The sequence below is a fragment of the Nymphaea colorata genome, chromosome 6, assembly GCF_008831285.2.
Source record: "Nymphaea colorata isolate Beijing-Zhang1983 chromosome 6, ASM883128v2, whole genome shotgun sequence".
Lineage (NCBI taxonomy): Eukaryota > Viridiplantae > Streptophyta > Magnoliopsida > Nymphaeales > Nymphaeaceae > Nymphaea > Nymphaea colorata.
Window position 1 is genome coordinate 6204743 of NC_045143.1, and position 141256 is coordinate 6345998.

General features: G+C 38.0%; 13 protein-coding genes and 1 non-coding gene across 23 annotated transcripts; 8 read left to right on the plus strand and 6 right to left on the minus strand.

Moving 5' to 3' along the window:
* Positions 1-894: 894 nt before the first annotated feature.
* LOC116255725 (zinc protease PQQL-like) lies at positions 895-20240 on the minus strand. Of its 3 annotated transcripts, none has more exons than XM_031631659.2 (21): positions 19975-20240; positions 17465-17711; positions 17241-17366; positions 16735-16872; positions 16293-16430; positions 15083-15340; positions 14869-15006; positions 14590-14659; positions 13876-14089; positions 8243-8348; positions 5814-6047; positions 5059-5223; positions 4827-4976; positions 4649-4740; positions 4425-4506; positions 4214-4297; positions 4001-4117; positions 3702-3812; positions 3533-3613; positions 2097-2291; positions 895-1268 (listed from the first exon to the last, which is right to left on the minus strand). In XM_031631659.2, exons 1-21 carry the CDS (start codon positions 20181-20183, stop codon positions 1188-1190), a joined length of 3036 nt encoding a protein of 1011 aa, XP_031487519.1. In that variant the 5' UTR covers positions 20184-20240; the 3' UTR covers positions 895-1187. The 3 variants fall into 3 exon arrangements, with proteins under 3 accessions (XP_031487519.1, XP_049934159.1, XP_031487521.1); XM_050078202.1 differs by having other exon boundaries at positions 17465-17706; positions 19975-20108; XM_031631661.2 differs by lacking the exon at positions 19975-20240 and adding an exon at positions 18661-18793 and having other exon boundaries at positions 17465-17706.
* A 2827-nt stretch (positions 20241-23067) lies between these two features.
* Positions 23068-27229, plus strand: LOC116255603 (uncharacterized). Its single transcript, XM_031631475.2, has 7 exons — positions 23068-23495; positions 23606-23691; positions 23862-23940; positions 24038-24097; positions 25227-25348; positions 25471-25542; positions 26592-27229. The coding sequence occupies exons 1-7, from the start codon at positions 23148-23150 to the stop codon at positions 26692-26694; spliced, it is 870 nt and encodes a 289-aa protein (XP_031487335.1). The 5' UTR covers positions 23068-23147; the 3' UTR covers positions 26695-27229.
* Positions 27230-30046: 2817 nt separating this feature from the next.
* On the minus strand, positions 30047-31207 carry LOC116255517 (ESCRT-related protein CHMP1B). Its single transcript, XM_031631367.1, has one exon. The coding sequence runs from the start codon at positions 30850-30852 to the stop codon at positions 30244-30246; it is 609 nt and encodes a 202-aa protein (XP_031487227.1). The 5' UTR covers positions 30853-31207; the 3' UTR covers positions 30047-30243.
* Positions 31208-33705: 2498 nt separating this feature from the next.
* LOC116256530 (anoctamin-like protein Os01g0706700) lies at positions 33706-41588 on the plus strand. Of its 2 annotated transcripts, none has more exons than XM_031632919.2 (17): positions 33706-34057; positions 34240-34427; positions 34729-34798; positions 34898-35013; positions 36060-36186; positions 36260-36360; positions 37763-37854; positions 37950-38054; positions 38130-38405; positions 38861-38993; positions 39079-39192; positions 39278-39348; positions 39477-39601; positions 40067-40149; positions 40239-40346; positions 40913-41071; positions 41188-41588. In XM_031632919.2, exons 1-17 carry the CDS (start codon positions 34015-34017, stop codon positions 41293-41295), a joined length of 2019 nt encoding a protein of 672 aa, XP_031488779.1. In that variant the 5' UTR covers positions 33706-34014; the 3' UTR covers positions 41296-41588. The 2 variants fall into 2 exon arrangements, with proteins under 2 accessions (XP_031488779.1, XP_031488780.1); XM_031632920.2 differs by having other exon boundaries at positions 34243-34427.
* Positions 41589-49044: 7456 nt separating this feature from the next.
* LOC116255598 (60S ribosomal protein L28-2-like) lies at positions 49045-51982 on the plus strand. The gene is made up of 4 exons (XM_031631470.1): positions 49045-49174; positions 49437-49590; positions 50342-50505; positions 51641-51982. The coding sequence occupies exons 2-4, from the start codon at positions 49443-49445 to the stop codon at positions 51779-51781; spliced, it is 453 nt and encodes a 150-aa protein (XP_031487330.1). The 5' UTR covers positions 49045-49174; positions 49437-49442; the 3' UTR covers positions 51782-51982.
* On the plus strand, positions 51208-51300 carry LOC116256939 (small nucleolar RNA R24). The gene has a single exon (XR_004173259.1). It is a non-coding gene; the product is annotated as a small nucleolar RNA R24 (small nucleolar RNA).
* A 1304-nt stretch (positions 51983-53286) lies between the features above and the next one.
* On the plus strand, positions 53287-56086 carry LOC116255684 (pentatricopeptide repeat-containing protein At1g15510, chloroplastic-like). The gene has a single exon (XM_031631590.2). It carries the CDS (start codon positions 53399-53401, stop codon positions 55529-55531), a length of 2133 nt encoding a protein of 710 aa, XP_031487450.1. The 5' UTR covers positions 53287-53398; the 3' UTR covers positions 55532-56086.
* Positions 56087-56696: 610 nt separating this feature from the next.
* On the minus strand, positions 56697-59646 carry LOC116255458 (40S ribosomal protein SA-like). The gene is made up of 5 exons (XM_031631287.2): positions 59389-59646; positions 58047-58309; positions 57776-57973; positions 57128-57347; positions 56697-57009 (listed from the first exon to the last, which is right to left on the minus strand). The coding sequence occupies exons 1-5, from the start codon at positions 59519-59521 to the stop codon at positions 56921-56923; spliced, it is 903 nt and encodes a 300-aa protein (XP_031487147.1). The 5' UTR covers positions 59522-59646; the 3' UTR covers positions 56697-56920.
* A 1061-nt stretch (positions 59647-60707) lies between these two features.
* LOC116255634 (uncharacterized) lies at positions 60708-67931 on the plus strand. Its single transcript, XM_031631508.2, has 11 exons — positions 60708-60895; positions 62061-62126; positions 62273-62340; positions 62764-62797; positions 63580-63649; positions 63947-64004; positions 65162-65290; positions 66390-66481; positions 67104-67188; positions 67330-67405; positions 67507-67931. The coding sequence occupies exons 1-11, from the start codon at positions 60889-60891 to the stop codon at positions 67581-67583; spliced, it is 762 nt and encodes a 253-aa protein (XP_031487368.1). The 5' UTR covers positions 60708-60888; the 3' UTR covers positions 67584-67931.
* A 1987-nt stretch (positions 67932-69918) lies between these two features.
* Positions 69919-74302, plus strand: LOC116255556 (40S ribosomal protein S15a-5). 2 transcript variants are annotated; one of them, XM_031631421.2, is made up of 4 exons: positions 69919-70195; positions 72843-73003; positions 73437-73577; positions 73749-74302. In XM_031631421.2, exons 1-3 carry the CDS (start codon positions 70066-70068, stop codon positions 73533-73535), a joined length of 390 nt encoding a protein of 129 aa, XP_031487281.1. In that variant the 5' UTR covers positions 69919-70065; the 3' UTR covers positions 73536-73577; positions 73749-74302. The 2 variants fall into 2 exon arrangements, with proteins under 2 accessions (XP_031487281.1, XP_031487282.1); XM_031631422.2 differs by having other exon boundaries at positions 74063-74302.
* A 5282-nt stretch (positions 74303-79584) lies between these two features.
* LOC116256522 (DEAD-box ATP-dependent RNA helicase 15-like) lies at positions 79585-86266 on the plus strand. 2 transcript variants are annotated; one of them, XM_031632902.2, is made up of 12 exons: positions 79585-79699; positions 79820-79941; positions 80420-80520; positions 82675-82847; positions 82964-83195; positions 83321-83439; positions 83919-83975; positions 84131-84315; positions 85322-85466; positions 85563-85646; positions 85736-85799; positions 85962-86266. In XM_031632902.2, exons 2-12 carry the CDS (start codon positions 79826-79828, stop codon positions 85970-85972), a joined length of 1287 nt encoding a protein of 428 aa, XP_031488762.1. In that variant the 5' UTR covers positions 79585-79699; positions 79820-79825; the 3' UTR covers positions 85973-86266. The 2 variants fall into 2 exon arrangements, with proteins under 2 accessions (XP_031488762.1, XP_031488763.1); XM_031632903.2 differs by having other exon boundaries at positions 79825-79941.
* Positions 86267-87081: 815 nt separating this feature from the next.
* On the minus strand, positions 87082-106146 carry LOC116256420 (ubiquitin carboxyl-terminal hydrolase 6). 4 transcript variants are annotated; one of them, XM_031632786.2, is made up of 18 exons: positions 105914-106146; positions 104116-104261; positions 103979-104014; positions 103741-103848; positions 103408-103508; positions 103195-103321; positions 102740-102799; positions 102590-102657; positions 99885-99932; positions 98184-98292; positions 90377-90465; positions 90225-90294; positions 90017-90097; positions 89620-89700; positions 88529-88577; positions 87740-87859; positions 87576-87650; positions 87082-87404 (listed from the first exon to the last, which is right to left on the minus strand). In XM_031632786.2, the coding sequence occupies exons 1-18, from the start codon at positions 105921-105923 to the stop codon at positions 87349-87351; spliced, it is 1434 nt and encodes a 477-aa protein (XP_031488646.1). In that variant the 5' UTR covers positions 105924-106146; the 3' UTR covers positions 87082-87348. The 4 variants fall into 4 exon arrangements, with proteins under 4 accessions (XP_031488646.1, XP_031488645.1, XP_031488644.1 ...); XM_031632785.2 differs by having other exon boundaries at positions 88523-88577; XM_031632784.2 differs by having other exon boundaries at positions 89611-89700; positions 105914-106145.
* Positions 106147-116221: 10075 nt separating this feature from the next.
* On the minus strand, positions 116222-118184 carry LOC116255587 (dof zinc finger protein DOF3.1-like). The gene has a single exon (XM_031631459.2). The coding sequence runs from the start codon at positions 117196-117198 to the stop codon at positions 116476-116478; it is 723 nt and encodes a 240-aa protein (XP_031487319.1). The 5' UTR covers positions 117199-118184; the 3' UTR covers positions 116222-116475.
* An 11737-nt stretch (positions 118185-129921) lies between these two features.
* Positions 129922-138436, minus strand: LOC116255780 (uncharacterized). Of its 2 annotated transcripts, XM_031631782.2 has the most exons (8): positions 138164-138436; positions 137716-137848; positions 135606-135709; positions 134601-134772; positions 134310-134450; positions 133969-134218; positions 133399-133623; positions 129922-133296 (listed from the first exon to the last, which is right to left on the minus strand). In XM_031631782.2, the coding sequence occupies exons 1-8, from the start codon at positions 138208-138210 to the stop codon at positions 130292-130294; spliced, it is 4077 nt and encodes a 1358-aa protein (XP_031487642.1). In that variant the 5' UTR covers positions 138211-138436; the 3' UTR covers positions 129922-130291. The 2 variants fall into 2 exon arrangements, with proteins under 2 accessions (XP_031487642.1, XP_049934251.1); XM_050078294.1 differs by having other exon boundaries at positions 129922-133623.
* Positions 138437-141256: the final 2820 nt, after the last annotated feature.

Genomic DNA, 141256 nt, shown 5'->3' on the forward strand with positions numbered 1-141256 from the left:
AAGCAGTGTCAGGGACGATGGTGGCGATAAGCGTTGGAGAGATGCTTGCACTGAAATCGAGTTTTGCTCCTAAGCTGATCCCACGTATGGATGCCATCAATAACATGCTGCTGAGGTTTCAGCAAGGCTTTCACCATGAAGAACAACCTGAAGCATGGTGTCAAGCCTCAACATAGAGAACACCTACCACTGCCTAGTGCGACCATCACCTCCACTACCACCGTGGGCAAAACAGAACTATCGGGATATCCGTGGATGGAGACCTTCGCTGTGAGTCTGACTGGAGGAACATCAGCATGAAGTGACGTATGTCTCTCTTTTCCAGCACGAACAAGGTCGATTGAACAAGACAGAGAGAGAGAGAGCGCCATCTTGCAGATGAAGACAATGGGACCCCTTGGGGTCAACTTTGTTACCTTTCATGGATAGTTAGCTGTATCCTCAGTATGCTTTATCGTGTTTAATTGCAGTTAGAGGTATAAAATGGAGATGGTTGTCCTGAAGAAAAGGAAAAGCAAACATGTCCTCCAATTTTAGGACGGTTGAGATTGAGCGAATGAAGACGCACAGTCGTGTTTGAAACCCAACCTATACATTGGGTTTGAAATGTCTCAAAAGTACACTTCAGACACTCCGTCCACCCATTCTAGTGCAGCCAATCGATGGATGTACCATTGCACGCCGGACAGTTACCTCCATACTATATAAGGACACGACAGGCCTGAGACTGCTACTACAAGCTGTAAAATTTCCTAGAAGAGAATTTCTTCTGAACTACGACCACAGGACCTCTTTTATGATCTTAAGGTCATTTAATGAAATGGCGAAGTTTGGAACGACGGCGTCACATGTGAACCAAATATGCGTGTATATGACGTAAGGCACAATTCCATGTAATCTTGTGAACCAGCGCAGAAGGGGACTGAATCAAACTCTTTACCATTCTGTAACAATTCGTCTGTTGTTTTGATCTCAATATATCGTACACAGGGAATGGATTTGCATCTTGCTCAAGTCAGAGAGAAAAAAATTATGCTCTGAACTTTGTCAACTTTTCGTTCATCAGAAAACTATACTCGATGCATCTGATTTGGATCCCGCGAGGACTGAGCTTCAGTTGAAGGGGAATGCATCCGCTGCTGCTCATATATGGTCCCTGCCAGACTTCAATTGGATGAATCAACTGACTACTCAGACCTCAATGCACTGCGCGAGTGCCTCCATAGAGCAACTGCGACAACCATCAGTCCAGCAGCTGCCACTAGAAACTGCAAACACATTCATCACATTATCGAATCATTTCTGACGGTTTGATGTTCACTAGTTGGCAGAAGGGAGAAACAGCTTTCAGAAAAGCAGATAAAGATCTTTTATATAGGAATGACTGCAAATAAACCTTTGCTAGGTTTTAATCTTTGCAAATGTACTTGGTTTGCAAATATAATCAAGATCACTCATAAGATGCTGATTAGGATCCCTTCCGAATTTGGTTCCTATGAGAAGTAATCAATCCTAGGAGACCCTTAACAGATACAAGGGAACAAAGAGAACCATCTGATCTGCGGTAAGCATTTTTAATGCTGCGCCTATTAGAAAAATAAGTATTTTCATTGCTGCGATGGATGTCAGAAAGGAATCTAAAAATCAGTTCATGACACATGCAAAGATAAATAGATTTGTAATATTAAAAGCTAAGCCAGAACATGACCTTTTCTCCTTCTCTAATAACACAAAAAACATGAGTTCTTTGGATCATATACCTATCACGTTAACCATCCTATTCTGAAACCAAATGTATACTTTGCACCCTTTCCCTTGCCACCGGGGAAGGCTGACTCGTACGGCAGTGACAATCGTTATCTACTCTACTCACCTTCATCAAGCAATCCAGTGGAGCCGTCCATGGAGCTCTACCACCATGCAGATGGCATGTGGGAGAATCTTTGCTAGCTCTCGTGTTCATCGTTAATGAATCTTATATGGTCAAATTTGACAATGTTTTCAAAAGTAGCAGACAAACTGAAGGATTAAAAAGAACCAGAACTTACGGAACAAGTACACAAAAACACAAACAAAGAATAAAGGGCTTCACTAACCTTTGCTTCTCTGCTTAATCTGGCTGATGTTGATTGACATAATTGTTTAATAACCTCCAGGCGAGATGTTTGGGGCATGAGCACGACTACACTATACTGTTTCTTGCACGGAAAAGGCAATATCCTTTGCAATGAGGACTGTGCAGTTGACGGCATCAAACATTCACGAACTTTACTGCGTCCTTCATCCTGAGCCTATATGTAAAACTTTCGGATAAGATGAAACATTCACGAACTTTAAGGCATAATGAAGCACTACTTATGCTTGTATTTGAATAATTAATTAAAGGATCTTTGCATGCACGAATACATCTCGCCACCCTCACAACTTGTAAGAAGTATGGAACACAAACCTTATAAAACAGAAAAGAGATCCAGAAGCAAGCCGCAAGTTATTTAACAACCCCTAACATCTCGTACTCAGTCCATCATACAAAAGCCAAAACTGCCTCCATTCTAGAAAAGGCTTTAGCATTTAAATTGTTAAAGTTGTAATTACTTGGAAATTATTGATACAAGGTAGAAGTCAAAGATAAAATACAGCAAAGCCAAGCTCATATTGTTGTAATTTGGCCAGTCAACAAGGCAGGCCTGTTTGATCTTGTCTAACTCCTATGCTGAAGCCTCAGTACCACGTCAGAAACCCAAATCGGTCAAGCCTTACTTGGCAACTAAATTCTGACTAATCAGGTAAAGTCAGAGCTCATACATGCTCAGTTTTACGCATTTATAGTTCTAAATATATGAGGCAACAACTGACAAGGTTTTACATACATGCTCAGTTCTACGCATTTATAGTTCTAAATATATGAGGCAACTGACAAGGTTTTCTGTGTCCATGTTCTGCTTGGAAAAAGCAAAGTCAGATAAAGAATCGAGAAAAGCTAGCAGCCCGTCATGTGATAAGAAGTCTTCGGCATATGCCAGCATGCTGCTGCACGTGGCTATGTTGCAGCAGCGGCACATGGTAACCCACATCGATCAAGCCTTACTTGGCAACTAAATTCTGACTAATCAGGTAAAGTCAGAGCTCATACATGCTCAGTTCTACGCATTTATAGTTCTAAATATATGAGGCAACAATTGACAAGGTTTTCTGTGTCCAGGTTCCAAGCAAAGTCAGAAAGAATCGAGAAAAGCTAGCAGCCTGTCATGTGATAAGAAGTCTTTGATATATGCCCGCATGCTGCTGCACGTGGCTATGTTGCAGCAACGGCACTTGGTAACATATATCTGCATATCAGACTTCACAACGTTGAAGATATTAACAACATATTTAAAATATTGACTTAAACATACATCTTTGATCTACACAAGTTTGAATACTGTAGATATGTTCTTTATTTTACTGCATTTACGAGGTATTTTGGATTAAGAACCTAAAAGAATGTACATCAGCAGATAACTGTAGAGAAGCCATGCTAAAAATGATTTACCTTAAAAGAAGCACTAAGATCACCACTATAGACACGCGACTGATAACCACGCAAAATCCTATCCAGCCAGTAACAATTTTCCTACAACAAAATTAATTTTCAGTACGCTCTCCAAGCTTCAATGCAAAATTACACTTCAAAATCACATAAAACTAGATCTAACAGCTACCTGCAATCCATTTTCATGAGCACGTTGTTCAATTTCCAGTATGGTCGTAACGTCCTCCACTGAAGGCCCATTTTCCTGAAGGTATAGTATTTCTGCCAAGGCAAGCTCAACCTGCAATAAACAAAATGACCCTTGAAATCCCAGAAGCATAAAATTCAGCAAAATGGCTAGGTACAGTAGGAAAAAGAGAGTAATTATTTGCAAGTAGAAAAAAAAGGAGAATGTGTACACGTTACTTGAAATCAACATAAATCTGAAAAAATTTATGGTAAATAGCACCTAGTTATAGAGTCACTAACCAGTTTCCATGAGCTATCTGGGTCACAGGAAAAATTCACAGCAATGTCGCCTCGGACATCCCCACTTCTTGAGGGTTTATTGCCACCAAGAAATACAGAGACGGTGACTGAATAGATCTGCAATACACGCATGAGGTATAAATCAAGGAGGAGGCTGTCATGACACAGAAGCACAATAAATTAATAAAAACAACAGATGATTTAAGAAAGTACCTGACCATGCTTGAACCGGAGAACCTGCATAATTTTGGTTTCTAGAAGTTTGCTCACAAACCCAACAAAGTGAATTTCTTCCATCTTGCATTTGTTGAGATAAAGAGAACATGACATTAAATTGATGGGTGAAGTATTGCACGAATGACAAGGACATTACTTGCAGCAATGATTGAGCATTTACAAGAGGAAGGACAATTGAAGAATCTACCATGTTTTCATTTTTCAGTTCCACCGGAAAGGTTATCTGGACTGAACATTGTGCTTCAACCATCGCGCTACGTACTACTTCCCTATATACATAACATATGCACAAGCAATAGTAAATTGGAAGACGAACAAGGTTTTGTATGTATATGGAAAAAAATTACAAAATTCATCGGATAGTAAGATCTAAGGCACCGTCAATTCTCAAGGGGAGTATGAACAAACTACCTAACAATGTTTCCAGGGAAAGTGAATGGCAGGCCCTTTAAATCATCACGATTCAAATGGAGAATTGGATCCGATGGCCTTGGTATACCTCCCTACATAGAAAACAATTTTTTAGACCAAATGCACCAATGGACATGATCAAAACTTCATGAATGTCACAAGGACTGAGAAGCCTTACCAGGTACTGCAGAATTAAAGGTCGAGCCACCAACGGATCTATATTTCCAACAATTACAACTGTGAAAGTGGAAGGGTCTTTGAAGCATTTGTTGAAATAGTCACATGACTTAAACGGGTCTACCCTCTTCAGATCACTCACCCTGATTGGCTGCAACATAAAATAATAGAGATGAGCAAGACAAACCTGGCATCACCAGGTAAGAACCATCATCCTTTGAAAAGCATTATACCTTAAAGAAGTATGAGTTTCCATAATTTAATTCCCGTATACGATTTGTAAATGCAGTGAAGGGATCCCTCTCTTGTGCAAGAATAGCTTCCTCCATCATTTGCATCACAATTTTGACTTCTTCTTCACCCGGTACAACATTTGTAGTGAACAACTGATAAACAAGCTGCAAATAGCTACATGATAGATCAGTTAATGAGGACATAATTAAGGAAAATTGATCAAGAGAAAATAGCACACTTGTTCAAAACAGCACAAGCACAGCTCAGATGTCAAGGAATATGCGTTATGTTCAATAAAATTCATTCTTACATTTGGTCATTATTGCTTTTGCTGCTTGTATACAAAAGATATATAATGACAAGTGGAATGCATGTAAAGGTAATTTGGGTATGGAAAATCTTATTTGTCATGTCAAGCTTAGCTTGCGAGCCTACTGCCCTTACTAAGCATGGAAAGTTCACTGCTTGACTACGAAGATAGGTCTAGAAATGGGTAGAACAGCTTTCCGCAATCAGCTGTAAATTTGCATCAATTCTCCAGTTGTACAGTCATGAGACTCATGACCATTCATTAAACAGATGGATAAATTAGACAAGATCCAATAAGGTCAGATCCAACAATGCTTTGACCAGTCTCAAAATTCAAAAATTTAACCTACTCACGTCCCCTACAGAAAACAGAGTACCATATTCAGTAAAGGACCACATAGTACTTTTGACTTCCACAAGAGCATTTCCTACATGAAATACAAACCTGCAAGGCAGTCTCCAAGTCAGAAGGTGAACAATCGCCAGAAAATGTCCTTATATATGCTCCAACTTTTGTGCCAACCTCTGCTCTCTTTCCAGCAAGCATATCCATCAAAATAGATGGTTTATAGCCAAATACACCAATCTCTCCTGCAATGGTTGAACCCATTGAACAGGAGAGATAGTCTTCTTCTGAAAGCTCAGACAGACCACCATATGCAAATCCAGTGAAAAGTACCTGTCGATTAAATATATAAATTATGTATTGAAAAAGCCAACAAATCAAGCTGAATGATCGAAAATTTGACTGGAAGCCTTCTCCTTGTCAAGCAGTTACCATGTTTCTTTTGCCCACTTAAGTGGAAGCCTTCTCTTTGACATTTCTTAGTTTTCCCCAAAAAAATGTTCTTAAAAGTTAAAACGATGAGAAAAATGATTATACAAAACAAAAACAGCATCTTTGCTGACAGACATTATGTACAGAAGTTCCACCTTGGCAAGTACAAAGAGAAAAAAAAAAGAAAGGAAGTCACGAATCATTTTCACATGTATGTCTCCATGTACACATACATGTGCACATACATACATTGGCAAACTTTGACATGTGAAAATACTATGCAGCTCTTTTATTTTTCCCTTATAATTGCCAAGATGGAAACTTGTACATGCATGTAGAAAGGTGGCAATAGCAATGAAGTTGGGTGGAACTATTTCTACACGAAAACAAATTTAAATCTATTTTCCATGTGAAAAGCATAACAACACATTTTCCCGTGCAACAAATTGCTTTCTGGTTATGTAAGTGTCAGATAGTGTTTGGCAAGCGCCAAGTACATTAAGCATTCTATGGTTTGTACAACACTGAGAAACATATTCAATTTTAGTGTCTCAACCTTTAAAAAAGGCCATTAAATGCAAATCCTATCATCAATGCACTGAAGCATCATCATGGATTCTACAATTGCAAAACATCTTGAAGAATGAAATTTTTTAAATCACAATCTTTCTACAATCATCATATTTTGTAGACATTGACAATGCCATTTATCTAAGTAGTCCAAATGTTGAAAAATTATAAATATTGATCATGTTCTCCTAAAAGTTTGTCACCCAAAAGTTTTTGTTAGTTAATCAATTGCTTATACTTCTGCCTCTGACTTGATGAGTTCAGTTTTTTTTGACATCTACACTTATTTCCTAAGAACCCCATAGAAGACACGGGAACTTAGATTTTTTTAAAGCATCATGATTGATTTATTCTGAAGAATAGAACCACAATGACGAGGACAGATAATTTAGATCTTAGAGAGGCAATTTTCACAATCAACCACAATTCTTCTATGTGTGATGCTATGTTGTCAAGGCACCCAGGCAGCGCAGAGACCCTAGGCAAAAAAGGCAACCAATTTTTTTTTTAGTTATGCTATTATGTCAAGTTATTTTGATTAACAATTACTAATATTTGAAATGTGGAGTAACAACCATAATCAACTTAAAAAATCAAAAATTAATTGTTGACTTATTTGAATATGCAAAATCAATAGAAGAAGTTTAATATTACTCATTCAATGTAATCTAATACAAGAAAAAAAAATCTCATCTCTAGAAGAAGGAATGTAAATCCACAAGGCTTTAATCCATCTGTACTTAAAGAAAGACATAATAATATAATATAATATAATATAATAAAAAAGACTAACAGTACATAATAGTATACATATAAGTATACAACAGTAACATTACGCATAAATACATAACCATACTAATGTATACATGTAACAAGTATCACAATACTACATATTATATACACATAATAAGTTGATGCAATACTATATAGCAGGTATAACAGACTACACATAAGAGTATATACATATAACACATACTACAATACATATAACAGGAATAACAAATTGTATTACGATGCAATTTAACATAATAGTATATACATATAAGTTCATAACAGTTATAATAACAATACATATAACTATATGATATAAATACGTAAAATAACCATACTAATGTATACATATAACGGGTATGAGGTATCCCAATGTTATACAAACAATAGATATATAACAACATAATCAACATAACAATACACAAAAATATGCAATCAATACAAAATAAAGTACATAACAATATATACTCAATTAAGAAACTTTAATCGAAAGAGAAGGTGACTTTTCACTTTCACATGGACTAGGCGTATTGGTGTCTAGGCGAGCCTAGGCGCTAGTCTAGGTGCCAAACACATATTCCATCCCCCAAGTGGTGGACTTAGGCGACAGGTGTAGACTCACGCTTAGTCCACACCTAGGCAAGGCCTTAACAACATAGGTGTGGTGAACATTTGTGCAAATAATGCCCACAAAAAATGAATGCCACTAAAACGACCATGATCATATAACATGCCAGAGAAAGAAAGACTCTCACCTGATCATCAAGGAAGTTTGTGCATTTGTAACACACTCGCATGCCATTTGACAAAACAAGCTCTGTGGCCTTGATATCTGGATATTCACATTGTAAGACCACTTCCCTGCAATAACATTTAACCAAAAGAAAATATGAATGTTACTGTAGAAAAGATAAGTTATTAGTTTAAAATTTTAGTAAGACTCATCATAAGAAAGCAAGTGCAGCACAAAGTAAGCCAAGATGGACAAACAAGCACAACACTGACAAACATTCAGCTCTTAAAACACAGGGAGACATTTACACAATGTGACAGACCAATAAGCAGATAGTTCCTAAAGCAAGATACGAAGACAAAATCCCACTTGGTATATAAGGCAGGTAACATAAAAATTGTAGCAGGAGAAGAATATAAAAAACAGGATTCTCATTATAAATTGACAAAACGAAAGCAGTAACAAAAGAATGTAATATTGGCTTTTCAATAGTTTGATGCTCGTCTTATCAGTGGGCATGTTCTGTTTCAGAACAGATAACAAGAGACTTAGAACATAATCAAATGAGATCAAGTCATGCACCACAAATATTCAAAAGCAACTAGATGGTGAACAATAAAAATCAATGTTATCTGTATCGTACGATATGGACGCGTATCGTATGATATGTATCGTATAGGTCAAAAAAACCTATATGATACGTGTTCGAAACACGATACATGCGCGTATCGCACCCGTATCGCATGTATCGCGATACGGCCCCCGTATCGCACGAAACATGCGATACGGGTGCGATACACGCACGTATCGTGTTTCGAACACGTATCATATAGGTTTTTTTGACATATACGATACATATCGTACGATCCCAATGGCCCCTTTTTTGCGTTTTATTTTGAAACCTACGCTCCTCTCTCTCTCTTTTCTTGTTTCTAAACACTGCAAGAGACGTGGGAGGGAGAGATTTTCTCCATTTGCATCAAGATTTGCCGGTGAAGAAGCTTTATTTTTCATTGTGGGGAGTCTCGGGACGGTGGGAAGCTTGGAGAAAGAGGGTTTTTTGGTTTCTAACACCAAGAAGGTAAGAAATAACTCATTTTTGCTGTTGAATCGTTCATTTCTCTTATTTCCTACATTTATTTGTATGTTTTTACTTGTTTTGTAAAGATATAATGTCGGATCCTGCATGGCAGTGGTGTACAAGGGTGAATCCCAAAGATAGGTTAAGAGTTAAGTGCAATTATTGTAAGCAAATCATATCAGGATAGAGTTTTGCTTGTTTTTTCGGATTTTTTTAGAATTATTCTGATTTTTTTCTATTTTTTATAATTTTTTAATATTTTTTACAAATTAAAAAATTAATTTTACGATACGACATATAGGTCGGCCCGACCGATACGCGATACGATACGACAGTGATAACATTGATAAAAATGTCTCAATGAAAGGTGGTGATTTTTAGTAGGTTTCTTTCTTCTATTTCACGATGACGAAGGAAACCAGCAAGCAGTTTGTAACTTTGTACCATGTGAACTTGCCAGAGCAGGAGATGTACATATGGTGTGACTGGTTACTCCTTGATGTAAAAGCCCAAAGTTACTTAACTTTGCCCATCAGAAAAGTCCCCAACATTTTGGCCTTGTATCAAGGAAACACACCACAGATGTCGAACTTTTGACTTCCTTTAATGAAAGGCTTTAAGCCAACCTAGAAGATACAACAATCAAATCTTTATGGGTAACTTCTAGAGGTTGATATCCAAAATTAAGAACATAGCCAATAAGTATTTCACTGCCATTTGAAACCCAGGACTTGGTCAAGAGGAAATATTATCACTAGCTATCTCAAGTAACTTCTTGAAAACCCAGGTGCCCTGGACCCAAAATGATACAATATACCAGCTTGACAATCCTTTTCTTCAATAGCAGAATCATTTTGTATCAGCTGCATGTTCTTGACTAATCTTGATATCTTGCATTTCTGCAGCTAGAATGGTATAGAAGTGTTATCTATATCGTACAATGTGGGCCTGTGGCCCTGTAATTGTATCATACAATACATTTGTATAGGTCAAAACCTATATGACACGTTACTGATACACTTTTATTAAGTGCACCAATGATGTATTGTATTTACACCCATAGCTTACGAGACGAGGCTAGGGCTTTTTTTTTTTTTTTTTACATTTTTTGTTTACAACTTGCTTCTCCCCATCATTCCAAACACTTCTAGAGCTTTGGGAGGGGAACTTTGCAGATTTTTGAGAGAAATCATTGATATGACTGATAAATCATTGATTTGAAAGAGAATACAACTGATTTGAAGGGCATGTAAGAGATCGATACGTATTGATCGATGATAATCATGAACCATGATATTAATCACAAACTATATTGTCAAGGAGTCGCCTAGGCATGGACTAGGTGTAAGTCCACACCAATCGCCTAAGTCCATCACTTAGGCGATGGGTGTGGTGCTTGCGCTCAGGCGCCAACACACCTAGTCCATGGTTTCCTTCCCTTCAAACTAAAGTTTCTTAGTTGGTTGAAAGTTGAAACAACTGAATTATAGAAACTGTTAAAGATTTACTTCTGTTTGTGGAAACTGAAAAGGTAAGTTCCACAAACAAATTGGTATATATATGATATGAAGGGGCTGCATAATGAGCAGCCCCTTCATTGTGAAGAGTCTATCTGCCATCAGAAAAAGGTATGTACCTGTATACCTGTTATATTATATCTATGTCACATGGATGCGGGGTGCGGGTGCAGCGAGAGCATATATATATATATATATATATATATATATATATATATGTGTGTGTATATGTGTGTGTGTGTGTGTGTGTGTGTGTGTGTTATTTGTTATATAAGTAATTTTATTTGTCTATATTTTTAAACTTTTTTTATCAAGGTTCCCTTGAATCGATATATCAATGGAAACTCAGCCAAAACATTTTTTAAAATGGCCAAAACTCATTTGACGTCATGTCGGGCCGCACCAGCATCTGCACCAATGCGGGTGCGGGTGCGGGTGCGCTACCATAGTTGGCACACCCGCGTGACTTATTATATATTACTAAGTTAGTATTATACAACTTACTGTTTTTTAAGTACATTTTGCTACACCAGTGATTTTATTATACACTGTTACGTTATACGTGTTACATATATACCGTTATGTACAATCTGATATATACTGTTAAGTACATCCTATATATACTGTTATGTACAATCTGTTATATCTGTATATTATACGTATAACTTATATGTGTTATACTATATAACTTATTATACATGCATAGTCATAGTCAGTGCTGGCCTCGAGGAGTAAAGGACTATTATGTAGCATTGGGGGAGAATTGCTGAGAGAAGTATACATCTAAAGCAATTTTTAAAGTGGTTCCATCTGCAGCTGAAAATAAGATGTACTGACAATGATCCAATGGCACCTCCATTGAGGACAGACACTTCTAGGTTCATGACAAAACAATATACCAACTTGGGTTATCATTTGTTTCAATGTTGAAATGAAATAGTCTATAAGGTCCTAGCGCTCTAATTGTAGCAAGAGCTCTGTCTTCCACTATTTTTGTACTTAGAATTTATAATATTACCAATATTTAATGAGTAATGTTAAACTTATTCTATTGATTTTGCATATAAAATGAAGTCAACAACTATGTTGTTAAGGCCTCACCTAGGTGTGGACTAAGCGTCACCCACACTCGTCGCTTGAGTCCACCACTTAGGTGATGGGATACGTGTTGACGCCTAGGCTGGCCTAGACACCAAGGCGCCTAGTCCATGGGAAAGTAAAAGGTCACCTTCCCCCTCAATTAAAGTTTCTTAATTGAGAACATATTGTTATGTACTTTTATGTATTGTTATGTTGATTATGCTGTTATATGTATATATTGTTAGTCACTTTGTCTGTCATATAGTATTGTGATACCTCATAACTGTTATATGTATACCTTAGTATGGTTATGTTACGTACTTATATCATATAGTTATATGTATTAATTTGTTATACCTGTTATAATTTTATATGTATATACTATTATGTTAATTTGTATTGTAATACAATTTGTTATTCATGTTACTTGTATTGTAATAGGTGTTATATGAAAATATTGTTATTTACAGTCTATTATACCTGTTATATAGTATTGCATCAACCTATGATATGTATATTCTGTTAGCCTGTTATATAACATGTAGTATTGTGATACCTGTTATATGTATACATTAGTATGGTTATGCACTTATTTGTATTGTTACTATTGTGTACTTATATGTATACTATTATGTACTGTTAATCCTTTTTTATTATATTATGTCTTTCTTTAAGTACAAATCGATTAAAGCCTTCTTGCGGATTTGCATTCCTTCTTCTAGAGATTAGATTTAGTTTTTTTTTTCCTTTTCTTGCATTAGATTACATTTAATGAGTAATGTTGAACTTCTTCTATTGATTTTGCATATTCAATGAAGTCAACAATTAACGTTTGATTGTTTAAGTTTATTATGTTTGTTATATTACTACTCTCCGTGTTTCAAATATTAAGTAATAGTTAATCAAAATAACTTGACATATTAACATAATAAAAAAAAATGGAAAAATTGGTCTCCTGTTTTGCCTAGGCCCACCTAGGCGCCACATAGGTCAACAATTAATTTTGATTGTTTAAGTCGATCATGCTTGTTATACTACTACTCCCCACATTTCAAATATTAGTAATAGTTAACATAACTTTAAAAAAAAAAAAATTGACCGCCTTTTTTGCCTAGGTGTGGCGCCCGGGTAGTGCCTTGGTGTCTTGACAACATAGATCACAAATATATTTTCAATTTTCAATTGGCAGAGAAAATTTATATGTTGTGATGTGATCTAAACCACTTTATACTTATTAAGTTATTTTTGATGTATTGTTAAAATATCATGGCTTATGAGTAATAAATCATGGATGTTCATTATGTGTGATGAGTTTTTCATATAGAATTTTTTTTTTATGAATCTTATTTTTCTGATTATTTATATGAATTAAAAAATAATTTTACGATACGTTTAGCGGTACGTTACAATAGTCAGTCTGACCGGTACACAATACGATACACCTTTTGCAAGCACAAACATGACTTAAAGTGCGGCTGAAACAGTTTTCAGCAAGCTAACTAACAAGACTCTTCAAAAAAAGTTAACCCCCCAGAGTCAACACAACTCAGGTGTAGGTACAAGTGAGAGGCAACAAAAATTTGCCTTATTTTTTGTTGAATCATTGATAGAACCATAGATTGTTAATTGTACTTTGTTGCTTGTGAACTATATACATGCATACATACATATATACACAATTGTACACCCACACATGCATATTACATCTAAACCCGCATCCTACACCTGTATATGGTCAATGAGATGGCAAAAACAAAAATAGAAAAGTTTTACATTGCCAGCTTATATTTCGTTGGTTTCATTGAACTTGATGAAAGCAACTACTAAAACATTAGCAATTGAAGCAAAATAAAATAAATAGCTTGCTATAACTTGTTATGAGGACTAATTTTCCCCTTAGCGAAAATCATATCCACCAAGCCGCTAAGTACTATAGAATGTGAAACAAGAAAACAAACAAAAAGACAAAATTATTACCCAGGATCAGGTTTTTCATTCACAATTTCCTCTGGAATATATTCATCATCCCACTGCGGGATGCTCCTAGTCTCCTCAAGATAACTGATTTTTGACACGGCTCTTTTTAGATCTTCTATGGTCGCACAAGATTTAGGCTCAACTGTCTTGATGACACAGCTACAAGTCGCACGAAAATGTTCAGCATATCTGGATACTTCTGCTGCTGAAATATCTGAAATAACAAATTGCTTAAAATTAGATCTGCAGCAACAGATTCTCCAATTTTCATGTTGATTGGTTAATAATCAGAACATTAATAATTTTTGGAGTCAGCAGTAGACTTTACCATGCTAAACCATTTTACGTGTGATGACTAGTCGTTGCCTCAAGTAGAGTAATAGACCCAATAAAAGAAGTAAGAACCAACTCTTTAGCATGATAAATTCAAGTCTAGTGTGATAAGTTGGCATTTGGCAATATCTTAAAAGTGGAAATTATTGTTTTATTTAGGCTGGTTGCCTTTACATTCTACTAACTGAAGCTTACAGCTTGTTTGTTTTGACCAAGTCCACTGAATGAAACTACATCATAAGGCATATGTGAAAGATGATTATGTTAGATGCAATATTAAACTTGTGCAAACCAAAAAGAAATGCAATTTAGAGTTGCATCTGAAATGTAAGAAAGAATCAGAATTGCACATGAAAAATGTAGGGCAGCAGTCTAACTCACGAGGTAGGAAGGTCTTTTGCAGCTGTGCTTCATACTCTATGCCAACAACAGGCTCCTTACGAAAAAAATGCTGTGAATAACAAAAAAGAATTGCTTCTAAATTAAACTTAGTATATGACCTGAAAACTGATGCTGGAAATGCTGCAAGTGAAGTATCTACCCATGCTCCAATTAAAGACATGGAGAACGTGAGAATATAACGAAGAAATTAATGCAGTTAACAATTGATATGCAGCCAAGAAACAGTAATTGAACCAAAAAGGCTTAACAGAGAAGTACTTGCAAGTATTCATCACGTAGACTTGTTGACTGCATTTGGTCACGTTCCAGGTAAGCAGATTCAATATCTGACATCAGCAAAGCACGGACTATTGATATTTCATGATCTGAAAATCCATATAGTCGAACCCTTCCAACCTGAAATTTTCGTCTGGCAATGAGTGTAAAGTGTAAACACTGGAGTCGCTGAAGAGTTCACTTAAGTTGCAAATACCTCCATAAGCATTGATTCTAGAGCTTCAACTGTTCCTCTCTCTTTGCAAGTCGAAGTCATTATATAAGCTTTAACAGGATTAACAAGAACATCTCCAGCTGAGCTGCACGAGAAGAATGGAGGATCTTTCCTTCGAGATATTTTGAAAAGTCTCTGATTCAGAGCACAATGAAACATAGCTTCTGCAAGAGAATCTCTGTAGTCCTTAACTGTCTTCATTTCAACTATTGGAATTTTACAACTGAGAACAACTGCAGACTGAAACATTGAAATCAAAAGAGTTAAAGCATCGCAAAATTACATTGTAGATGCAAAAAAAAAAAAGAATTAAGGATATGAACATACATATATGGAGGTAAAATGTATCATATAGCTCACTGATTATTTGAAGTGGAAATTGAATGCTTTCAGCCTTCAGGACATCACAATGGTGTAATCACCAGACATTTTTGGCAGCAGTATGCACCAATAAAGTAGATTCTAACACATAAAAAGTCTCTAAATGAATATTATCATGTATTTTTGCATAATGCAAGCCATAAACCTACTGACATGCTCATGACTGCATATTGCCTAGGCTCACAATTAAACAAACTAACAAAAAATATCCTGATCAACTCATGAAAATTTGGTAATTTACGGGCTATTGAATTTTAATTTCTTTAAAAGTATATTTAAACATGAAAAGTGCCTAACTTAATTGTACCCTCTACTAGATAAGCCATACAAAATATATCTACAAGTTTAGAACATGACCACAAAAGTAGGGCATGGCATATGAATGCTTTTGTAATAATCTCATGAGTTTATCAGCAACTAAAAATGTTAAGAAAAGGGAAAAGAGAGGAATACTATTCATTAAGCAAATAAATGAAACTTCTATGTTAATGTTGTGATATTATTTGAATTTCTTACCTTTTCAATATCCCATGTTATTTTACAGTTTATCTCATTTTCTCGATAATTGTCACAAAAGAAATTATGATATTTTGAAAATCACACTGAGATTTCTGCTATGGTTTAGGGGAAAAAAAAAACAAAAAAGCAAAGATAATGTTAAAACTTAAAATCTTCCAAGAGAAAGAGAAGGCACATGCAGGTAATTAGCAATGGATGTTGATAATAGACAGACACCCATAACGGTAGCAGGCACTTTAGGGTGCACTCAACAGAAGAAAATGGAAGACGAACACAAGATTCTTAGACATACCCAACCAGCTTCTGATTCAACGAAACATGAAAACCGAGGCTCTTCATGGGATGGAACAGGAAACACTGGTATGATAGGTGGTGGTATGGCGGGTGATTCTTTCTGACCAAAATGAACTTTGATCAATTCGACTACACTCTGCAAATAAAAAAACAAAAGCACCATTAGGACCATGACAAAGTACATAGGTCAAAAAGATAATAAAAATGCCATTTCCCATTCTTGTGCAAAAGGTGAGAAGGATGATAAACTAGCAACACGCATTTTCTGGCTTCTTTTCACATGAGGCACCACCTGCTTCAAGAATTATTCCATTCATTTGTTTGAACTTTGAACATGCTAGTCATAAGACATTTGAAATTTGGGGGAAAAAAAAAGGATGAAAGAGTAATAAAATGCTAGACGGTTTATTACCAGAAGCCAAACTTAGATAAATTCGAACCTGTGTATCTGGAAAGTCCCCAACAGCCATGACTGCCATATTGTGCAGGTGATACCATTTCCTGTAGAAGCCTTTAACAGTTTCAGCGGAAACTGTTCGGATAACCTTCTCCAATCCAATTGGTTGCCTGTCAGCATACTACAAATAAGATAAAGAAGAACTTGTTACAAGAACAGCAGTTTGACAATGCCAACAGAAGAAATGAATCAACCTCCATATCATTGATTCCAAAAAGATATTTCATAAACGCCACATCTTTCTAACAGTGTGATAGGTAATAAACACAATACTCTAAAATATCCCTTTTTTGGTAACTGTCAACATAGAAATTTAGAATAGCGAACCCTCAAACAAACTAGATGGGCATAGATTTTTGAAATTGTGAAACCTCAACAAACTAGCTGGCAAAAAAGAAAAAAGAAAATATCTAAATATAGTTTGATAATCAAATAATCAGAACAAACTACATACTACATTTCAGTATATACAGCTTTAGTAAACCTTACCTTGGAACCCTTCATCATCAAACACCAATGAGCTTCTTGCATACGCCCTGCTGCATTCCTCCCTCCCCTATACTCTTCTAATACAGCACCTCTTTCTTTTTCCAGGTCATCCAGTGAAGCTCGAATCTTTATCAGACAATAAAGGTCACAAGACAATCAACTGCTTGAACCACTTGTTAAACAAAGGACAAGAAGGAACACAATGGTTGAGCAGAGGACAAGACCTCAGAACTGAATTCTGCCAACACCGATATGGCCTTGGAAAGCAACTCAGGCTTGTCAACTGGTACAAGCAATTCATATATGGTTTCATCTGTTGATGTTGATGCATTCTGACAAGCACCAAACTCTGCACCGATGCTTTCTAAGAACTTAACAATATCATGATTTGTGTACTTCTTAGTAGCACTGAATGCAAGATGCTCAACAATATGAGCTACACCACGTTCATCCTCCTCTTCTAAAACTGAGCTGTCAGCAAGATAAATCAGTCAGTTCTTAGTGTTTACATTGAAAACAGAATCTGCTCAGGCAATCTAAGTGGCTCTACGGGAGTAAACAGGTAGATGCTTTCCATTTTCCAAAAACAAGGAAGGTTGCACAACTTAAGCATTAAAAAACTGCAGCTTCAAATGGAATCAGAAACATGAATATAGCACCTTTTTATCAGAGAATATCATGATAAAGATTGTACTAATATAATTTAAAATGCAAATTCAGAAGACAAGGCACCAAATATTCCTCACTAGTCACTGCAAACATTGAACCATTGACCACTACCTACCTCTTCCTTGCCATTTTCAATTATATAAAGCCCAAAAGACAAAGAACCAAATTAAACATGTTTACCAACTCATCATAGATATCCCACGATCTGCATCTTCACCTCAAAAATTTTGTTCAAGGATTACATGTATAATCAATAATTCTGGGTAGTCTGCAAGTAGGACTACCTAAGGCCTAATTGGCAACACGAAGAGATACTATTCTGCTGGGGAATTATTAGACCCATCAAATATGCCCTAACTGAACCTTTATCCAGCCATATCTCAATGCAGGGTTCCATTAAGGAGGTATTTGATGACTCGGATAATTTCTCTTCTGCAGAAAAGTTGTTCTTTGAACTTTGAAGTACACCAACCATCAAACATGGGTACGGTTCACCACGTCACCCCTCACCTCACCCCTCCATACATCATTTTAACATTAAAATGGAGGAAGAAGTCAGGCGCAAGAATCTGACTTTTCTCTACACTCTGTATACCCTAAATTAATCCACCAAGATGTACCTTGGTAGATTTATCCAAGCCATCAAACACCCCCTTAAGAATGAGATGTCCAAGGCAGGTATCCTTGAACCATCTGCCATCTGCCAAAGAAAGCCCCAAACTCTAAAAGTGAGAAAATATCTATCTCTTACCTTTCTGCCTGATTCCACTGGTTTTGGCTTTGATTTCCTCAGTTTTATTTTGCAACCAGTATGCAGGGTAAGAACCCCTATCAAACAAAGACAACATCCTCAAAATGTCTGTCCCCATCTAATATCCATCTTTATTCAGCAGCAGGAGAATGAAGTCGTCTGACATCTTCATGGACAACAAAAGCATGTTTTACTATAGTAAAGTAGACTGATACACAGAAACAGCAAAAACAGTGACCATTAGTTACGATTGTCCTCCAATTATAAACTTTGCCAGCTCGCATGCACAACGCTGTTCAGAGCAACAAGTCCAATTCACGGTAAAAACAGCAGCAATGTTGTTACCCCTATTGTTGTATTACTATCATCATAATATCTTAACTTATGAATGCAAATATGTGAAATAATTACAGCATAAATCTCCATGTTTTCCAAGGAAATATGAATTATCTTATCTCTGAACGAAAATAAATAAGTAAAGAAAACACACGCACACACATAAGAAAGTCAACGTGCGTGCAAGAAACTAGTATCTCGAAAGCTCGAAGCTAGACTGTCAACAAGACTACCAATAAAACAACTGTTTGTCTAGTCATTGCTTGATTTGGAACTCTCAACCACGATTCAACCAAGAAATAAACTAAGCCTGATCCTCCCATATGTTTTTCCATTTCAACAAAACTGGAACGTGGATATCTCCTTCTAACAACTTAAGCCGTCAGCCAGTAATAAAAAGGCATTAGCTGATCAAGTTTAAAAATATGGCCCTCAGCTCAGCGTCCTTTGAAACAAATATCCCACTGGACAACATGGAGTATAATCAACTAAAACTAAAGCCAAGGACTCCCTGCTTGTTTTCATCGTCCAGCGAACATTTCATATTCGTTGTCTCGACTAAAATCACACCCACGATTCAGTGAGTGGACAAGTGACAACTCAAACTACCGCAATCACCTATCGTGAGATTAAGTCCACAATGATAAATGATCACTCTCTAATACTTCTCAACGTCAACACAGCATCCGCTAACGCAGAAATCTCAAAGCCGCAATAACCTACATAGCTACGCATCACATCACGGGATACGAACCGCGAAAACCAACGGCCACCCATCTGCCCATTTACCGATTAACACAGACTTCACAATTGCAGTCGCATTCGGCGCCATACCCCTGATCAAATCCACCTGTCGATCGCTCAGCATTCGATCAGGCGCCGTCACAACAGCATTCCCGGCAGCAACCACCACCCAAAAACCCAAAAGAACAAAACATTCAGAAAACAGAATCCCCAGGTAACGAACAAATTGCTCACCCAACTTTGACGCCAAGGGCGAGGGCGGCCCTCATTCGAGGCTTGGAATTGACGCGGACATAGTAATGGAGGCCATTGTCCAGGCGACCGTAGTCGACGCCGACGGGGTCCTGCGCCAGAAGGTCGTCCATGGAGACGTTGAGGAGCTTGAGAGACCGGAACCCATGCCTGCGCGTGATGGAAGGTCCCTCGGATGGCAGCAAATCCATTTCCCGGCTTCGATCGAGAAAACGAGGTCCCCACCTCTCCCGCCCTCCTCCTCTGCATCTACGTCTGCCCTTCCCTCTTGTTAATGTTATATGAAATAATCAAGGGCAAATAAGCTCTTGAACTCGTGTTGCTTTCGAAAAATAAGTAAACTATCTGTTCTTTTTACCCTGAATCACATGGGTACGGGTTGAGGTAAGGTAGGTACAAGTTTGAGCACCCTCACGGTACCGCAAAGTGTTTAGGTCATAAAATTCTAAAAATTCATAAAAATTTATATTAAAATATGAAACATATCTTTATGTGAATGGGAAATTAAAAAACGGATAAAAAAAAATCAAAAGTAACGTTAAAATTAAGTTTGAATATATATTTTAAAGTCTTAAAATGCCGTTATATGCGCGTACTCCGCCTTCCAAGTAAATAGATCCGATTCTAATGATCTGGCTCTTCACTAGCTATGTCAAATTAAGTTAGATGGAAAGTCGTTGTGGTGGATACGAAAATAATTTCAACACAGAAAAAAAAATCAGGTGGTGTTTGAATGTGGTTAGGGTTCTTAGTACTAGTAGGCCATGAATCAAAAGTGATGTGTTTGAGAATAATAAAATATGTTAAGGCATGTTTGAATGACAGATTATAAGATAAGCTCTAACAACTATTTTTATCTCCTGATGACTTGATCTTGCCCCCACAATGGACATGAGTCGATAATGAACTACTTGAATATATAAAAGAACAAACTAAACTAAAAATCGCAATTAACATGATCCAACTCGCTAACAAGGTGGATGGAACACTTATTAGCATTCAACGGTAGATATTCATATGCTTAACTGCCAAATGCACATACACTTAAAGCGGGCCTAGCTCATTATTGCAAAGTTGACCTGACCGGATCAGGTCGTCGCGAGCTTGGTCAAACGTCTGGACCAATGTTTTCAATTTGATGGACTCGTGATGGTATGGTCTCAAGATCAACATTTCTTAATTAATTTGTTCACTTAGACTGTGGATTGTAAATCGAAATGAGTACACTTATGAGAATCGAATTGATGATTGAGTTTTCCCTTGTCCATCAACCCAACCAATGTGATTTTCAAACTTCTTAATTGAATAATTGTGCTTTTCAAAAAGAATACTGGGTCCCAACCAACCGATCCTCACATTGATGTAACTACTTATTTTTATAGTTGTTAGATATGCGAACAGTCATGCATTTTATAAGATATTAACATTTCGGATTTTAAAAATCTTGATTCGTCGGCAACCATAAAAAGAAAAATAAGAGGATCACATCCTGGAATGTCAAAAGCGCGACGAGACTAAGGAACATTGATTCCAAAGCACTTAGTTTATTGCATAAATTGCAATTGACTAGAAAAATACAATCAGTCTTAATCTGAATCAATTCCTCCGCCGAAAGGGAAAAGGTTGTTCATCTATATCATTAAGATAAGATCAGATAATTCTTGAGGAGGTTGACTCAGGGGCTGAACCAAACGAGGGCTCGCATGGGCCTTAGCCCCAGTTCTTTTTTTTTTATTTACATATAATTTTTTTAACAATTTACTTGTTTTATATAAAAAACTTGAAAAAATGATAGTTGGACTCGTATCAAAATTTAAAAACTTTAATTGCACCAACCCCCTCTCTCAATGAAAATTTTATAGTTTTGCCTCTGCAATGAACATAGTGCAGATTGGTCAACGGCCAGGTTCCATTTGAAACTCCGGTATTTCAACTTTCCGTGTCATAAAATAATGACATAGATATGCAAGTTGAATAATAGCATAGACATCACCTTGAGGCAATTATGGAGCGAAAGAGACGTTAGGAGCCTTCAGCCTTTACTCGAAAAGTGGGATTTATTCCCGCGCCCAAGAGAAGTTCAAGAACAACACTCTAAAATTTTCTTCATATGAATTAGGAGTTTATATGTGAAGGGAAAGACGCTCTCTTGCCAAGGCAGTTTTGTTAAATAAGAATTCATTATACAACAGCTATCCATGAAGCAGTTTATGGGGCATTCGATAATAGGAAAACTAGGAATGCTGCTTTATCTTGAATGATGTATTATGTTACAAAAAAACCGAGTATTCCTATTAACAATCGCCCTTTTACAATCGCTAAGAAAATGTTTCACAATGCTTTTGGAATCTAGTAAAAAAATATGTGTCATGAATTGATTACTGTCAACATTATTGGTGTAGAAACGCCAAGATTTAGGCAGAGTTAATCTAATTGGAGTTGTAATACGAGCAAATTAAGTATACTCACTTTCGCTTTATATATATATATATATATATAATATGTCACTGACATTAAATCTTGAACAAAAGTTTTTTGACAGTGAATTTAGTTTAAATATTTTCTACATTGTCAAAGCATCGCGCTGGAATCGATTTTTTCTTTTTGCTGATGACTCTTTCTTAACGCTCACGATCTTTTTTCACAAAGAAAGATATTTGTAAAGTTTAAGCCAAAGCCAGTAAATAAATGTCAGAGTCGCTTATGTTTTCCCTTCCAACAGAGATCTTGGCCTCCCCGAACTCAATAAATACGAGCATTCAACGCATTAAAACAATTATAACAGAAAATTGAAATAAATAAACATCAATGGTACTTTGTCCATAAAAAATTTCGATAGTTATTTTTAGCCTCAACTTGTTAGCAGGGTTAGTGTTTCCTTTCATGTGGTTAATATCGAATTCTTGATAAGTCTTGATTGTTTATATAAGAAATCATACTTAAAAAGAAATCGCACGTGAAATATTAAAAAGAAATAATTTTTCGCGTTGCTACGAAATTTGTACATTTTTTTTCTTTCCCGAAGAACATCACTTATTAAAAAAAAAAAAAAACCTTTCGCAGGTAAAATACTTGCGGTATTTGGTACATGTCGGAGCTTACAGAAGCAGAACCCTTCCAAAACCTCTGCCGCCAAATCCGCGGCCAGTGAGAAGATGGAGGCCGTCCCTATCTTCTCAATCTCTCTTCTTCCCTGGCGGAAATTCCCCACCACCGAAGTCTCTTTCCTCCCTTGCCGAACCCAAAGTTCCATTGCTGTCAAATCCCATCTTAGAGTCACCACTGCAGCGTTAGCTGATTCATCTCGGCGGACCAGCGTTCGTGATTACAGCGAGGACGAAGATGATGACAGTGAGGAGGAGGCCGGCGACGATGGCAAGCTTTCCGGCCGTTTCAGAGCCAGGGGGCGACAAAAGGAAGAAGAGAAGGATTATGATCGCGACCCGGAGATTGCGGACATAATGGGCAGCTTCATGGAGGATCCCCAGAAGGCCCAAAGTCGTGTATGCTCACTTCTTTCAATTGGGAGTTGGGGTTCTTGTTATCGCTATGAAATCGTATTTTCTAAACTGGGTCTTCCTCAACCTCATGGTTCCACACGTTGTTTGACTAGGTTGAGGAGAGGATAAGGAAGAAGAGGAACAAAATTCTGCAGACTAAAACTGGGAACGCCACTCCAATGAAGGTTACGTTCAAAAAGTAGGGTGCAGGAACTTTTTTTTTTTCACGAGAATTTTGAATATCTTGCGATGAATTTATCTAAATGCATGTCAGTTTGTAGGAAGAATTAATTTGCTTCGTATAAATTCACCTTTTCTTGTGGCAATTTTGATTGTTTTTTTATGTATTCTATTGGTGGTTTATGGCAGATTCGATTTCTCGAATTCATATATATGGTTGGAGTTCTACCATCCCCCGTTAACTAAGGATATCGAGTTACTTTGCGATGTAAGTGACGATTTTGCTGCATTCACTATGCGCGTGTACGTGTGTTTTCTTCTTGAGCCTCAGTTTTAAAGTTGACTCCATGGGGTCCGCCATACAGGCCATTCGATCATGGCACATTATTGGGCGTCTTGGCGGATGCAATTCGATGAATATGCAGGTAAAATTCTGGATTAATGGGTTTTGAAGTGCTCTTAATCATAACTTAAAATAGAATATCAGTCTTTCATAAGAATGCTATATAACTGGACGTTGCAGAAGAGCTATTTGGAGTATTAGTGTGACGTAAATACAAAAATTAAAGTTTTTGGTATAGATATTTGCTAATCGGATATTTATACCTTTTTCAAGTTTAGTTGTTTCAGTGCTATCTTCACATTCAAAAGCCAAAACTTCAACAAAAAGGTAGACGTGAGATTTTACATGAGTAAATGACTGCCTGAACTTTTTGGGTTATAAAACATTATTTATATGTCTAAATTCCAACCATGAAAATCTCATCTATACTGTTAATTTTGTAGAAAATTGCTCAGATATAAGATAGGTTTTTGGAGCAGCCCAAGATTGGGATGGTCCTACTCATTCATTTCATATGTATAGCCATGCCTTGCACCTTTGCCAGCAGCCGTAGCTAGACCTATGTCACACAGTCATGCCTGGAAGGATGCTGCACTCATGTTGACACGGCTGGAGATGGCTGTGGGTACGTGACACAGCAGACTAATGTTTTGCATTTTGGGGTATATTTTGGTATTTTTGTCTAGAATAATGAATATATATGTATGTGTTTTCGTAAATTATTATTATTGTTATATGTATGTATATATACACACACACACACGGCCGTGGCCGTGCATCCAAGCTTTTTGAAAAGCGTTTGCACCGGTGTCCTGATCCATGTGACGTAGAACTGAACCCTTCCATTTATTGCTTTTTCTAGTGGAAGCAAGGATGATAGATTTGAATCTGGTTTTTTATTTTGTTACAGCTACATTTCCCCCCCTATTGTTCTTTTCTTTATTGAATATCTTGTGCTGTTTTTTGCTACAAGTGACACGTTGCTAGGAGACCATTTTTGTTGTTTGTGCTAACGTAATATAATAATTGTGGATTTAATAGACTTCCAATGTCTTGTGTTTTATTTTCTTAGATGATTTTCTATATTCTGCTTATGTTATTTCTCTAGTAGAATTATTTTCTCCGAAGAGTACTCTTCTGTGGGATTGTTGTCTTTTACTGTCACACACCCCTCATCCCCCTTCAGTCTTATGTTGAAGACATTATTGCAGCTGTCACAACTGCCACTGGATAAAAGGCCTACATATGATGCTATTCAAGGAGCAAATGTAACACCAACCACATTCTACAATATTGGAGACCTAGAGATTCAAGAAAATTTGGCAAGAATTTGGTACATTTTCTTGCCTTGATGGCATTTTCATTCAGTGGCTTCACTTCGTCCTGGGATCTGCTTCAGTTATACATTTGATTTGCTAGGTATAACTTGTGCTGGTTTTGTTAACAACTCCACAGGGTAGATATTGGCACTGGTGAGCCACTACTACTGGATGTGTTGGTAAATGCATTGACAAACATTAGCTCAGAGTAAGCCTCAGATGCTTTTGTGCACATAAAATGTCATATTTTCCTACAGTTCTGTTAACTTGCGTAGTTTTTCTGATTTTGTCATTGTATCATGTTTGGTTCTTCTGGCACTCAACCTTGCTTTGCTTAGATTGTCTTCTTTGCATTTATATTCTCAGGCAATTTGGATTGTATTCACATCTGTTCTTGTGTTTCTCATACGAAAAAGCCTTTTTAGTTTTTATCTTTTCTATATCTTACCATCATCAGTATTAATTCTTCGTGCACAGGGAATGACCTTTGTGAGATGGTGGATTTTTATGTACACCTAGACCTGCTATTTCAAAGCAGGATACTTCGCTTAAGCAAGTGTATCTGCTGTTGATGCAATGGAGTCCACACCATTAACTTTAATTTGTTCCTTTGTGTTTGATTGCTTATTTGAACGTTTCTTCCTTTTTAGGGATGTATCATTCATGTCCATCTTATTTCTTTGAGAGAATCATATATTTTGATTTCATATAGTCTGATTAATTGATTATTCTGTTTAGAATCTTCTATAAATGTTCAAAAGTTTGTATTTCATTAAGAGTTTTATGTGCTTACGTCTATGGGCTTATCTTTGAACATCTGGTCCTGGTTCAAGAAAAACAGTCTATCCCAATGATTCCTTACACATCCATAAGTGCTATATTTGATTTGGTTCAGATTTCTGAGCTACACGATTCACTTCTTCTATGTTAACTTTACAATAGGTATATACAATTATTGTTAGTCTTGGATCATCCATCCGTCCGTGCTGGAGATGGATGTTCAAGAATTTGTCTTTATCATCGTCTGCCAGATCTAAATTCTAACATGACAGAAATGTGTTTTGTGATAATTATATACCAACAAAATACCAATATTTCATTTTTTTGGCAATGAATTATTTTATTCATTCACTGGACATATGCATGAATCAGCTGATCATATGAGAGTAGAAAAGTCATATGTTATAGAATCTATTATCTAACGATTTTGCAAACTATTCTTCTTCGTCTAATGGAAATGATGATTCCTTTTGACAGTTACTTTGGCATTAAACAAGCGGTATTTGGTGGCCAAGAATTTGAGGATTGGAAAGAAGGGCTCTCATCCGATGATTCTGGCTACAGCATTCACAAGATATAGTCTTCTGAATTAATCAATTTTTTGGGCTGAATTTCATGTTGTGGGCATGGAAGGACGCTATGGAGGTTGAATTGAGCTGTTGAAAGTTGCATGAACAAGCACTGAATTGAGCAACTGAAGGATGGATGAACAAGCAAACATGAAGCATGGTCCCTGCTTCAAAATGTTTCAAGTTAAACGACCAACTTGCTTATTTTCTGTTGTGGCAGCGGTAGTACTTTGTAATGCTACAGAGTTTGCAACCTAAGTACCTTTGGACCACCATCAATGTATAATGAGTCATGTAGGTTGCCGGAAAGGAATTCATCTACATGCGGGAAAGGAATTCAAGAAAATGGAAACTCATAACTTGCTTGAGGAACACCTGAAGTTGTGGCTTGTAGAACCAAACTAGTTGTGCCTGATTCTATTGTACAAATGGGTGAAGGCAAATCTGTGTGTATGTTTCAGATATAATGCAAGCTGAACAAGATTAGGACTGGGTAGTGGGTAAACATTGAAGGAGTTTATGGTAAGAAAATATTCTCTTCTTTAAGTACCCTGCAGATGAGGTCAGAGAAGCAGCTTTGAAAGCTACGTACGTGTCCCACTTCTCCTTAACTTGTAGTTTCTGTGGGGGTTGCTATTCATAGTTTCAAATTGCATTATGTTGCACAATCGGCAACATTATTGCGGGTGATCCCTCTAAGAGTTAACATCTTAAGGATTTAAAAAAGGAAAGCTTTGCCTACACTCTGCTCACCCCCAGAACTGTCGCTGTTGTAGTAGCCTTTTTATATTTTCTCAGTTCTCGAGCATTGTATTTTTTTTTTCCCCCATTAAGCAAAATTCGAAACTTGATTTTGATTTATGCTATTCAACTGCCATATTCAACTGCCGTACGATTCAAAACCATGTTTACAGTCTGATTTGACATTTGAATGATTTTCAATCGCGTGGGACGCGGTCAAAAGCATTCTCGATTTTAGTAGTCTTAAGAGTTTTTGTTTTTTTCCTAACACTTTCATCAGCATAAGTTAGCTGATGTCCCGACACAATTGATCGAACAAGTTGCAAATGTCTTGCAACTAGCTAGTATTGTTCTGTTTGCTCTATCTGGACTACATGACGGTGATACCCATTTGTCCAAAATATATATGCACATCCGTCCCCGCACACGCACACAGAGATACAGGTAATTTAAGAAATTTATAATTCCGATAGTTACCGTTTCTAGGCAGATATCTATGAGTGATCCGTTTACAATAGCAGCCTAGGCAGGCAGCGGATTGAATGGATAGCATTTTATTCGGGTCGGTCAAATTAAAATTCCAAGATCCCAAAAGATGACAAGATAATAAAATAGCATAATTCAGCAATCCAGGCATCGATTCCCCATATCAAGTTGAACAGTAGCTTTTTAAAAAATGTCTGCATGTCTTGGATGTATGCAGACAATTCCGATAAAGCTGTACAATTAAATGACAATTATTTTGCGTATCTCCAGAACCAATGCTTTATCCAAATACAAACAGCCCACTACTCCTCTGTTTGCAAGATAGTATGCAAGTTTCCGAACCTAATAGCAAAAACCAGGCGCCCAAAATCACAGCAAACACTCTTCCTCGACAAGTAACGACAAAGGAGGCAACAGAAGATTGATCGGGTAGATTTAGAACTCAAAAGTCGATATTGCACAAATTACTCCATCACAGAAAGCAAATCTAAAGGCTTTTGCTAACAAAGAGGCTTCAATGCAGTCATTTCTCCGGCGGAATAAAATTAACAGATTGAACCTTGGAACTGGCAATAACCAGCTGAACTCAGAAGTCATTCTCTAGTCTAGTATTCAGATAAAATTAAGCTCGACCGGAAGGCTGTGAACAGAAATGGACCCGGCCTCCGAAAGAAACGCTGATTTTGTTCTCCTGTGTTTGACGATTACATATGGAAATTTTAAAAAACAAAGCTTGGCCTTAAAAAGAATTAAAAGCGAAACAGAAAAAGAAAAATGTGTAAAGTTCAATGCAAGTTCTAGCAGAAGATATCTTTAGACTGTATAAATCATAAATTGAAACAAACAGTAACAAATATTAATGTAAAGGACGGCTCTCCTCCCCCATTACCAACTCTCATACCCTGAACCTGTGGAGATGGTAAGTCACATCCACACCACTTAGGCGGAGGGCAGATGGTGTAGGGGATCATCTAATATCAATATGCATGGAATTCACGTCTCTGCATTGATTGGCATGGTGAAAATTAGAAGCCAAGGTCAAAGAATCACGAGAAACAGCCTTCAGCAAGTTCTTTGACTAAAAGAATAGAATGATTAACTGACAAATGCAAGAACAGCGTTCAATAAGTTATTTTGGTAAAACGTTGAACGCATTGAGTAACAATTACAATATAAGACAAAATAGATGGATGGCCATGCTCCTTCACGATAGATGAAGAAGCTAGAAAATTCGAGTAAAACTACGAATTAAATTGCCAGGTGATACACTAACTTTTTTTTTGCCATAATATTGCAAGACTATCATTTTTCCACTTATAAATTCTATCCAAAGACACTTTTCCTATGCATGTGCATACACAAAACTATTGAACACTCTGCAAACTCCACTGATTTTAGATTCTGCATGATCACACTCAAGCAAAAGTAAGGAAAAAGTATCCCAATTTGCTTTTTCAGAAACCGAAGCTACAGCGTTAGTAGTTCAGTTCGGCAGAGTCATGAACGCATCTTCAGATGCATGCTATATTTTCCTAACAGGGGTGAGACTTCTGCATGCTGTGCTACATGGGAATGGCTGAAGTTATAGGGACTTCAACCATCATGACATGCCCAATGTATTTTCTTTGAAAGGAGATACGGAAGCAGGGTCGAGTGCAACATGACATACATCAACCGCACAAAACTCCACTGTGTAGGCAACGGTAACAGTAACAGCCAGGTGCAGGAGAACCCAAAAATCAACCACCGTCCTAGCAGAGAAAGACAACAATATTGAACAAACCAAATCCAAATGACAGAAACCATATTCGCATAGTGCAACTGAACACAATCGTCTAATGTCTATTGAACCACAGTAATCAGGCGCCTCTCCAACAAGTGAACAAATGAAGGAACATTACTCAGGCACATAAACATCAGAAAATATGAACAGCCGCACATAGCGTGACATCCTGCACCAGCTACGGACATTTTAAAACCCAGAAAACCAATCAAAGAAATTTGAATGAAATTTCGACCATCTAGCAAGAAATAAATCCGAAACGACACATCAGATGATAGTAAGAGCGGTTCTACCATCATAATTATCATCATGCCATGGCTCATTCCCATATAAAAGGTAAAGAACACAACTGCTATAAGAAAGAAGCCATGAACATTACCAAGCCACTGTGTAACTACAAATATTTGGGTCTGAGATAACTGCGAGGTCCATCGGATAGCACATCAACAACATGTATTAAGCAACCATATTAGCTACAATCTTCATAAAACCGGTTCATAATAAACAAGTTGTCCTTCTCATCAACGCATAGAGAAGAGGGTAAATTCAATTACCCTCTGGCCTTGAGCTCAGCCAGACGCCTCGAGAGATCGTCCTCGTCCACCTTCTCCGCCTTGGCAGGGATGGCGTGCGCCGCCGGCTGGGGCAAGCCAACTGAGACCTCCAACCCGTAATCATCCGCCACTTGCTGCATCAAGCTATTGACATCGTCTTCAGGCGTGGAGAGCGACGTGCTCCCGGCCATGGAATTCTCCATGAACTCGGCCTGGACCTCCATATTCACAAACTGCTTCTCGAACTGGTCCATCGTCTCCGACATTTTCTGGAGATTGCCCGTCGTGAGCGAGGACTCGAGCGCCTTGACGATCGACCCCATGGACTTATTGATCGTCATCATCTTAGCCTGTGAATCGAGGCGCGCGACGACGGCGTCGAGGCGGGAGGCGAGGCGCAGGTAGTTCATCTGCTCGTTACGCTTGCGAATGGAGTTCTCCGCGTAGATGCGCGCCCCGTCCATATTGCCCTTCTCGATCGCCTTCTTCACCTTCAGCTTCTCCGTCTTCTCTTCCTTCTCGCACTTCCTCGCCTGCCTCTGCAGACTCTTGCTCGTGAACTTGAGCTCCATGATCTGGTTCATCAGCTTCTCCGTGTTACCCATGGCGTCGATCCCCTCGAAGACTTCCCTTCACCCTCCCGATCAAGCGACCGATCGCCCGAAGACTGCCTCTTCCCCGCCTTCCGTCAAGGTCTCCACCTCCTTTAGGGCTACGATTTGGGGCAAGGGTATGGTCGTGGATAACGCGTGTAAGGCTACCTGAACGGAAAATTCTCTCAGGAGATTTAGGATTTCCGCGTGAGGAAGTCGCGTCCCTGAGAAGGTTGCAGGAGGACGAAGGAAGCTTCGTCCTTCGGATTAGGGTTTCGACGGAAAGTCGCTTCCTGCGAATCGATCCTTGGGAGAAAAGGGCGAGACCTCTCTTTGTCGACGAGAGGAAAGAGGACGGGTTCTTTTTCCCCTTCGTTTTCGGGTATCTTTTGGGAAAGGAATTTGTCTTAATTTCAATGAAGTGCTTCCCATTTCTAATATTTCTTATACGTATACCATACGTTTTCCAGTTTGCGTGCATTCTCCCAATACATCCATAAACACTTGTAAATTCAACTTCCTAAACACAGTGGCTTTTTGGTACTAAATTCGTGGGAGCCTTTGGATGACGCTTTACTTAACCCAGTTTTTTCAAAACTCTATTTTATAAAGATTGTGTTCTTTCCGTTAATTAATTATAAAAACTTCAGTTTTTATAAATAAGTTGAATGAGAAAGTTTTTCCACTCATTTTACAAAATCAGGTTCTATCAAAACAGGATTTTCCTTGTTCTCGTTTGTTAACAATACCCAACAATATGGTTTTAGAGCTCCAAAACCTAGTTTTTTGTGTCATCTAAGTGCACCCTTCAACTTTTTCAATACCCAACTTCATTTTTTTCAATAACTTAATTATGCATGTGCAATTCATGTTCTTCCTAGCATGATCATCAGGAGGAATACATGGCCTTTCTAAGTGTGAGTGACATTTATATATTTAGTGAAATAAGGATTCAAAATTTATCTAAAGCAATCCTAATACTCTGTGAGGTTAAAGGCAAGGGCGGAGACATCCACACAATAGGATAAAATGCTCGTCCCGTGCACTAACATATACGAAAACTTTGCCAAGGAAAAGGATGACTGATGAGGTAGTTGGATGTAATAAATGGAAATTTGCTACCTTTATAGGGGTAAGCTTTACGGGTCTACTGGCCGTTTGTTACTGTTGACGCAGACCGGGATTTGAACAAACCGACGGGTCCCCAGGGTCGGGTCAACGGGTAGTTTCCTACCCACGCTCGCGACTTTATGACATGTACCAGCCTCATTAAAATAAAATGAATAAAATATTTTTTAATATAATAATAATTTTAATAATAAACTATGTATTATTAATCAAATAAAAACTATTAAAAACTTATAAGCCCGAATTGAGCTTCATTGATCGGGAATTGGTTTTTTCAAGTTCAATAGAACTGGGTATCGAGGCCTGATGCCAACCTCTAATACTAATCGGATACTCGGCCTGATGCCAATCTCTAATACTAATCAGATACTCGACCAATTGAGTACTCGGCCTGATGCCAACCTCTAATATTAGTATTAATCGGATACTCGACCTGATGCCAACCTCTAATATTAGTATTAATCGGATACTCGACCTGATGCCAACCTCTAATATTAGTATTAATCGGATACTCGACCGGATGCCAACCTCTAATATTAGTATTAATCGGATACTCGACCTGATGCCAACCTCTAATACCAGTAATGAAGCTAACACCGAGTTTCCAATGGATCAATTCCTGTACGTGGGCCTGGCATTATTGGATCTGATTTCTTAACCACATGAGTGGGCCGCGTTTTTGGATATAAATTCTTAACCAATCACTGACATGCTCAATAATTCATATAAGCTTGTGGGTATACACGAATCCTATGTTGGTGTGTGTCTAATGTTGCGAGATTGTTAAAAATTAAAAATGTATCGCTAAGGCACCATGTTAAAATAAATATACAACATTCAATACATTACATGGTAGCATAGAACTCACCATAACAAATTTGAACATCATTTGGTCTTTGTCTAAATTGGATTTGTGAAAAACTGAATTTTAACAAAAGTGGCGCGAATAACTATTTTATAAAATATTTTTATTTATTTATTTTCGTTATAAATCGAAAATCGAGTTTGAATCCTAAGTTTGACTGGTTTTAATTGCAAAATCAAGTCCAACACATTGATTGTAAAAAAGATTTAGCAATCGGTCAACCATACGGCACCAAGTTCAAGACGAGGAAGTATTGTATTTCGAACCTGTGAGTTGGCTTTGAGAGTTGGGAACCATAAAGATGAACCTATGTTTTTAATGTTATAAACTACCGTTTTTAATCTGGAGGGAGAAGAAAATCCGAGTTGTCTAAATCATGGGTTGGAGACCAAAAAGCTTCTTTCTCAGTCATTGGTTGAACCAATCCGGAGAAAAAGTTTTCCTCTTTTTTTTTTTTTTTTTCACTTGTGTTTCATATTATGAATTTCACTAGTTGAAGTTTAAATATGCGTTTTATTATAAAGGACAAAGTTTCAACCACTAAAAACAAATTTATGGACTATTTGTTTAATTTAGTTAATAATATTAATATGTGATTACTTATATTTATATTAATTATTTACTTAAGTGGTTACTATTAAAATAGGCATGATTTTTAGTTTGGAGCTTACCGTATTCTCCTTTTTCAGACGAGGGCCGTGTTCTGAAATAATTCTTATATATATATATATATCATTATTTTTTTAATTTTTATTTCAATATTACTTAAATAACAAGAAAAGGGCAGTTTTTTTTTTTTAAAAAAAAAGACGGAGAGCTCCGTATACCCCGGGTAGAGGGAGTTCCTAAATTCAAAAAGTTGTTTGGGGGAAAGTTAAAAAAAAAAAGTAGTCGCCTCGGAAATCTCCTCCTCCGCCTGTGCATTTTCTTCTCCACCTCTTCAACTCCTCAGAGAGTGAGGGAGATCGATCAGGGTTTCAAGAGGGCAATTCTTGGTCTCATCTCTTTATTATTCTTCTCTGTGTTGTACATGGAGGGAAACAGGGAGATGGTTGGCGGGCGACGTTACGGCTTCAATCGGCGGAATCCCAGCGCAATCTGAGCATTCATTTCTGTGATCGTCAGGTATATCGCTGGGTTACGGGGAGCTGATTTCCGCTCAATTTCACCCGGAAAGAGACATGGCGTGGATCAAGCGCATATGTGCAAAATTTGCGGAGAAACGTGAGTTCGACGTTCCTGGGAGAGTCTTCCCTTCTACGTTCTTGATCAATTTCAAGTAAAGAAAAAAAAAAAAAAGTTTTACTCATTTTCGGCTGGCACCCCCATTTTCTTGCTCCTCGTCTTGCTTAGTGTTAACCTTCGTTGTCTTCTTGTCGTTCATTTTATCTTTTGCCGCATTGTAGCAGCTTATGAGATGCGGACTGGCGGGGAAGAGACGGACTTTGAATTCGCTATCGCCGTTCCAAGAAGGCCGGAGACGATAGTCTTGGACGTCAATGCGGATTGCGCCGTCGAAGTCTTGGTTGCCCAGTTGAGGAAATCGGGGTTTTATGTCGAGAGGGTTCGAGGGGTTTTCCACGAGTTCATCAAGGTTTCTCTTCTAGTAGACTAGTTATTGCGTTCCTTCCTCTTTTCTTTGTTAATTTCTCCTTTTCTTTTCGTGTCATAATCTCTATCTCCTCCCTCTCTCTGCGATGCATGCTGCATTCTTTAGGTTATTGCGGATTGCTTTCTTTCACTTTCGACTCTCTCTTTCTCCCGGCAATCTACGATGAATTCTCTAGGTTATTGCGAATTATTTCTTTCACTACATCCTCTTTCATCTTGTGGGAAGGTTTTTATCTTTTCTTTGATTTCGTCTATTTTTGGCTGGATGCTTAATCTTTTCGCAGTTGGGAGCGCCATTGGAAGCTCTCGGCAGGGCAGCAGCTGAATTAAAGCTGAGAAAACCAACCTCTATTGGTTAGTTTTTCAATTTGCATTCACGTTCTCTATTGTTTGATGGCTTTTCTTATTTTGTGATTCCTTCTGATATATTGTAAATTTTTAAAAATCCTGAAGGCATGGATTTGCAGTTTGAATGGGATCAAGTTTCGGCATTTATACGACAGCGTGATGGCTCGTTGTTTAGTTGGCGTGAACGGTTCCGTTGTTATAAATACATGATGAAACAAGTAGTAAGTGGTGTTACTAGAATTAGTTGCAGTTTTCTTATGTTATCTTTTTTCTCCCCTCGTTTCGCTTTTCCCTTATAATTGTTGTTTGTTTAAGATAGCTTTTGTATATCTTTTTGACTTTTACGTTTTAGTCGATCCAATTCTTTGTCATATGTGTATCAAGATTCCTTTTCTTGATCGTTTCTGTTGCATGTGCTTATCACTTCTTGACAGAGCCTAATTTTCATTTCACCATCTCGTTAAAATCATCAAAACTACTTCTCGTTTGTTTTATGCACTGTTAAACATTCAGGTTCCCATCTACACAATGGCTGTTTGAGCTCCAAATGCAGCTCAAGAATTGTTTCGTCAAGGGCATTCAAGGCTGTGACATAACGTTGGGAAACCAAAATGTGAAGCACCAGTGTTCAGCTCTCAGCTTCTTAGGCTTGTTACTGCACTATGTAAATGTGTTTGTTTGTGTTCCCATATATTAGTTAGTTGGCTCTTCAAGTGTTGGGCTTGCAAAAAATTGGTTTAGCTCATTGTCTGGCTTGTCAAGAGCATTCAAAGCTTTGAGATATGAGGTCGGGAAACCAAAACATGAAGCAGCAGTGTGCAGCTCTCAACTTTTTGGGCTTATTGCTAGACTATATATAATGTGTATATTTTTGTTTCCAAATAGTTAGTTATGTAGCCCTTGAAAGTGTTTGGCTTGCCAAAAATTGGTCAAACACAAAATTAGATTTATTCATGAGGCACTCAATCTTGCATTGGTAGGTTCAACATTCAAATGGTTTACTGAGTGTAGCTTGTATTCCCTCTGAAAACAAGCTGGAGCTCGTAATCTATAAATTGGGCCTGCTAAAGTTTGAGTGTAGATAGTATTGCTCCTGAAAACAAGCTGAATTTAAGTACTAACCACAAGTTCATGCGTATAATTTTTACTTAGAACCTCTATTCCATCTAAACTTGGTGTTTCCTTTGGATTGTCTTAGCACATTATATATGACTAGATAAGCTCCATCTCTGTCTGCTGTTTGAGGATGATAAACTAGTTGATGCAGGTCAACTCAACTGACTTGGCAGTAACTCTGAGATTTGGAGAAAATTTATATGCATGGCATAGCGGTGAATCCCTGCTGAAACTGATGGAGTCTGTAGGAATGATAAAAAAAGTATATCCATTACATGGTATGATGATTTTTTTTTTCATGTTTTTTATCTGCTTAGTGGAATCTAAATTTGTTCTCTATTTCATTTTTAGTGGAGAGAAAGAGGAAGCAGCTTATGCAAAGTTGGGCATTGAACTGCTTTGCTTTCACATCACAGCCCATTGATGATATTCATTCCTATTTTGGTACAAAGGTTGAAGAAAAAACTATAATTTAAAGGTGTATCTTAGAGTTTGATCTGCATATTAGATCTATTGTTTAGCTATATCATTGGTCAATATGGATGAGTATTTTAATTGTTTGGCATCTTCTGCTCACTGGCTATTGTATATATGTGCACAGTGCACACACACATGCACACACACAAAGAGACATATATATCAGTGTTATCCGTATCATACAATGCGACTTGTCCGAGTGAAGAAAACATAGACGATACGTGCTCGATATGCGATACGCCTGCGTATCGTTCCCATATTGGATGTATCATACAACATGGGGAGGTGTATCGTACGATACACACGATACATCCCATATTTTACGACATAGGGTTAAAATTTGACAAAGGGCCCCAAGGCCCCTTTTGGCGTCATTCTTTTAAACCGAGACCCTCTCTAAACTTCTCTATAGGCTTTGAGAGGGAGAGATTTGCTGGTTTTCCAAAAAATCGCTGATTTGAGGAAGAAACCATCAGTTTGATGAACTCGTGATATAGTTTACTAAACTCTGGAACACTCTAAGTCTAAAGTCTCAACTCGTATATGATAGATTCTCTTTAAATTTGTGATGGACCATGGATGTTTTAATATGTTATTTTGAATCTCTTAGTCTTACTTTACATTTTTTGAATTTGTTGCTGATATATAAGCCTATGGTTTATGAATGATGAATGATGAACGATGAACGATGAACGATGAACGATGAATCATTAATGTTCTTTATGTGTGATGAGTTTTTTTATATGAAATACATGGTTCTTGATTTTTCTAATTTTTGGCTATTTTTTCTAATTGTTTAATTAAAAAATTAATTTTACGATACGTTACGTTACAATATGGTGTATAGGTCGGCTCGACCGATGCGCGATACGATACACCAGTAACAACATTGATAGATATATGCTTACACTGATAAACAGATTAATATATTCATATACCAAAATTAACATAGGTTAATTTGATTCAAACCTAAAACACGTAGGAGGCTCAATCAACCATTTCTGGATGACTCTAGCCATGATGCCTGCATCATACATGACAAGGCAATAATTTTGATCAGTAAACACCAATGAAATGAAGGATTGATTTATATTGGATCATGCTGAACTACATACATGTCCACACATATTGGACCAGTTCAATTTCAAAGCAACTTTTGTTCTAAAATCCCATCTACATTGTGCCTGCATATATATATTATATATATGTGTGTGTGTTTACATACGTACATATGTATATATATTCATTTGTACTTCTGTGTATGCGTTTTTGTTAAATGTTGAAGTCAATGGTTAAGGTTTTTTTCTGTTTCTTGGCTTTAGGCTCTTGTTTCAGAGGTCTTGAAAAAGTTTAAAAGGTGACTTTTGCTTTTCGCAGATAGCTGTTTACTTTGCATTTCTTGGAATGTATACAAACTGGCTTTTCTTCCCAGCTGCATTTGGGATTTTTATACAGCTGTTTGATTTTGGGTAGGACAGGCCTTGCCGAATTTTCTATCTTTTCATTGAGAAGCAGCTTGAAGAAAGTCAAATTATTCTAATTGTTTTGTGGCTGTTTTTGTCAGATCATGGCAGTTATGGGCACTCCCAGTTTTTTTTGTGTTTATTATATCATGGGCTGTCCTTTTTTTCCAGTTCTGGAAACGCAAGAATTGTGCTCTTTTAACAAGGTTTGTTCTCTCATTTCTTTTTTTTCACATTTTACCCTTTCTTTTCATTGATAAATGTGTTGTGTTGTTTTATAGGTGGCAGATATGCTATCCTGAAGGGCTCATCCAAGAACAGACAGTTACCATATCTGGGCAGAGTTCACCGGACCAGTTAGAGCCAGAAATCTCAGATGGACTTACTACTAATAAACCTAAGGAGAGATACAGAGCATTGCAAAGAGATGAGTGGCGTGGAATTTTTAAGAGATTTAGAAATGATGTCCTTGTTATCATGGGCATTATTTGCCTGCAGTTGCCATTTGAGTTGGCTTATGCTTATCTGTACGAGGCTATTGGAATTGACATTCTAAGGTAACCTTTTGGTTTTGTTGGGATGTAGATTGCACATGTACCATTAATGTACAAGAATTGCCGTGCTGATGTACTCCACATGAATCTATTGAGAATCTGTATGGTAATTGAATGTAACGAAAACGAGTATGTGCCAAAATTAGGTCTTAACCTTGCCCCTGTGCTGATAACTGAAAGCAAGTTAGGAAGTGTGTGGATGGACTAGGTCGGACTAAATTGAGCCTCTGTACCAGACCTGCGTTTAAAATTGTTTCTTGATGGTGCTAACTGGGTGCTAGTTAAAGAGTTAATGGATGAACTTTCAGATAACCTTTAATGAATTTTATATCAGTTTCATCTTTCATGGATGATTTTGAGAAGTCATTCTATTTAATTTCTGTGGACGTATACATGCTGTGTATTAGCAATTTAGCATATTCAAAGCACATAGTTACCATGTTTTGGAATCTTTGCAGGTATGCACTGACAGCCTTGTACCTTTTGATCATTCAGTATTATACTAGGCTTGGGGGCAAGGTATCAATTGAGCTCATAAAAAATGAGAACAATCAAAGTAGAGAGTCAAAGTCTGATAGCTTGGTGTACAAGGTCTGATTTGTTAAGCTGTGCTATGCAGTTGATCCCTGTATTCTAGAGAATTTGGCTGATTTGGTGTAACTTGTACTTGGTGCAGGTATTTGGTGTCTACTTCATGCAGACATATATAGGCGTATTCTATCATGTACTTCTTCACCGTGATTTTGTCAGTCTTCACCAAGTTTTGGTCCAGCGTTTGATTGTTTCCTTGGTAGGGACCCATTTTTGTAATTAGTTATGGTTTATCTGTTGATGGAATTACTGATCTTCCTATTATTGTGCATAACTCTTTGCAGTTATTGGACAATTTACTTGATAATTCTATTCCTTTCCTCAAATACAGTTACAAGAAGTATAGGACCTTTTGGTAAGCCTTTTACCTGATTTTGTGCATGCAAGTTACTTAGCCTGGCTCTGCAAAATAAAAAATAATACTTGTGGAACTCATATCAGTATGATGTCTAATGTGCATTGTCCATTTTCCATTTTCTGAAGGAAGAGAAAATGTCAGATTGAAGCTCGTGTGGGAAATCAGCCGGCATCTAGAGTGGAAAAAGAATACATGAAACCATCATATTCTGCTAGCATTGGAGCAGAAGTTGAAGATGGATTATTTGATGGTAGGAGCCTACCCTTTGATTTTGTGTAATGCTTCCAACGACTGGGGGTCTCCAAGTGATTCATGGAATGGTGTGTGAGTTTTATCTCATACTAATAGGATGGAGCAAGTGATCACTGATTCCCTATAAAATGATTTGTGTGTGCATACATTTCTGACTTTTTGTGAAAATGCTGGACTCTATTTTCTCATCTGATTTTAAAGTCAGGTTATCTGAACCCAACTGGATATATCATAGGCTAATCTGGCCGGATGTTAAGGAAACTAATTTTGGTTCCATATATTATAAGAAAACTAATTTTGGTTCCAGACTTTTCAATATTTTACTCCAACCAATTTATTAAATGACAACTGTTTTGTAGACCTTATCTGCTAAAATTGTTGGATCACAACTGAGTTGGATTGATAAACTGCATGTTACAATCTCACTCAGGGCTAACGTGCATTTGTTTTAAATTGTTTGCAGATTCTCTGAAGCTGGTTTTGCAGTTTGGATTGGTGATGCTGTTTGCTTGTGCATTCCCGCTTGCATTTTGTTTTGCTGTTCTGGTAAGTCTGGCAGTGTCAATGGTCCTATACTAGTTCTTCTCACCTTGATATGATGTTCTAAAAGAAGCAGAATTTTTCTGGAATTATAGTATAATATGGCAAAGATCAGAATAGATGCACTGAAGCTGCTGACGTTGTTACAAAGGCCCATTCCTCGTGCAGCACCAACAATGGGAGCATGGCTGAATATTTTTCAGGTTCTTTTCTGGAGAATAAAATTCTGATTTTCTATCTATTGAACATATTATTTTATCATTCAAAGCATGAAGTGCTATTTGTGATCGAATTTTTCAAAGGCCATATTTATCACTTTATCCATAAACTAGTGAAATGCTGGTCCTTTTAACGAAAGAGCAGTCAGGCTGCTGTACCTTCTGGCTACCATTGGACACTTATATCTCACCGACCTTTTTGCCTCAGAAGATGTTCGACATTAGAGGAAAGCAGTTCTCTTCTACTTCTTCTTGTTCTCCTTCTCGTTTTGAATCGTAAGATGAAAAAATAAAAATATAAAAAGAAGGTAAAGCTAACAGATCATAGATGTTGCCTGCGGTATGGTTTTCGTTTAGGTTAGCATGACCTTTCTAATATTACCTAGTTCTTTGTTCTTATATCATAACTTACAATTTGAAGTTATTGTTTACTAGTTCACAACAGATCTTATTCTGCATTGTGACTGTTAAATAGATAAATTGGATAAATTATCTTTAGGTTTCTTTCTTCTTTCTGTGTATATTAAATTCAACATTTTATTCCTTCGCAGTTTTTGATTGTGGTGTCAATTTGCACAAACTGTGGACTTCTGGTCTTTATATATGATGAAGAGAGAAAATGGAGAATTGAACCTGGACTTGCTGCTATTCTTGCAATGGAACATGTACTGCTTTTGCTGAAATTTGGATTCAGCAATTTCGTACCCGAGGTAAATTTTCTTCCCTTTTGTTTGTAAAGAATGTGTTCGAAGGAAGATACAAGCTTAAGACAACAGGGAGGGTGGGTGCTCACGTTCTTTCCTTTATTTCTGTGGATGATTGACAGGAGCCTGCATGGGTGAAAGCAAACCGCTTCAAGCATGTCCAAGCACAAGATATGTGCTCCAAGGATTTACTGAAAAACATTTGCAATCGAGGGAAAAAGGAAGATTAAGTAATTTTTGCAATCTTAGCATCCGAAAGATCAGTCCAGGCATGAGGAATTGGTGGAGAGTTTTGGGGGGCAATTTTTTAAGAGGACCCAGCGGAACTGCAAGCAAAGATCTAAACTAAACTGTAAAGGAGATAGTCTTGTGGAGCTCATGCACAAATGAGTAGAACCTGAGTTGTCGAAGATTTGGCGGCAGCTTTACTTGTAAAGTAGAGAGAACATAGTATTGAGTCCGAATATCTTGTATCATAGATTCTTTTCTGTTTTCTTTGAATTTTAGCCCATTTCAAATTTTCCATCATGGTGTTTGCATTCCTTGCGTAAACAGTTTCCATGAACTTGAATCGGTCTCAAGTTCTGTCAGGCTTGAGTTCATAATGCGGAGAGCTTGAGGAGCCTCGGTGCTGCCAAATGATTGTTGTGGAAAACTTCCCTCTTTGAGGAATACCTTCTTTGACATCATGGCAAGAGATGAAAGGTGAGGTTTGAACCTAAACTCTTAAGTCTATAAATTGGCTCACCTAACATAGTGCAGGTTAGGTTGGATACCCCTTCTTAGCAAGTTGAAATGCTAAGAAGACTTTATTTGCAGAAATCTGGTCACCGGTGCTTTTACTTAGCAATGTGAATTTGTACCACGTCTGTTCATTGCCTTGTTAATAATACGATACTTCCACCAAGACGTCTCAAGGATGGTAGAGACGTGACTAATCTACCTGATCCTGGTTCAACAAAAAGGTAAACTCACTTTATCGTTACCACAATTTGACAAAGAACCACGTTAGTTTACTAGTGAGAGAGACTTGTTAAAGGCCCACCTAAAGATTAATAAATTATTGTTACCACAATCTGACAAAGAACTAAGTTTGTTTAGTAGTGAGGGAGATTCTTGAAGGCCCACCTAAAGATTTGGTGGTAATACAAGAACATGCATAACTTGTTGATATTAGGATGCCCTGACATGAAAAATACAGGCCAGGTATATGTTATGGGGTGAGGTTTAAGCCTGGGCATCGGGCCGCCCCGGCCTGGCCCAGTCCGATAACGAGTCGGGCACGGGCCAGCCCAACATCCAAAATCTGGGCCCGGGCTTGGCCTGACTTGAAAAACTTGAGTTTGAGCCCACTCGATTAAATTTAAAAATATAATTTTAATATAAAATAATATATAAATATAATTATTTATAATAAAATACTATATATATATTAATAAAAAATTAAAAATAAATTATTGGGCCCACCTGAACCGGCATGGGTTCGAGTGAGCCGGTGGACCTATGGACACTCATTACTATAAAGTTGAACGGATTAACCACTTATGGACACTCACTACTATAAAGTTGAAAGGATTAACGGTAGGTTCACTTAAATTCTAAACCAGTTGTCGACCTCGAGAAAGGAAGGAGGTGCTTGAACCTCTTGAAGATATCTCCTTCCATCTTGGCATCTTCCCCCATAATGTGGACGTCCTTCTCTGAAAAAATATACTAGCTTTTATGAGCATGTCTACTGTCTAGGCTTATTGTGGGTAACATTACAACATTAACAAATGAAAGTTATCTCGTTACTGGATTTAGTTAATCATGTGTGATATTCTTGGGCATAATTTGGGAAGCCAATGCAAGCTAGTGAACTTGAGGCTTATTTTTGCTGAGGATATTTTAGTCTTCTTAATACCAACCTCAACTTAATTTAGTCAATTGATAAAAACTTATTTTTTCATAATACAAAATTGATGTGTGTCTTTGATAATGCCCAAAAGATAGGCACACTTTTATTTTTTGGGTTACGGTCAAATTTTTTACTTGATTTGCGTTAAATATTTTTTATGTTTTAATTTTTTTTTTATTTGCTATGCACTCTGTATATTTCTAATGTAAAATACTCTTTTTGAATTCCATGCCGTTTGCAAATTATTCTGATTCCCGTTCAATTCAACAATTGTCTAAAACTTTTCTGCACGGAACCAATTTCAACGACGTTAATTTCTGTAAAAGTAATCGAAGTAGAAGGTGGCGTTCATTTGCGACGGACTCTACCAGGGTTGCCACGTACAGGCGCCAAGGCTTTGCTTCCTTTGCAAAGAAGGTCGCCTTGCGTGGCGTTTGGTGCAGATAAATTTCCACCAGTGAAAACTTTCCAGGGAAAATGGTCTCGCCCAGGTTATTTAGACAAAAGTTTAGTGTTTGCACGCCGTCGTGTGGCCTTGAAGAAAAGAAATCACTTTTGTCTTCCTCCACATTCAAACGCATTGAGATGAGGTGTGACACGCTATCTTTTGTTATTATGAACCCCCGACACAAATTTGTCCTACATCTAACTTCTTGTGATAAAATATGGTAGTCTGGTGGATTGGCAAAAACAGAGATTTATAGCTGAGGGGCGTGAATATAAGAAAGTTTAGATTTAAATGACACCAATGTGTCTTAAATTAAATTATGTTGGAAAACCAATTTGTAAACGTAATAGATTATGTGGGTTTGTGTGGGCAACTGCCCACACAGACCCACACACATTTCCAGTATAAGCCTCCTATCTAAGCCATATTTCATACACTGTTTAACTTTTTACATAGTTTTTTTCTTTTTAAATTATTTCCATGTATTTGAAGTTTTATTTTAAATATATATAATATTTGTTTGCCGATTCAGCTGAAAATTAATGTTTGGATGTTTTGGTCAAAATTCTTCAATCGGCAACCGATTGATTCGATTCAATTTCCAAGTTTTACAGCAATTCTGGTCTTCTCCCAGGTGCCTTGTTATTGGAGAAAAAGTGGGCCTGCCCATGTTCAACGGTAACGTGGAGGGAGATTATCTTTGACCAAATATCTAGTAAAGTGTCAAATCATTCATCTCACGTGGATGTTTAATTGGTTAATCATTGGTTTATGACCTTTAATTTACTGGAAAAAAGAATTGAAGTCAGATGACCAATAGAATGAGGGAAGGGAAGCCTGTTCTTCTCTGGCTTTCTCCTGCAACAAGGACAGATACCCTGCAACAGAAATTGTTGGATTATGCTTCAGAAACCTAGTTTTCGAAGCTTGATTTCATAAGTGTAATCATATATAGTCATGTAAGTATGATTATCTTTGTATAAGTATAATCATATACCATAGATGTGTATATATAATGTCTGAAACTGTAAGGATGAAAAACTGAATGAGATAAAATGTCTGAAAACTCGTATATGAATTAAATCTTGTTTGTGAATCGATGAAACCAATTCAAGAGCAAAAGGTTTGAAGCATAGGAAATTAAACAAACAAAGAGAACTTTAAAATTTGACTTCTGCAGGTACAGTTACACAAGTCTTTTCTGAATCTGATTGCATCTGATCTTCGCTTTCCTACATAATAAGTTGAACTTTTCACAAGGTCGAATAGGTTCATCTGTTTCACTTATTTGGGGAGGCAGAAATCCAAATGTAGGAACAAGGGAGAGGGGGCAGAGAGAGATAGAAATAAATGAATAAATAATTGAGATATGCACACTAAGAACGAAGAATTTGTAAGGTAAGCGAAGGAGGCGGGGAAGGAGAAGAAGAAGGGTTTGGGGAAGAAGAAGGTTTTGGAGCAGAAATATGTCAATCTCTTCTGCGGTTTTTATTCCTTTGGGGCGAGCAAACTCCAATTGCTCTTTTTATTCGAAGGTCTTCCCAGAACACCTGATCGTGAAACTTCTCTCAATCGAAGCACTCAAATACCAAACATCGTCTTCAATTTCTTTGTCTGAATCCATTGTTTATTTTTCTGGAGCAATCAACTGCTTATATACAAACACATGACTCCAGGAGGAAGAAGGCATCGATCGACGATGATGGTACCCGAAAATTCCCATCTCCGGCAACTTCCGGCGCTGAAAAAGCCTGTCAGTGGCGAGGGGATGTGAGATAGCCGCTCACCTGGCGAGCGTAGGCGACGACGGCTCGAGCCCACTTCTTGATCCCATTTTTGAGCTTGTCAGAATCTACATCCCTCAGGCTTCCAGCTTCAATGGTTAGATCCAACCCAGAGAAGCACCGATCGAACTTCTTCACGTTGTTGGTGAGCGCGCTCTCGGCTCCTCCTGCTTCTTTCTTCTCTTCATCGACCGGTGGCGGAACGTCAATCGACATGGCCGCCTGGTTCTCGAGCTGTGTTTGATCTTTTCGATTTCAACGCGTTCCGATCAATTTATAGTGCAAGAGAAGGATTGTCGTCTACCTTCCTTGCTCGAGCATATCAAGTTAAACCCTGTAAATATAGTTTTTCCACACGTTTGTTCTTCCTTGCGGGCTATTGAATAATTAATCAACGCTTGGCCATCAAGGTACTATTTTCTTGAAAGGTTCAACGTCCGGATTCATCTTCGAAAAAATATAAACGGAAAATTATTTTTTAATCTTTTTTAACAGCTAGAAACTACCAACGTAAATGGATTATATTGAAATAAGATATCAACTGAACTGGTTGAAATAATTCCAAATAGGGGAAAAATTAATATCTAATTAAGAAAATAAGGTGAAATCAGATTTAACAAATGACATCTGATCGGATCTGATTCAGAATATTCTCAATTCTAAAAAGATGTGTGATCGGATAATAAGCATACATGTAGCCAGTTAAAGCTTCTTACATCTAATATCAATAGACCTTGAAAGTACGTTCTTAACATGTTATAATGCAGTTTCGATTCAATTGTTAATTTACAAGAGTAAAGACCCCGATTTTGAAGTTTGCATTTTTGCAGACAGATATTGAGGCATATTCGTGGAACACAAACAAGTATTTCATGAATCTACCTAAATTTTTAAAGTATATTCATTGGACAATTATTAAATGTTCTTGCTACCAAACACCTCAAATTGACTCTTTTTTTTTATGCTTAGCTTTGAATCCAAATTCAAAACAGAACATATGAACACTAATACATTTAATTTATATATAATCCATTGACATCCTTACTAAACTTGCATTATAAGAACTAAACTCTGAGCTGATGCCCTTTAGGAGAACAATAAAATGAAAAGATAAGGATGAATAATGACAACAAGACGAGAATATTCTCCATTGGATCCATTAACCTAACGTTCTTCACAACTATTTTGAAATAGAAAGTCCAACAAGCCCGAGGTATCGCAACCTCAATTGAATTAAGGAGGGCGCGTCTCCTTGCTGCTGGTAGCCGCCAAAATTGTTGGTCAAAATTTGGCATTGGGAAGATAATCTAGTTCAAGATTCAAAACGCTCCTTCGGAAATTCTCACTTTGATTAAAAATTTTCAACAGTGATTTTGTTGTTATTCAAACAGACATCGTTGTCAACCTGAACCCGCATATTATGATATGATATGTTTTTGCTTATGTTACCAAAAGATTTATGGTAAAATATATGGTTTGTGGAACTAAAGGTCATAGGTCACACCTAATCATACTGATGATTCTTATTGTAGGTCATAGGTCGCACCTAATCATACTTATGATTCTTATTGTACTTCTTTTGCATTGAGAAAATATCAGATTTAGATAGGGGTAAACACGAGCAGAGTCGAGCCCGAGTTCAATAAGCTCGAGCTCAGCTTGACTAGTGAAACCTCGAGCTCGACAAACTCGTTTGAATATAATTGATATTCGTAACTCGATTAAGACTCGACAAACTCGTAAACTCGATTGAACATGTCAACTTGATTAAGGCTCAACAAACTCAAACTCAACTCGATTATTTGAACGAGTCGACTCGCAAACTCGAGCTCGACTCGTTAAGCAAATGACCCGGCTCGAGTTCGTTCACGAGCCGAGCTTTAACGAGTCGAGCTCGAGTAGTTTCACTCGTTGTTCACCCCTACATTTAGATCCGAGAAGAGAGAGTCCGATATTAAATTCATAGTTCTCACGTCCAAACCGTAAGATATCGGCAAATCATAAAGAGAGATCTCATGTTAATTTCATCAATGGACAAGCTTATGAAAATTGTATGTCAACTGTCTTGTAATGACCTTCTGTTTTCATAGAATTTCATTGCCATTGCCGGCTGGGTATTAGATAAAGGTCAAAGTACACGGCAAGAAATTCATAGCATTAGTTGGCGAGTTCAGGTCAATGCTAAGCAATTGACCATGATGAATTAAATCTTCATGAAGCAAACAAAAAGGAGGTCAAAATGGCTCGACAAGCTTGAATCAGAGGTTCGTTGGGTCACAGTTCGTTGCGCGCGACCAAGATTTTTTCCGGCCAAGCATGGCTGCTAAATGGGCCGGTGCTAGCCGGATTTTAGTTAAGCAACCTCTCGATACTTTGACCGGAATCCGGCCGAGTTGCCGGATTCTTTAAATCTTGGTCGATACTCTACCTGGCTAGGGCGTACGAAATTAACAAATATATTGCCCGCCATAATTTTTCTTTACTACTTAAAATGAGTTCTCCCAACTAAATTAGTTAATCAAACTTATTTTCCTTTCAATAAGATGATTAAAATCGCATTTGTTTCCATTACTTTTGCTCTTCAGGTGCACTTTAAATTAGTTAATCAAACTTATTTTGCTTCTAATAAGAATATTCAAAGTGTATATGTTTCTATTATTTTCTCACCTGCATGCACTTTGCTCCCCTTGGATGCGTGTAGCCCACTTTGGTCAGAGACCAGCTGTACCACTTCACTTGCACTTCATTGCAACATAGCTTGTGTAAAATACAAGTCATTTCATTTCAATTTATGTGCATAAATTTATACGCATCAGCTAGCTCCCTTAAAATATTTTATAAAAAATGTAGCTGTTCAAATACAAGATATTACGAAAGGAAACTAGAATTGTTATGTACCATTTCTAAGATCTAAGTTTTGTTAAAACTTGGTTTTTAAATCATTTTTTTGAAATCTAATTTCTCTGTTTGCATGACATCCAAACATGCCCTCAATCATAAATTCACTCTAATATATAACTTCATTTATACATTGAATTTTCATGATTCCTCGAGCATCTAAATATTTCGCATTCATTTGTGTAATTAAAAATCAGCTGAAAATGGGTGAATTGCCCCAAAGTTATGCTATATGTACATATATCATTAATTATACAATGGTAAAATAAACGAAAGACTATGTGTGGTAATTATAAGTCTTACAGCTTGTGGTAAAATTATTTTCCAAGATGAAGGCAGCTAATATTTTTGTAAGCAATTTTACATTTTATGCGATGCTAATAATTACTTAGAAAATTCATAATAGCATGCATATTTTTATACATACTTTATAGTTGTTTACTTGGTTCGTATGTATAAGCGTATACGTGAGGGGCATGTATTTTCTTGAGAGGGTAATCGAGATTCTATAAATTTTACCAGCCTGATGCCATATTTTCGGTAGTTTGTAAAACCCATCTTATATGTTAGAAATATATTATTTTTATGCTGATTTTTTATAATTTTTACGCAACCTTTTTTTCCTAAAGAAAAAAAAAATACAAAAGTATGTGGTTGGACCAATCAGTCAACTTTGTTTGTTCATTTTTGTGATCCATTGAGTTGAGGCAACTTATAAACTAATTTTGATGCACTCCAAAATGCAATTTGAAGGCACACAGCTATCTTGCATCCAAAAATCTATTTTGGAGTACCTTAAGCTTCAATTCAAAATCTGATTTGAATCCAAGATGGGGCGAGATCGGGTCCGAGTCTTTTAATCTGATAAAACGGTTCGAGATTAGGTTTGGTATCCGATCTGGGTCCGAACCGCGGGCAGGACTGGGTGCATTTCCGTCATTTCGCGCGTGCCTGGAGAGTCCCCTGCCTAGGGTTTTTGGGAAGGCGGGAGGCCGTCGTATATATTGGAGCCGTTGTCGGAGTGACCTTCTTCTGATTCGGAGGAAGAACTTGCAGCCAGGAATCCTCTTACTCCTCACATCGTAAGAATCTTCTTCCTTGTCTTTCTCTTTCTCTATTAGTTTGCTCTTAGGAAATTGCGTTCATTTCTGGTATAATCTGGGTAGGTTGTTGTTTTTGCGACCTGTTGATCCTGCGCTGAATATATGGTGTTACTGTGTTCCATTTTTCTTATGGTTTAGTTTGATTGCATTGCATGCGCTTGTGATTGTTTTTTTTTTCTCAATGCTTTTGGGAATGGATCTGTTTTTTTTTTATGTCGCTTAACTTTGGGGCGTTATGAAGGCGAAGATGACGACCATCCCCGATCCTCTTGTTTGGGAGATCGTCAAGAAGAACAACTCCTTCCTCGTCAAGCAGTTTGGGAATGGCACCGCGAAGGTTCAATTTAGCAGGGAAAAGAACAACCTTTACAATGTTCACTCCTATAAGTACTCAGGTACAGCTCGTTGTTTCCTATGTTATGTTGTTTATAATTGTTGGGAATTTGGGATTTATCGGCCTTTTGCCTGAGACATGTGATCAGTTCGGAGCTTCTATCTCTTCATTTTTATTTGCGTAATAAGGTTATGGTTCTTTCGCGTAGTTTATAGTTTTCGGAGCTTTATTTGTTCCTTGCGAGGGACCCTTTCTTTTGCTGTCTCACGGGTCATAGTTTAGATTCTGGAAAACAAGTTTGCGTTCCTCCGTTTGAGATCTTTATGTCACTATGTTCTACTAAACGTGGTTCAACGCCTTCAAACTGGTAACCTATATAAGGATCTCTATAAACATTTCGCACTCACTCACCATGTATAACATCACGTCATCTTGATTTATTGAGTCACGGTCAACTTTCTGTTTGTACTTGTTCCCATGTCCTTCTCCTTCCTTGTTCTATGACTGAAGATTTCATTTCTGTGGATGGTCTTTCAAATACAAAAGTAAATGCTGCTACCTTTCAAAGCAATATGATATACGCCTTTTCTATTTATTTTCTTTTCAACCTGTCCGTCATCTGGACTAACATTTTTGCAAATACTTTGTCTAACTGGCTGTAGATTTTTTCTTTTTAGTTGTGAAATCAGTGGTTTCATTTGATTGAATCACTTGATTTGGTCATCGTTCCTGGGTTAGAAAACCTTTTTAATTTACATGCAAAGTGAATCTATTTGGTTGTATCATTCATTATTGTGTTACTTCTTTATTAGGATTGGCAAATAGGAAAACTGTGTCCATTCATCCTGGAGGGACAGACCTTTCAGTTGCTTTGACAACGACTAAGACCAGAAAGCAGAACAAGCCTGCTTCGGTTCAGCACAAGTCTGTCATGAAGAAAGAATTCCAGAAAATGGCAAAGGCTGTTATTAACCAGGTTTGCGCCTAATGACGTTTCAAATTGCTCCTTCTCTTATATGGTTATGCCCTTATTTCCATGGTTTACATGTGCAAACCATGTCATTCTTCTATGCCTGGTAATTTGTTGGTGATATAGTTGCATAGTACTCTGACTGCAGGTGATTGTCATGGTTATAATAGCTTGGATCCTGTCGTAAACGACTTTATGTTTGCAACGATGATATGATGTCACCTGCATTTAGGGCATTAAGATATTAATTGCATCATGTTGGCTCGGTAGTTAAAACTTAGAAGGATTAGGCATTCCTAGCCAGTGGACCTTCAAAAAGAACTTAGTGGATGCTTAGGCACACAGTAAATGAAATAAATCAGGGTACAAAAGACGAAGAGTAAATGAAAGAAAACAGTATAAGGTGGCTGTGTAGTTCTGTTGGATCACCTTAATGGAGAGGGACTGAGAGAGATGATTCCATTACAAACAGTTTAGTGTCAATGTCCCTCGAATTTCAGCTAGGAATGAATAATAGTTTTGATGCTCCAGAACAGCACAATTAGTGATTAATCATTTAATGTGATTTGGAAAGTGGTTTTGCTGTTTATAAGATTACCAGGCATTTGAAATCATGATGAGTATTGTTTGCGTCAGGTTGGTCCCTTGTGTGGTCGTTGCAATGTCCAGGACTGCTATTTGGAATAAGATTAATGGATTACAATTTTCTTTGCAATGATGAAGAGCTAACATGTAAGAAGAACCCTTGATTAGAGGGTTTCTTCAATGAAATATACTTGTTACGCTTGGCTTCTGAGCGATTTTTTGTTGGTTTCTTTTTCTTTGCAAAGCTGAACCTTAAAGATGTTAGTTGGTGTTCTGATTGTCTTTTTACGGTTTACGTGGCGAGAGTTAGGGGTATATGCCTGATTGTTCTTCCTGCTGAAGTCGGTAGTTTGAGTTCCCCCGTCTAATGCCATTGACTTCAATAGCAATGATTCTGGTGTCCTTTCGTTGTCCTTCACCTGGTTTTAATTCAATTCGATTGGTGCTTTTCCTCTGTAATTGAGTTACTGAGTTTGCTGCTTTGCTTTTGGTTTGGCTTGAAAATCGTAACTTGTAGCTGGAGTTGACTCTGTGTACTTGATTATGTGTTCAACAGGTGTCTGACAACCACTACAGGCCAGACCTTAAAAACGCTGCACTGGCAAGGCTTAGCGCTGTTCATCGGAGTCTTAAGGTTGCAAAATCTGGCCCAAAGAAGAAGAACAGGCAACGCACCAAGATTAGCTTCGGGAAATGAGTGATCCTACTAAAGTTTTGTCTGTTTTTAGTATAGGACATGAAATTGACAGCAAAACGGATTTGAGTGATGACGGCATTTTAGTATTTTGTTCTTCATCCTGGAGTTTTTCTTATTTTGAGATTCACCGAGAAAGATTGGTTTCTGTCTTTGGTTGCACATCCTTTTTTATTGTTACCGAATCAACTGTCCTTTTTTCGATGAATGCTGTTAGTTTCTTGTTGAAATTCCTGGAGAACCGTGTTTCACGATCTGCTACCGAGGATAACTCTCTCCTTACAAATGCGTCGCTCTCAACTGTTCCTAACTCATTTCCCATGTGTGCTCGTAACTGGGCTTACTGAAAAAAAAAAAACTCCTGAGTTTTTGTGATTGATTCATGGTCTCTTCTTTGAGACTGTTGGTTTTGCAATGGTAGGCGTAAATCACAAGTTTTTTCAGGGGAATAGTTATTATCTCTTTCTTTGGTTAAATTGCAGAGCCTTTCAAGTAAATCCCTTGGTAAGTAACGCATCTTGTTTATAGGGTTTGACCATTTGAATGCAAGTCTGGGTTCAGATCTGAAAATCCAGACACTTGAATCTCTTCCCTCTCGTTGCAAGTAGGCTAGTAGGTAGGAGGACTCGTGCATGTAGCTAATAAACATTGAGTTTACGTCAAGGGTAGGTGAGTAGGGGATATATGGCAAGTTCCCACTCTCATGTCACTTGTACAAAAGCTGAGGCTGAGCCCCCTCTGCGAGATCGAGCGCAGCATAAGGAGTTCTACTGCTCCAGGTCTGCATCCTGTTTGTTCTTTCCATTTTGGGGGCGGGTGCAGGGAGGGGGGAGAATCCTCTTTCCTCTAACTTCCCCTTTCTTCGGTCTCTTCAGCAACTATGGTGTAAAAAAAATATTATAAAATTTAAAACAAAGGGCCACAAATCCAATCAAAAGATCGATGGTTCTGGTTTGATGTTCATGTAAAACCTAGAGTTAAAGTTCATACATGTATATATAGTGAATAAATGATAATTGACAATGTAGAATCACATTGACATTTAATCAGGGTTGTTCATTTGAAGAGGATTAATGGTTAAAAGAAAAACAAAGAGAATCTGCACTCAGCCATATAATCAACATGTGTTCATGTAAAGTAGATGGATGGTTGAAGTTATTGAAAGTTGTGAATGCCTAATACATCTGCACTCAGCTGCTAGTTAAAGTTACAGTATTATATGTGAATGCCTAATATATCGATCTAAAACAACAACTTATCAAAACGATGGTTGAGAAAGTACACTTGCAGTAAAAAATCATAGATTTCGAATGATAGTCACTTCATAGGGAAAGACCATTTCATTTCCAACTTCAGGAAGGCCCGTCGAAGTGAAATGTGATAAAGCATGCCGGTGTATGCAAAATTCAAAAGTTTGGCCACTCCTACTGAAATTCGGGTAGGGCAAGCCGCATTTTGTAAATGACCATATCTTCCTCTGTCAGCGTCATCTGAAAGCTCCTCCGTCTCTCCCTCTCCGTCTCTCTCTTCCGGAGAATAGCAGCATTGACGAAGATGAGCTGATGAATTCCCTTCCTCCGCATCACATCGCCACTATTTCAGTTTATTCGTAGCGATCAAATGGCGTCCAACATTCTGCTGCAGGTTCCAAGAAAAATTTGGAATTCGGATTCCAAAGTGACCAATGCCCAACAGAGATCTAATCCCTCAAGCTCACAAAGTTTCACGACCAAGCTTTCTTGTTTCCACTCTCTACTGCCGTCTTGCGCCACCCTCAAACAGCCCCGTTGTGAAGCCAAGCAAATCCACGCCCAGATAATCGTCACTGGCCTGTATCCTCGTCATCAAGTTCTCCAAGCCATCTTTGGTAGCTATGTAAAATCCGGGGATCTGTCCTCTGCCCGCAGCCTATTTGATGAAATGCCTGTGAAAAACACATATGTCTGGAACTTAATGATTCAAGCTTATTCTGATAATGGGGACTCGTTAAGTGTCGTTCTTTTATATCGAAACATGCTTGTTGATGGTGCTTGTGCTGATCAATTTACTCTTCCTTGCGTTTTGATGTCATGCGTGTCCCTCGACGGTGGGGTTTCATTGGGAAAACAGATTCATGGGCATGTTTTCAAACTTGGGCTGCATTCAGATGTGTATGTAGGCAACTCTTTGATGAACATGTATGGGGATTTCAAGATGTTTGGTGATGCAAGGAATGTTTTTGGATGTCTGCCTCTCAGGAACGTTGCTTGTTGGACCACACTTGGTCGGTTGCATGTGGCAGAGGGCAGACCAAGATTAGCGATTGAAGTGTTTCATCAAATGGAACTTGAAGGATGGGAGTTTGATCCCGTGGCTGCCATTACCATGCTTGGTGCATGCAGACAACTAGGATCAGCTTACAATGGGAGAAAAGTTCATGAGCATATAAGGAGAACTGGTCTGGAATCGGATCTGAGAGTTGGCAATTCTCTCGTGACGATGTACATTGACTGTGACAGTCTTGATGATGCACGCGCAGCTTTTGATCAGATTAAGTTTAAAAATGTTGTGTCATGGACGACAATGCTTGGTGGATACATTAAAAATGGCAGCTTCAACGAAGGGCTAAAACTCTTCATGGAGATGCAACTTGAGGGAATCAGACCAGATGCGCTATCTATTTCCAGTGTACTGCCTGCATGTGGAAGGATCACAGCATGCACTAATGGGCAAGAAATCCACTGTTATGCAATTAAAAATGGGTTTGACGCGCAGCTTGCATTGAAGAATGCCGTCATTGACATGTATGTGAAGTCTGGGAGAATTGACTATGCATCTAAAGTATTTTCAACTATGGCTACTAAGGATGTGGTATCCTGGACTGTGATGATTGCAGGTTATAGCTTACATGGTCAAGGAGAGCTAGGTATTGAACTCTTCCAAGAGATGAAGAATACAAATGTCCAGCCCGATCAGATTACTTATACAGCTGTTCTTTGTGCTTGCTGTGTTGCACGCAGAGTGGAGGAAGGTCTTCATTATTTCAAATGTATTGCGACACCAAAAGTTGAACATTGGGCTTGTGTGGTTTACCTTCTTTCTTGTGCTGGCAAATTTGGAGAGGCTCAAGCTTTCATTCAAGATGCCCGAATTGGAAAATATGCTTCTGTTCAAAGGGCTCTTCTCAATGGGTGTAGGATACATGGAAAGAAGCAGTTGGGTAGGTGCATAGCTGAGTTGCTAACTGAACTGGAAACAGATCATGCTGATAACTATGTTCTGTTGTCCAATATGTATGCTGCTATGGGGAAAACACAGTATGAATATAAGTACAGGAAAATGATTACAGATTTAGGTTTGAAGACGAGGAAGGCATGTAGTTGGATTAAAATACGGAATAAGGTGCACGCCTTTGGGGTTGGGGATGTTTCTCACCCTAGATCAGAGAGGATCTACTGGGAATTGCAGAGTTTAATGAAAAAGATGGAAGGGACTGGTTATAAGCGTAAGAGCGACTTTTCCTTCCATGATGCGGACGAAGAGAGGGAAACCATTCTTGTTGGCCACAGTGAGATGCTGGCCATAGGATTTGGGCTAATCAGTACATCAGAAGGGGTAACTATTCGCATCACCAAGAACCATAGAGTTTGTGCAGATTGCCATGCAGCTGCAAAGATGATGTCAAAGATTTTGAATCGAGAGATCGTGCTCAAGGATCCTCAATGTTTTCACCATTTTGTTGACGGTTCTTGTTCATGCAGTGATTTTTGGTGACCTGAGTTAACATCAAAAGCTTCCATGACGGTTCTTCATCGCGAAGCAGTTTTTTGATGAGTTGGGTTACATAAAAAGGTTTACATGGTTAATAATTCAATCAGCAATTGCATATATTCCGGAAGGAATTTTTTGTGCTGGCATCGAAGCTGGTGTGGATCATGGAGATGTCTGAATAGATAGGAAAAAGCTCATGGATGGTCAGGGGAAAACAAGTGAACCATGGTCTTCAAACTTCACAAGCCCTTGCAGAATTTGACGCAGATAGCAATGTAGCTGGCTTCAAGGGACGTTGTTGGTCGAGCAAACGAGCGTGTAAAAGGCAGTCGCCTGTTCGGTAGCCATGGATGCCACTGAAGCAGAAGGGTGTACGGTAGCCTACTCAGGCCCCACCTCAAAGGAGGTGGAATGCATTTTAGGCGGTGCGGTGACCTCCCGCTCACCGGGAGATATGAACGTACCTGGCTGCTTGGTCGGCTCAACTTCTGATTTCATGGATTTCAGTCTTCGGTTCTGTTTTTTCCCATTCAATTTATACCAAAGCGTCACATTAGTAAGCAACCCTTTTCGCTGTTAATGTGCAATAATAAACAGTAATGAAGTGATAGCGTTGCGAGACCTTCATATCCGTCATGTTTTGTGAAGGGCAAAATCCGTCTGAAAAAGCCCAATATCACACAGGCGGCCCAAACATTCACCAAACCCATACATATATACACAACAGATAGTCTCCCAAAGGTTTGCTGCAAGAACGCCAGCTGACACATATAGATATTTTAACCAAACCTGGTATAGAAAAGTTGAAAATAGGCGACTATGTGATCAAAATTTAAAATAATCAAAGATTCGTAACTGCGACCTGATAGAACCGAAACAAGAGTTTGCTTCAGCATCGAGGCTTTCCAACTTTCTCGAATGATGAGCTGGGCTTAGGCAGGACCGTAGCCGTTCATTGTCAAAACAGGACATGCGCATCAAGAATCAATTCATTTAATCAAAGGCTACAATCTATGACCTCAAGCCAATTCCAAAGCTAATTTTAAGGAAACGCCGGACGCCGAATGATATATCGGTTTAAGAACCATTCACGTACATCCTTCATCCAAGCTGGATGACGATGGCCATGAATCAGGGAAGAAATCTAGCGTTCGATCAACTTCAGACCTGAAAAAATGTGGTTTATAGCTTCAAAATGCTTCTCCTTACACGTACTTGTGAATGATGACAACATAGACGAAAAAATAATAACAAACTCAAGGAACAGCAGCTTCATTTCCGTCTTCCACCTACAAAAATGGCCGTCTAGACACCAAAAAGCAAAACAAGGCGAAAACCGTCCCTCTCAAAAGAAAAAAACTACCCTAACATTGAATTATCGAACTGCTTGTTTCACGCCCATCCAGATGGTGGTGGAACGGCATCAACACCAGGTGTCACAGTTGGGGGAGCCACAGCCACATCCCATCCATCACCAGCCACTGCAACATCATGTCATGTGCCAAGAGAATGGTCAGCCAACTTCAGAGAGAATTCGAAGATCACACTCCCTTGTTCAAAAACTACCTTGGTTTTGTGTAGAATGAGCAATACTCATACCTGGAGCAGAAGCCCACTCCACGGGTGTTGCAGCAGGAACGGGAGCAGGGACAGCATCACCACCCCACTGAGCGTCGCTAATCTGGGCAGGCCATTGATCAGTTGGAAGGCCAAGGGCTGCTGCGGAAAAGTCGGCTGCACCATAATCTGGAGCGGCAACAACTTCCTCCTCTTCGTGTTCTTTGGCCTCTTCAGGGTCTCTGTAGAAAAATAGATCGACCTGCAAGAACCAACCACTTTCAGTTTCTCAAGAATCCCATATGCGATACAGGAAATCAACGATCAAATCATCAAGTATTGGGAAAAAGGAGGCATAAATATCAATTCCAAAGCTGAACCACTTTCATAATGTAGGTTGGCCAAACGGCTAGTCAACTTTCTACACGTGCTTTCAAAGTGGAAAAGTTGATTCATGGTCTCAGTTCCCCTGTCAGGAAGCAATTAACAGTTCGAAGAATTCGAGCAGTAGGCACGAAAAATATATATGAGGGAAGATCTTACACATTGATCAAGATAGATCACAAAAGATGGCTTGATGCAACAAGAAAAGATGCCAAACCTCGTACAAGAAATTCACAGATGTTTGTTGGTCTGTACAGGTAAGATAGAGAGAGGGAGAGAGTGAGAGAGGGAAGTCACGCCACATACCATAACATCCCATTTGTGATGTGGTGGAATTGTACCCCTCATCTGCAAGACCATTCTGGCCAACAACCAGAACAGACAACCAATGCTGTGTTTTCCTTTGTTGTTAGCGGGAATACCAATATCCACATAGCGCATAGGCGAGTCAGTGTCACAAAAAGCAATGGTGGGAATGTTGCCGAGAGAAGACTCTTTAATTGGCTGTAGAGAAACTCAGGCATGAGAATGACAGCAATCAAGTGAAAGTATCAGTACTGAAGCGGGCAATGCTTACCTGATGATCTGTCCTGGGATCAGTGAGAATAAGAAGACGTGGTTCATTGAATGATGTCTGCAGCTGATTGGTGAAGGTTCCAGGTGTGTGTCGTCCTGCAATTGGATGAGCTCCAGTGTACTGTGCGAACTTCAAAATAGCACGCTGACCATATGGCCTTGCAGATTGGACAATAATGTCCTGAGGGTTCTCAATAGCAACAATAACTCTGGCAGCCAGTTGAAGTTTCTCCCATGTCTTCCCAAGGTTGATAATAAAAATCCCTGAAGAAGCGGAAATTAAGATTTAAAAGCGATTCCTAGTACAGAATCATCATTCAATGTTTAATACCTCTGCAGGTCCCGATTGCCCCAAAAATATAAGAAAAGATCCTCAAGCAAAGTTAACGATGGTTTGGCTAAATAAAAAATGATCAAGTCGTATGCTATTAGACGTGACATATACGAATGTAATAAATTAAAAAAAACAAACATCGATAAGACCGCGAACCATACTTTAAATCACTGAAAAATTATATCTACTATATAATCAAGCCACACCTAAAGAAACTAAAGCAGATATTATCGTGCAAAAAAATAATTAATAATACAATAAAACAAATCCCAATCCATAGGTAGAAAGAAGTGAGAACTTAATAATTAAATCAATCTGAGAAATAAGTCCAGCAACAAAAACAAAATCAACAACAATTGACCGCCATAAACAGATGAACTCAAATACATTGTCATTATACTAACTAAGCAAAGAACGATTGTAATAATTAAAGGCTTTTTAGCCTTTTCTTTAACGGCAAACACACCAACTATTCCTTTATCCACTAATATGTCATCCACGTAGTGTGTAATGTTGAAAAGTGAAAATCCAAACGACCAATAAATTTTAGAGCCGTCAAGAATCCATAACAACCCAAAAAAAATCCAAAATTGTTACCGCTTTCGGGATCCAATGTAACGGATGAAGTACAGGGATGCGTAGAAAAATGACCAGACTACACCAGCCTCATATATTTTTATAATGATGCATTTCGATTCTTTGCTCATTTATATATAGTACCACACCTCAAGATATGAGTGTTCTCCAATTAGTGCCCCTCCCCCTAAATTTCCTCGCTTCGCCATTGCATCGGACTAAACCTAAAAGTCCGCAGCTACAGCTACATAGTATCGTATACATGAATTCCAACGAAACAAGAAAAATATGGAAAATACCATACAGAACCCACCCTGTTCAATCGATTTTAAAGTCCCAAAAAAATGAAAAATGAAATATATAGGAGGATGAATATCGCTTCCAACAAACAAACAAAGAGAAAGCAGCTGAGGTCGGCATGTGAAGACCATACCGTCGCTTCTCCTTTTGAAAACGTATCGCTCCATCTGAAAATCGCAATTTTTGGTGCCGAGATGGACGTCGGCGGCGAGCATCATCTGGATGTCCGCCTCCTTCTGCGAGAGCGTCTTCTTCGCGGCCGCCATTCTTGCTGAAGGCGAGAGGCAGAAAAGGAGAGAGAGATAGAGAGGATGAGGAGAACCTGATCCCCGAAAATCTGAGAAGGAGTCTGGCGCTCTTCTCGTTCTTCTTCAGTTCTTCCTCCGATTCGCGGCACTCGCCCTCTCCTTTTAACCCTAAAAGGTGCTTAGGGCAGGTCTTCCTCCAATTGCCCTCAATAGTTTCTGAAAATATCCGAGTCGCCATCGCCCCCGAAGATCTATGAGGATGTCCAGAAAAGGACCCGGATCCGACCCGTATGCGAATCGAATCAGGGTTCTCTCTTTTTGCCAATTAGATCAGATCTCCAGTGATTTTAATGGGATAGTTGCATTATTTGGATCGAATCCAATCCGACGATGACTAAATAAAAAGAAAGGCCATATCTAAATCCAATTCTTGAAACTGAAATCTAATCTCATCACACATCACCTTTTTCGTGTTTTTTTCAAAAAAATATGTTTTTTGTGACTATGGACTACTTCAAATTATAAAAAAAACGGCTTTGATTTCATTCAGATAGATTTTGAAAACACCTGAAATCGGAAAATTGAAAAGAAAGAACCTGAAATTTTGATGTTACAATTTGAGAAAGTTGACACGTCTAATTTAAAAATGTTACAAAGTACAACTTTTGCATCTAACTTGCATGAATACTTCATCTAACCATTTTTAACATTTTGCATCTGTCTATTCCTTACAATTACAAAGAATACTATGGCGATCCGTGACAGTTGATTCCCGGATTATTTAACTAAATGGAATGGCAATTTATAAGTCGACCAATATAATATTTTATTTCAATGTCCTTCGACATAAAATCTTGAATATCTTTTGGCTTGTTTTGGAATTTGTAGAGCACACCATTCAATTAGAATGTCACGACTACCACTATTTACTACCTAGCAAAATAATATAACATAGTCTTAACAACAGCCATGAAATTTAAATTTGAAACCCTTTTTTGCTGTTTAGTTGTGCTACATTGCATCGATTCAAATCTTATGTTAATCTTTGGAAATGAAAGCATAAATTATCATTTATTAGAAAAAGAAAGTAATTTTTAAGATTTTTTTTTGAATATTTTGATTAACGATTTTTTTTTTTAAATGCATTAAAAAATTTGCGAGCATCAAACACAAAAGCGAGGACGAGCGTGGGAATGTTGAGGAGGGCGGAGTATTCTAAATGCATAAGAGGTAGACCCTCTTTTTGTAAATTTCTCGTCGCGAAAGAGCATTCGGCTGTTTCCCGCATAGTGCATCTGTCGTAGGACTGGTCCAGTGTGGAGAAGAGAATTAGAGTTGAGCGTTTATCCCAGGAGTCATCTCCCGCCAGATCTTGCCAGCCGACCATGGCAGGTAGGACACATATCCTTTCTGGTTATTAGATTGTTTTCTGCTGTTCCGTCTCTTCTGTTCCTCTTGAAATCGCACTTTAATTCCATTGCTACTGCAGTTTTTCATTGATTGTTGTTGAAGGTTTGAGCATAGCCATGTTTCACCATTCCCATTTTCCTTTTCTTCTTATTCTTTTGATGCGTGCTGTTTTCTTTCATCACTTCGTTCTCCATCGCATCCTTGTAATCGCAGCGGTTCTCTTTGGTTGGGTTTCTAGTTTCCCATGTTACCGATGATTTAGGTACTGACGATTCCTTTGTTTGAGGGATATGATGGTACCTAGTAACGGGTTGCAGGCTCCCTTTGATATTATCGCGCTTTATTGATAGATTTTCTTGTTGAAATGTTTTATTATATATGAGGAACGTAAAAGCCTATTCCAAGTGGTCTTGTCACTTGGTTTTTTCTCATAGGATTCTTTGTGTTTTTGAGAGGATTTTTAAAGTGAGCGTTATTATGTCTCTTTACTGTTATTCATACTACTGGTTTTTTTTGTTGTGACTGATGATGCTGCCCATAACTTGGTTTTGGCACTCGATATTCTGAGCTCTTCCTTCAAGTAAAATGGTTCTCTTGAAACGTTGCTCCTCCGGCTTCGTTAGCGTCAGAGCTGGTAGGCTTGACGGTAGAATGTCACAATTGGGTCATATTATTCCACGCCGAGTTCTCTTTCTGAGAACATCAATGTGCCTATTTGTTGTTGATAGTTAGTTGTACACCACTTGGTGTAAAATGCTTACTCGCTGAAGAAGCTAGTTTGTTGTGCACCTGGGTCACAAGCAGACTAGGTTCCAGGACATATATGGGCACCGATTTTGTAAATCACTTTTGGACTTTGGCTGCAAATTGGGCAAAAACATTTCTGTGCCAAACGTGACGTTATGTCATCAGGGTACTAAGGAAGGAACAAGATTCGGTTGGGTCATCTATCCTCAATTTTATAAGTGAAAATGGAAAATGTTAGGAAATCAGCTTATGCAACAAAGTTGTCTGCTTAGCTGATTCTCATCAAATATATGCTTTTGATGTTCATTTTGTGGATTAAATGTCATACTGCACATGCAGAGCCTTATAAAATATGCTTTACACAGTTTAAGTGGTAATGTTCTTGCATTATCCTCCTCAGACTATGAACAAGAGCAGGAAATGGAGATTGAAGCACTGCAAGCCATACTTATGGATGACATAGAAGGTATAACTCGAATTACTCATGTTTCTAGAATACAGCTGTTAGTGATCAAAGAAAAAATATTCCTATTATGCTTTACTGGTCTAGTTCTATAGTTATATAATACATCATCTCATCTTGTGTCTTTTTTTGTATGAATTGGGTGACAGAAATTGATCCTAATGTCAGTGGACTTAACACCGACAACCGATGCTTCCAAATTACATTGGTCCCACATGTATGTCTATTTCTTTCATTCCTTCTATGGTGGTGTCCATCTCTTCATTATCTTGGAATTTTGAATGCCTTCGTCACATAACTTACTACTTATTGAGCTGTAGTATCCTACTGCATTAACTCATTTATTCATGAATGCTACTTTTGGTTGTCATGCCAACCTGAGTCCATTAAATGCTACAAAATATATATTTCTGATTTTTTCTGTTATATATTGAAGCAGGGATTTTATTTAACAGTATGAAATACTAATTACTGCTTTCCGATTGACAAGGCAATAAAATATTTTCTTATCTTGATAGTCAAGTAACTGTGTACACCAAATTAACATGATCAATATATTACGCCTCCTTAGTTTTTTGTCTAACACTATTTATGTTGTTCGTTGACTTTCATACATTAAATTACATTTTCTGCTATGTAGGATGATGACGCAGATGAAGCTACATCTGTTCCAGGTAAAGAATCTAAGTGAAATTCCAGTTCTGGCTTCCAGTGCATTACTAAATGCTGATGTTGGGATTTTCTTTATCATGTTCTCAAACAGTCTGTCTCAAAACTCTATTCTGCCACATTGTTGGCATTTATGCTTCTGGCAGCTAAGATACTCACAAGTAGAGCTAGTGGAATAAGAGAAGCAAGAAACATGACAACCACCATGAGCCATCTGATTGGATTGTATCAAATGGCTTGCACATTGCAACAATGAAACAACATTTTCCAACATGGGAGTTAAAAATGCTCTTTTAGTGGGACAACATGCAAGTCATTTTAATATGATCTGATAGAATGATTTGGAATGGTACTTATGGGTTCTCACACTCTAGTTTTCCCTGACAATTGAACTAAAATTACACGCATTGTATAAGGGCTTATGATTCAATAGGTTAGCAACTTAGCAGAAAGCTGCTCACTCTCTGTGCAAATGAATTTATATCCTGTTTTTGTATATATGTATATATTTTTTCAGTTCTTTTGGTTATATGCCAAGAACATCAACAACTGAAGCTGCATGATTTCTCTTGTTCTCCTTATAATAGTTTGATATTTTTTTTTCTCTGTTGCAAATTGCTATTTTGCATGTAGTGTCTTAATGTGGACAGCCTTGTCTTTGTCAAAAATATGAACAGCCTTGTCTATCTTTGGCTAATTAGATAGACTATGGATATGTGTTTCCGTCCTTTACATTTTCATGTAGTTTCTGCTGTTGAGCTAATGAGGGTGGATACTTCTGCTGCAGTTCGACTTGCTTTGGTTTTTTCCCATACTTCCAAGTATCCAGATGAACCACCTCTTTTGAAGGTGAAAAGGTGTGCAGCTTCTTGTCGTATTATGTTTTCAATCTAGAAGTGTAGTTTTCACAACTGTCAGTTGGAAGCATTTTGACTGGTCCTCAGAATCTCAAAAGATTGTGCTTCGCCTACACAAGGATAAAAAATTCCAGCTCGAAGTATGAAAAAGAAAACACCTTTAGATGCTGAATGGCCAGAAGTTGAGATGTTAGACTTGTTACTTGTGATAATAAACCAATTTCTAGTGATTATAGCTCTCATTGTTTGAATGTCTTAGTTTTATTGGACACTGGTGTTGATTGGCTGAATTTGCAGTTTACAGGGTGTAAAGCCAGATGATCTGAAGATTTTACAGGAGAAGCTTGAACAAGAGGTAGGATTTAGATGTGCTCATTGTTTTGTTTGATGGTATAGTTATTCGACACGTATGACTTTTGTTTGTAACTCTTAAAGCATAAATATCGTCAAAAATTATTTTCCCATAATTCCCCAGTTAAGAATATGATGCAACTCATCTACAATTCTACCAATGATTCCTTTGTGATACTTTTAATTGTTTGTAGATATAACTGTGCAACTAACATAAAAAATTTGCATAAATGGCCATGGATCATCATCAAAATGACCAACCTGTATTTATTTTTCCTGCATTTCATTGAGTGCAACGTTATGTCATTTGCAAAAAACTGACACGATTCTTGCAAACGATATTTACAGACAACTATATAAATAATAAGATCCATATTCTATACATGCAAGTTCATTGTAATACTCTTTTAATACAATGAACCTAACAAATTGGTGCAGATAGAAAAATTTCCAAATAAACTGCTGAAGTAGTAAGTAAAAGACAAAAACAAACTTATCCAGGATAGATTCTTTGGTAATTATGATATTGATTGTTTGTTGGCAAGCAGTAGACGCCGTGCCATATTTTAAATCAAATTGTCAGCTATGACTTTTTCAAACTTCACCATGTAATATGTCTCTCTTGGATCATGTTTGGTGTTCTTTGTTCTTATCTAATTTTAGCAAAGCCTCTCATATTTGGTTTATAGGATAATGCTCTTGCTTGTAAAGTGATATCCTACCTTTTCCAGGATGTGACTTATGCAGGTTAACTATTCTGAATTTCTGACTCTTGCCAATATCAATATTTTGTATCTGCATGATGTTTTTGTTGCTTCTACATATTGTCTATGGCTACATTCATGGATCCAAATTTAAATGTTAGATATGTGTGTTGCATGAATGTGAGATACTCTAATAAGGCTTTGAGGTAATTCATTGCTTTCCATGTCATGTGTTCCTTTATTTTGGAAACATTACAAACTTCTTAGTCCTCTTCTTATTATATTCACTATCTTTGTTAGGTCGGGCAATAGATTGCATATCTCATTCATCAAATCACATGTTAAGATCTTGTAGGTTCATTTTTCTAGTTAGGAGCACCTAAGATACAGACTTTCTGATGTTGTACATTGACATGGATCATGGAAGAATTTTTGTGCTTTGTGCTTTATATTTCAGGCATCTGAGAACCTTGGTATGGCAATGGTGTATACACTTGCAACGTCAGCTAAAGAGTGGTTGAGTGAATTCTATGGTCAAAGTACAGCGGTTGAGGAAACGGAGGAGAACGACTCTGCGAAAGAGGATGTATGAATGATTGACTTGCCTTCATGTTTTGTTATATGTGGTTCCTGTGCTTCTTAAAACATGTCTTTTGTTGCTGTTATTTTTCATATTGTAAATTGAAGGCTTTCATATATTCTTTTGTGCAAGAAGGAGATCTTGCCATCTCAAACTTCATGTCCTTAGATGGCCATGAAGATCCTTTAAAACAGAATCTTGTTGATTTGGGATGGTTTCTAATGACCAAGTCACTGGCCAAATATGCCCAATTTTATGCCTTGCATGCATATGTTAAAGACTTAAAATGCTTCCTGTTGATTGTCAATTTGCCTGTGCAAGAATTTCCGCTAAAATACGCTGTTTTGTGCAGTCCCTGGGCCATAACCAAAGTAGATGTGTGCTTCAGACCCTTCTCATGTCTATGTCCATGTTAGGGACTTAAAAATCAGCTCGTAACAGATCACATTATGCAATAAAACAATCTAAATTCTTCCTGATGTACACCTTTCAGATGTCTAATCTTTAACACCGGATTGTAGAAAGTTCAGTACTGTATTTAAGTTTTCTGAAAATTTTCAGGGGCTTATAAGGGGGTTGCTCAAGTGTTTGCTGTCATGATTCCTAGCCTTTTTGGGGCTGAAACCAAAGCTGCTAGAGGGAGGGGACTGAACTAGGAGCCTGAGCCCATTGTAGGAGTAGGTTGGATTGTTATAGTTGGTATCAGAGCATAACTTGACACTCAGATCTGGGGTCCAAACATGTGCTGTAAGGGTGGGTTGATTGTAATACTCCACTGTGGAAAGCTTAATTCCTTATTGAAGATTATTGGAAATATATTAGGACTTATAAGGGGGTTTGGTTAAAGCAATTAGGTGTTCTAGTTCCTTTTTTTTGGATTGGAGTTGAAGCTGTTAAGGAGCTGGTTGGAATCCGCCAAATTAGGAACATGAGTTCGGTTTGCGAGTGGCCCAGGTTGTTACTGTTGATAAATTGTTATGTACTCAAAATTCCAAGCATAGAGTGGCTAGTTAGAGTTGTTCTAAATCCATTTTCTTCCGTGAGATAGGTAAACATTCTGTCACTTCTTCTAATGTACTGATTAACTTTGCTTTTCTTTTCCAAGATAATCATACCACATGGAGAGCATGTCACGGTTGAAACTTTTATGGCATGGAGAGATAGATTTGAAGCAGAATTGGCTCTTGAGCGTGCCAAGTAAGTTGAAATTTGTTTTGTCTGTGATAAAAAATTACGACAAACTTCTTTCCTCTTTTTAGAGATAACACCGAGGTTTTGTCGCTCTTACCTGACTGACCTTTCTTAATGGTGGTTTAAAACTTTAGTTCTATAAACTGAACGCTTAAATATTCAATCTCTTCTCAATCTGTTCTACATTTTTGAATGCCTTGATTCTTGTTTTTGTTTCTGTCATTCACATTGTTATATATCTGTGTTGGACTGCATGCACACCTGCGTACATATATGCTGATGTGTGTGCTGAAACACATTTGCAAAATATAAAAGGCAACTAAAGCTAAAGATAGATAAAAAAGCTGGATTGATTGCACTGGGATTCATGGGGGCTTTTATGCTTTGACATTTCAGTCCTACATGTAATACTAGATGATGTTCTGATAAGTTGACATGGAAAAGATGATTCAGTTGACTTTTAGTTTTAGGTCTCTCACCCGGTTCCTCTTCCTTCTCAGCTTTTAATGCTGGAGGAATTTTATTTGCCGCATCTTGTAAAACATGATGGGTCTCACTCCATGAAACCAATATGCCTGGGAACTGACTTCAATATTCATGTTTACTAAAAGCTTACCTCTTATTACAGATTGATTCCAGATTCAGAGCTCACAGCTCCAAAGGAGAAGAAACTTACAGGCAGGCAATGGTTTGAAAGTGGAAAACACACCATGGTATGTCTTCCTCAATCATGGGAGTGATTCTTTTCTTTTGAATTTTGATGCTGTTTTTCTTTTCTTCTTTTTGTTGCTGTTATTTTCAAGTAGTTAGCTGTAATTAGATAATATATGATCCACATTTATGATTGAATACAGAAAGCAGCTGCATCTGCTGAAGTCTCAGAGGAAGAAGAAGATGAAGATATTGAATTTGATGATGATGATTTTGAAGGTGGACTTCTTGTTTCTCCTCGAACTCGATTTCCTATTGTTAGACTGTCTTATCTACTTTCTAGCTATATGTGCATTTTAACAGCATTCTTATATCTGCAGATGATGATGAAGAAGACATGCTTGAGCATTATCTCTCAGAGAAGGCAGAGATAGCACCACAGGGCTCTAGAAAATAAATCAGGTCGGACAGTTAATGTTGGAGAAAAAAGCAAAGAGGATCTATTCATGCTCAGGCTTGCTGAAGAGGGCCAAAGTATTTTTTCATGTGTAGTTATAAAAGTTCCTACCATATTTTACCATTTTTGAAAATGATAGAACTTTCCTCTAGGCTCTTTATCTAAGACATGCACATCCGAGGACTGTTGGAGCATATTGGCGGCATGTCAGTTGTTGGATAGGACTATATGACAGGAATTGCACGTGCAGTGCACTTTAGTGGCATGTCAATTGTCGGATAAAGTAGTATCATAGGGGTTGCACTTGTATTAACTTTCCCTGATTGGAAGAGATGCAGTTTTGTTAAACCTATTTGAGTTCCACACCATACAAAGAGAAGGATGAAAAGCAGCTTGCTCCACTTCAAGGGCCAAAGTACAAACAAGGTTCTTTATTTAAACTTCCTGGCCACGACATGAAAGTAAAGAAACTTGGAGAGGCAAGTGTAGCACAATTCTTGGTGAAAAATAATCACTGTTTCAACTTAAAACATCAAATCCATCCTTTTTCTTTTTTGCCCCTGAATTGTATTGGGTACTCTTTTTTTTTTCTTGAGAAAAGGGAAATGATGTTAAACACTTTTAGAAAGAGCAGAGATTAGATGAGTCATGACCCAGTATTATACTTTATAGATGTAAAACTATAGGAAGATTACATATTTCTTGGTTGGTGTACATCGCGAAGCCTGCCAGAGGCATATGTATGATATCTATATCTATGATAATCCTGTATTATATCCCTACACGATAATGGTCACCGATAATGGGAAGTTCCTGAAATGAGTTTCCATCTCCACCCCCACCCCACCCCCCTCCAAGTTTAGACATGTTCAAGAAGTACTGAGATCAATGAAAGTTTGTGGTTGGCCTTTAAAGGTCCTATGCTGTCAACACATGCAAAACAACATGAAGAGAGAAACCACGCGATCTTAAAGATCTAATCAAATTAGGAAGATGATGTTTAATTTTTGAACAACATTTTATTGCACAATAAATGCCGTGATAAGATGACGAGGGAGAGATGGTCCTAAGACGACAAGCAAGTTTTTTCTACAATCTCATGTCATCACAGATTAATCAAGTACGCCCATGTCCTTGTGAGGAACGAGAAGCTGTTGACTGCATGTTCCGGAGCAGGAATGGAAGGGCAGTGTTCTGTGCCACTAAAACCGATGCAATCGTTGCCTCTCCCCTTAGTCTCCCACCAACTAAGATGCTGCTGTTCGCAACAAAGTTCTTGGGCCATTTTCCTCTCCTTTTATCTTGAGCTCTGTACACTTGTTAATGTGGTTGCAGTATTTTTTTTTTTCCCAGCAATTTTTGATGTTCTGTGAGCAGGATTTGTTAATCAATGGCTGGGTGTTGAGAGAAAGTTGCAATGCATGTCAATATGAAGACGTTTAATCAGCAGTAGAAAGTTAAACAGATTCCAATGTTTATGGAAAAAAATTCAATGATGGATTGAATAGAAAAATCAAAGAGAAACAAAGCATACAATGGTTGTTCATTGACAGTTTCTTCCCTTCCCCTTATGCTCACTGGTCAAACATAAAAAGAAAAATTCCACTCACTCTTCTTCTGATTTATCAAACCCTTGTATTTACTCTTTAAGCACTGGGACTCCATTTCTCTATTTTGTAAGCTTTATACAAAGGTTCATTTGTTCCTTCTTAATAAATGGTAGGGAGCCCTATTGGCCGGCGTGTTTTGTATCACAAACTTGCATTGTATTTGGAATTAAGTGAAATTTCCTGTCTTCCATTCTTTACTAGGGGAACTTTCACTATAAAAGTTTACCATCTAAAACAAGAAGTGCAATCAAATGCTGACACTGTTCTCTGCATCTCCCTCTCCCAGTTATGGATCCGATGTGGATTTGATATGACATGTTTTTTGATAATGTGATAAAAGATTCATATTAAATCAAAAACATACAACAAACTAAGGACATTAGATCAGACATAAGATCTATGCTTAAAATCCTTATTTTATTTTCTTTATTGAAAAAAAGTCTGATTTTAAATCAGATGAAGGAAAAGTCTGACTTTAAATCCACAATTCTTATTGCCCGAGAACTTTAAACTCTGTGGCAATCAAACACGCCCTATCAGTTGCAACCCATTTCTGGATCTTGAGTTTTTAGAGGTCGAAATAAGATTCCTAAATGGAATGTTTTCAGGTGCAGCATGTGAATCGATACGTGGACATGCAGGCCAACACCGGCTCCTCTTGGAAAGGTATCGATACGGATATTTGTAAATTGTAACACAGGATCATATATGGATCTAGGCCTGATTTTCATTTTCGTTTCCTATCCGACCCGTTCGAGGCGGTGATCTCTCTCTCTCGCCCCCTCTCCCCCTCTGTGGAAACCCTCTGCCAGGGGGTTTTAGGGTTCAAATTTTCTGCCATCAGCACTCTCTGCTGGTAGAAGGGGAAGGAAATGGGAAGGAGAATACTGAATGAGGCGCTGAGCAAGCTGGTGAATGCAGAGAGGAGAGGAAAAGCCACTGTCCAACTTCAACCTGTCTCTATTCTCATGGCCTCCTTCCTCGACGTCATGAAGCAACGAGGTACACTGTCTTTCTCTCTACATATATATACATGTCTTGTTAGATGGTCTTTCCGGAACTCCGATTCTCATTCTGTTATCACGGATGGGCAAGTAGGTTAGTTTCTAAATGTAGGAACAATGCGCTCATCGCATAGCGGGAGAAGCTGCTTCTTGTTGTTTGATGTTGCATTCGTACTCAATAGAGCACTTGAGAATAGGTATGGAGTTTATGAGATTCATTGCATTTTGGCCTAATTGTTCATCGTTAATCGAAGCTCGATAATTGATTGAAATCAATTGGAGTTGCACTGTTTGCAGCAATTTCCGGTTTGGAAGTCAATGGTTTTAAGTGGATAGGAATAAGATGGCCATATTGCATTAAATCGGTCGAATGGCAGTGTTGGTGGTCGAAGATCATTTGATATGACACTATATGAACATTTTAGGCTCATTATTAGGGTGGTGTCGCATCATTTCGGTCACTTTTCTGTTTATAACATCTGAAATGATAGTATGGGATCTGCCGGGCCTAGAGTAGCTTCGTGTACATCCGACCCTGGTATTTGGGCAAGGTATTTAATGTGATTCAGATAGGCAAGTACTAAGACAAGGTTATAGTTGTTGCCTTGAGCATGTCTATCTCCTGATATGGTTGTACTTATTGCTTTCGAGATGATTTAGCTTGCAAATGGTATGCGGGATGCATCTTCTACTTAAGAGTGCTTTTAAGAAATTATGGTCTATATTTTTAGAAGATTAACATGTCAACCCACATGCTTGGACAATTGCCTTTGCATGTTTGAACTTTGAGGACATGATGATACACTGGAATTTTAGACTTATCAAGTATGCTTGTTGGACCATTAATCTCTGTCATTATGTGGTACAACTGAAGTAGTGTAGGTTTCTTAAGCATTTGGTTTCATATTTCATGTTTGCCATTCGTCCAGCTACACCAATCCTGATTTTCCCTCCTTTTCTTTTGGTTGTTAAGTGTTGTCCAGTCTCTAAAAGTATTTTTCATCAAACAACAGTATTAAGCATGCTATATCTATGTGACACTGTGTAAAGAGGATAATGAGCATTTGGATATATTCAACTTTATACCATCATTATTATGGGTAAGATACACAAATGAGATCATTCTCTCTTAATAATGTTGGTAAGGTTAACCACCTCAATAACATGGTCTGTAATGCATATTGGAATTCCATCATACGATCATTCTTCTTGCTTCGTGAGGTACCCATTTTCTGTCCCAAGTATGTCTCATCTGTTTCCCGGTACTATGGTTTCTAACTTCATTTAGGACCTGAACAAAAAGGTCTTCATTCGGTGAATAAGTGGTAGTATGTATGGCATATGATGACTTCCAAGTAAAGTGATCAAATATTGAGGCCATGCTGGAAAGGAAGGAATGGTTAAATAGTCCTTTGCTGGCATGTTAATACTTACTAATAATTATTGGAAGTTCTACAGATGTAGAAGAAAAAATTCAGTTTGATGTTGTTTCCAGCATACATAAAAACATTTATATATATATATATATATATATATATATAGTTAGTTAGTTAGTTAGTTATATTATATACTTCTGCAGATTCTTTCCAGTTGTGAATCGTGTACGTGTTTCCAGTTGGACCTTATGTGCCTTCATCACCATGTTGAAGGGTGTGAGTGTGAGATTTGATCCGATCTTGGCCTCCATTCTTGAAAGATTGAAAAGGTTGCTAAGGCTTTTTGTCCTTTCCATGTCATGCAGTTACAGTATTAAATGTCAGGGGCACTTAGTAACGGCTGATTAAGAGTAGTCATCATTCGGTTGTGATTGCATTTTGACTGAAAGATTGAGGACATTAAGAAGGTTAAAGATCATGATAAACTATGACAAAAAGGTTGGTGACATTTCGGTGATATGAGAGGCATTAGAAGGTTAGATAGTATAATCTGGAAAAAAACATATTCTACAGCAATTTTATAACTAAATGGATGCCATTATGAGTAAAAAGGCGGCAAGGCAACTAACATCCCGTGGTACTTCTGTATAGTTTCCCTCGAGTTAGGTGGCTTGTTGCTGCATGAGGTGCATTCATTTAGAGGGTTTTGCATCTCCACAACTCCTAGTTGGAGTGGAAGCACAGAACAGTCGGTAGAAGACAACGTTTATTGGTACAATAAATGGCAGAAGACAAAAAATTGCTTGTGTTTTATACATTATAAACAGTCTATGTAGGTTTACCACATGGATACTCCATCTTGCTCGAGTATGAACCTTATATGCTATAAAAAAATAAATGAAATATGTTCACATCTATAGAAATGTCTGACTTGACTTTGTGTGGCAATATAAGGTGAAAATTTTGATACTTTCATGAGCACTTATCTTGGTGTTCAATCTTAAATCTTAAGTTTCTCTCTAGATTCTCTATTATCTAGCATATTATGGCCAATCATCTCTTCTGTGTTTTCTGTTTCCAAATCCAGTCGCAAATGGAGCATTTTTTGCTTGTTAGGTTGTAACTGGCTGCAATTAGAAGCACCCCCACCCAAAAAAAAAAAGAAAAAAAAGGGGGGACATGTCCACTTCTCTACTTTAAGCTGCATGTCACACCAACTTTTGTCATCTACTTTTTCCTTCCTGCCGATGAACTGCTGCCTTTTTCCAGGTTACATAAGGAACTATGAAGTTTCTGATATTCATCGTGTTGGAAAGATCGATGTGGAACTGCACGGACGAATAACTGACTGTCGGGCTCTTACATATAGGCAAGACTTAAAGGCTAAGTTTATTGAGAAGTATACAGAACGTGCACTTCCAACACGCCAGGTGAGTGCATATTGCTCATTTCCTTTGGGGTACTTTGTAGTTTTGTTTTTTTTCTAGGTTTAGTAAACATCATTGACTGTAACCGTTGCATTCTTCCTTTTTGTCATTTTTCTTGCTACTACTTCAGCCTGATTATGTCACCTGACACATCCGCTTTGTGAACTATTGCATTTGATAGCAGAGTATTCCTGCCTCCAAAGTGTTTAGATGGAGTAGCTAGCAATAGTCGTTTTCTGAAGTTCTGTTGTCATTTGCTCTATGGCCCTTTCTTGTCTTAAGGATAACGTAAATGTGATAACGTAAATGTACCTTTTTGGCATAACTGATATCCACGGATTATCAAAGTATTGCAATATCTTGTGGTTAGACTCTCATTCTTGAGCATTATTGCTTTTAAAATTATTATTTCTATCTTCATTTTGTATATCTGCAGTGGGGATATGTTGTGATTACAACTCCTAATGGTGTCTTGGATCACGAGGAAGCAGTCAAACAAAATGTAGGTGGCCAGGTTCTCGGATACTTCTATTGAGATCAAGCAGAGGAGTCTATCGTTTTGATGTCTTTGTGACAGGCATGTACCTTCAGTTTGTCAAGTGTAGATTATTTTCAAGTTGTGGCAGATAAGAAATCTTCTTCTACCATGGCCTTTGCTTGTTTCTTTCGGTTCTTGCTGATGGCTGTACTTAATGTTTTTTCCAAGCATTTCCCTTTCTTATTGTTTGCTTTGGTGATTACTGATTAGGTAAAATGGCCCCAGCTACATGAGAACCTATTGCAAGTTTATGTGTTCACTGTTCAGGAACATTCCTTGGAATGCTTTTCAGCATTTCTGATGCTTTGTCTACTATAGCGATCTCTCCTTTCTTTTCCTTGACTAGTTTCTGCTTTTTGCGGTGCTCGGTGAAGAGCCTAGCCCCAACAGTATGAAATGCTCGGCGAGGGAATTAATTGGCAGGACATGCATTATATACCTCGGAGTCTTTCAATAATTTCCTTGATAGGGTGGTGCTTCCCTAGTTACTGAAGAACCCGTCAACGTTCTTGTTATAATCGTAGGTCTTGGTAGTGGTGTTGCTGCTCTTTTTGAAAGACGACGGGTGTTTGACACTGAAGTGACCATTCAAACTGGATCGACAAAAAGGAGATGCAACAGCTGCCTGATTCTGGTTCTCGTTATGTAACTATTTCTTGTCCATTTGGGATCTTAGTTTTTATGCAACCATTGTTAACTATTCTTCTGCGATTACTGAAGCTTGTAAAACATTAGTAACTTAATTGGTGTAGCTGTTTTGTCCATCTTTTGAATTTTCCTGAGATTTTTGTTTCTTTCTGTTAGACTTTTATAAAACGCGATTTTAACTGGTTCCCTTTTTTTACCTTTTAAATCAACAATTAGATTCGAAAACTGAATTTAAGTAGCACTGAGGCTAGGATCCGATGCAGACATTGAGACTAGGATAACAGATACAAAACTGACTGGGAGATGTGGTGCTTACTTTTCTTGCCACCTGTAAAACAAGCCGCTCAGGCTTCACGCAGATGTTCACTTCAGGTGGCAATGTTAGTTGCAGATGCCAACCAGGACTGTTAGTTACCTTGGTATTTGAAGTCACTTGGTGGCAAAGGCAACAACTAGTCGAATTGCTCGCACTTGGCTCGATAAAGCTCATTTCGAAGCTCTTTTAACAAATGAGTTGAGCTTGAGTTTTTAGAATGACTCGTTCATTTGATCGAGTCGAACTGCAACTCAACTCAACTCGTATGACTGGGATCAACTCGTAAAGCTCGGGTCGTCCGCTTCTCACCTTAACCTTGCTAACTGTTATCATCTAACTCTTTTTCATACTTCCTAGTCACCTGGCAGTGACAGGTGTGCAGTGTCACACCTTTTCAGCTGCATCTACCTTTTTTCTCTTTCTTGGCATGTATATTAACTGCGGTAACCTCTTCCACCCAAGCTTTTAGATTTTTCCCCTTCATCATTGTTAAAAGAAAAAAATTAGTCTTTGTAGGAAAAGGCTTTTCCTCCTCCCACCTGTACTCAACCTCTATAAAAAAGAAAAAAGGAAAAAACTTTTTAGGAGAAGATTATTCTCTTCTCACCTTACCAGTTCAGTCCCATCATATTCTGTAGTTAAGGTTTTACACGAGGTTGGTCAGTTCAACTCAACTTGATTCATTATTGCTCAGCTCAACCTCGGCTTAAGCTGGAGTTGAGCTGTACAAGGTTGGCTTAAGCTCGGATTATTTTACTTGATCTATTTTCTTGGTTTTAAGTTTAAAAATTACCAAAAAAAAAAAGATAATCTAGATTAAACAGGCTTGCTCGAGTTTCATTGACTGGAGTTCATGTAACTCCAGACTTGTTTATAAGCTTTGACTTTTCAGTTAAGCTGGAGCTTGACTTGTTTGTGAACAAGTCCAGCTCGAGTCGAGCTTAATTGGCTTGGCCCTTTGTATAGCCTACTTGTAACGGGTGATTCTCTTTGCTGTTATTCATGTGCAAGGTTCTCGTAAATGGAATTTGGGAAGCTAGAGAGGACTTGAAATTTTATTTTATTTTATTTTATTTTATTTTTTGTGGTGTCAGCTAGTCAGACAAACCTTGCTAAGTTGAGTCGAGCTGAGCTGCTTGATATTTTGTTGAGCTCTAGCCTAATTTCTTGAGTTTGACTTAAGCTCGACTCGGTTCATGTTCAAGCCTACAAAGAGAGTGAACTTTTCGCTGCTATATACAATTGGTGAACGTTTGATTCACCATTCGTGGGAATCGATAGTGCAGGTGTATTCCATAGCTAGGAAACCCATGACTCGGCCTCGGATTGGCAGATGACCATGTCATGGGTCAACGAGTTGACTTGTTGAATCAGTCAAGTATTCAAATAACCATAATGTAAATCATTGCAGCTGAATTGATTGAGTCAGGCCGAGTCAAGAGCTAGCCAGGTCGAGTCGGGTCAAACCTTGTCTTGTGGCTGGATTTGTTGGTGATCCAAGCTGGCTTAGGCGATTCCCAAGTAAGCCTGGCTAGTTTGCCAACTATGGTGCATTTCATGGTGTTCTCTTTCTGCTGATGACTCAAACATGACCCTGAGGCGCTGCCTTACACTATGAATAGGATGATAAGAAATCAAATGTGCTATATGGAGTCACTTGATGGTAGGACATAAACCCTGCTACAAAACTAGCCTGCCCCACAAACAAGGGCCACTAAAAACGTTCTTTGAAAACAAATATCACTAAGCTGTTTCTTGATCATCCATTTGTAGTTTTTTTCAGTGTGTTTGAATGGTGGAGAAGAGCGTTTGGGACAGATGATTCTATCTAGTTTGTACTCTTCGGCTTGGGGCTGCACAATCAAACCAACTCAGGTTTAACTTGAACTCGCTTGAAAAAGTTTGAACTCGTGTTTAAATGTATACTTGCAATGTTAAATGAGTCAAGTTCGAGTTGTAAGAATTTGACTTGTTTAAGCTCAGATCGGCCTGACTACGTGAAATTAGTTTATGATAATTGAATTAGTTAAACAAGTTAACAAGTTAAAGGAGTTGGCGAGAAACGAGACAGATTAACAAAAACGTGTTAAACAAGATAAGCAAGTAGAGCTCGAGTTCAACGCTATATAGTCGAGTCAAACTCAAGCTTGTTCTATGTCGAGTCGAGTTTAAAGCCAAGTTTTTTAAGTTGAGTCGAGTTCGAGCTTGCTCAAGTCGAGGTCGTGACCTCGATCATGTGCAGCCCTAAACGTACAAACTTCCCTCCGTTTTTTGTGTGGGGTTGCTATCACCATCATGTGACAAGCATGTCAGCCAAAATGTCTTTCGATCAGGCATCCAAACTCGCCCTTAAGTATGTCATCTTTTTCACCATGGAATCTCAGCATTGGAATAAGATGCTCTGTTCTATCCAACCATCAAAATGTCCATTAGAAAGGGTTTTTTTCTTTTATTTTTTCTCCCAAAGCATCAGAATGTAATTTACATGATAGAAGAGATTAGCCTGTAATTTTTATTTAGTTAATAGAAAACTTCTAAATGAAAGACAGGGAGCAAATGTCTTAAAACTTTTGTTTTGATGACAAATTACATCAAACTTGCCTTGCCCTCTGTACTTTCAACTCTATCCATGTAATGAACAACACAGAAAAGTGCTTTGCCATACTGATTTGCCTAAAAGTCTATTATCTTGAAAGAAAGGGGAAAAAAATCTAAAAAATGGGTCTCATGGATCATTTTTCTTTAAACAGGAAAACATATTTTCAGTGAAAATGGCAACAAATTATATTGCTCAAGCCTTTTCATGGTGTTGTCCCTTGCATGGCCTGGTTGTGTAGGCTCACCTTTGTCTTTAGAAAGAAAAAACCAGAAATATGTTACCGTCCTATTGGGCCTTGTTTGTGAGAATTTAAAACAGAAGTCTATACTCTAAGGTACTGTTTGCTGGGCAAGAAATTTTCTGTAGCACATGAAAGATTTTCCAAATTTTTAATATTTTTCTCGTTTGTCAAACAGGGAATTCTTTTTTTTTTTTTACCGTGAATGGTGGAAACGGAAATATATTTTCGAAAAAAAATTTCCAGCAAGAAAGGTAGAAAAAAATTTTCATAATTTTTTTTTTACCGTTGGAAGGAAGGAGGGACGCGGAGGAAGAACGGAAGGAGGGAGGGGGAAGAAGGGAGGGAGGGATGAGGGAGGGAGGAAGAAGGGAATGAGGGAGGAGGAAGAAGGGAAGGACAGAGGAGGAAGAAGGGAAGGAGGGAGGGAGGAGGAAGAAGGGAAGAAGGGAAGGAGGGAGGAGGGAAGAAGGGAAGGAGGGAGGGAGGAGGAAGGAGGGAGGGAGGAGGAAGAAGGGAAGGAGGGAGGAGGGAAGAAGGGAAGGAGGGAGGGAGGAGGAAGGAGGGAGGGAGGAGGAAGAAGGGAAGGAGGGAGGGAGGAGGAAGAAGAAGGGAAGGAGGGAGGGAGGAGGAAGAAGGGAAGGAGGGAGGGAGGAGGAAGAAGAAGGGAAGGAGGGAGGGAGGAGGAAGAAGGGAAGGAGGGAGGGAGGAGGAAGAAGAAGGGAAGGAGGGAGGAGGAAGAAGGAAAAATACTTGGAAATATATTCTTCCTTCCTCATTCCCTTCTTCCTCCGCCTCCCTTCTTTTCCTTCATTCCTTCTTCCCTTCAACCTGGAAATATATTTCTTTTTCATCAAACTAAGAAATAAATTTCTAGAAATTTATTTTTCAGTCATCACACACACATCAAAATTAGAAATAACAAAGATTTTTCTCATTTCATTTTTTCAAGAAATATATTTCCAATTTCAGATTTCCAGCTGTCAAACACTACCTAAGGGAATTTCACACACATGTGTGTAGCTAAGTAAGATTTTTTTGGGGAAAGGGGTTGGACTATATTTTTCAGTATTTTTATAGGGCGCATGACATTTTTCAAAATATTTAAAGGGACTAAGTTATAATATTTGGAAAATGTGAACAAGGGTTTTTTGCAAGGTCTGAGTAGGTTGCTCCACACCTATAGGTTATTGGGATTCGTAGTATTTTGTGTCATAAAAAAAAAATGTATTCTTAATCAAAGTTGACAACTGAACATTTGAGAGTTTCACTTGATGGGGATGCTTCCACTCCTTTTTTAAACACAATTTTAAGTGAGTTAATCTAAGGGTGGGTGTTTTTGAGTTGTGAGGATTTTGAATTTGTAAATTATGTGGCACGGGTTTCTTTAAGCAAATAAAATATTTACACAAATATCTATGGTGCATCAAATTAAGGAACAAGATCGATTTGATATTGCGCTTGAGACACATAGTTGTGATGTTATTTGTATTGTTAGTCAAGTATAAATTTGTCTATTCGTGTCACAATATAAATATGAGACCGTATATGAGTTAGTCATGCACCGCATATCTAAGTCTTCAAAATATATGCAACGATAAATAGGCTTATTATGAATACCACCATGAGCATTTCAATTGATACGATCAATGTGCGGCTTAGAATATGTGAAATAACTTTAAAATTTGATAGCAATTTATCAATTTCGATAGTTCACTTGAGATTTTTCCCCTTGACGGGCTTTTTAAAACAATTATTAATTTTACTTACAACTTATAATTGTTGATTATAATACTATTTTTTTCAATCATACAATATATACAATGTAAAGCAAATGAGGTTCTTTTGTGGGATTGATCCTCCAAAAAGCTGCACTGAGATTGAGAGGCTTTGTCACTTACCTAACATACTTAGAACTACGAAACAAGTATATTTGCGTATTTGATAGCTTCATGTTTGAAATCTAAGGTGGATCTAAGATCCTTTTTTTTGTAGGACCAAAAAGATTTCAAATGTATGAGAATTTAAGATTTAATATTTGAAGATTTGAAATCCAAGGTGGATCTGACATCCTTTTTATGTAGGACCAAAAAGATTTCAAATCTATGAGAATTTAAGGTAAACAAAAGGCCCTTCATCTCGATCCAAGGGTGACGTATCGTATCTCGTAACGGGTCAAACATGACCCGATCCACATGGCAGGTCTGCCTATGGGTTAAGTATCACTGCTCTCCCCTCGAGTGGCTTTTGTTTGTCCTGCAGGCTTAGGGTTTGCGAGATTTAGGGTTTCTCTTAGGTCGCGCCCTCTTTCGATCCCTGTCTCTCTCTCTCTCTGTTGATCCTTCTGTCTGTTGTTGCGGGTAAGATCTCCTTCTGCCTCTCCCTCTGAAACTCTAGAGGTGTCTCTCCGGAGTGTGTGCTTTAGAGCTCCTTCCTTTGGCTTGGAAAATCTCATTAATTTTTCTTTTCTTGTGTGGTAGCGAAGAATGGGGGAAGCAAGAGACAACGACAACTACCAGGAGGAGCTCATCGATTATGAGGAGGAAGAAGAGTTGGCTGCTGACGCCGTCGCCACCAAGGGCGCTGGAGAATCGGCGAAGAAGTACGGTCTTGGTTCCATTTCTCCGTGTTTCTTCGTTCTTCAGTTAGTTTTGGTGTGACGTGTTTACTGGGTCTTTTGGTCAGTTCTATTGCTCTCCGGTGCAGAAGAATTTCTCTTTGGATTTTATATGTTCGTTGTTTTTATTGCTTCTTGCCTTTTGATTTAGTTGGTAAATGTTTTATATTTACTTGTTTCAGTTGTATCTTTTACTTACTATTCACTGTGTGGGGTTTCTCTCTCTGACTGGTATCTAGAAGTCGCTCCCTTTTTTGGTCTTTCGGATATTTAAATTACAGTTCCAACTTAAATCGTCGATGCAGTGATTTGTGGTGCTTGCATGATATAATATGAAATTGAATATAGCAGCACGCCCACCAGTAATTTGGGAATCTCAGCACGCTTAGATGGATAACTTTTGACTTGCAGTAGTAAGTAATAAAGTAAATGATGTCTGACGGTTTCTGGTTTTGTGATGCAGAGGTTATGTTGGCATCCATAGTTCAGGATTTCGAGACTTCCTATTGAAACCAGAGCTTCTTCGAGCTATAGTAGATTGTGGGTTTGAACATCCTTCCGAAGGTTCGTCCTTCGTCTCCCTTCAGTATATGCACACGTTCATTTGTTTAGAAATATTTTGATGTTTTCGTATCTTGAGCAAATATTGTGATTTATCTATGTGCTGGAAAATATCTATTAATGTGTTCGTGAACTGCTTGGATTGGAGTCATGGACGATTGACTAGGTATTGAACTCTCTGTTCAAGCAGGAATTACTAATATTGCCAGTCATCATTCTATACCTGAGATGGAATGAGTGTTTGAAACTCATTTCATCTCCTTTTTGTCCAACCACTAACCTGATCCAACATGACTGATCCTGTCAAAAAGGACCTGTAAGGTCCGGTTTTTGCTTGTTTAAGTCTTTAAGATATTACAATCATTTAAGTTGAACTTTTGCATGTTCAATATGGTACGTCAACTTCACTTGCTCTAATTTATTTGTCTCTTTAGTTTCCATGCACTATGCACTGGCTTTTTATTCGTCAGATACAGTTGGGTATGCGACATGAAGCATTTTCGTAAGGGAGCAAGGTTTGGATATTTGGTCCAAACAATTTAACCACTTTAAACGGGAACAATTAGTGGGCAACAAGTTTTGGTTCCATAATGAAGACTTTCAAATTTGTTAGTACATGCTTGGTGTTTATGAAAAACTCTCTTCTAAAGTTCTGGACCTTTTATTATGTACTTCTAGCTCCAAAGAAATGGCTATGTGTCCTTCTGGATTTTGAACATTATGTTCATCTGGTGTTGAAACTTGAAAGGGTTTTTTTTGTTAATTTCACATCTTCAATTGACGGGAGAAGGATGGTAATATTGACTTGCATTGCTGTCTGAATTTGATACAAGATTGATCAGGCTCTCTCTTATTAATGTCCTCGTAATCTGGGAAGTGTGAAACAACATTTGTCTTCAATGCCATTTCCAACCATAGCACTTCACCGTAAGCTATAACTGAAAACTATGCGTTGCACTGCCTTGTAAAGATTACTCATAAAAAACTTCTATGTGGAACCATCAATTGAATATATCCGATTCCGGTACCAAATAATTATCACTTCCTGCTCTTTTATTGTTCTTCGTTTTTCATGTGCACTGGGATTGTCTCCTCATGGCTTCCCTTACGATGGCCATGAGGTTTGAGATTGTGAGCTACTTGTTTATGAGCTTTATGATACTGTTTACCTTGATGAGACGTTTTAAGATTTCAAAATTAAATTGAAAACTGGTGCTACAATAAGAAAGTGATGCTTCACAGGACAACTATGATATGCATATCTTGCTTGATGTTATACTGAAAACATTGTGCAGGAATTTTACTGTTTTGGGCTTTTAGCAAGTCTTCTTTATTGCTTGGGAAAATTTTACTGTATGCAGAATTTTTTGGTTCCAACAGCTATGATATGTCTGTATTCAAACTATGTGTGATGGTACTGTCAAAACAGAGAAAAATCAGAAAAAAGAATAGTATTCCATCACCATTTTTTCTTTTGTGATACTGTCACAATATTATTGTGGTGCTACTGTCATGTTGTGATATGTGACTATTTTTGTTAAAACACATTTATAATGCATTTTTAGTCTTAGCCGCTATTTTTTGCTTTGTGTAACATTTTTAAAACTATGTTTTATCTTGATCAACGTTTTGTAAGCAAAATAATCGAAAGCTCATAATTTCATAAATTTTTCTATTATGTTTTCTTTGTAGCTTTTTGGAATTCCTGAGTTTTTTGTGAGACAAGATAACTTTCAAAAGAATAGCTAGAAAAACCTCACCGGTGGAAAACTGCAACTGATGGATTTTACTATAATTGATCTAGTGTCTGTTTCATGTCTTTTTATTTCCTGTATAAAATTCTGGTTTTTTGTTAAATGTTTATGAAAGTTGATATTCTTGTATGCCTTTGGGTATAATCAAATTTTGTATTCACCTTTTTTCAGTTCATTTTTTACAATTTGCATCGCTGACACCATGTGTTTTTACATAGCTCCTTCCCGTTCATCGCTATTAACCATATTTTGTTGTGTGGTGCAGGTAATAAACTACTTCTGCACTCCTACTTCTGTAGGAGAAAATTGGTATGATAAATCTTTCAAATAAAAGGACCAAGAAGGACCCGAAGATTATTTTTTACTTACTGCGGATTTCCTTCCCTCATGTGGTTACCATCAGTGCAACACGAGTGCATCCCGCAGGCGATTCTAGGAATGGATGTTATCTGCCAAGCAAAGTCTGGGATGGGGAAAACTGCTGTCTTCGTTCTGTCAACCTTGCAGCAGATTGAGCCAGTTGCAGGTCAAGTTGCAGCACTTGTTTTATGCCATACGAGGGAGTTGGCTTACCAGGTCAGTCTTCATGTCTTTCGGTTTTATTTCCTTTTTGTTTTCCTTCTATTTGCACTAAATATTTCTAAGCTTTTATCATACGATGTGGATGACAACTATTTGTTTGTGATTTTCAGATCTGCAATGAGTTTGAAAGATTCAGCACATACCTGACAGATATTAAGGTGGCTGTATTTTATGGTGGTGTGAACATCAAAATACACAAAGATCTATTGAAAAATGAGTGCCCACACATTGTTGTTGGCACACCCGGGAGAATTTTGGCTCTGGCTAGGGATAGGGACCTTGCTTTGAAGAATGTGAGGCACTTCATTCTTGATGAATGTGACAAAATGCTCGAGTCACTTGGTACGATTGTTGCTTCTTTCATGTCACAATTTGATTAGCTTTTTTTAAGTTCACAAATGACGAAACAACCTTTTTATGTTGTTTACCCCTTTTTTTGTGATGCTTTTCTTGCTTGTCAACTGTAGATATGCGGAGAGACGTGCAAGAGATCTTCAAGATGACCCCTCATGATAAACAAGTGATGATGTTTTCTGCAACACTCAGCAAAGAAATCCGCCCTGTTTGCAAGAAGTTTATGCAAGATGTAATGTTCTGTAGCAACTCTGCAAGAATACTTGGTTTCTTATTAATGTTTGCCAGATTTTTCTGCAAGAGGTATTTAAGAACTATCAAGTCTTGAGCCAGATAAATGGACATTTTGGCCTCGTATGAGGATGTGTTCATGTCCAGGGGCTCTTTTGATTTTCCTTGGCAGTTCTAGTCAGACTTTTATTTGCTTCCTTCCTGCTTGGCCTATTGAGTTTGACAATTTATTTTATGGGTCAAGGAAGTTGGTCCATCTGTGGTTTAGTACTTATTCATCTCAGAATATTTTGTGTTCCATTGGAATCTTCTGGAGTTATCCACAAACTGGAAGGTTTTATCTGCCACAAACCTGGAATTGGGTTGGACATATTTTGGTTGGAAAAACTGGTGACTGATATTCATTTGGACTCTGGATTCAGTTGAGACTTGAGAAGGGTTTTTAACGTTGTTTCACCTGTGAAATTTGTTCTCTTTCAGCCAATGGAAATTTATGTGGATGATGAAGCCAAGTTGACACTCCACGGTCTTGTTCAGGTGATTCATTCTATAGTTATATTCCTGTTTCCTGTTAACAATTATCCTGCTTTTATGTGATAGGCAAAGGATAAAAAGACTGGGAGAGTTGGTGGGCTGGAGGGAGTTGTGGAAGATGGATATGCTTCTAATGCTTTCTAAACCATGTTTTTCAGCATTACATAAAGTTGAGCGAATTGGAAAAGAACCGCAAGTTGAATGACCTCCTAGATGCATTGGATTTCAATCAAGTTGTTATCTTTGTGAAAAGTGTTAGCAGAGCAGCTGAACTTAACAAATTGCTTGTGGAGTGCAATTTCCCTTCCATTTGCATTCATTCTGGCATGTCTCAGGAAGAGAGGTTTGAACTTTCATCTTATTCTATGCTTGCACTTGGCTCCCTGGCATTGAATATTTGCTTACAAGCGTTGCAACCATGACTTTCTTAAACGTTCCTTTTACTAGGGGTAGTGGTTTGTTTACAAATTGATGAATAAATGTATGGAGCTCCTTCGGACATGGCATTGGTGAATCTATTAATTCTATTTGTTTTTCTTCTTTATTATGTGCTGGAATTAGAAGTTCTTTCCTCTGTGGCAGATGTTGCACCTTCTCTTTTTATATGTTAATGTGGGTTCCTTTGGACATGGCATTGGTGAATCTATTAATTCTATTTGTTTTTCTTCTTTATTATGTGCTGGAATTAGAAGTTCTTTCCTCTGTGGCAGATGTTGCACCTTCTCTTTTTCTATTTTAATGTGGGTTTTTTTGGGTTTCACTTTAAAAAAGGAAAATTTGGAAAGCCAGGCTCTTCTCTCATTCCTCTAGAAGCATCGATTTTGTACTGGTAACTTTTTTGTCGGTTGTGTGAAAGAGGTATGAGACCTTTATGAAGCCAAGTCATCTAATTTTCTTTGTTACTGGTTTTCAACTCACTCTGATGCTATGCCTTTTCTGAGTTGGCCTTTCTAGTAGTAATATTTCGAGCAATGATTCCCTTTTTTAGCAGATCGGGGTGTGCTCCTGTTTCATTTGTATCCTTTTTGCCTTAATGTATTGTTTTTATTTTGATGTTTACTGTAAAAGCCTTTTTTAAAATTTTTTTTTGTCATAGTGCATGTTTCACTCACTATTGTTCTGTAGCCGTTCATTTCATAGTGTGCTATTCTTTGTTGCATTAAATCATGGTGGACTGACTATGTAAGTCACCTGCCTGGTGGATAATGGACATTTGCATGCATTATGATGACCCTAATCTCTGCTGTTTGTCGGTTGCTTGGTTTATGTATGTAACTGGCGTGAAACGTACTAGCTTTGGTGAATGGTATTAATTTTCTCGATCTATGATAGAGTTGTCCTTTCTGTAGATTGACGAGGTACAAAGGCTTCAAAGAGGGTCACAAAAGGATTCTTGTTGCGACTGATCTGGTTGGCAGGGGCATAGATATTGAGCGCGTGAACATTGTAATCAACTATGATATGCCTGACTCTGCAGACACATACCTACACAGGGTGAATTGGCTTTCCTTTTTGTCCCTGTTGTTTGACTGATGAATGTACCGTTAGCTCGTTTTCTGCTCCAAGCTTACAGATCGTTGCTGTGTGCAGGTTGGCAGAGCTGGCCGGTTTGGCACAAAGGGTCTTGCAATCACTTTTGTATCCTCAGCCTCTGATTCTGATGTTCTAAATCAGGTTGGTTATGTTTCGCATGCATTTCACTGAATTTAATGGCATGCTATTGGCTTGTTTTTCTTGTGTGACCCTTGTTGCATTTTTTGTAGGTCCAAGAAAGGTTTGAAGTAGATATAAAGGAGTTGCCAGAGGAAATCGATAGTTCAACATATAGTACGTTTCCATTTGTGACACCCTTCTGTTGTTCCGCTTTTCTCCATTTCTGTTCGACTGTTCAAACTGGTGCTGATAAAGCTGATAAAAGCGGTTGATATATTTCTTTTTTCTCTTCTAGTGAATCTAAGCACCTTTTTTTATTTGGTGTGCACGTTGCAGTGCAATCGTGAGGCTGAACATCTGAAGGCTTGTTGCCCTCCTGCATGTAGCTGAGAAGGTTCGGTGCTGTGGCCATTGGGAAATCATCAATGTATTTATGCACACCCTGGAGCTCATTTGGTGACGCTGTAATCAACTTCTTAAGCAATAGCTCGTGTACTCTTAGGATTTTGTCAGATATCTACTTAAGAGATATGCTTACCCTCTGACAGTCTGTAGAACACATTTCATGTGGATTAGGGCTTTTAGCATTGTGAGTTACATTTTCTGTTCAATTCTTAATTAGCCTTTGGCATTTGAAGTTAGACGATTCTTGCAGATGCTGTTTCTCCCTTTTTATGAAAGCGGCCATTGTTACAATGTGTTGGAGGATTGAAACCGTATATGTGGCATGGCAGATTTGTGATAGTTGAATATGGTCATGATGAAGCTGATTCGAACGGGTCTACTATGTAGAATCTCTCACAATGGCACCAGGTTAAATGGGTCTTTAGCTTTTCAAGTGTGTCCTGGTTTTTATTAGTGCCCAGCGCCTAGTTGTCTAGCATATCTGGTGCTGGTTACCGTGATTGGGTCTTTTGTACAGGTGAGACCAATTACGTACTTTAGGTGCGCTCCCTTGCTGACTGCTCTCAACCTTTTTAGTCGAACTGAAATAGTTCTGTCACGTAGCTGAAGCTACTCATAACGAATCTGAATCCTGGTTGGGTTATTACTTCATTGTTAAGGGTCATGGCTATGTCAGGAAGTCAGATTTAATCGGCTGCTGCTCGTTGATATTTTGAAGATTGTTTTTAACTGGTTTAAATGATTTCATCAGTTGGACCATTTAATCATCGTCAAACTATGAGTACGTTATAAGAAACACCTGCATTGTTTCGACTGAATGCTTACAAAAATCCAGATGAATAGCAGCCTACAAGATTGGTTATACGTATAATTACTAATTTTACTATCCAGTGAGGCTTAAACAAGTTTGTATTGAAGCTTGGTTGCCAGGGTGGTTTCAAACAAGGGTACTGTTAATGACACGAATCTGTAACATGGTCAAGGTTGACATTGATGCAAACGTATGTAGTCATTTTTTATCAGAACGACCTGCAGCCGACAGAGACAAAGATGCTCAACCTAAAACCCCTGATCCCAACTACATTTCTGGTATAACACGGTTCAATTACAATGAGAAATATGAAACCAAAAGTGAATCTCCCACCAAATGATTACATGCACCATGTCTTTAACAACGACATAGATGGTACATTCTCTGTTGTTAAATAGAAAGGAAGGATTTGGCAAATAACAAAAGGCCATTAGGCAAACATGCCTCATGGATAACACTTCCTCAGGAAAGATCAACCACTCCGAGTCTTGTGCTTTCAGAAACCTTTTAATAACGAATTACTCGAGCCTTGTACATGCAAATGTATGCCATGTGCCAGTCACCTGTGGAGGATATCACAGGATAAAGTGAATTTCGATAAAGAAGATGGACAAACGAATAAAAGCAGGCATGAGATGGTAGCATCAGTAACATGAATGAACTATGCAATAAGCTCATTTTCAAGTCAACAGATGATTGCTTCAAGCTAAACCAACTACTCAGTTCAAGTTTACCTCCTCCAGAAAGTTTTGTGATGTCTTCCTCCTTCTGCAGGATCGGATTTTCATCATCGAATAGAATCCACTTCCCTACACCACAATAGAGCATAATTTTTACTCGGAGTAATATAAACGAAACTAGGTATATCCAGCAATTACACATTTGAGTTGGGACTGACCATTTTCTTGTTTCACCCAAGCAACATAGTGCCCTGAATCAGCACTCCTTCCCTTGTGAGTCAGAACAGCAACAAGGTCGTAGATTCCGGTTAAGTGCATTTCCTTCTCGGATGAGGTACCTGTTGAAGAGAAATATTCACGGCCTCAGGGTCATGCAAGTTTGGTTCCTTTTGCAGAGTAATCTGAACATTATTGCATCAACATAAACACTTCTTAAAAGTTATGGTTTTATTCTAAAGATTTATTTTAATAAAGAAAAACATTTACTGATTTCGTGGTTTATGCCAGGAATAGTCAAGGAACTAGAAGACACTGAAACAAAGCAATCAATTAGATAGAAGAATGTCAGAATAACAAAGGTGGAATCACCGGCGGAAATGGAAAACTCAGTTCTTTGATCATTATGTTCAACCAAACTATACAAATCAAAAAGTCAACAAAAAGGGGAAACACTTGTTGAAAGTCCACAAAAAGCCTATTGCCCTGGGGCGTGAGACAGACAAGAAAATTTATTAGGAGATTCAATTCTTTGGAAGAAAAGAAAAACCCAACAAGTCCTGCACTACTTTGATCAATTATGTCTGTCATATCTGGAATAAGCACATGGTAGGATCTAAAACCAGATAAAGCTTTACAATTAATTGACATAATATATATAACATGACTAGCACGAAGTCCTTGCAGAAGGCACATTACATTCTTGCAAATGAAAACTAGCATCAAGCATAACGAGGACATGGTGGTGTTATATGTTGCTTTTCCTCATTGGTTACAGAAGATACCTGTACCTTCTTGATTGGCAGCCGCACTTCGATCATTTATATCAGTTGAGGTTTCCTGAGAAAATGCAACAGAAAGTTGAAATCAATTTTTTCTGAAAAAATTGAAAATCCATACTTTCAGTAAAACAATCCATACCAGACCAAACTAGTGATGCATGGAACCATGACCATGACCATGACCAAACAACAGTTATGATAGATTTTTTATTAACACATGAACTGAGAACTTCAAACGCACATCTTTAGATTCTTTGAATTGCATCTTTCTGCCCTTAATAAGACTAAAAAGCAAAACAATAAGACAAATGGAATATCCAAATCAACAACCAACACTAGAAAGACTAAAACCAAAAGATCTTACCTTATATTTAGAAATATGCTTGTCAGACATTGGACCAGCGGTTACTCCATTTTTAGGAGAATGAAGTCAAAAGTGATTGGAAACTGACATGACCATACTCTCATTAAAGACAATTGGTCCATCTAACAAAAATCATGGATTTTAATAAGCTCTACGGGTAGATGTTACAGACATTGAGAGCTTACGTACATTTTCAACTGTCAGAAGATTTGAACTATGTTAAAACAAGCTTGAAAAAGAAAAGACAAATCTGAACACTTTGTTATGCAATCACTAGGACAAAATGGCTAACTGCTCCACGTTCACAAGCCATTCAACTCCACATTCTCATCTGCCAAGGCCGATCAGTCAACTAGCTCCTAACTTTGTAGTCCAAAGATAAAGGTGACCCTCGAAAAGTTCAAATAGACCATCTGATTTTCTCACCAGATAAGGAAATTTTGAAGAAGAATTCTAACTTTCTCGATTATAAACCATTATAAAGAAAAATTGTCGTATCCTACAATCTTCTCCAAGGAGAAAAGAAAAAAGAAAAAGGAAAAAGAAAAAAACTTTGACCACCAATGATGCATCTCAAAATTGTTTGCTGCACTATGTTGAAACTAAAACAAGCTTCTGCAACTAGCTACCATTTCTTAAAATGTGAGTTTAATATATGAAGAAAACTTAGCCAGGCATGCCAATTCATCTCCCAAATTAGCACATGTAAGAGCAAACACAACTGTACCTCCTTTACCATGTTGACATCTTTTTCTTCTGAAGAATTGCTCTTATTAGCTTTCAACCCAAGCTTTGCACCTTCTTCATCTCTTAGGATCTAAATAACACACACCATATTCATTAGTAAAGCTAGATACATGTCGCGATTGTTTCAATATCTTTGCATGCTCTCATTCTTCAAGCTTTAATATAGTGAAACTTTCTTGATAATTTCCTCACAAGACAACAGCACCATACTACCGTTAAAAATGAAATTTTAGGACCAAACATGTTTGTGGACATAAATCCGCTCCATATGCAAACATTGAACTAATGGTTATGAACTTATGCCTTGGTTGAACCACATGGGCACCACATTCAGGCTTCATAAAATTGTGTACGCATATGACGTTCAAGTTCTCATTGAACCACACCTGTCGAGGAGTTTGCAGCTTTTGTCGAAGGCTATCTGAACAAAAATCAAATACATCTAGCTCCAAGGGATAATCAACTTTCTGCAAGAAACAAATCAGAAAAGAAAAATAGCCATGTGCTATGTTAAACATGAAAAGTAATAAATGGGTTGTATCAGAACTGCTTCACTGGATGAATAATGTTTTCTGGCTACTAGGAAGACCTTACTCGCAAAATCTTTGCTTTCTGATTGCTTCCTCTTTTCCAGAAAAAGCGTACAAATTGAATGGTTAGATATCTACAAAACAGCAATTGGACACATGACTTCTCTATTCAATACGGTGAAAACAAATTAAAATGCAGAACAAGTAATCACTTGCCTAGGCAAATCATCTATACATGATTCTTTAAGATAAATTGCAGTACGCCCCAATGCAGGAGAAGCCTTCTCTAGTTCTGACCTGAGACCCTGAACAGAATACAAAGACTTTCATTATTCTATGATATTTAGAGAAAATATTCAAATACAGAGTTGCCAGATGACATTCAGAGACGTGTTTCCTGGGATGCAAGAGAAACAGATGTACAGAGGACTGTTGATAAATGGAGAGATGCTAAACAAGTAAGACCTTGTCCCAGAATAAGACCAAGATAGACATCAATAAACAGTAAAAAGAAGCTCTATGTGCAGAACCTTCCCAAATAGAAGAAGAGCAATCTATGCTATTCCATTAGGCATTTACAATTAAATTTTCAATTCTACCTACAAGTGATGCAGCTGCTAGAGGTATACATTACAGTTTACACGTGGCACTACTAACAGGTCAATGCTTATCAGAAACCATGTAAGTACATGACACTCATAGCAGATACATACCTAACACAATAAATTAGTGCAGTTCTCCTTAAAGCTTTTGGTAAATTCTCTCTAAAAGGCATATTTTATGCTTCCTGCGTCTGGCCACACAAAAAGGAATCCCCCTTGTTAAGTTTGTACATAAGGATCGGTCACCCAGACCCGACCCATTTGATCCACACGCCCAACACATCATGGGCAGTGGCATACTTGTAAATCTTATTGTTATTTTGTGTATTTTATGATGTACCTTAAATCGTGATTAGTATATAATGATAACAAGAGGCAGATGTCATTTGTTGCTGCTCTCTTTCATCTCTCTCTTGCTTGGACGTGCAGCCCACTTCTCTCTTCCTCCTCTTGCATCTAAGTTCATTCGGTGGTTTGGTATTAGATATCAAAATCTTACATGGTATCAGAGCCAGGTTTTGCCACTGAGAATGTTCGGTAAGAATCTCTAATTTCTGCCCTAATCTTTGTTTCTTTTCTGCCCTAACCTTCAAATCTCTATTTTCTACCTAATCTCCAAATTTCTGCCCTAACCCTAATCCCCAAATTTTCTGCCCTAATCTTCCCTAATCCTATTGTCTACCCTAATCTGCCCTAATCCTACCGTCTGCCCTAATCTGCCCTAACCCTACCATCTGCCCTAATCTGCCCTAATCCTACTGTCTGCCCTAATCTGCCCTAATCCTACTGTCTACCCTAATCTGCCATACCGTCAGCCACCTAACCCTAATCTCAAAATTTCTATTTTTCCCCTATTTTCTGATTATTGCATTTATGGATCCCCACCGCAATTCCAGCATCTTATCGTCAAATTCCTCTCCCAACTCATCTCACAAAAGCTAAATCATACCAATTATTTGACATGGAAGCATCAAATAGTCCCGTTCATCAAGAGTCACCGTCTCTATGGACATCTCAATGGCACCACACCTGCGCCACCAGAATGGATTATGCAAGAGGTGAAGAATGCTGCAGGGTAAGTTCAAGATACTATTGCAGAAATCAATCCTGAATATGAGATGTAGAAGGCTCGTGATCAATCTCTCGTTGCTTATATCACCTCCACACTATCAGCGGAAGTTTTGGCGGGTGTTGATGATGATCTTTCAGCACTTGAGTTGTGCAATGTACTTGCTACACACATATTCTCAACTATGAGAAGCGAGATTTCTACAACTTAAGAGGCAATTTCAGGATATCAAGCGAGGCACACGTTCAGTCTTGGAATATATACATGAGATAAAAAATGTCAGCGATCAGCTTGCCATCATAGGGCATCCAGTCAGTGACAAGGACAAGGTACAACAGGCTTTGAGTAGATTGGGGTTAGAATTTGATGTTTTCTGCACTGCTTTAGAAGTATTGTCTGTTCTTCCCTCTTTTGAAGACTTGAAAGCAAAATTGATTCAGCATGAAGCAAGTAGTGTACAACGACATGAATTAGTTCATTCCGGCGGTCACAATGTATTGGTCACTGGGACGCATGCTTTACAAGGAAGTTGTCCAAGAGTTTGGAACTCACAGGCAGGGATGGGGAGAGGTATCCTTCCTACACCTAACACAAATGCACAAACAAATGTACCACGAAGGATACCTACTTGTTTTTATTGCAATAAGAGAGGTCATGTGAAGTCAGAATGTTGGCATAACCCACAGAACAAGGGAAAACAGGTCAGGCGTGACAATAAGGCAGCAGGGTCATCTACTTCGAACATGACTGCGGCATCGAACATTTCCCCAGATGTGCAGCAGATTCTAATGACAACGTTGTCTAAAATCAATCTCAAGCAAAATGAGGAAGAACAATGGTATGTGGATTCTGGTGCTGCAGCTCATGTAACTGGTGACGCAGGTAAGCTTTCTAGTGCTCTCCCTTATTTAGCTAAAGGCTCAGTTGTCACAGGAGATGGTTCCCATCACAAAATATCACATATTGGAAATGCACACTTATCCATGGCTCATTCCTCAATACCTTTAAAAAATGTTCTTGTTGTTCCAAATGTCAAGAAAAATATAATTTCTGTGTCAAAGCTTACTGGTGATACTCATTCCTCTGTTGAGTTTACTCCTTCTTCTGTTTATGTTAAGGATGCTCGAACCAAGAAGACCTTCGCTGAGGGTGTTCGCAAAGGAGACATGTACGTCATTGAAGAAGCTCCAAAAGTGTCTAAGTCTTGTGTTTCAGTCTTTCAGATTCATCCTTTCCTAGTCATAGTGAAGTTAATATCACAGAGTATGATATGCCATCTCTTTGGCACAATCGTTTAGCACATTGTAGTCGGTCTTTCATTCAAAGTCTTGTTGCAGACGGACTATTACAAAAGTCCAATCTAAGTCCTGTCAGTGAGTCTAGCATGTGCTCAAGTTGTCATATTTGTAAGAGCCATGCTCTTCCTTTTCAATCAATAAATAAGCGAACTTCGAAGTTATTTGACACCATTTATTCTGATGTTTGGGGGCCTGCTCCTATTTCTTCCTCTTCTGGGAGTAAATATTATGTTGTTTTCATTTATTCTTATTCTCGTTACACTTGGATCCACTTCATGAAAAGCAAATCAGAAGTTTTCCGCTTGTTCACCCAATTCCACGCCTTGGTCCAAAACAAATACTCTAGTAATATCGTGCATTTTCAATGTGATGGTGGTGGTGAGTTCATTTCAAATGAATTTACTGAATACTTACTCAATCATGGGATCACTAGACAGATTTCCTGTCCTCACACACCACAACAGAATAACAGAATGGTATTGCTGAAAGAAAACATAGGCACATAGTTGAAAGTGCGCTCAGTATGATGCATAACACTGATGTGCCCATGACTTTATGGACTAAAGCCTTCCATACTGCTGTTCATGTTATTAATCGACTGCCACTATCCATGTTTGAAGGAAAATCTCCATTCATTATTTTACATCAAGAACAACCAACTTATGATGAACTACGTGTTTTTGGATGCATCTGTTATGTTCATGTTGATGTTTCTTTGAGTAATAAGTTTCAAGATCGAACTATCATGTGTAGATTTGTGGGTTATGCAGAAAATTATAAAGGCTATCGCTGTTACAATCCAAAAACTGGACGTGTGCATATTTCACGACATGTTGTTTTTGATGAGCTCAGGTTGAAGGATTTAAAGGAGCCACATGCAATACTTAATGTTAGAAATGATGTATATGACTCATGGCTAAATGTTGAAATATTAGACCAAAGAGTTGATATACACCACACACAAAGTGACAGAACTATTGATGAGCCCGAGACAGCTACAAACACTCAGATGGACGACATACTTTCATCTACTCAAACCAACAACATGAGCACGACTTCACCTAATCAGTTTTCAGGAATGGTGTATAATCGACGATCAGTTCCAGTTGATCCAGAAACTGCCACTACTTGTCCACGTAGTTCAGAACGTGTGCGGCACCCTATTGATAGATGGGTAAGTTATGGTAATTTCTCTTTGGATTTTCAGCTCTTCATGACAGAAATGAATAAAAAGGTGGAGCCAAAATGCTATGAGCAAGTGTGCAAAAGCAAACATTGGATCGAGGCCATGAATGAAGAAATGGCTGCCTTAAATGAATGTCAAATATGAGAGATTGTTCCTCGTCCAGATATAGTAAGAATGTAGTGGACTCAAAATGAGTTTACAAACTCAAGTATAAACTTGATGGAAGCATTGATAGATATAAGACTCGACTCGTGGCTAGAGGCTTCACTCAGCAGTACGAGGAAGATTATGATGAGACTTTCAGTCCAATCATCAAGATGGGAATGATCTGAGTTATCATCTCTCTTGCCATCTCATATGGTTGGAATTTATATCAGTTGGATGTTAAAAATGTTTTTCTTCATGGCTTTCTAAAGGAAGAAATTTATATGAAACAACCTTCAAGATATGTTTCCAATGATCCAATCAAATGGGTGTGCAAATTACAAAAATCACTGTATGGGTTTAAGCAAGCATCTCGTTCATGGTTCGATAGATTTTCCCTCCATATACAACAGGCTGGTTTTCTCAAAAATTCACTTGATCATTCCTTATTCATCTATCATTCAAGTGAAGTTACCACTTGGCTACTTATATATGCAGATGACATAGTTCTTACTGGAAACTCTTCATGTCATATATCCAATGTTATCTGTATCGTATGATACGTATCGTCGTATCAACAACAATGACACGATACAAGTTATACGCATGACACGCGTGCGTATCGTACGCGTATCACCCGTATCATGCGATACAGGCACCGTATCGTACGATACAAGCAATACACCCCTGTATCGTACAATACAGGGTTAAAGTGAAAAAGGGGCATGATGGCCCCTTTTTTGCGTCTTTTTTTTAAAACCTACGCTCCTCTCTCTCTTCCATTGTTTCTAAACACTGCAAGAGACGTGGGAGGGAGAGATTTTCTCCATTTGCATCAAGATTTGCCGGTGAAGAAGCTTTATTTCTTGTTGTGGGGAGTCTCGGGACGGTGGGAAGCTTGGAGAAAGAGTGTTTTTTGGTTTCTAACACCAAGAAGGTAAGAAATAACTCATTTTTACCATTGAATCGTTCATTTCTCTTATTTCCTACATTTATTTGTATGTTTTTACTTGTTTTGTGAAGATATAATGTCGGATCCTGCATGGCAGTGGTGTACAAGGGTGAATCCCAAAGATAGGTTAAGAGTTAAGTGCAATTATTGTAAGCAAATCATATCAGGAGGGATCTCTCGCTTTAAAAACCATATAGCTGGTACACACAGTGATGTGGCTGCTTGCAATGGCTCCCAAGAGATTATTGAAGAAGGAGAGGCTGGAGAGCAATGGAATGTTGGTGACATTCCATTACCAACAGAGGGGATAGAAGCACTTAATGAAGAAAATGAAGATGATGATGGAAATGATGATTGACGAGGATTGTTGTTGAAACTTGAATGAATCATGATTGATAACTATATGTTTTTACTTTTGAACTTATGAATTGTGATGTAATCAAATTCTCTTCAGTTGCTTATTATGTTATTTTGAATGTCTGATTTCTTATTTTGGAATGTGTTGTTCATAGTTCATACTTCATAATCATATACATGAATGATGAATGTTCCCTTAAATACATTTTTCTTGATTTTTTCTGATTTTTACCTGTTTTTTCGGATTTTTTTTGGAATTTTTATGATTTTTTGGATTTTTTTATGATTTTTTAATATTTTTTAAAAATTTAAAAATTTAATTTTACGTTACGTTACGATACGGCGTATAGGTCGGCCTAACCGATACGCGATACGCTATGCCAGTGATAACATTGCATATATCCCATGTTAAGGAGGTATTGCAACAAGAATTCAAGATGAAAGATCTCGGCGAACTACAGTATTTCTTGGGTGTTGAGCTTGATAGAAAAGGTGGCACATTAACTCTTAAACAACATAAATACACTCTTGATATTTTGGATAGGGCAGGTATGACAAGTTGCAAAGCCCATAAATACACCTAGTGTTCTCAATACAAAATTAAATGCATCTGATGGGAGTGATGCATACCCAAATCCAAGTTTCTATCGGAGTATAGTTGGCATGTTGCAATATCTCACTTTTACACGCCCAGACATAGTATATGTTGTGAATCAAGTCTCTCAGTTTATGCATGCACTCACAGAAGGGCATATGGATGCTACCAAACGTATTTTGCGTTATCTTAAGGCTACTCTTGGGGATGGACTCATCTACACAAGACAGTCCAATGTTTTGCATGGCCACAACATTTCCACTTATACTGATGCAGATTGGGCAGGTGATCCAAACGATAGACGATCAGTTTCCGATTATTGTCTCTTCCTTGATTCCAATCTTATTTGTTGGAGCAGCAGGAAACAGCGTGCAGTTACCAGATCTAGCACTGAAGCAGAATATAGGGCAATGGCTGCAGGCACCACTGAAGCTTCATGGTTACGTCATCTGCTTGGGGAACTTTCTCTTCCCATTGCTCAGTCATCTCTATTTTGTGACAACCAAAGCGCGATCAAGATTGCCTTCAATCATGTTCTACATAATCGCACTAAACATATAGAGATTGATCAACACTTCATTCGTCAAAAGGTTGCAGAAGATGAAATTGTTCCCACTTATATATCCACGTCTGAACAAGTGGCTGATCTTTTTACCAAGGGACTCACAGGGCACCATTTCTGGGAATTGAAGAACAAGTTGCACATGATCAAACCCCATGCACAACTTGAAGGGGGTTGTTAAGTTTGCACATATGGATCGGGTCACCCAGACCCGACCCATTTGATCCACACGCCCAACACATCATGAGTGGTGGCATACTTGTAAATCTTATTGTTATTTTGTGTATTTTATGATGTACCTTAAATCGTGATTAGTATATAATGATAACAAGAGGCAGACGTCATATGTTGCTGCCCTCTTTCATCTCTCTCTTGCTTGGACGTGCAGCCCACTTCTCTCTTCCTCCTCTTGCATCTAAGTTCATTCGGTGGTTTGGTATTAGATATCAAAATCTTACACCCCTAACCCCATCTCTTTTTCTCAAAACTTTCAGCCATCACCAACAATAGAAGCCATCACCAACAATAGAAAGACTTTACCAATTATCAATGTTTGATTATAGATGCACCAATAAGTGAAGTTTCACCTGTTCAGTACACTCAAAAATCATTTTTTACCTATCAAAATCCACCTAAGAGTTTCATTCTTTCTGAACATATAGAGAAACTGTAGATCAGACCACTTTAAATCTCCCCTACCTTTTGAAGACCACCTAAAGGTCCCTTCTTTCTCAACATATCGAGCAACTATAGATCAGCAAAAGCTCCACTAAAATGCAATACACATTTTAACCTTTAACAGAACCAAGGATAACCTAGAAAAATATCCTTGGACATTACTGTGATCTTCCTTACCATATATGCGACTCACATTGCATTTTGGGAGAGTCATCATACTGGCAATTTTCACAGTTTTCTCAAGTCCTTATTCCGAGTCATCCACATCAGCAAACCCATAAATCATCTTGTTTCTAAGAACATTTATGGATCATACTGAAAACACTAGAAAAAGCAGAGTTTCATTGGTTCATAATTCAAACCATCATCAAACCCAAGTCCGTCGGTCTTTAATTGGAAGAAAAGACATGGCTCTCCAATAATAGATTTAATTTAACCATGTACCCATATCGACTGTAAAAGTCTTTCCACATGAGGAAATGGCTTGGAAAAAAAGACAAAAGAAAGATGGTTTCACATATGTGCTTGCATTGTCAAAATATTTCTAAGAAAGTGACAACCATTTGGGAAAGACTCTTACATGCTTTAAGCCTTCATGCAAATGGTTCACTTCCTGTGATATGTGACATTTGAGGGAGTATACTGACTCTTTCTCTGAACTTTCTTCACCACTTTCTTGGCAATGGACCCTAAAGATAGAAAAATTCAACAAGGGAATAAGGCATTATGATCAACATATTCAAGCTCACAAGACAAGAAACAAAGGAACATAAGAACATGTTGGTGCCACAGCAGATCAGAAGTCATTAGTCTCTGCCTTGCAGGAACTCAAATTGCATGTATCACATTTACATGAGTATTCTTGTTTTTAGTTTCTCACTCTTCAGGTGCAACCAAAGTTCCACTTTCACATGAATACTGGTGATTTATCATCGAAAATGGCAAAATATTTAATATCAGATATACACAACCCATAGCTGACGCATAATTGAAAACTAAGAACTTCTCGCTCGTTATATAGCCATTACAGTAACCAGACCAGATGCGAGCACAGCAGTATGATTCTGGTGTAGGAATCCAATTTAGCATGTACACAAAATAAAATATTTTCCTGACCTAGATGTAATAACTAATAAGTCCTAATAGCCAGATTTGTGGCCCACAAAGATACCAAATTTGTCAAGAAGAGAAACACCACATGTTCTAAACTTCTAATCAATTCTAAAGATGTTGCTTGTGCGTGTTTGTTGCAACATGCCACACTGTATCATGATTCACCATGCCATTAATTTGTAAAAAACAGTACCAAGTACCAACTTAGGGTCTAATAATCAAGATAAAAAACCCAAAAATTAGAATTACACCAGCGATAGTATCATCACATTGCACGAAACAGTTAAATTCTACTGTCAAGAAAAACGAGGTAAAGCTAACCATTATAAACCCTGCCATGGCGTATGTGATTGCATTTCTTATTCTTTTTCGATATTAAGCATTGTTGAGATGAATGATGACGGAGAAAATGGAGAAGGAAAAAGAACACAATGGACATATGATCACAGAAAATTAACACAGTCAAAAGATACTGATGGGGCTGGAAAATAAAGGAATATAAAATTCATGGAAGAAGGAAGGCTAAAGCTATAGCAACATTTTAATGCTACTGAACAGTGTCAGCTACAATGTGTACAACAAGGGACCTGGATGATTGTAAGGAAGAAACATCAAACACAAAGATCGTAAAATTCATGGAGACGTATTTGGGCAGAAAAAGTATCAATGAGCAAAAGGTCTAAGAAAAATAAAACAAACACTCGACAAGCTAAATCTATATTTTAAGATGTTATTCACCACTTCATTACCCCCAGCTGCATTAGAATGATGCTGTAATTTTAGTCTTTCTTGTTGAATTAGATCTGTTAATATCATTATATTAAACCAACAGTAGTTCTGCTAGTAGGTGTTAGAACAAAATCTTTCTACAGTTTAGTTATGCTAAGACAATATACATGCATACATGTCTTCTCGCTTAACAAGTACATGATAACTAGAATTACAAGCTATGCAACAAAAACTACAATATGCACACTGAAGGCCAGTAAATTACAAGGACATAATCATGAATGCTGAAAAATGACTCTGCAACTGGTTTTATTGACGATAATGTAGTCATGTACAAGAAACAAAAAATATAAAAATAGCAATTCTGAATTTCCAGCAAAATCTCATATCTAGCCAATCATTTTAACTTTTTAACAGTATACTAGTCAAGCACACTCACCTGCTGACAAGTTCAATTCCAAATAGGGACTTCACAGTTTCATTTTCTCTGTATCCAACATAAAACCAATTAGCGTTTGGATCATATCAAACTTAACAGACCTAGAGCTAATACAAAACAAAAAGAGACATAATCAGTCAGCGAGCAAGCTGAAGGTGAAAATTACCTAAACATATACATACATATATCTCTATATAGGAGCTGAAATCCTCTGGCCATCTAACTGTGGTTGCCCATTGCATTGCATTGAGCAGATGTGATTAAACACAATGCCAATAGAATGCATCAATTAGTGTATTATGAGAGGCCGAAGGATTTCTCTATCCAAACCCAAATGGAGAAATCCCACAAATCCTATATATATATATATATATATATATATATATAAGTGACATCTTGGGATATCAAATGAGGGCATCCATCTTTTTTATTGGATGGCCCCCATTTGACTTCCTTTTTACTTCTTCTTCTTCTTCTTGTTTTTTAATGGTGATCTGCATGGGGAGGGAAAAATGGAAATCCTTCCCTTTCTTCCAAGCCACCGATGTCACCCAGGCTATTGGCACCACCCAACGGCCGTCCAGCGGTGGTGGCCATGGGTTTTGGCGCCGCCATTGGGCACCTCACCACGTTCATTCACCCTCCCCTCCAAGGAGCCCCCCGACGGCAGGGGGAAGGAAACTCCCTCCCCCATCCTCCCCATGACAAAACATGGGTGAGGACCCGCCTTGCGGCCACCCTCCTCTACCCACAGATCATAAAAGAAACGGAAATAAAAAAAAGAAGTGCAAAAAGGAAGTTAAATAGGAGCCATCCGATAAAAAAGATGGATGGCCCTCATTTCACACACACACACACACACATGTATATATATATATATATCTTCTCCAATTCTCAAAACGATCCAAGCTAAAAGAAGAAAATGGCAATACGGGAATACAGACTATAAAAGAACTGCAGATCTTGAAAGTGGAACAAAAGTATTCAACCGATTAGCATCAGTCGACAGATTGTCATATCATGCATTCTTCTACCTCAACAGAGAAAGAGAGAAAAAAGAGAAAGAAAGCAATTAAGTGGGTAAAGCTATGACATTAAGATGAGTTACATTCTTGCTAAACCATTCATGAAATGCCATGATCAGAGGCCTCTTCTGAACTGAATACTGTAATTTGACAAGATCAGCCCACTTGCGGCAGGCATATAAGTACATGTGGGCTCCAAATTTTTGCAGATGAACCTTTTCTATTTATTTATGAACTCATGCTACATTTACATTGGAGGAGGAGGAGGAGGAGGAGGATGGGGGACGGGAGGAGGAGGAGGAGCATGGGGGACGGGCCGGGCCGGGCCGGGCCGCCACCGGGCAGCACCATTGAGCCCGGGCCCGGCCCGGGACCTGGTTTTCCTGACCGGGTACCCGGTGGCGGCCCGGCCCGATGCCCAGACCAATGTGATAGAAAAGTATGTAAACTGGAAGATTATGCTAATATTGCTGATATTTTGAAAACATTAGATGAGTACCCAAACCATAATAACTAATCAAGGTATGTTTTCAAGGTATCACTACAAAATTGCAGCCTTAAAGGTAGAGATCATAGTATTGACAAAGTATCACAAGATTTTCTAAAATCATACAAATATATCTTGTGATATTCTTTTGAAAAAACTAGCTAAAGTTTTACATTTACGTTTGTTTGTTTTTTCTGACTGTTCTTTACCTTTGTTGAAGGAAAAAATTTACTAGGAACAGCCGCTTTTGGAGAAAAAGATATCGCGAGAACAACCTGACTGACAATTGCAGCAAACCAAGTTTTACTATGATACCTCAAAACAATTGTAATAATTTCAAAAAATTACAATAGCAGTAGGAAATTTAACAAAATTTGCTATTTTATTTGTTTTAACTTTTAACCATATAAAAAATTTTCTGAATCTTTTGCTCCCCCAAAATTGTTCAATCACTCAACTCAACATTCCACAGAATGACAGAAACCTTTAAAACTGCTATCTTATTTTCTTTCAAAATCACCTTGTTCTTGATGTTTTGAAATATCTAAGGTTCAAAAGACCACCCCAGAAAAATTCTCTCAGAAAATCCAACTAAGAAGCTCCTAATGACAAGGCCACTATGGTTAGGAGAACAGCACGATGGTACAGTTATGCTTGATTAAGTTGAGCCTATGTGGTGGGCCCCACCACAATTGGGGCACAGTTGATTTAGATCAAATTGCATAATAAACCATGCCAACCGGACATTGGCAAGAATATGGCTCTTGGTGAATTGGCTACAACCAATGGATTTGCACAAACAGAACATTTTACTGGCTGTACTTTAAGAACTGAAGCATGTTTCAATGTGCATTCATACAATCAATTTAAGTAACTTAGGTTGCCAATAACAAGCCACATGGTATTGAAAAATTCCAAGGGGAAATCTGGTGAACATATTCACAGGTTAGAGGCCATGGATAATAATGGAAAACTTCAAATGACTGGCCATTCTTAGTTTGATAGCATTAATATTTTTATTTACATAATTATATATCTAAGTAGAAACAAACACCAGGCACATATCCAATAGCTGCACGCCACATAAACAACCACAATCTCAAGGAAAATTACAATCTGGTATCATGACAACGGGTAGCTTCCACATTACGGCCCATGATTCATAACACTTCTGAGTTACAATTCAAATATACCTTGCTTCTGGTTCTTTAATGGACTGAGAAAGAAGATAGAGAAGTTGGGACCAACATTCCTCTGCATCCTAAAACATTGATGAAAACAGTCAAGGTCATCCTGTGAAAACCCAAGTGAAAGAATATGTGCCGAGTCAATGGAACAGGAACCTGTTGCATGTAAAAGCCATTATGTTGCTGACCAAATTGAGGAAATTTTTTCCGCAAAACCTGCATAAGAAAAACAAGCAATCATGATTAAAGAACATGTATCAAAATACTACAAATAAGATAAGTAGAAAGTAACAGATGATGGCAGGGTAACAGTATTCCTGGTCATAAGTGAAATTTCTACCAAGAACAGTCAATGCCTGCAGTGAGCTAATAAACCCAACTCATAGTAGCTGCAGTAAAAAATAGAGAGAACTTGTTTTCTTAGGATGCCCATTTCTTTTGCAAGAAAACAACTAAAAAGTAAAGAACAAGAACAACCAATATTTGAAACTTAAGATTTTGGAAAGGTAATGCTTGTTTGATCAGATTGCATGCTTAAGCAGCCAATAAAGAAACAGCACTACAGTTTTTGTCTAAGCGAGAAATATCATGATTTTGAATAGGTTACTGACCATCCAAAACTGCATAGGTGCAACAGGTTTGACACTTCGGTCAAGCTCACCAAATAAATCTCGTGTAGCTACAGTTAGAAGATGAGAGGAAGGATCTAAGTCATTGCTCCTTCCTGAATTTGAATACCTGATTGAAAAGAAAACAGTAATCAGCACCATAATAATAAAAAGATAATCAGTTTTTGTAAGAAAAAATGTTCAAAGAGAACTCACTTTAGCAAAGCTGACTTTAGCTCTGGAACTGAATGCAAGCACTGCAATGTTGAGTTCATGTAGCAGGTATTCCCAAGATTATAAAGACCGGCAGTGTGACCCTTTGAAACAGAAAGCCAATATTCAAAGCACGTAAGCAAATGCTGTCTGTAATTAAAGAAGCTTTTTAACTCAATCTCAATTGGAGCATCTAAATCTGACAGATCAGTAAGCTAAAAGATCCTAAGCAGGTTCGCAGGGTCAACAATGAGTTAATTCAATTGCCATGACACAAACATCATTGGAATAAAATGCACAATCCTCTATGCTACAACAATTATCAGTATCACTCACCACAGCCACAACTTGTTGGTCTTCTGGGAGGTCTTCCATGAAGACTGTGTTTTTTTCTGGGGCTTTCACAGCTTCCTCAGCAGTTCCCACCATCATCAGCTTTTGGCCCTATTTAGGGCAGAATATATCAAATTAAGTGCATGAGAGAGACAGAGAGACAGTGAGAGAGAGAGAGAGAGAGGAGGGCATGGAAATCTCAAACTAAGTAAAGTAGCAAGCATAGACAAAGAAGTAATACCTCTTTTACGCCCAAAGTATTCCAATCAGCATCATCCTACATCAGTGATACATGAAGTAACAAACATAAGTATGTCAAGTTAGAAAGATCCTGGTTGACAGAGACAGAAGAAAATGAAAATTTGTCACTCCACACACCTTTAGTAATCCACCTTTGACCATTATCTTTTGTCTTTCAGGGGGGACTCCAGTTAAATCATACAGCTGGCACTTAAAAACGTAAGGAGGCTGGGTTGTATCAATTTCAACAGCTGGAAATAGTTCCTTTTGCCATTTCACACTCACTGAGAAACAAATAACATACCAATAAGGGATAACGCAAAGCATACTCAATTAGGGACCAAACACTCACACACACACAACACACACAAAAAAGGGAACCCACATACTTCCATCAAGAAAGAATTCAATCATGCAAGCATAAGAACAGCCTAAAAGCATGGAAAATTATCTTTACAATAGTATTATAAGCAGGGATAAGAGAGAACGCCTTGGTTTAGTTGTATGCAGCATGATAGGTGAGCTAAAGAAAGTACACTAGCTGCCTAGTTGATTGAAACCTGTTTAGAGTTTTCAAAACTATCCATAGATTTCAAGCATGCTACTAGCACAAAACACACTTTTGACAGTCTTTATGGTGGTAGTGCTACAAAAGAAACATGGAACACAAACTACAGCTTAAAAATGCAGAAATATAGTCATGAGCAAAGTAGAATCATTTGGGTAGTAATCAGCATCAAGCATATTTTTCTCCTTGAATCTTTGGACTATTAAGGAGTATGACTACATCTTACCAACCAAAGGCAATTACTCTGACTGGACAAGTTCCAGACAAATGCATGACGTCACATTCTGATAGTCGTTGAACAAAGAACAATAAGATCCATTAACTATAGATACAGAGACGCTTGCCATAATTCTCAGGCCTCTTTAGCTTATAGCACAAGCTAAAGATAGATGCACGAATATATACATATATATATTCCAGCATTTTCCACCATATTAACCGTCCTCACAGGAATGCATAATAAATATGAAAGAGTACTGCCCAATTGATGTCAAAGCACGGAGAAATTTCCCTGTCAAATTAAGGGAAAATCAGCACCCCTAACTTGCTTGAACTATAATAACAAAGAACAAAATTAAAATTTCAGGAAAATCACAACATTCGTAGTTTAGGTTCGCGTTACTTTGATAAAAGCCTTCAACATGCTTTACACTATGCATTCACTTCCCTGTTACTGGATCGCCAACTATACTTCCACGTCAGAACATCAGTGCACAATCCTCCTTTACAAGGGCAAATTGTGAACTTGAAGCTAAGTATAACTCTGATAAATAGATATATCCATTGCAATAAAAAGAAAAAAAACAAGTCTTCGTTGGCTTGAAAGAGTTCCTAACTAGCCACGAGAGAGCACGAGCTCATAATCAGCTATCTCTATAAAAAATCCCCATACAGGGACTTTGAAAGTTATGTCCTTTAGATTGAACCTGACAGTTGTTTACACCCACAAAAGAGATTTACATACCGAAATATTATGCATACCATATGCCTTAAGATTGGAAAACGATACATCACAAGGCTTTGCTACCCACAAAGAACACAAATTTCAGAAAGAAAGTACGAGCCTCATCACGAATGCAGGCAACAAAAACCAGGTCTACCAACGCAACTTCAATAGCCAATCAAGCAAAACCAGAAAATTACTGAGAAGGACACCGACAGCATGAATCCCAACATAAACAAACGACTGGCTCTCAGACTGCATTCGCAGAATGCCAACATCAACATTCGAAACGAAAGGATATATCCCGCTTTCTATGTTCAGAGCTTACCCAACAAAACCGTCAACTATTCATGGTCTTGAAAGACACCACCATAAAATTTGACGCTAAAATGAGGAATCCAATTATCAGAATGCTCAGAGATTACCTGTCGGCATGACGGTCAATGCGGTTGCTCCCCTTTCCCTCACCTTCTTCCTTCACAACGGTCGATCCCCAAGACGAGAAAATGATTGTTTCTTGTGGAAGGGAAAAGAATCCGGCAGGAACGATGTGAAAGGCTTCGTATAAATAGAGAGAGAGAGAGAGAGAGAGAGAGAGAGAGCGAGCGAGACAGAGAGAGGGACGCTGCCTGGTTTCTTCGAAGGTCCACCTACTTCTTCCTGTTAACCAGTTCCTGACGCAAGTAAGTACGCAAGAGTCAAGATAAGTTCTTGCTAGAACGTGATTTTGGTAACCTTGGAAAATTAAATTAAAAAAAGTATTTTTGTTCCCAGGTGGCAGATCAATAGATAAAGTGCTTTCTCTTTAAATCTTAAAGATGGTCGGGACGTGCGTGGCTGTTTGGTTTAAGGATCTTTAGGGCTTTAAAGCCGCCGGATGACGGCCCTAGCGAGTCCGAACCAACTTCTGGTTGGGGTCAATGGGCTGTGAACCGACTTGGCTCGGTCAAGCCTGGGCTATGATTCATGGGCATACGACTTGAGATGTTTGCTTAAAGATATTTATAACAAAATATAGCTATGTCAACATTTTTATGAATACTAAGATTACATAATATTTCTTTACGAAATTACGGAGTTTGGCTTTTCTTTTCAAGTGTACATAATATACCAGTTCTCATATGATTTCTTTGCTTTTTTTTCACCTTTTTCATAATCGTCCCTCCATTACAAAATTGTTGGATTCTAAGGAGGGAAATAAACTTGAAATACATGAGATCGGTTGTGTGTGAATATTTGCAACAGTTTTATTTTTTGATTTCATGCATTTCATCATTAATTTTTGGGGTTACTCAGAAGGCCAGACCCTACTATTTACAAATCAGTGCCCATCATTTTGCAACAAAGAGAGACACCAAAGGAGATTGAAATGGAGATTACCAACCCTCGCCCCGACCATTGCACCAACCCTATTTGAAACACATTTCATCATTAATACTTAATAGCATTTTGAATCGTAAGTTTCTAATGAGAGACCGATGTCAAGGCCTGTCTTAATCTTACTATTCTACATCTTAATTAGTTTCTTCCTAGACTTGTCCTCATAAAACATGCCATTTCCAGGTGAGTAGGGAAGGCCGACTACCTGATTAATGGTTAAAGTCTTCCCTCGCTCCCTATAATATAAGGCATGCTTTCGGTACCTCAAGTGTAGAGAAAAATAATGAAAATTGAAAAAAGTTCACGCTGAACATTTCTCTGCACTATCAAAGGCACCCTGACGGCCGCGGCCGCTAGGGTTTATCAGCCATGGAAGGGTTGTCATTAATAAGCCCGAAATCAGGTCACGTAATTAATTAAAACAGATTACCAAATTTTGCCACAGAATGACATAATTAGGAAACATGATAAAAGAAATTCCGATTAATTGGATCAATCTAAGGCAAAAGAAATCGACTTGAGAAATTAATAGACCCACAAAAAATGATTTAAAAGGAAAAAATAATGCGCAAACATCGGTGCCAATGTTGACATGTGATATGTTGGCATTTAAGGACATGCAATCAAAATGATCACAAATCTATGGGATGACAAGATTAGAGGCGCGTTTGAATAAAAAGAAAATTAATAAAATAAAAAAAACAAAAAGTATAACGCATTTATTTTGAATCCTTTTGGTAGTACTAGATAATTTATTATCTGACATACTCGTAATTACCCATTAACTTAATTACTTAAAATATTGGGCCTCACTGAGTTACTCACCAAGTAATGCTTATTATTTATATCCACGATATATTTATAATTTCAATTAAGACATTAGATATTACTTGGTTTCCATAATTTGCACTTTGAATGAAGAGCAAGGATCCATCGCCATGTAACTAAACAGAACTAATGAAAATTACACTACAACATAATCTTTTTAAACATTTTGTCACAAGTTATCTGTATATATAGAACTACCCAAGTCTCGAAATAGTTCTGGACCTCCCTCCAAGACAATGGAGTTTGGCTTCTCTCTTGCTCACCAAGAAAGAATGCATTCCTTAACATTAGTGTGCTAGAGTTAGGCAGGCTTTGTATGAGACTATGTACGTTTGAAGATCACGCACACATAAATAAATAAATATATATATATATATATATAGGCATCAAACATTTGACCTTTTTTAATTTTTATTCTGTGCACCTAGTTAGCAAAGATGTTTGTCACATACACCTTGAGCATTTGCAAACACCAAACTATATTCTTTAGAATATCAAAATTTTATTCTATGTCCTTTCGCATGTCATATTGCAAGAATATCACGTTGTTTATATGGTTGGGTTTAGATAAGACATAAAAAAAAAACATTTTGTGAAAATAGATTTTTGTGACAATTTGGTTTTTTCAAACTGGTTTAAAAAAATAGTGTGTGTCTATGAGTGTGTCCGTGCTTGTGTTTTTGCATGTGTATATAAGTGACAACGTAAAAGCGACATTTTCTGTGATTTCTTTTTTCTTTTTTATAGGGGAAGGGTTCAAGTTGTTCACTCGCTTTTGAAGACGGCGTTTTGTCTGGATTTTCACACAAACACACCTTAAATGGTAAAACATTATTTAAGAGTGTCATGTAACAATGTCTTAAATGTTTTCTAAGTTTCCTTCTTTCCTCTCTCTCTCTCTCTCTCTCTCTCTCTATTTTGTGTATATATATACATATATATATATATATACACCGATTTGTCGGTTTCAGATCTGATTTGGATAAGGGTGCTTGATGGTTAATCCAGAGATCCAAGAATATGGATTTCAAGGATGTTTAGTCAATGTAAGTTTTTTTATTTGCATTATCATGTCGAAAATTTCCTAGAAATTTAAAGACTACTAGGAGCCATGCGAAGACAAGACAATTTAATTGGTCTGCCTGTTGAAAGGAATACCTACCCATATCCAAATCACCTTAATACTATCACTGAGCTCACTAGCTATACTTAAATCTCAATCACACATCTTGATGCATGGCAGAGAACCAGAGGGATCTAGTAGATCCAAGTTGCACAGGGACAGGAGTGGAGTCAGGATTTTTTTTAAGGGCGTACTAAACGATTCAACAAACTTATTCGGGTAGAGCCAAATTAAATCAGAATTCAAAAAATATATTACGCAATTAATTTTTTTAATATAATTTTTTTTAAGTTAGTTGGGGGTGGGGCCACAGCAAGTCGAAGCTCATGACCATAGGAAGTACACATGAAGAGGTCCGTGCGTATAACAAAGGGGCGAAGGCGGCACAGGTTCAGCCCTTCTCCGGCTTAGTTTAGTCATTTTAGATCCAATCATGATGTTGGGACCCTTTATTATATTTCAGATCCAATTTCATCTTATTGATCCATTATCTATCTTTTGATTGGGCGGAGGTATAAATACCTCGGTTGGGTGATTAGGTTCTTTTTTTTTTTGGTTTTGAGAGAACTAAAAAAATCCAACTTGAGTTAGATGAAAGTTTTACTATGTTTGTGATCACAACTTTGTTTATTGTTGATCAATTAAAGTTTATTGATTTGTTAATATCAATGGTACATGTGACTTTAATAAGAGGTGCACGAGTCTCAACTCTCATTAGGTTCCGGGTGAGATGCGTGATGTAGGTTTAAGTACAAAATCACTCAGGTGGTTGTGCTATATAGACAGGGGCAGAGGGTTCTGACCTCACATCAATTTTTTTTTTTAAATTTATATGTAAATTTAAAAAAAAATTATTTTTCCTAAATAAAAAATTTGAAAAATGATATTTCGACCTGTGTCAAAATTTAGAAACTTTAATTCAGCCCACCTCATGAAAAATTTCTGGCTTCGCCCCTGTGTATAAATTGCTTGCATATGTCCATGGTAGGGAGATGTCTGCATTGATTCAAATACAAATAAAACAATTCGAAACTTTTGCATTAGATTAACAAAGATGATCCATAGCTTAAACTAGATTTTCGATTGCATATAGAGAGGCGAAATTGCATAATGCCAAAGGATCAGATTCAAATGGAATGCACCTTTTACTATATTTGATTCACCGGATGTTCACAAATATATGTGGATTCAAATTCAAATTCGACATGAAAATGAAGCAAACTCGAATCTGATCAGAACCGAACTTTACGTTCACGTCCGAATCCAAATTTTAGATACACAACCAAATATGAATCACATTATATGTTATGATAAGAACCGACTAAGAAAATGCATAAATATTGGAAACAGGGTACTTATTTCAAGCTGAATCCAATTTCAAATCCTTGTTCGATTGGATATTTGTGCAAAATCCAATTAGATGTTAAGTCTCTAAAACTTCTGAAACTATATGCATCCACAAACATTTTTAGTCCAATTAGACATGTCCTAATGCAAGTCATGCATCAAATGAACAAGGAGTCTGCGAAGCCCAATGGATCAAAAGCCCCAACTTGGTATCACCTTGTCTACCCAACACAGAAATTTGGTTTAAGACATAAAAGCCGTTTTATATGAATAATAGATTATTAAAGGTGACCATGTTATTGTTCATGAAACATGCACATGACTATAAACTTAATATCTAAATCCAACAATCAAATACTAGACATAATCCCAGCATAATATTTGAAGAACAACATAGTCTTACTAAGAACACAATGTTAAATGTTCTTACAAAAAATCACCCTTAAGTTATAGAGACAAATTGCAGCAACTTGAAGAATGAAGCTAGCAGTTATATCACATTATTATAATATATTATTTGAAAGGAAAACTACACAAAGTTCATCACATTTTATAACTTTTAAACCATCTTTGTGCTATTTTTTTTTCTTTTCTTGAGTAGGTGGGCATGCAGAAGGCAAAAACTGAATAGTCTGTGTGTTGTATGCAGAGGCAGATGCAGGTATGAGCATGGTGGGGGCGATTGCCCACACAAGTCCACAAAAAGCGTTTATTTTCATATTGAAACTTCATGGCAGTCATTCTCATTTACATTAAAGGTACCCCTTAAAAATTCAAAATTATACAATATTAATGCCCCTTAACTAGAATTTTCAGTACTCTACCCCCGATTATAAAGCCTTCTACAGGCATATGGAATTATTGCCCTCCTATAAGGAAGCCATGAATCTGAAGATATACAGTAAATCATTAGCATGTGCTGCTGCGTTTGCAGTAGTGCAAGCACAACACCTGCTGTGTTCGCTTCGGGTGTGACAGCGTGATGGAGGAAAGGCAGAGGCACATGGCAGGAGGTGGCGGCCACCTTGGTCTTACATGATGAGCTTTCATGGCAACCACCATGGCAGCAGCAAGCTGCTGCTTATATGTAAAAGCAACGTTTGGTGATTGCTCTGCCAAGTGGTGGGGGCAAGCGCCGACCTTAATTTAACTTCAATTGGGTGGAGTTGATCGCATTCATGAGAATTTGCATCCTGGATGTCGACTTACCACCTCCATTGTGACAATTAATGTAGCGATCATCATAAGAAAATTGACAAATTGTTGCCATTAATAACAGAAGCCTATGATCGGATGACTTGTTTTGTTTAACTCTCTGTCTCTGTTTCTCTCTTTGTGCCAAATTCTCTCCTGGGAGATGGTGGGGAAACTCCGAAGAGGCCGAAGCCCCTCTCCCTTTCCTTTGAACGTGAATGCTAAGAGATCCGAAAACAGAAGTACCAAAGCCATAATCGGAGGCTACCATGTACCAAAAGTTCATTATTTCACTGTCCAATCTCTCTCTCTCTCTCTCTCTCTCTCTCTCTCTCTCTCTCTTATATATATATATATATATATATAATCGGAGGCTACCATGTACCAAAAGTTCATTATTTCACTGTCCAATCTCTCTCTCTCTCTTTCTCTCTCTCTCTCTCTTATATATATATATATATATATATATATATATATATTACAGATGTATTGGGTAAGGGACAGAAATCAGACATCTTAAATTCATGTTAAAGGTGTTTAAAACAAAATATGAACCTTTTAATGAGTTGATAAACATTATTTTCACATGCATATGTCAAATTTGTGATAGTAAGATCAAACCATGTGTATAGCAATCCTAATAAAAGAGAAGAATTAGTTAATGCAATGGGGATATGCAAGGTCTGCAACACTGAATAAAGAAATTGAATCTGATAAGGAAATTAGAGCGGATTACTGATCAGGTTCCAATTCAGTACGCAGCTTCGGAACTGAATCCCAATATGAGCTTGATCTGGGTCCAATAATATCTAACCCAATTGCATTTCAATGTTGGATCTCGTTATTTTGGGTCTGAATTTGGCATTAAGAAATGAAGTCTGAATCCAAGTCCGAATGTCAATCCAGATCTGGCCTGAATGTAATATGACCTCCAAAGTTATATATTTGTCCCTATGAGGCCGCCCTGGTCCCGGTTTTCCTATGCTCTTTGGATCATAGGGCCATTTTTTTTGCTCTAACATTCAACTTCTACCTCGAGGGTGCGTTTGATAGCCTCGGATCAACTCGGATCTGAGATCCGATCCAAGGCTGACATACTTAGGCTCCCAAATCTTCATTTTTCTGCAGATCTAAAATCCACTGTTTAGTTACTCTTGTGGGCCTCACCTAAAAGGGATTTCAAATCAACCTCGGATCTCAAATGCATCCTGATAGTTTCTCGGCGAAAAACAAAAAGAACAAAATGAATCGTGTTTTCGCAATCGATCTTTTTCTTCTTGATGCAAATGTCGATCGATTGTGCTCCATCCAGTTAAGATCCAAATTTTTCTGTTTGATTTTTTCCTTAAACATGAGTGGTGGATATGGAAGGCGGATGAGATGGATCCAGAAGGAAAATGATAGCACCAAGCTTGGAATGTTGGGGAGTGTGGGTCTGCTAAGGCTGGAGCCTTCATAAAGAAGTGTGTGGATTAATTAACTAGTGTTTGGATTGGGGTGAGCTGCTTTGGAAGGACTGGGTGATCATGGTTCATGATAATGAAGAGAGGAGAGGAGCATGTGGGTGGTTAGCCTGATGCAATAATGTGATGAGGACAATGGAGGAGTGAGTGGATATCTACAGTGCAATGGCGCCGGACCCACCCCCTCTCACCTTCTACATCATGCTATTGCTTGTGAACCACAACTGGGTTCAACTGCCCAGCCATCATCTACTAATTGTGGTGCTTAATGTAAATCCACCCACTATCTCTCTCTCTCTCTCTCTTTATATATATATATATATATATATAGGACCACTCAATCGATTATGATGGACAGTTAAGAGAAAAACAATAAGAAAAAAGTATGTATATATATATATATATATATATATACACAGGACCACTCAATATATTATGATGGACAGTTAAGAGAAAAACAATAAGAAAAAAGTGATGGATATTTTCATAATCTATTATTGATTCACATCTTTTTTTTTGTCACTCATCCATTTGCAGCAGATGGATGACCTAGATGGCTGGGTGATTTTGGGTAATTGTGGTTACTATTCTCTCTCTCTCTCTCTCTCTCTCTATATATATATATATATATATATATATATATATATATATATATATATATATGTAAAATACTATGAAACTAGTAGTGTAACTATTTGAAGTTAATATTCAGTATCATTATTTCATGTTATTCTAGGGTTTCATTGTTTGTTTGATGTTTTCAGGTTTAGTATCTTAAGCCAAGAAATCTGAGGCCTAGCTAGATATGTTTTGTATTCTTTGAGCTCGAAACTATATCCACTTCTCAATGATGCATTTAAATCCAAATTTTAGTGTATTTAAATTATCTGAATCCGACCCGTTTACATCCCTATCTCGGAAAAATAAACAGTTCCTTTGAGAAGATTAAAAAAAAAAAGCACTACCACTCTATCAAATGTTTTCAAAAATGGAAAAAAAAAAAATCAATCTCTTGCTTATATAAAACTAAGCATGTTCAAGATATTGAGTACCTTCTTTCTTTAGCCAAGTCAAAAACAGAAACCCCATGTTACCAACCACATCAACATTGGCACATTGGCAGGCCTGCAGTTGGTAAGAAAAATTGTAGAGCTTCCCTCTGTTGGCAGAAGTTTCTTCCAAGTCCAACCATGGTTAAGTTGCAGGCTGGTTATGAGAAACCATGGTTACTTTCGCCAAGAAGGAAGAGTGGGAGGGCCTTGTGGCCTTTGGGCAGCCATTGCTGGCTTTCCCAGTAAAAGAAAGAGCTCCTGAACTAATCTCTGACAGTGGTTGAGCAAAGGGACATGCCTTGCTTGGGAAGGATGACAAAGATGACCCAATATATATGCAGAAGCACCTGTTCTTTCATGGAGTTTCATATTTTATGTGTTTCTTAGTGCAGGTGGGTCCCCTTGGGAATGTGTTGGTGGGTCCCCTTCCCCACAGCAAAGCTTGTTACAGAGGGAAAAATGAAAAGAAAATGGGGTCATGAAGATGCCTTGGTGACCTCAACCATGAAAAGAAGAGGAGCCATCATGTCAGCTTCACAAAATTCCAATCCCAAGCGAATTCCATGGTGTGTGAGTTGCGAGTGTGGTGGTTCGTGGGTTGTCGACTTGTGCTGATTCTTCTCCCACTTGCGTGTGTTTCAATCCCCGAGTCAAAATGCTTCTTCCAATTTCCATTTCTTTTAAAACGCAACTCTCTCTCTCTCTAGATCCTTAGTGAGCTAAGTCTGACTTCTCTCTACATTTTTTTGAATTTCTTTTTGTTGAACCTTCTTTGTTAATCATTCTTGGAGTGAAAAGACAAAGATGGTAGAAGTTGGAATCTAATTTTTGTGTACATATATATGTGTTTGTGATACTTTGATCTGTTGTTTCAAGTATATATACATGCAAATTATTATGATGTTCGGGTTTGTATACATTTTATGTTCGTCATAGTTGGCAAACCCGTAACTCGGATTTAGATTGATTGAAGACTGGTGACCAGAGAGTTAACTCGGTAACTTGGTTGTGTTAAGTCAGAGATTTTATAGTTGGCAAACCCATAACTCGGATTTAGATTGATTGAAGACTGGTTATCAGAGAGTTAACTCGATAACTTGGCTATGTTAAGTCAGATTTTACAGCGCATTTTTTGTTATAAATAGACTAAGAAGGTAAATTTTTCCAAACTTCATGTTTCAATTTTTCATCAACTAAAACTGAACAACATGTAATATGAATATCTATATATACTTAGCAAAGTTTGCAATACAGGGTTAAAAAAAACCTTATTATTCAATAATGCACAAAAAAAACATATAAGTAACTGAAGATCCAAATTGACTCTAGGAACCCCGACTCATGACTTAGTAGATAGACGATCATAGTTGATTCGAGGGACTCATGAGTCAGATCGACGAGTTTGCCAACTATGCCTTCAACGTTGTTTTGGAGATCATTCTTGGCCGAATTTGTCAAAAACCCATTTTTTTCAACAGGTGTACAAAAAATATCATTTTGATCTTGTGGCCCAAGCTCATAAACCATGTTTTAGAAACTTGTTAACAGATCAAGTTTTCACAAAGCCACATTTTTTGACTAAATACAATCTTAATTTTTTTACCACATGTTTTCATTGCTCACAGAAAATACGTAGGCTTCAGATTATATGCTAAGTTAGGACAAATAAAGAACATGCATCATCATATGGAGTATAAATAATTTAGAACCCCTCTTTCTCTCTCTCATACGTGCACACACACACACACGTATATATATATTGGATAACCGCTTTTGACCGTGTTGAGAAGAGAGAAGATATCGCGGAACTTCATTGGTTACATATCAGGTGACAAGCAGTCGTCATTCCTTTACTCTCCAAAACAGAGACCATGTGGGTAGGTATAACCGTGGTTGCTCTGCGAGAAAACGAAGGGAATTCACCAACTTTGTTTTCGATGCAGGAGAAACCACCAACCATTTTTATTTGGTTCAAAATAAGATCAACATGTGCAAAAGAATAAAGAATGGTAAAGAAAAGAAAAACATACGCACACACAAGAATCAGGATCGACCACGGCTAAGGAGGATTCCATTGTTTCAACAGCATGATTGTAGTCGTTTAAATGAATAAACTCTCTTATAACTAGAAATTCACATCTTTGATCTTTCTTAATATCAGGAATGCTGGTATACGAAGTTCTCTCGCCCTGTTGACTGCAGAAAAATGCAGAACTGGAAACAGGAATCTCCATTTAAAAGAAAAGAGGGAGTTACGACTTGTAGAACAACAACAAAGATGACTGGAAGTAACAGTGAAGAAGGAGAAGAAGATGATCATGGTGGTCATATTTCCTTTTCAGCCAAAAAAAAAATATAACCGTTGATTGATTTCTCATTTCACATACCAACCGCTAACAATATATATGTTCATTGGTAGAAGTGTTAAAGAAGGAAAAGACTCTCATTTAATCCTGTAACAGCACACCAGAACGTCTCAAAAGAAGCCCAAAAAGAAAATTGAAACTCTAAAGTAGAAAAACCCCAAAAAGCAACCGAGAAAACCTAGCACCTTCATGTCACCAACTTCAAAGTTTTGGACGGTGGGAGAGAGAGAAGGTTCATTGATAGCTAGAACCAGGCGTGTACATGGCCAAGTCCGGCCAATTGCTGCCTACCCAACAATTGGAATCCCCTAATAGTCCGTCCACGTTGCCGCCGGAAAACTCGACTCCGGCACTCGCCGTCACCCTCTCTGAGTACTCTGGCATCCCCCATCCGTTTTCCGGCCCCTTCAATCCCTCCTGCACCCTCCCCACTCTGGCAGAGCTTAGCGGCTCGTAGAGCGTCCCGAAGTGCCCGTTTGACGCCAACAACGAGCTGAAAGTCCCCGTCATATCCAGCAACCGATGGTCCTGATCCGTCGCCGGACCAAAAACCCCGGCGACAAGGCTTTCGGCTGGAAGGTCGGGCTCCTGCTTCAGGAACGACGAGGAGGAGGAGGAGCACGGCGACGTGGTGGCAGGGGTGGCGATGGCAGTGGCAGCAGCAGCAGAACCTGAAGAATTCGAGTTGGAGGCGTTCTTCGATTTCGAGCCCGAGGACGACTTCTTCGAGTTTTTCCGACTGCCGCCTCCTACCGGAATATTACGTAAGGCCCCGCCTTTAGTCCAGTATCTCCGGCAATTCTTGCAGAAGTGGCGGGGCTGAGAAAGATTATAGTTGTTGTAGTAGCAGAACTTGGTGTTGGTGGAGTCGCAGCGTGGGCACTTGATGTGTTGCTCCAGCTCCGGGAATTGGGGCTTCGTGGTGCGTCTGTCGGGGATCAATCCTGGGTCTTGCATCCTCTGATAGACTGGTTTCAGGATATTATGGGATATTTCAGTTCTTGGAGAGGTAGGATTTCATGGAACAATTGGGTTTTGGAGAAAGATTCAATCTTTAGCGGTAGTTTTGTTGATGTTATTCTAGGAAAACTGGGCAGAAAAGATCAGACAGTGGGGGATTTTGTGGCAAAACAGAGGAAAATATAAAGTTTTTGATGATCTGAACTGCAGTGTCGGTTGGGTTCTGGAAATGGGAGAGAAGTTATATCATGAGTTTTCCTTTTTATAAAATGGACAAGAAGGACAGTGCCAAATGATGGGAAGAGACTCGAGAAATAGATGGTGATAGTTTTTTGATGATTTGGAGTTTGTTGATTGGAAGAAGGAGAAGTGCAGAAGGCAGAAAACGAGGAAGTTGGCAGCTCAAGAGTTGGTCTAATAGATGAGCGGTGAAAGATGGACAGAGATTTCTATCGTCCAATTTAAGCCATGCGTGAGAAACCCAGCAGGCTCGATTTCTTCTAAAAACAAGAATCAGATGGTTTTATACGTCTGAGTGAGAAAAAACTGAAAAATGGCAGAAAATATATGTACACTACAAAACAGTAAACCAATCTCCTAAACCAAAGATAAGAATCAGATCACAAACTCCAGTCTTCCATGCACAAGGCAGGAAGAGTTATATCGAGAATTTGGTTTCGCGCTGAACCATGAGAGATGATGAAGATGACCTCAAACTCTTGACTTTCAGTTCTTCAACTGAACAGCATGAAAAAGGCTTCCTCACAAGCCTACCGTGGAACACACCGACCTGTTACAGAAACTCGGAAATGGAGATCTCATGGCGAAAGAGAGCCATCCCGATAATTTCAGATTGCCGTCCCTTTCCAGGATCTTGGCTCAATGAGTTTTCAAGGAGAGGAGAACAGAGGAGGGGAAAGAGTGAGAGAAAGAGAGAGCAGTGGGCTAGGGGAATGAAAGGTGAAAATTCTGCTGTGGGCTTTTAAAGAATGAGTGATCGCAAGATCTGCCCCTCTGATTTCTTCTAATTCCTCAACTCCATTTCTCACAGGAATTTGCATCCATCATCTCTACCAACTTCAAACTGCAATTATTTACATTCATGATAATTCATTACTGTAAAATTACTATCAGCTTATTTAAGGTGCAGAGTTACTACAACACTAAATAACCGCCCTCCTTTCTCTTTAATATGAAGATCACAGTCTTGTCTTCGATTATTTTCACATAGCCACCTGCATTCTCAATTGGAAGCTCTTCTTCTTCCTTTTTCAGAAGCATGACCATACATTGCAGCAAGCTGTGTGTTCAATCCTGTAACATCCACTTACAGGAAGATTACTGTTCAATTTTTGGCCCTAAACCATAATTTCTCCATAGCTGGCCCTACTATAAGCCTTTGATGTCTGAATCCCTGCACAAAACCATATATAATCGGTATGAATATGAGAGGCAGAGAAGGATACATTTAAAATTTTCCTTCTGTCTTTATTTTCCCTGTTTTCTTGGTCAAGGCTATGATGAACCATCCATTGCATTCACAGTGGTGCTATAATATGAACAGTTGGCCCTTTAATTTCATGGCAACACCATAATGAGTCATTCATCAATTATTCTCAGCAACATAATTGAGCTGTGACCCAGTGTTCTCAATATTGGTCTCGTATCGGTCGATACCCGAGTGTATCAGCTACAGATGTCGAGGATGCCGGCCGATACGGCTCTTAAAATATTAGTCATTTTAATTTACTTAACTATTTATGGGTAACAATATGGAAGCCAAGATTGAAAACACTGTGCAAAACTTTGTGTGAGTTTGAAAGAAGACTGAAAATTGGAACAAAAAAAATACTAAGGGAGTGTTTGCATGACAGCCTGGGAGAAACTTAGTTTTGTGAAAATCAGGTTCTACTGCTAAAAAGCCAGTTTTGTAAACTTAGTTTGGATAACAAGTGAAAAAGTTGGTTTAGAGACAAACATTCTTGAAAACCAAAACTCAGTTTTAATATCATCCAAACATTCTTGAAATGATGTTTTGGGGAAAAATTGGGTTTTGTCTCTTAAAACCTGGTTTTAGTTTGTCATCCAAACACTCTCTAAAAGAATAAAGAATGAAGAGAAAAAGAAAATGAGGCCCTTCTATGACTGTTGCAAAGCATAGGAAGGCAAAGTGAGGAGGCCTCATTCATTGCTTATGTTTCTTGATTTTCCTTGGGTCAAACTTCCTGCCAATCAATGCCATCATGCTTTATTATCATTATTAGCAATCTTGAATGTTCCCTCTGTTTTTGAAGCTTTCCTATTGTTTCAATTGGTTACTAAATGCGGACCTGGTACTCTATTCTGTTGAAATGAGGGAGAAGGGTGGAAGCTTCGGCTCTCTTATCGGTCTACTATACTACAATGTTGAAATGAGAGAGAAGGGTGGACGCTTCGGCTTTCTTGTTGGTTTACTATACTACAAAAGACTTGTCCTGCTCACCTGATGCTATTTCAATCTGTATCCAGAAAATTAAAAAATGTTGGGGCACCAAATTATTTTAACAAAGTATCGTCCCGTTCTCTGCAATTTTAGGCGTTTTGAGTCCGTAACATGACAAAACGAAGCGCAAGTGGTGGCATCTGTTATAAGAGAAAATCACGACCCCGGAACGAATTATTCAAGTCATTCACCTGAAATGCCACGCGATGATGTATATTTTACATGTGTGCCATCATCTGAGGTTCTCCGATTTCCAAAGGTTTTCTGTGAGGGTAGTTTGGTAACTTAGGGAGGAGCAAAGGAGGATACGATCAGCCTGCGTGAAAACGAAGCGATCATGTCAGGAGCAATCTCAACCGTCCGTTGGCCAACGGCTCCTTCTGGACCGTCCGGTTGAGGAGGCACCTGCCCTATCCCGAATCTTAACGTCGTGCTGCCGCCGGAAGAGGACGGGTAGTTCCCAGATGTACACGTGGAGGCACACGATTGGCGGACCGGACTGCCCGGACTCATCAGAAATCGCGGAAAAGATGGAGGGAGGACTGTGCACGGGACGCCCGTTATGCTGCCCCGGTCAGCTCCAGTCAAGGACGATTAGGACCCACAAATTTTTATTCCCAGGTTACCCTCCGTCTTTCCTTTTCCTGCAAAATTTTCTCGAGGACATAAAATCCCAAAGGGAACACGTTGGATGAAGAGAAAAATGTCATACCAAACGATAAATGAGTCCAGTTCGATTAAACTTGACTCGACTCCCAAACCGGTACTTTATATAATATTATCAAAACCGGTTTTACAAATTACTCATTTAATGGCTAAACGAGTCGAGTTCGAGCTCAATTTTGTGTAGTCTAGCCGAGTTCGAACTTGCTATAAGGAGTACAACTTGAGTTCGAGCCGAGTTAGAGCTCGAGCTGGCCAAGCTCAGGCTTGTCTCGGCTCGTGTGCAGCCCTAATCAGCGGTCTATGTTCTTGAGAGTGTTGACACAATAGCTTAATGTAGGGGCTAGTAAGCGGCCAATTGTCATTTCAAGTGTCAAGGACATCAACTTTTTAGAGACAAATGATATATAAGTTGACGAGTAGTGGGGGTCACACCTCCAAACACCAAAAATAAACCGTGTATTTTATAAGAACTAAAAAGTTGGGTGAGAGTTTAGTGCTGGCTCACTCGAAAAGAATGAGCAGTCCACAATGACACAGACAAAATTTTTTTTGCAGACCATTTAAAATTCAATGACATAATGACATCAATATATGAATAAGTAAATTACTTATAAGAAAATAACCATGGAGCATTAGACACGTAACTTGCATGGGTTTCACAAATTACCCATTCAAACCTACATGTGCCTCTGCTATTGGCGGTCCACAGCCTTGCCCGGTTGGGCTCACTCAGATGGACATGATGGTTCGACTTTCTTGCGATCAAGCTGGCTTGAGACAATGGACTTATCGAGTCAGGTGGTTTAGAGACAATGGACTTATCGAGTCAGGTGGTTTAGAGTTGGTCCGTAGGTGGGCTTGTCATGCATGTTAGGTCGATATGGTGAACTTGATATTTGAAGGAGAAGGTGATAGATGGATGAGTCGCGGTGCGCTAGCTAAGGGGTCTATGGAGTTGGAATCGTCAATTTGGCCTAGGGTTTTCTAGGGTTCGAGCCAACCCCTTCTTGAATTCTCATAAATTGTGCACATAAAGTTGGTTGATGTGACTTCATTATTGAAATAAAGGAAATATGCTTTACTGATTAGCATTTATATAAGTCTTATTGTGCCCATAAAGCTGTGGATTCGTTGAATATTGATGTGCTGATCACTATATATTAAATAGTGATTTTGGCTTTTCAAAATAACCCAACTATCTAACAAGGGCTGTTTGATCCAACATAATTGGATGGTTAAAAAAAAAATATAATTAGTATTTTAGTCATCTAGCAATAATTCACATTCTTTTCTCATTGTTTTTCTTTCAAACATCAATTTACTTTACATGAATGACTCAAATTAGTTGGTTGGAGTTAAAGTCATCATTCGGTGTATATATATATAAACTGAATTGTGACTCTAGTATTTTAGAATCACCAAGCCGTCTAATTAGAGTCGTTCAATCCATTGTGATAAGAGGTGAAGAGAAAAACAAGGAAAAAGAGATAATGAACATTTTTGTCATCTAGTATTAGTTTTTACCTTTTTATTCATGTTTTTTTCTCTACCATCTATCTGCATCAGATATGGTTAAGTGAATAACTAGAATCACTATATATATATATATATATAAACTACAATAACTTTTTAGATGTGATCTATACTGTTTTTTTAACAAAACAAAACTTTTAATACAAATTGTCTGAAAGTGAAATGAAGAAAGTTTGACAGCACAAAAACTAATGACTCACAATGCTGCAATAAAATTAGTAGATGTGATCTGCATTAGCTTAACAAAATTAAACTTTTGTTGTGAACTCTCTGAAAGTGAAAGGAGAAAATTCTAAATCGCTTAGAACTGATGACTCACCATGCTTCAAAAATTAATTTGTCAAAAAATCGTGATTTTAGTCTTAAACGACGTGATTCAGAAAGCGAGTTGTAGCAGGAAAACTATATTGAATCTGTCGATATCATTAAATCAAGCGAAATGATCGTTCCTCAACTCAAACCTCCTGACAACACACAAAAAATTTGGAGACCACCACTAAGTCATAATCGAATAAATTAAGTTTAAACAAATCTATACAAAATTGGATCTTGACTACTCGATTAATCTTTTCTGAAATATACATATATTATGCATTAAAGTATTTTTTGCAATCGAACCTTATAAATATGATCTTAAGAGTAATGTAGTGAGAAACATATATTAAATTAGTCATATTTTTTACTCATGATGTTTTTTAATAATCAGAAAATAAATAGCTATTATAAAATCAAAACTTTGATAATAGAAAAGTAAAATTTTTTACAAAAACATCTTGAACTGAAATATGATTTTTATTAAACTAGTGTTTATAAGGTTTACGTTTTGTTTAAAACAGTTTTTAATACAAATTTAATATGTCTAGCTTTTATCCTTTTTCATCTATTTTTATATTATGTTAAATTTAATTGATAACCAAAGGAACCTAATCTCAAGCCTCATGTTTAGACAGCCCATGGTTCAAGAGCCTGGAAGTCATTGGAAAGGTGCAAATCGGTCATTTGAAAAAGACAGGTACATTTCCGTCCAGTTCTGTTGACCGAGGCTAGGGGAGTAGAGAGGAATGAAGGGCAGGGCAGGGCTGCCCGTAGTTCGAAGATTCGTGAAGTGTTTTTGGTTGTGCTCATGCCGACAATTTGACAAAGCCCTCAAATTTCGGGTACTTCTAGTCCTTCATTTCTTGTTTGATTGTTTCTTTTCTTTCTTTTCCTTTTTGTTTTTCACGGCACCAAAAATCTTGAAATTATAAATGACCAAAAAGCCCTTTGACCCTCAAAATGCTGATCCCTCGATTTAACCGGGCCGGATCCATGGATCTGAAGTTCAACCCCCTTCCCGTAGACATCCTTGTTTTGTTTAAAGTTCCATTGTCACAAATGGATATTGTACGGTGATGAATTTCTTAAGTATAATACGACAAAGTTGTATATCTTAAAAATATCTCGAGAAAATCAGAAAAATCTCGGTGAATTTTTAAAAAATTTAAAAACATTTAACAAATCCTGAAAATTATAAAAAAGTAAAAATCAATCAAACTACGATAAAAACGTGAAAAAACGTGTATTATACCTTTATTATACCAATTTTTTATTTTTTGGCATAAAAAAACATAAAAAAACGTTTTTCACGTCTTATACGGTTAATTTGTTTTTCACGTTTTATATGTGTTTTTTTCATATAAAACGCGTTTTTTGTGGCATCACTTTAAACATTGGATCTTATGCAGTGTGAATTTTGAATCGGCCTTAGATACAAGATCCAAGGCAATCAAACACCACCCGAATCCGGATTTCCCCATGTCACAAACTTTAAAAAAGAAAAGCTGGTATAGTATAAAAACCATGGTAATTGGTTTAGGAATGTATTATGTTCAAGAACTTGGATCAACGATGGCCATAGAGAACCAACTTGAAGATTGAGTTTTTATGCTTCCCTCACTACCCATTCTTCATGCAAAGGCTGTGAGGATTCATTTCTTAGTAAAATTCTGGTTGGCTTTGAAAAACCATACCAACTCTGACTGAGCCCAGTTGGCGGCCTTACCCCAAGTGAATCGAGTCAAGAACGGGTCAAGTCACGCTGAACATGACTTTACTTTGTGATCAGCTTGTACTGGTGAAGATGCTAGACTGGGGCCGGGTCTAGACCGCACACCAACTCTTACAAGACTTGATCAGGTAGACCCAGTCAAGCTATCACTGACTTGGGGTATGTAAGTAGGTCAACAACTCCCCAATTCCGTTTCATATTTGGTTGAATCATACATGGCCTGAGTTGATCAAAATCTAGAGTGACATACTGAATTTCTTTCGAAAAATTACGAGAAATTTAAGAATAGAAGAAAATCACAGGAAAGCGATGTCCCGAAGATGCTAAAACCTCTCCCCCTTAGGTTCTAAAGCTGTTTTAGGACTTGGTTGGAGAGTAGTATGTTCGTCGATTAAAGTGATGTTTATCTTTAGTTTACAGTTTAGATAAATAGCATCCATGAGAATCGAACTGATGACTAGACTTTCACCGGCCCGCCAATCTGACCAACTATGCTATGCTCCTCGATGCTTGGAAGAAAATCACAGGAGATTAACAAGAAGATTCTTAATTACAATCACAGATAAGAATTCAATCTTCAACTTTGTTTGTTCACAAAAAGGAAAATTTCCACTTGTAAAAATGGATCTACTATAGAATCAATAGCAAAAGATAACAATAGATGGGTCAGAACTTCATCGATTTGGTACTTTGGTTCAAGAGATGCAGATTTAAACGTGTATGGACTTAATCGGGTCCATGTTGGTCCAAGCTTGTGTTGATTCAGATTGGTATCTGAAGTATGCATTTCCAGAAATTTATCCAGATATCTGGAAAACAATTCAGATGCTGGATCCAATCGGATCTGGTTCGAGCGCTTCGCATATATGTCACCACTTTTTTAAAACTGGATCCATCTCTAGATCCATTTAACCCTAAACATGGAGAAAGTCTTATTATTTTGCAAATTTGATTAGATTGTGGACCACATGAACATCGATGCACATATTTATAAAAATCTTCCAATTAATTGCAGATTTCCTGTGCACTTTAAGTTTTTTTCAAAGAAATTCACTTCACAGCCACTCATAATGAGGTACAACAAATGATCCTATGTGATCTCTTTCTTTAATTAAACAATTAATGACACTCCCCATTAAGTAATACAGGAGAACTAACATTTTTTGACCATTATGACTAAACTTGGTTACTGTTTGAAACTTGCAGGACCATTTTCTGAACTGGACACTTCAAGTTCTCTGTTTGTTGTTAATAAAGGCTTCTAATTAGTGCGGGCGGCACACACGATCCGAGATTGAACTGAATCGGAGTTATTTAGAGACTTTGTCGCTTGCCCAACTAAGTATGACCCTAAGCTTAGTAAAAGAAACTCTGGGCGGCCATGGACATAGGAAAACTTTGTCTCAGGACCACGTAAAATTCTTGTGTCTTCTTCTTCCTCCTTCTGTTCTTCAGTTTTTTCTCTTGGTATCGTAAGAGAGAGTGAGAGAGCTTCGTTCCTAACACTAATTAAGTTAATAAACCTGCCTTTAGTTCTGATAGACCAATCCCTCATAAACATGAAATTTGGTTTCTATTTCTTTTAAGACTAGTGTTCTCCTGTGTCTAGTTCTTTGTTTATGCGAAATCTTTACTTATGCTTGTTCACTTGTAAGAGAGTATTTTCCCTCCGGTCTACGGTGACAACTAGAGTGATCAATCTTTTAAGGGGTGTTTGATATACATAAAAAAATGTTATGTTCTTAGTAATGTAATCACAAATATGCCTGTTTTTTTGGAACAGTTCATGGAACGCTGGTTCTTTCTCATTGGTGGAGCCACATATAAGTTGGTGTGGGCAACTGCCTACACCTGTTTCTCATTTTTCTTTCATTTTTATATTAAAATCGTTTAATATTTACTTTGTTATACATATAAATATGAAAATTATCCTCAAAAAAGAAATTTTCTAGCTCCGCCACTATCTTTGCAACTAAGTTCTTTCAGGAACAGTTTTTACCTTGTGCCTTTCAAATCAATAATAGCAAACGTCTTAGACTCATTGGCACATCCAGCACAAGATCAATCTTAAGCCTTGTATTATGATCATGGCCTCCCTCTCTCTCTCTCTCTCTAAATCTTTAGAATAGTAAGAGATTTTCTTCTTTTTGGTTGATTTGATAGAGATCACTAAAGGTGTGACAGCGTAGGGCCCTTGCTCTCCACTTCATCTTCCATCGCCTCTCCCTCAAACGCTTCACAGTAACGGCCATCTTCCCGCATGTTCTTGCTCTTGCAGAGAGAGAGAGCTCCATTACTTCGGAATGCTGCACTACCATACAGTTTCTTTTTTCTTTTCTTGGCAATCAATTCATGTCATTATTGAAGCAGCAGTGCTCGTGATCAACGATTTTAAACTCTTTGACCCCAACAAGCCTCGGTCAAAGGTCAAGATGCTTCACCTATGCAATTAATGTTTACATAAGGGAAATTATATGTGGTGTAAAATCTTCAAAACTATGCTCTTATGCCACAAAAATGTTGATTTGTTTCGGGTCTGGATGAACTTATAATACATCTAACAACTCGAGTGTCGCACTTACGACTGTTTGCAGCACAGAAAAATAATACACTAGAACATGACAACGGCACATTCGAACCTTAAAACCCCCAGGGTAAAGTAAAGACCACGATGTCAAACCGTCACATAGAAAACCAAAAACCCTTGCGGCCTTGCCTACTTCGGGTGCCGAGGGTGGCTAAGTTGATGATAGTTGGCGGAGCTAGAAATTTTTAACTGTAAAAGTTAGAGGTTGAGTTGTTGAAAATAAGTCGATGTAGAAAGCCGCCACAGATGCCAAGACTTGACTCCGCCACTAATGCTCAAGTCACGTGTTCCTGCAAAAATAGTAGAGCTAGTGTTAATAAAATCGGTTTCTAAATCGAATCGAAAATAATGCCAGTTTGGTGAATCGGCCAATTTCACTGTCTCAAGTGAATCATTTCTTTTAAAAGACTCTTCTTAAAAAATAAATAAAAATCTATAAACTAATCAAAATCAAAGAAAATTAAAATATATTTAAAACTTAGTTAGTACATAAAATGTGGCTCTTTTGAATGGGGCCACTGCCCACTGATTCGAGTCGATTTTGACCGATTCAGGTCGATTCTGATGGTACTGTGGGTATTATTTTATCTCATGCAAACAACCATCGTCGATCGCGTTTTGTTTCTTTGCATAATTGAAACAAACAACTTTCAATAAAAGCATATGAGGCATCAAGCCTAGCTAATTACAGCGTACCCCTATTAGAGCCCTTAAAAAGAAGAAGATGCTTCCTAGCTGCGCAAGTTTTGATGAGGTCTTTTCTTTGTTGCTAGAGAGAGAAAGACTGAGAATGAGAAAGAAAAGGATAGCAGGGCAAAAAGAAGATACATTGTACCATTAATAATAATAATGTATCAAATCTTATAAAAAACATAAAGTTAAACGTTTTTGGACGAAAGCGAATACTTAAGCGGATTATGAAAGAGAGAGAGAGATGGTGCAACACTGTGTTCTTTAAATCACATTAAATACCCCTTAATGCAATACCAACATCTCACAATGCCGTCGAGATAGTAGCGCAAACGGTTTGGATCGGACATTTTTTCATTTTTGAATTTAAAAAAATGTGTTAAAATATTTTACACTGATGTAAAAAGTAAAAAATGGAAAATAAAAAGCCCTATCTCCGTCTAATTGCAATCATGGGGAGGAAGCTGTTATCATGAGAACCAGCTTCCCAGTTTCCCTCAGTTCCTCAATGGAAGTGTATGTTGATGACATTTTAGTTTAGTTCATCAATGGAAGTGTATGTTGATGACATTTTGGTCCAATCGCGTAATCCAGACCAATCATGAAAACCCTCATGGAAGAAGCTCGAAAGCAGTTGCACCCAGGTTCGGGTCCGTAAACAGCGACTTCTTTGCGCATCAATAGGAGAGGAATGCTTCTCTGATTGTGGCTGGCAACTGCTGAATTTCATCCATGATCATCTTTTTCGGAGTTGTTGAGCCGGGGGCAAAGCCAGAGATTTTTGGCCGAGGGGCACTCATTTAAAAAAAAAAAATCTTAGACATAATAATAAAAATGATTAAGTGGCACTAGGTAAACAACTAAAGAGCACTAGTATTTGAATAAATAAATTGTTGGAGACCACCAATATGAAAATAAATAAAATTTATGGAACTGTGTGGCAACTGCCCCCCACATGCCCACATGTGGCTCCTCCCCTGCTTCTGTTTGAAGCCTGTTGAATTAATTGAATTAAGATGTTTCAGATGAGGACTAAGCCTGTGATATTAGTCATACTTCCTTTCTAGAGAAGCAAATGGCAAAAATTGTATAAGCAGTTACCACCCTTCTTCTCTTACGTGACATATAAAACGCGTCTGTTTGACTGGTTGGATAACTTGTCTGTGAAGACAATGAATCCGTGCTATATAAACCAGAGCCATTCACACGTTGTTATAAAAATCTTGAATAACTGCTCCAGGATTGACTCGTGGAAGATAGATTAACCCGCCAGAAACAGATGTTCAGGAACTTCTACAGAATAGAATAGCTTTTTATCTCGTGTTCAATTATTTGATCAATGTCTTGTCATGAGCGACATTTTGCACCATCGACGAATGAAGGAAGATGTTCCGTCAATTCAAAGATGAGCAATCAACAATCATCCATTCAAAGATGTCTTCAAATTGGGTTTCCTCTCTCTCTCTCTCTCTCTCTCTCTCTCTTTCTTGCGGAAACTTCCGTTCAACTTCTGCCTGCGCAGTGTGCTAATACTCAAGTATATCCCGACTAATTAGTGCTTATTAAATCTGTGTTTAATGAGATAGCCACATTCTTCTGATAATATTAGGGCTGCATGAGTCCAGCAAACTCAGGCTCGATTCAAACTCGCTCTAAAGAACTCAGCTTGAGCTTGACTCATTTTTTAGTTTAAATTTATACTTGAAATGTTAATATGAGTGGAGTTTGAGTTATAAGAACTCTACTCATTTAAACTTGGCTTGGCTTGACTATGTTAAGTTGTTCATCATAGTTGAATTAGTTAAATGAGTTGACGAGTTAAAAGAAACGAGATAGGTTAACATAAACAAGTTAAAATATTTAAGTGAGTCAACCGTAGATTCGTGCTCAAGCTTTTTTTCATGAAGCTGGTCTCGAGCTCGAGTTTTTTGAGTTGAACTGCGTTCGATCTAGCACAACTCGAGCTCGACTTGACTTGTGTGCAGCCCTAAATAATATCTAACTGCTTCTTTATCTTTTGCCAAAACTCTAGACACATTTTTCAGAAAGTTTTCGAATCCAAGGGACGAGGGCTGGCGATGGCCTCAATAAAAAACCAATCCAGTTAGCAGCACTTACCGGAATCTAACAAACTTAGGTGGTTTACCCACATCTTGCAAAATCGTAATACTCATTCTTTGGTAGACTTAACAGGAGGAAACTTACTGACCATTTCAATGAACCACCAAAAAGTCAGGTGCTGTGCCAACAACACTCGAACTTTTGGATTATCTCCAACCCTCACTAAAGCTTAAGTGTTTCTTTCAAATGTTTCTGGATTTAAAATTTAATGAGCATATCATTATCTGTTCAAGATTCTACGTGTAAACAAGCTTCATAGACAATCTTCTATTTTGAAGAGAATTTTGCTCTCCAGCTGTAGGATTGGAGAACATTTGCTTTTTGGCCCTGTAAACTCAAGACAATCATCCCTTAGAAAATCATGAACTCTACCTCCCACAAAATGTGAGGGAATGGATCGGATTTGAACAATTTCTTCATGATTGTGTATGGGTGATTCTCATTGTTTGGCAAACTTCTTTGCAACTAATTTTTTATCTTCACAATTAAGTTTGGAGCAGGATCTAAGCTAGGTTGTTTCTGACCTTACCAGCAAGCCAAGCTAAATTAGAATCTGTTAACTAGAGGTAACCCAAAAAAACTGAGACAAATCACTTAAATAAACCAACCCAGATATCATGCATTTGTCACCAAAATATTTACAAAAATAACTATGTTATTAGAAGTTTCCTGGACAAAAATGAAAGAATTTTCCAGAGAATGAGATGACATCATATACATGGGTAAGCAGACGATGCTTGTTTCTTCTTCCTAAAACCGGAAAACCTTCATCAGTGCCGCAAAACTTCACAACACATACCTTAAGAATGAATTTTGGTCCACCATTCACAATCACTATACTTGCATCTATAGAAATTTGTTGAAAGCATTCCCATTTACATTGGGTCATAAGAAAGAAACACCCAGGCTACTCACTCTTCAAATTTCGGGAGAACCAAATCCTCTTTTTTCATTTATGGAAGCGTCATTTACTGTCACGTCGAGCGGCTTGAAGTATCTCCACCAGAGAATCGTAGTCGGGCAACTTAGGGTGAACATGGGAAGCTCGTTGAAATGAGTTCTCCCTAGATGTTGTTGGGACACTGGAACCAGAAGGCTTAACATCTGATCTGCTAGTATCTGAAGCTGCAGTCTTGGTTTGCTTCTGTGATTCTGGAAGTGTTTCAGGAGGTTGCTTTTGCAGACTAGTGCTGGAGACCTTTGAATCTGGGACCTCAACCTTGGCACGAAATTTTGGACCAGCTCCACTTGGCTGATATGGAGGATTGTCCTGAAGGGCAGTCCTCCGCACAGAATCATCCTTACTGTTTCTATTTACCATTTTTATGCTCATATGTGCGCTGGTTTCTGTGGATTCATCACTGTCTGAACCAAAATCATGATAAGATGTCCTTGAGGTTTTCATCTCTTTGTTTTCAAGAAGAGTTCTCCTTGGTTCAGCTGGCTTCAAGTCCTTGTTAGCAACTTCTGAACCATATCGTCTCATATCTTTGCTACTGCGTGATGCTACAGTGCTGGATGTATGCTTCGGTTGGTCTTCAACATGTGAAACCGGAGCTGAGTGGTGGGGTGGGTTATCCACTTTAATAATTTCTGGACCACCTAGTTGTGCTGCCTGTGGTGGATTCTCGCATGCAGCTGTCATGTATGAAGCACTGGCCTTGCTGCGCCTGCTGACCAAATTTTGGTGCAATAATGAACCAGTATTAACAGGTTCATTACTGTCTGGATCAACATAGTCATATGGAGTTTTAGTTTCCATCTTCTGTGTTTTCGATATGCGCCTAGGCTGTTCTTCAACATGGGTACCTCGAACTGGTCTGCCATGCCAGCTTTCCTCACTAACGCTTGAGTCAAAGGAAGAAATTGTATCTAATTCATCAAGCCAATTTGGATTCCTATTGGTTGTGTTCTGTGAAAAAGGAGTTGACCGACCTGCAGTTCTGACAGAAGCAGCACTAACCTTAGACTGCCTTTTAGATCTATCGCTATCCAAGTTATAAGACGCACTGGAGCGGTCATTTCCTCTTTGCAGCTCAGAAGACATTTCTCGTCTAGATGGCTTAAGGACTTGTTTGGTTTTCAAAGCAGTTTGTCCACTGCCATCTGACATTGCATCCTGATCCAATGATTTTCTTAGTACTTCATCATGCAAAATTGGGGTCTTGTTAGGGGCCCTGCTTTTCATGCTAACACCAAATTCAACAGAAGCCGACATCTCAGTCTTGCTTCCACTTATTCTGCGTTGCTCTTGAAAATCACTTGAAAGAGTCGCCCTGGTCCCACGACCCACATCCTGGATGATGGACTCACCGGGACCAACAGACTTGTCACTGTCTGAATCAGTATCAACAAAATAAGGGCCTGAACTTTTTGGTTTATTTTTTTGAAGTTCAGAAGATCCCTTCCACTTAGATGGCTCCTGATTCTCTCTCGAACTCAATGAAATCTTATCTGTATGGGGAACTTCAGGTGTATTACTAAGCAAGCTTTCTTCACTTTTCAGACTATTAACATCACTTGATGAGATGCGCGACGGATTCCTTGTGTAGGGAGGACGAATGTAACCTTTATTTCTCAGACCACCTAGCCTGTCAAACTTGAGAATGCTTGAGCTATCAGTATCTGAATCAACCGAAGGTTCTGGGCCTCCAGTGTCATTGTAAAAGGTGGTACTTGTGACACTATCCAAGTCATCATCTCGTTTTGAACATGGCTCTAATGAATTCATACGCTTCTGGTCTTTGACTGCTGAGACAGATGACCTCACTGAACCCTTTCTGCCCGGAGTGTACGCACTCACTGATACAGTATTTCCATCAAATGAATCATCTGAATCTGAAAATATAGGCCCTTCTTTATTTTTGTGTTCCTTCACTTCATTTCTTGAATAAGAGGCAGTTTTAACAGGTCCATGCATAATATGAGAAGAGGGTGGTTTATCTCTAACAGAAGAAACATTACGATGAATTGGTGGACTCAGTCCATTTGCTTCTTCCTCACTGCTAGCGCCAAGGCCATCTGAGTCATCGAAAGTGGAACTAACAGGATCATAATATGGTGATGGCACTGTGGCTTTCACATTCCTCTCTGATGAGGAAGACCTATATTGCATATCAGATGTAGAGCGTGATGGTATACTGTAGGTATCTTTTTTTAGAGATTCTTTTCCATGTTCCCTGGACTTGCAAGGATCCAAAGTTGATGAGACTGCATTGGGTGATCTTCTTGCATCTGCAATGAAACTATCCTGCTTCGATTCAACAACTGCATCGTCCAAATCCACGTAACTTTCACTTTCTGAACCTGAATTATCAAAAACCGCTCCAGAACCATAAGTTGACACGGGCTTTGCAGTATCTTCCCTTGAGAATATCTCTTCTCCTCTAGTGGACTCTTCTCCTCTAGTGGAAGAAACGGAAAATTGATGATTAGCAGTGCTAAACATTACCGCATCTACCTCCTTCTTGGAGCCATTGAAAGTACTTCCACTCAAACTTCCTTCTCCTTGCAAGCTATACTTGTCATTTTCACTGGGAAGCCGCTTCATGCTCAATGTCTCACGTTCAGGAGGACTATGTGGAAAATGTCCTTCCGTCCTTTGCATGTTATCCACCACTTGCACACCAAAGGTTTCAGTGACTGTCTCTGTCTTGGAATCACAGTAAGTGCTGTCAATAAAATGAGACTGGCTCAGTCTTTTCTTTACACTTCCATCTTCGCTAAGATCATCTCTTACATTTTCATGATTCTGCCACTTCTTGTTCACAGTCTCTCTCTGTTGAGGTCTGCTTGGACAAGGACTTTCTGTCCACTGAGCACCAGAAGCCAATAACTCATCCTCATGAGAAGAAAAATTAGACTGAGAGGAACCAGATCTGCTATGTGTTGTATTGAGATTTCTCTGGTCATATCCTCTTCCAGGCTTCTTTTCAGTATTATCTTTCACTTGTCTCTGAAATGTAGCATCTGTGGCATGGAAACTCTCAGGATGACACTCATTGTTATTTGCTAGGCCCTCTTGGAGAGCTTTATTCAATTGTAAGTGAAGCAATTCGATAGGTATATTACCTCTCCCTGATTTACGTGATTCTGTAGAATTCTGCCTTGACATCTTCTCAAGGCTAGAGAGTTCTGCAGCTGCACGTGCAGCAATACTTGCTTTCTCTGCAGATTCAGCAGCTGCCTTTGCTGCTGCAGTTGCATCCTTGAACTGCATGTGCCAGTGACTTTTCTCAAGAACAAGATCCTCGTGCTTATATTTTGTATCTACGAATGAGTCAGCAGCTACATTTTCTGTAGAAAGAAGAACATAATTGGTAAACCAGTCAAAAAATGATAAAGGATGAGTTGAATTGCACAAGTTACAAATACAGATTCATAAGCAGCACAAACTACTATCCATTCAGCCATAAGTGCTTCAAGAGTTCATAACTATATATTCTGTATCTGTCATCCTATATTACTCATTTTGGAGGACAGTCATGCGATTCTGCCATCAAATGGAAACCCAACGAAACCCCCACCACCACATTATATCCCTTAGATTTTTTTTTTTTTTTGTGAGGGGGCGAGGGGGTGGGGGGGGAGGATATACTAGATAAACAAAATTGAGAAAAATTGGAAAGTATCACGATTCACCTGGAGCTCTTGGTTGATAATCTGGTGCAACATTAGCACTTGAAGTTGCAGGATCAGAAACACTTGGATCTCTTGAATTCATTTGTGAAGAAGAATTAGCTCTTGAAATATTAGTGCTTGGAGCTCTTGTTGGATGTTCTGGTGGTCTTATGTTTGTGTCATGATCCACAACTTTTGCCTGAGGAATATGCTTCGGAACCTCAGGAAATTCAATAATCTTGGTTGCACTAATAAATTCAGTTGGACCAGCCTATACCCAATAAAAAAGAAAATCATAAGCTATTCTGCTTCTTATCATGCCATCAGTTGAAGTTTCAGTCAAAAAGCTTCATCACACTTACAAATTTCGTCTCGGGCAGATCTGAAACTTGCTCTTCAACTGCATGAGGATCCCAATCAACATTGTGTTCTTTTGCAATTGCAGCCAACATCTTTAATTTTGTCTGACCGTCAGGTGTTTTAGCTGATAGCTTCTCAATGATCTGGAAAAAAGTAATATGACCATGCCAAATAACCAAGGCTGAAAATGATCAGCATGCTTTTAAGGCTGCAATCTATCATTTTTTTATAACTACTACAGGAGCTGGTTTTAGTGTAGTTTTAACATGTCAAGTGCTTCCAAAAGAAGTTACCGTGCGGTTCACCCGAGATCCAGCTCGAAGTTCCACAGCAGCAGACACAAACTCCTTCCCATACTTTGACGTAAAATGGTGGTGAACATCTGTAAATTCTTGTATTTCAGCACATCTTCGAGATGCAAACAGTAAGCTGGAGATTGGTTCTTCAAGGTCAAGGGGACATTTTCTGGCACAAGAAGGAAACATGAAGATGAGAAACTGCAGTCGATTAACCTGATACACAGTTATATCCATCTAATTGTATTTATGAGTCCGTTAGGTCTAGGAAGTCAGATGAAGCACTATATAGACTGATATGTGTGGTAAGAAAGCATAGCACATGGTCCACTATAGAGACAGATTCACTTCATAAGAAGAGAGATGCAATTGAAAACTTATGACCTTGTGGACTACCAAAAAGATGGACATACTATAGGACAACCGACATCTGAAAAGACTTTAGCAATCAAACCATGTACATCAGTACGTGACTAGAGGCAGATCATCACATTAGAGTAAAAGTTCCATGAACTAGGTTTAGCACATAATAAGATACTAATTGCAAGATTACTCACAATGACACATAAAGTTAGTTAAAGATGCTACTTAATTAAATCATAAACTCAGAAGCACGGTAGCCTTGACATAGATACAATATAACTGTTAAAAATGAGATTAACTTTCCTCCAATACATTACTTCTCCAACCTGAATAAGGTAACTTGATCTGATGTGAGTTAGTCCTCATCCCATGTTTTCGTCATAAAAAAAACATGGGGCTGTTGGGTAGAGAAAAAACTGGAAAGAGTTTAAGAAGATTGACAAAAAGTGTTATTCCGTAAACAGCCATGCTCTGCAATACTTGGTTCCTCTTTATAATTCCTTTTGTCTTCTTAGCCTACAGATTATCTTTTCGCATCAAATCTTTTCAGCAAGATATTTAATTACGTGATCAACAGAATAATTTTCAACATATGAAGTAATTATGGCATCATTTAAGCTATCAACATCATGAACATACTTTTGTGACTCAATAATTGGTAAACGGGCTACGATTTGTTCGCAAAATGATTCAAGTAGGTCGTATGCTGCAATTGTGTTCTCCTCCTTATAAAGATGCTCAACCTGAAAGATGTAGAAGTTAGGTGTGAGTAATTAACTGAATAACAAAGAAAATGAGAAAACACAATCAAAATGTAGATTATAAGATAGCAAATACACAGATGACCATGCACACACAGAGAGAACAAAGAAAAAAGTGAAAACTACTATTAATTCATTGAAGTAACAGCAAACATATATATTAGCCATAAATGGAAAAGGTCAGAAGGAGAAGTGTAAGCAAATAGAAAAAAGATTGAAATAAAGGAACACTGGCATGGTAGCACTTTTGAATATGCAGGTATCACATTCTTGACAACTCAAGATGAGAGATCAGAGCTTGTGACAACAAAGATGTAGGAATGCCAATGAAAGATACAGGGGGATTGTGCAAAAATTTTCTTAATCATGCAACATATGGAAATAAAGGATTTCCATGGTTTACCTACTTAAAGATGTGTACTCAACAAATAAATTAATTCAAAAAATATCACTTGGAGATTGACAAAGCGGATTTAACCTGTGTAAAGGCTGCATACAGATGAAATATACTTTTCTGTGGTCACAATTACTCAAATGTATTACAAGAAAACAATGTAGTGCAGGATATAAGCAAGTAATGCCTAACCTACTACGATGCATGCTTAATAACCCCTTGCAATCGTAACTGGGCAAATTAGGTGAATAAGTCAGCCATTATTCTTCTTCTGGAATCAAAACCTTCAAGTGGTCGGATCTCCTTATCTCAAACTTCCTTCACAGTTGACCTGAACCATACATGTTTAATATTGCCAATTGCCATGTTAAATTTGATTAATGAATATGAAGACCCTTATAACCCTAATATGCAAAGGATCTCCTGACAGTTGTAGTTATGAGAAACGGTTATCTAATCCATAGTATTTCTGTTATACCTGATGCCATAGGCCAACGAGAGACTATATCGACCTAGCTATGTGGGTTAATTTTGGCATTCAGTCTGACGGATGCAGCAAGTTTGATTCTCAAAGTGCACAGCCCCTCATTATAACACCAAGGCAGTGCAACACCCTTCTTTCTGGGCAAGTAGATGGAAATTCAACAGTGACACTGACAGGTGCATATTTCACCAACCATAAATTGCTACAGATTGTGGGTAAGAAAAGGAGCATCCCAAAGAATCAACAGTGAATCAGGTCCACACTCCACAGTTAACATGTTCCACATTAGCCTGTACGCAGTGCAGTTGAAAGAGTGGTGGTTTTTCCTTTTCCAAAGATAAAGAAAGATGTTCTCACAATATGCTTCATTACTGAAGCTAGCCACCATCCTCTGTTACTTGATCAAGAAATAAATACCAACCACATAAAAAGAACATTCCCTGATAGCAAACCTTGGAGATTATTTATAAAACCAGGAACGAGAAAGTCCCTAATTTTGTACGAATCCAACTTCCAGGAAAATCACTGTTTCATGAAGAAGCAACACAGAGGTAAATCGGAGCCACTAATGCTCTAAGATACAATCATCTCCTGAAACGGAAAATTGATTCAATTTATTCTTTAGCAGCCCCAAAATTCGATAATAAGCAGGTGTTACAGCTCAGACAGATAAATGTATACCTTTGCTGATTACTGCATCAAATAGTTACATGATACACTGGAACCAGTTTAGCTTTCCATTTAGGGGGGTAGGGGACGGAAGGAAAGAAAAACAGTCACGATGCTCACCAAGGTTTAGAATTCAGCCAAAGGAACGACTAAATTCATAGTCCCATTAACAATATACACCATGTTAAAATAGTTGAATTCAGGTTCATCTCGATACAGAGGTCATACATAGGCATAAAACTGTATCAAGTTCACAAAATTACCAACATCGAACTTTAAGAGATCTAAGTCACGGAAACGAGAAATTACTGCCAAAGCTTCAATAATTATTTGGCGCAATTGAGGTGCAAGATGGAAACTACTTCCCACACGACAAAACCACAAAGTAAAAATTGTAGGTTAATTCAAGAAACTAATAAGCTGGAAAGGAAATGGACATACCCGAGCCCTGGCTGTTTGTTCTTGGCCTGACTGGAGAATTTGAGCCAAATTTCTCTTCATTACCTTCAATTGTTCCTCCCTCTTAATCCTCAACAACTTCATTCTTGACATCGCAAGCTTCAGCGACGTCTTGCTGCTCGAAAACCAAACAAAAGAACAAAACAAAACTGAGAACTCACAATCGCAATTCAGGAAACAACTCCAATCAAACCAGAAACCCACGTCGAATTTTAACAAAATAACCAACACCCACATCGCAAACTTGACGCCAAATTAATATTTTATCAAGTCACACAACATCCATATCACAAAAGCGATCACACATCTCATTAGAAGAAGACGAAAAGGCGGTTAGATACGAAGAGGCACATCAATTCGCCAACGTTCTTCCCATCAGAAAAAGTTTCGTAATTTACAAAAAAGAAAATTAACAACAACCGACTCGCACCATTTTCCGGCGTTGAAACTCCTCTTGAATAACTTGTGGCTGGACATCTCAGAATTATTCGATCATCAACAGCGAGGAGGAGAAGAGAGGACGGGAGAAAAAGGATCAGGAAAGAAGAACCAGGTCTAGCCTCATCTTTTCAGCTTAGAATTGCTATATCCAAGAGAGAGAGAGAGACAGAGAGTGAGAGAGAGGGCGAAACTTCGATGCAGAGACAACAGAGAGGTTTCCTTGCCGTTGCTAAGGTCAACATGATCGTGTTTTCGTGGGAAGATTCCTTTCTTTCTCTCTTTAGCGGTAAAACGCATACGCGCACATCCAAATTTACCTCTCTCTCCTCGGAAGTATTGATTATGCGGGTCGGATCAGAGATCTCATTGAACCACAGCAAGAGTAAGAGCATAAACGGGTCGGACCTAAGCTGGACCGAGGTAGATCTAGACTCGGATCATGGTAACCAAATTAAAGATCAAACAAGAAGATTGAAGCTAAAAGTTTTTTCTTATTATGTTGGTTTTTGATGGCCTCAGATCTCAAATTCAAAACCGATTCAAAATATACAATCCTTAAGATCAGGTTTAAACAAATACTAGATCCATGCAACATGTGAAAAAACATGAATATGAATTCTGATGTCCATGGATCTGAAATCCTCGGTATTAGAAATTACCGGAAGATCTGAGATCCGAGGCTAACAACCAAACACACGCTCTCAGGTTCATGCTTACATACAACCACCAAAGCGGCCAATGTAGGAGTTCTTCTAATCATCTCGGATTCTTCTTACAACGATACGATACGGTCCCCTGATACCCGAATCGGGTTAGTATCAGAAATAAAATGTCCAAAATTACATTTAATAAATATTGAGGGATACAAATATCGAAGGTCTTGATGCGTTTGCCTAATTAGGCCCACTGTGGCGACGTCCATATCAATGATATTGGACCAAGTCAATCTCTGTCCATCTACCGCTTAATAAATGTCTTTTCAATAAAAATTGTGACCCAATTTTGATATAAAATTTAGAAAAATATTTGCAGATCCATTTCAATGATTAAACTGCACAAATGGGCCCACTGAAATGAATGGGAATTCCAGTGGATCTGGATCAACCCGATTGGTTGATACATCTGATCAGATATTATCAGAACTCCTTTTATCGGATTGTTTTCCGGCGACAGCTTTTCGGCAGAGTAATCATACCGTGTTATTCCTTTAAACTGTAAAAGATGAGATCGCGACACTCAAGTTGAACGTATACTGTATTCGACCCAGATTCCAAAATAACGTAAAACTCCGAAGACAGGAAGAAAGTTGAGGCGCGTTGTTAACCTCCTATTCACCCAAAATAAGAACTCAAGTTGTACAATTGCATTTGATAAACATAAAGGGAAGAAATTATTATTAACTGAAGAGTTTCCGCGTTGGATCTCTCCTTAACTGGAAGAATTGATTAAATAGAAGATAGATGATACAAAATTGTTGGGCCTGACAAGGCCAACTTGGCCGACAGCCATGAATTGACTCGCCCAACTGGCTCCAGATGGGCTCCGGACTCGGTGACAAAGAATGACCAACTTTGGCGAGTCAAAGCGTTGACTCTCTATGGAAGGCACATGTGGGCTCGTGCAGGCACTTGGCTCCAAATTGGCTCTGGATCTAGTGAAAAGTTTGACTAACTTCATATTGACTACATCATAACAGGAGGCACATGTAGACTTGTGTGGTCACTTGCCCACACAATCCCTCATAAATTGCTTATTCATATATCAATGCCTCATAGCCATTCATTTATATATGTATTGGTTGTCATCTAAAAAATTATAATTCGTAAAATTAGAACTGGAAGTTCTTTCCATTATTGGTTGTCATCTAAAAAATTATAATTCGTAATATTAGTACCGAAAGTTCTTGCTCCAAAACATATAAATTTAATCGCCTTAAATATAGTCTTTTTTTTTTTAACTATACCCATTGGGACTTTTTTAGTTTATGTTTATTAAAACATTATGTACAAGTAATGTAACAAACTTGTATAGTTTTTATTTTATATATTGTTGGGGGTACTGATAATGATAATGATAGAACTAACATCTGTCTTGGCCGGAGCTAAGTAATTGAAAAAAAAAGGCCATGACTTATTTTGTTCAAGGAGGAAGACTTTCTTGTTACGTTTCATAACTTTCGACGTAAAAGTGTGGAAAGCATAAAGTCTCGAGGAGCATTTGGACACGAAACCATAAATCTCCACCTTATTCCATTCTGCTACGTTTATTGAAATGGAAAAGTGAGATAGAGACTCTCTGGATACACAAGCAAAAGGGTGGACCTAGGTGTGTGCAGTCACCCACCCACAGCTCCTTCACATAATTCAGTTTATCACATATTGGTGATCTTCAAATCTAACACTAAGTAAAGCTTCTATATACACTATTATATATATATATATATATATATATATATAAGAAGTAAAGCTTCTATTATACACTATAAAAATATATAATATATATAAGGGAAATATATCTCAATTATCTGGCTTGTTAGAGAGGGGGATACTGAGAAGCCTAAGCACTCCTATTTTCATTCCCGTGGGGTTTAGGGTTTGCTTCAGGATCTGAGTAGTTGTGGCGTTATTGTTTGTAGTATAAAGGAGTATCATCACCAAGAATTGAACCGACAACAGGTTGTTTATATGCTAGCCAACTTGACTAGTTATGCTACACCCGCTAACCCTCTTACTCCTGTCACCTTCGGGTTTAGAGTCTGCTTCAGGATCCGAGTGGTTGTGGCACCACTGTTAGTAGTATAAAGGAGTATCAACCATGAGAATTGAACCGACATGTTGTTTATATGTCAGCCAACTCGACCAGTTATGCTATACCCGTTGACCCTCTTACTCTCGTCACCTTGGGGTTTAGAGTCAGCTTCAGGATCTGACTAGCTGTGGCGCCACTGTTTGTAGTATGAAGGAGTATCATCCACGACAATTGAACCTACGACATGTTGTTCATACACCAGCCAACTCAACCAGCTATGTTGAGGGAGACTTTCTTTTGTATAGAACATCATGCACCTGTAATTATGAGTTTT

Excerpts from the sequence above, each read along its gene's own strand:
- LOC116255725 (XM_031631659.2), bottom strand. The coding sequence starts at position 20,183 with ATGGATTTGCTGCCATCCGAGGGACCTTCCATCACGCGCAGGCATGGG. Across the intron at positions 16,431-16,734 it reads GGGACTTTCCAGATACACAG|AGTGTAGTCGAATTGATCAA; the intron begins GTTCGAATTTAT and ends TTTTATTTGCAG. Across the intron at positions 4,507-4,648 it reads TTCCCTGGAAACATTGTTAG|GGAAGTAGTACGTAGCGCGA; the intron begins GTAGTTTGTTCA and ends TTATGTATATAG.
- LOC116255603 (XM_031631475.2), top strand. The coding sequence starts at position 23,148 with ATGGAGGCCGTCCCTATCTTCTCAATCTCTCTTCTTCCCTGGCGGAAA. Across the intron at positions 24,098-25,226 it reads GCAATTCGATGAATATGCAG|CTGTCACAACTGCCACTGGA; the intron begins GTAAAATTCTGG and ends ACATTATTGCAG. Across the intron at positions 25,349-25,470 it reads GAAAATTTGGCAAGAATTTG|GGTAGATATTGGCACTGGTG; the intron begins GTACATTTTCTT and ends ACAACTCCACAG.
- LOC116255517 (XM_031631367.1), bottom strand. The coding sequence starts at position 30,852 with ATGGGTAACACGGAGAAGCTGATGAACCAGATCATGGAGCTCAAGTTC.
- LOC116256530 (XM_031632919.2), top strand. The coding sequence starts at position 34,015 with ATGGCGTGGATCAAGCGCATATGTGCAAAATTTGCGGAGAAAC. Across the intron at positions 40,347-40,912 it reads CATGGCTGAATATTTTTCAG|TTTTTGATTGTGGTGTCAAT; the intron begins GTTCTTTTCTGG and ends ATTCCTTCGCAG. Across the intron at positions 41,072-41,187 it reads TCAGCAATTTCGTACCCGAG|GAGCCTGCATGGGTGAAAGC; the intron begins GTAAATTTTCTT and ends GATGATTGACAG.
- LOC116255598 (XM_031631470.1), top strand. The coding sequence starts at position 49,443 with ATGACGACCATCCCCGATCCTCTTGTTTGGGAGATCGTCAAGAAGAAC. Across the intron at positions 49,591-50,341 it reads TCACTCCTATAAGTACTCAG|GATTGGCAAATAGGAAAACT; the intron begins GTACAGCTCGTT and ends CTTCTTTATTAG. Across the intron at positions 50,506-51,640 it reads CAAAGGCTGTTATTAACCAG|GTGTCTGACAACCACTACAG; the intron begins GTTTGCGCCTAA and ends TGTGTTCAACAG.
- LOC116255684 (XM_031631590.2), top strand. The coding sequence starts at position 53,399 with ATGGCGTCCAACATTCTGCTGCAGGTTCCAAGAAAAATTTGGAATTCG.
- LOC116255458 (XM_031631287.2), bottom strand. The coding sequence starts at position 59,521 with ATGGCGGCCGCGAAGAAGACGCTCTCGCAGAAGGAGGCGGACATCCAG. Across the intron at positions 57,974-58,046 it reads ATCCCAGGACAGATCATCAG|CCAATTAAAGAGTCTTCTCT; the intron begins GTAAGCATTGCC and ends GTTTCTCTACAG. Across the intron at positions 57,010-57,127 it reads GGAGTGGGCTTCTGCTCCAG|TGGCTGGTGATGGATGGGAT; the intron begins GTATGAGTATTG and ends ATGATGTTGCAG.
- LOC116255634 (XM_031631508.2), top strand. Across the intron at positions 65,291-66,389 it reads ACGACTCTGCGAAAGAGGAT|ATAATCATACCACATGGAGA; the intron begins GTATGAATGATT and ends TTCTTTTCCAAG. Across the intron at positions 66,482-67,103 it reads TTGGCTCTTGAGCGTGCCAA|ATTGATTCCAGATTCAGAGC; the intron begins GTAAGTTGAAAT and ends CTCTTATTACAG.
- LOC116255556 (XM_031631421.2), top strand. The coding sequence starts at position 70,066 with ATGGGAAGGAGAATACTGAATGAGGCGCTGAGCAAGCTGGTGAATGCA. Across the intron at positions 70,196-72,842 it reads CGACGTCATGAAGCAACGAG|GTTACATAAGGAACTATGAA; the intron begins GTACACTGTCTT and ends GCCTTTTTCCAG. Across the intron at positions 73,004-73,436 it reads GTGCACTTCCAACACGCCAG|TGGGGATATGTTGTGATTAC; the intron begins GTGAGTGCATAT and ends GTATATCTGCAG.
- LOC116256522 (XM_031632902.2), top strand. The coding sequence starts at position 79,826 with ATGGGGGAAGCAAGAGACAACGACAACTACCAGGAGGAGCTCATCGAT. Across the intron at positions 82,848-82,963 it reads CGAGGGAGTTGGCTTACCAG|ATCTGCAATGAGTTTGAAAG; the intron begins GTCAGTCTTCAT and ends TGTGATTTTCAG. Across the intron at positions 85,647-85,735 it reads ATTCTGATGTTCTAAATCAG|GTCCAAGAAAGGTTTGAAGT; the intron begins GTTGGTTATGTT and ends CATTTTTTGTAG.
- LOC116256420 (XM_031632783.2), bottom strand. Across the intron at positions 90,466-98,183 it reads TGCATGAAGGCTTAAAGCAT|GGTCTCAGGTCAGAACTAGA; the intron begins GTAAGAGTCTTT and ends TATTCTGTTCAG. Across the intron at positions 87,860-88,522 it reads TGCCAATCAAGAAGGTACAG|GTACCTCATCCGAGAAGGAA; the intron begins GTATCTTCTGTA and ends TCTCTTCAACAG.
- LOC116255587 (XM_031631459.2), bottom strand. The coding sequence starts at position 117,198 with ATGCAAGACCCAGGATTGATCCCCGACAGACGCACCACGAAGCCCCAA.
- LOC116255780 (XM_050078294.1), bottom strand. The coding sequence starts at position 138,210 with ATGTCCAGCCACAAGTTATTCAAGAGGAGTTTCAACGCCGGAAAATG. Across the intron at positions 134,773-135,605 it reads CCAATTATTGAGTCACAAAA|AAAATGTCCCCTTGACCTTG; the intron begins GTATGTTCATGA and ends TTCTTGTGCCAG. Across the intron at positions 134,219-134,309 it reads ATCTGCCCGAGACGAAATTT|GCTGGTCCAACTGAATTTAT; the intron begins GTAAGTGTGATG and ends TATTGGGTATAG.